Raw genomic sequence first — 144,179 nt, 5'->3', positions numbered from 1 at the left:
TATTTTCTTCTTTAGAGCCCGCTATTAGATCATTACTACTCTCTTGTTTACAGTTCTATATTGAATGGACGGCTAAATATTAGTTTTACTTGGAGACTAGTTTATTCAACTCCTATGATTAATTTTGATTGTAATAATAAATTCAATTGTTAATGAAGTGACTTGATATCGTACTTTCTAACTTCCAAAATTTCTTGGTTTTTTTTTCCTGGTTCGAACACAAAAAGATGCATTTTGTGTTAGCTTCAGTACTTAAATCCCCAAGCCATATATTAAGCAAGACGAACAAAAGATGTTTATATACACTTAATTACAAAATTATCGTCGGGTTCAAAAAAATCATTAATAGTAGCTGAGATCGAAATGGTGGATTGGAGAGCGATTTCTCCTTGAGGGCCAGAAAACGCAAATTCCGTAAAATTGAGAAGACAGTTTTATATTTAAAGAGGAGAATAATCAATTTTATAAATTTTCATCTGAATACAATTCATAGAAATAGATGATAATACAGTGCCCTAGACCTAGACCTAGACCTAGACCTAGACCTAGACCTAGACCTAGACCTAGACCTAGACCTAGACCTAGACCTAGACCTAGACCTAGACCTAGACCTAGACCTAGACCTAGACCTAGACCTAGACCTAGATTTTATTTAGTACCTCAATGTTTAAATTAATCAAAGATATTAAAGAGAAATTGTCCAGAACGTAACGTACAAGCTATCTAAAATAACTAATTAAAAGTCAATCTAGTTAGAGAGCTATACATTTAACATTTACATACAAATATTACAGACGGTTGAGGTATAAATGAAATTGATATAAATATAGTAAGAGGAAAAAAGAAAAAGACAAAAAAAAAAAAAAAAAAATCAAATGGATCAAACTAAACACATTGAATATTAATCAACTATATAAAGTTATATATAATTATTGTATAGTGAACACATGATATTAAATTTAAGGCAACGAGTAAAATATAACAACTCAATTGTACATGAGAATTAAATTATTATCGAGTGTTCTAATGAAGATTGGCTTGCTAAGTAGTTTTGTAGACTCATCAATAGAATTCCAAATTTTAGCATCTATGAATTTGATGTTCATTAAGCCATAATTTGTTCTAGTCTTTATAGGAAGCACGAAAGTCAAATTTAGATGCCACTCTTGTATTGTAAGAATGTCTTTTAAAAAATGGTAGAAAAAAGTTATTTAAAATTGAGGGTAGGTTGCCAGCATGATAATCATACATAAATATTGCAGTATACAAATAACGTAGATCAACTATACTGCATACCAAGTCCGAATTGCACTATGGACGATGTGAATCGATCAGTAAAAGGTATGCAGCATGAAGAATGCAAAGAAATCCTCAACGACCTTTTTCAAATAGCTCTATAAACAATACCAGAGACAATTATACGTATCATTGTTGATTGGTAATTAATTTAGCAATTCTCCTCATCCATGTATACTTCGCATTATAATGTCATTATGCGATCCTCATCGCGTATGCTCTGATGAGGTCATAGGTCAAAGGTGCAACGTATATTCTCAAAGACTTACAATTATCCCGCAAGGTAAGTTACCTCTTGTTTAAACTTTCAATAAACAATTTTCGAGTTCAAAATTCGGGCCGCTGTGTTCCTTGATTGCAGATTCGTTTACTTAGTGTTAGCCTTGAATTGGTGTCTAAATATTCAAAATTACAAACGGTAAAAACACTTTGAAATTCCACGGACCTGCACAAAAATAGAACCTAACCCTGAGCAACAGATTAATTGATAACTTCAGTACTTCATACTATTTTCTCAGAAGCAAAATCAACAACGTCGTGGAAACAAAAACAATCGTAAATACGATTAAAAAAAAGATGTCCAAACTATGAGCAAAATCCATCCAAAATTCGCCCCACATCTCTTTCTCGTCAATGACTTTGTTGCTATCAGGTTTAATGGCTTCTCTCTTGGCTCTTTCGTTCTGGACGTTATCAGTCGTCTCATTGTTCATTGTGAGCCCCCTCAAACGCATGACAAACTGAGGCGGCTTCCTTCTAGCGAAATGGCATCGTATAGATATAACTGTTGCTGTCAGTACAAGCGCTAGCTCACCCATAACGAACATGTAATACAGACCAAGTCTTGGTACAAAATCCGAAGTCTCCGGAAGGATATCAGAAACAATCAAAAGGTACACACTCATGGCTAATAGGACTGTGATGTTTAGTCCAATTCTCTCGCCACAGGCCGGCGGGAGAAGAAAACTAACCAATGAGAGGAAAGGGATTATGACGCAAGGTACAATGTGGTAAATCACGTGATAACTAGGTTTTCTCTCCAGGGTAAACGTATATGTGATGTCAGAGAATGGGTAGGCACAGCACGAGTAGTTCATCAGTCGTAGATTCATTGATACATCACGAAGGTGCCAGTCACCATTAGATACGTATTTTTCTGTTGGGAGAAATACGTGCATAAGTTACTAGAAATTTTTTTAGAATTGGTGGTGTAAACTACACAGGAACGTCACGAGTCATTGAGGTATTTTCCTACTGATAAGACATAATGAATATATCTGGAAATTCGACTGCTCTTTATAAAAATAAAGCCTTTGTTACACGTTGAATTTGTTAACCTGAAACTTGTGTACAACCGCAGCGTTGAGAAAAAACTTTCATGGGGATCTTACCCGGTGCAATTTCTCCCTAAAATTCGTTCACGTCACAAGTTTAGGTTGCAGGAATAAAAAGCGGTTATACGATTGACCAGCGCACTTCTAACCGTGCTCTGTGCCCTGACCTGCGGTGGCTCTCTTTGAAATTCTTATTTCCTACCCTAGTGTTCCCTGCTGTTTTGATTCTCTCGAGAACTCCACTTGCTCTGCTGTCAAACTCAAATAGGAGTATAGTGATCATAATATAAGTTGAATATTATTTGGGGAAAAAATCTCTGGTACAAAGCATGATGAGAAACCGAGTACTTACGCTTTTCCGACTCCTCTAAAAGAAAAGTCCCCTTCACAGTTCCCTGCGCCATCTTGAAAGGTAGCCGTGCCTTTGCATTGAGGCAATACAAACGGTGAGCTTGCAATGATAGAAACAGGTGAATAATTGTCCGAGGTGTTAAAAAAGGTCTCTATCATTGCAAGCTCACCGTTCGTCTCGCTTTGATGCAAAGGCACGGCTATCTTTCAAGATGGCACAGCCAACTGTGAAGGGGACTATTCATCTCACAGTTTTCCTTCGAAATTTATTTATGAGCTTTGAAGCACGCTGGCTATTAGATTTGGTATGGTCTATACTATGCTAACAAACTGTTCTTACATGTGATGCCGTTGCCAGAAATCGAACTCAAGACTTATCGAGGCAAAATGCGAGTGTACTTCTACACCACCTTTGATTACGTCTTACCAGTCGTTTGATGCGTTTCATGTAGTTGTTCCATCTCTACCAATCTACTATCGTACGTCCATGAACCAAATGTCATGTCACACTTCTGAGAGTCGAAAGGAAAGTTGGTAATATCCATGCTGCAGGAACTCTTGAAGGTTGTTGGTGCCATCCACGTGCAGGTACCACTACTGTCCAATATGACGTAAGTCTTGAACTTCTCTAGAAATCCTGCCTGGGAAACGTCTTCGTCACCACTAAGAAAATAACAAGTAGAAGTTTAAAGAAATTGCAATACCATTAAAGGCACTACAGTTTCGCCCGCAATGGTCAAATTTCTAACACCCTATTGGATATTTTGGGTGTTATGTTTTCCATTTAAAGACATGTGTCATTCCCTTGAATAACACTGAGTATCAAGAGGAGAAGAAAAATAAAAAGAAGAAGCTAGGGGAAGAAGTAAACATTAGACGAATATCACGCAAATGAGGAGAAGAAGCAATCTCAAACTAAAGTTAATTATCAGTCATTCTAATTTAATTCTGCAAAGAACGTGCGTGATAAGGGAAAAGACCATGCCTGATATGAGACCGTATCATCACTGCTCAACTGCTCTCGATCTAGGACGATATAGTTTAGAGGGAGGGAATTTGAGCATTTCTTCGCAGAATACAATGACGAGCAACTTATCAGTTGGCTAAGCATCTGATACTGCTTTGCATTTTTACTCGTCACTTGTATTTTGGCTAGCCTAAAGGCTCAGTCAGGCTCACAGTCATATCAGAAAGGGCTGGTGCAAATTAGGGTCATTATTTTTATACAAACTCAAAGGGAGGGTAACAAAATTGTGCAAGTGTGTTATATGTAGGGGGACCTCGGATGCAGATGGACGGTAAAATGTACCAGCCAGAAAGGAAATACAATATTTTATCTCTATTGTAATCAACAACCAACTCACTTGTCATATAGCACAGTATCTGGGACCCACATATTTTCAGGCTTGATGTGTAGAGTATGGATTCCACCATTATCACTTTCGTTCCACAATAGGAAGGGATTGTTCCATCGCTACGCAAACACACAAGAAGATGAAACACAAATCGATTATTACTTTGATGGAAAAAACTGGGTCGATCGAGTTTGCCTTGTGGTGCATTTTGGGTCTGTTTTAGCGGTCAAAAGAAAAGCCATGTTGGAAATATGTTCCTTAAAACAGCCGAAAACTCAAGAAGATAAAAAAGAGATTATTATTTACTAGGCATTTCAAGGTCGAGGAATAAAACTAGGTCAAGTAAGCATCGCAGTGCATTTTGGGATTTTTTAAGGGGCAAAATAGACGCCATCTTGGATATATGCCCCCTAAAACAGCAGTCACACAATTCATGCAATACTAACCAGACTCAATGTTTCCCTCATCCTCTCCTCGAGTGGCTAACAGGTCAATCTCATTTTTTCTCTCGCTTCAGTAGTTCTCAGTCGTAGGTTTTTGATATCATGTTAAGAGTTTTCTGTCAATAGACCTCTTTGGCTCGGACGTAATGTTGTCCCTTTTCAGACCACTTGTCATTCCCTAGAGTATCATTTCTTTGTTTAACGGTTGCGCTCGGTTGCACATGAGGAGACACACGGATATGGATACAACTCAAACAAAAAATCTCATTATCAAGGGAATGAGACGTGGTCTGAAATGGGACAACATTACGTCCAAGCCGAGGAGGTATATAGCAGGCGAACGAAATAGCCGCTTAACCCAGGGTTTTCTCACCTGTACAATAAACGCATCAATAACCAGCAGTTGCTTTTTTGTGTTCTAGGATACAAAGAAAGTACAGTCAAAGAAAGCATTTTTTTGCTGCGGGCTACGTACACTACACTGTAGTGGACCCAAGTGGGCAGCTTGAGTGTATTTCGGCCTTATTCCACGACGTCACGCACGGAAGTAATTTTTTTAGTAAATTCGAAGTAAATCATACAAGTTGTAATGTTAAATATATAATATTAATACTGAAATTAAACTAAGTCAATCTTAAAAATCTTAAAAGTATATAAAAGTATATTTAAAAAATTCAAAAAAGAGTGAATTACAAAAAGATATTTCCGATGCCAATTCAAAAGTAGCAAAAACCAAATGTAAAGGTCTGTCATAAAAATGCAGCATTGATTGCGTGGTTGAAAAATACTATTTTGCCTATTATCGAACTCAAACTTCTTTTTATACTTTCAAACTAACAGACACTTGGATTGGCTAAACACTAAATGATGTCATACCAGTTCAACCAGTTTATTCAGCCTCAAGCTAAAAGACACTTTGATTGGTTTATTGTGGTCTTTGATAGGGCGGACTGTTTTGTCGTACTCATTCTGCTCAAACAGCTTATTTCGTAGAATCTTCTCAAATGTTCCTCTTGTAGCAGTGACTACTCGAGCTCCTTAAAAACAAGCCAATAATAAGCATCCAGTTAAAACTTCCCTCATCGAACCAATTACCGTAGAGTCCAGTAGTACATATAGCGACACGAGTGATTCACGTCCGGCTGCGCACTCTCGTAGTCTGCGCGTAAATTAAATTTCATGTACAGACTAGGAACATGCGCAGACGATTATCACTCGAAAACGTCGTGAAATTGCAAAAAATGCGCAAATGCCAAACTAACTTTTGTGGGTACTCTGCTTGAGTGATCAAGCACAAACATTTCGAGTCGAGGCTTCGAGAAAACAATGTTGTAATCGTGAATATCATCTGTTTCCCCGGAGCCTCAACACGATTTGTTTTGTCGCTTGATCACTCAACGATAATATTTGACATTCAAACTTGTAAATGGATTGCACTTGACAAAATTCTTAAACTTAAACTCGGTTTAAAAAAAATCAACAGGTATGGGAATTTTACGGGCTGGAAGTTGGTGCTATGTTCCTCTGAATTGGGGACTCTTAGTCCTAATAAGAACGACTTATGAGAAAGATTATGATGATTACCATTAACCTTAACGTCTTACGATACAATCAAAGTTTCATTTCGTTGGTACACACACAAACGATGGTTATTTTCACTAAAGGTCAAGAGCTTGATATAGGCATCTCTTTGGATCGCTTTAATTTGTCTGCAGCTATCTATGACACCTGAATCAATATTTTCAGCATTTATTCTACATGAAGTAAATAGTTGAATGGTAAAATATTTATACATGATTTGATTGATGCGTTTTGAAGATATCGATATACATTATAGGAGTAGGCATTTGATTTTCTTTGTCGTCATTTGTAAATCCTAAATCACTGATTACTATGAGAAAACAAACTTCCAAAAAACTTTCAATAAACCATGAGTAAGACAATGGTGCTTTATACAGAATATTTTATTGCCCCAGAAAAGGTTTGTATATTTTTAAATATTAAAATAATGCCTCCTTTGACGTCACATCGTTATTGTTATTGGTTTTTCTGTCTGTCCATTTGCAAATCTGCAATCTTTTTTTTTTTTTGACTTTCCCCAATGAACTCAATAAAAAGCAAAAAAAAAAAAAAAAAAAAAGGTGTAAAAGAGGTGTTAAAATTAATGGATGCGAGATGTGATTTAATCTAGTTTTGAAAGTATTATTCGTACGAAAGTAAATTATAGTACAACGATTCTCCGATATTGTTAGTGAGTTGAATTCAGTCAGACGAGATGTCGTTCTAGAACGTTTGTCAGTAGTATATAGCTGCCACGATAATAATTGGAAAACATATTGACGTCCACTGAGCAATATTAATACAAGTCGTAATGATAACAAATAGCCAGCTCATAGCTATAACAGCATCAAATCTTTGCCGAGTTTAAAGTGCTACTACGACGAAAATCGCTCGAACTTGGATTCAGCTGAAACTTCCTAAAAATACTCTTTAAAGGTCCAATAATTACTGTATGAAGTGTTTTCTCGATATTCAGCACGAAAGTATGATATTTTTACGATTATTTTTTGGAATCTGTGACGTCATACACTCAACATCAAACATTGCTACATATATTTCTTTGTATATAAATCCTTAATTTATTTTATTCCTATGAAGCCCAAAGGGTGGCTAATGTGCTTATTTCACATTACTTGTGACTATAATTTATATTTTGGGGGTGTTTGGGTATTTCTTTCTCCCTTTACTACTGATATTTTGATCATAAACTACAAAGAAATGTATGGAGCGATGTTCGATGTTGAGTGTACGACGTCACAGACTCCAAAAAATAATCGTAAAAATATCATACCTTCGTCCTGAATATCGAGAAAACACTTCATACAGTGATTATTGGACCCTTAGAGAGTATTCTTAGGAAATTTCAGCTGAATCCAAGTTTGAGCGATTTTCGTCGTAGTAGCACTTTAAGGATACAAAGCGTTGACAATAATAATATGATTTCATTCGATGATGTTGATGAAGTTATTCTGAAAGTAAACAATTTATAAGTTTTAATTCTTATTTCATTTGCCTTTTCTTGTTAATAATTTAAAAGTGTTGATAAAATTATTGTGAAAGTAAAATAATTATGAATTTTTATTTTGAATTCAACTTAGTAGATTTTTTATCATTCTGAAGAAGACTGTACAGCTGCAGCCTAAACGTTATCTTTCATAAAAAAATTCTAAAATTTTGTAGAAAAAAAAGCGTGGAAACCGTTGCTTTTTTACTAACTTTCTTGTCAGTATATAAAGCATATTATAAAAACAATTTCCTTTGTTTTGACATTTTCGATGTTTATAAGGATTTGATTTTTAATGCAACTTTTAGAAAGTGCTTTTTAGAATTCTCAATTAACTAAAATAAACTTTGTTATGAAGTTTATATTATGTTGAAAATCATTTCCACTGATATCCAAATCAACATCTGTGGTAATCTATATAAAAATCACAAGACTATATGGAGGAATGAGTTTATTGAAGTACCAAGAGTAATCCAAAACGTCATTCCTCAAAATATAATATTAACTTGATAATGAAGAGTTTTATCTTATTTCCTTTTAAATGTTGATATCGAAATTTATTTTTTTCCCGTCCGGTATTCTAAAATATCGTGCATTCTGATTGGCTGTTTGAGCGGGCAGTATTTTGTCAGTATCTGCCCGCGCTTGCGGTCCGGTATCCTTTGCCGCTAAATGACAAAACAAAACGATTACAAAAACAAGTAAAAAAAATACGGGAAAAAAAATAAAGAAGCTATTTACCGTCCTATAGTCGTACGAAGAAAACATAATTAATTAACTCCTATTAATCAATAATAACAAATTTGTGAAAATATAAAAATGAAAAAAAAAGTTCAGATATACTTCAGGTACTTTTCATTGGAGGTAATTTAAACTAGTAAGAAAAACCAGCATTTGAATATAATAAGAGAACCAAATAAAACGATTTAAAAAGTACGTATAATTCAACGACTTTTGTATAACATGGAATTTACTTTAATATGCTTTTTATTAGAAAAACAAAGCTAGTACTTTTTACTAATAGTGAGACCGTAGATTTTGGAAAACATTAAAAAAAAAAAAGCCAAGAAAAACACAAAACAAAAGAAATAAGTAAAAATACAAAAAGAATTCAAAAGAATGATCAAAACAAAAAAATATAAGCAGTTTAAATAATTATGCTAAATTTGATAAGTGGAAAACCTTCCTGCACATGTTCTAGATAGAAAGTTCTCATGAGTTCTCAAGTTTGGAATATTTTGTGCATTTTTTGTAGGCATTGAATACGTCTATTTGAATACTCTAAGTTTAGAGAACCTATCATTAAACTTTTAAGTATTAAATAAAAACAATATACTGAAATTATGCCAAAAATACGTAAAAACAAATTCGAAAGAGCCAAAGTTTTCTTTTTTCGTGAGAATTAACTAGAATGATGGAGGACACAAAGTTTCACTTATTCAGCCATTTTTTGTTGAAATCCACTCGATTTGTAAAGCCCCGTTTACACTAACGATTTTTGCAGCGATTTTTGCTGCGATTTTTGCAGCGATTTTGTCCATAATAAATAATGGTAAAGAATTTACTTGTAAAGTTTTTTCAGAATACCAAGATTTTCCCTAGACGAATGTCTCTTTTGAAGGATGAGACAAAAGTTTTCATATTTCCGAAAATTGCCAAAAAAATGCGCAGGGTGAAAAATCGCCGCAAAAATCGCCAGTGTAAACGGGGCTAAAGATGTTTTAGTCATTTTAAACCAAACACATAACGACTTACCTGCAATTACTAGGAGCAATAACAATAACCTCTTTGCAATGGGAATCATTTTCTGCTTCAGCAAATAACTCTTTTAGATTGATCAGTTTGAATACTGGTTTCCAGCTTTTGAACTACTTTTACTCCCACACACACTACCACTACATTCAATGTTCTTTCTGTACATCTCTTAACTCACTAGGGGATTTTCAAGGTGGAAAGAAAACCGGATATCCAAGGTCCAATTCAAGTTGCTTCGCAAACTGATAGTGAAGATGGGCTTACGACGGTCTATCCGAGTTTCAATCAGTTAACGGTTTTGTTGACGTACGCAAACATGATCTCATTAAAAAGTAGTTATATGCGTCGGTGAACGAAGTAGTGGTTTGATAATTACCAATTAAAATCATTGCCACTTACCGTGATGCACCGCGGTCACAGATGAATTTCGTGGTCCATGAAATTCAAAGATTCATATATTGAATAATAACTTCATATTAAATCCTTTTCCGACAAAGCACTAAGGCACAATAATGATTCTTTTACATTCTTTTAAGAGTTTATTCAAAAGGCTAGTAATTGTTTTTTCAGTGGTGACACGATTAAAAATGTAAACAAACTGTGATGCATCACGGTAACTGACAATGGGTCTTTAATCAAATTACAGTTATATTGGCTGAACATGTTTTGAAATGTTAGTAACCCCAAGGATCCGGCGCTCTAGTTTGGCGTCTTGTGGTACTGTACGATTAACCACATTTATTTGTGTCGAGATATGTCTAGACTTGTTGATAGTAATTTCGAGGTGGTATAGGAAAGGTAGTCTCCCTCGCATCCGTTTTTAGTGCCGGTCGTCACGCAACGCTTGCTCCTCCCTTTGTGGGGAGTGAGCGTTGCGTGACAACCGACACTAAAAACGGATGCGTGGGAGACTATAGGAAAGGAGGCCGCGAGTTACTTTGGTCCTGAGGTCTTAAATAACATCTCGTAAAAAGCTAAGCCTCCGATTGGTCAGAACTTACGAGTAAACTGATATAATTGAATTACTGAACAGATATATGTCTCGACATAAATACCATTATGCTTTTGACATAATGCTTTTTAATTCTTAAATATTGTTTTTTAATGAGTTCCAATCATTAATATTTTACAACGAAAATCTTTCCTTAGCTTTCAATGCATATTATGATTCTGATTGTTTTCATTTGACGTCAGTTCAGAAGTCCATTCGACGCCTCAGCTTCTGCCGATCCACCGGATTACGGAGGATAATAGCGACGTCAACCGGAAATGTAAATAACTTCACTTTAGGGTTTCGCGCCTTCAAGGTCTGTCTTCCCTGTGGATGAGTTGACTTTACTGGAAATGTTTTGAATGAAATCTCTTTTTCCTTTCCTTTAAATGCATAACTTCGATGTTTCTCGATCTTGCAGCCAATAAACGCTTTAGATGGCCCGCCGTTGTCTTGGACATATTCAACCACAGGGTGACCAATACCAAGTTTATCTAAAAATAGACTTATCTTCCAGATCAGTAGCCATCCACCTGCCTAGTTGTTCGTCGTTCATCTATCCTTTTGTTTAAATTCTTTACCTCTCTATCTGCCTGGGTGTCTTCCAGTTCGTCTGTCGTTTCTCCCTCGGTTTGACTTCGTCTTTCTGTTTTTCTTCCCGTCTGTCTGCCCGTCTGACTACCGTGCATCTGTCTGCTTGAATGATCTGTTTGCCTTAGCTTCCTGCCTTAGCTATGCCTGTCTGTCCGTCTGTCTCGTTTCACAATATGACAAAATACCTGCTAAAACAGTAAATATTAAATGAAAACTCCAAACATTCTAATCACCCATTTACCGTTCAATTTCGTGTCTCTAAGACACAAGAACCGAATAAGAGATTTTTCCTGACGAATTTTCTTAATACCGAGACATCCTGCTAGGCGTGACGTCACGTCTCGCTCCCGTCATGCTGCGCCTTTTTTATTTTCTAACCAATCCAGATGACACTTCGCGACAAGCAAAGCTATATTCAGTACTTAAAAGGTTTTCTTGCTTTTATTATTATTAGTATTATTATTATTATTATTTTCATTTTTTCTTCTTTTTTTGTTTTATTTTGTTTTGTTTTGTTTTGTTTTGTTTTGTTTTGTTTTGTTTTGTTTTGTTTTGTTTTGTTTTGTTTTGTTTTGTTTTGTTTTGTTTTGTTTTGTTTTGTTTTGTTTTGTTTTGTTTTGTTTTGTTTTGTTTTGTTTTGTTTTGTTTTGTTTTGTTTTGTTTTGTTTTGTTTTGTTTTGTTTTGTTTTGTTTTGTTTTGTTTTGTTTTGTTTTGTTTTGTTTTGTTTTGTTTTGTTTTGTTTTGTTTTGTTTTGTTTTTTTTTTTTTTGTTTTGTTTTGTTTTGTTTTGTTTTGTTTTGTTTGTTTTGTTTTGTTTTGTTTTGTTTTGTTTTGTTTTGTTTTGTTTTGTTTTGCTTTGTTTTGTTTAGCAAAACCACGCGGAAAACATAACGTTAATTTTTTAATCTGCTTATACACTCGATGTAGCATACACTTAACATATAAAATGTTAAATCGTTAAAGAACTTATTTAGAAACACAAAATGAAAAATAAAATAAAATAAAAGAAGAAACAAGAACAAAATTAAGATCAAAAGAAGGAGACGAAGAAGAAGAAGAAGGATTAGTAGTAGGAGTAGAAAGAAGAACTGGATCGAATACAAACACGAATGGAAAAGAAGAAAATATTATTAGAAATGCCTTTAGCCTGAAAAAAGTAGGGACTTAAACTTTAGTAGTAAAAAATTTACTTTTTTCAATAATTATTAAGCTTTGAAATAGTTATTTTCGTTATATTTATCAACAGGAAGACATGCGTTGAGACTTTGTTTATAATAATGTAATGGGCTTCCAGTTGCTCGAACACACGCTAGTTCTCGAACCTTCTTCGCTTACTACTCTAAAACATTCTTGGGTTTAAATTCTTCGAGAATTGAAGTTGCTATGGATATGATTTCGAAACAAACTTAAAATTCACTGAATTTTACGGCGACAACACAAGATAATACATCTTTCTATTTTGTGTGACTCGTGTATCTTCTTTTTTTATACGAGATTGGCTCTAAAAACTAAAGCTCGAAATAAGTTTTCACACTTTCATCTTATCGACTGACATAGACTTCAAAATCTCTGATTTTCACAAGTGAATTAAGGTAAGCTACTCATAATCTTGAATAAATTTATTTGACTCATTTAAAAACTTAAATCTGTTCGTGAATTACATTTGAAAACTCTCGGTATGATCTACCATAGGATAGGATTTTTTGAGGTCAACGCTACAAACACGCGCGACGATCTAAAAAAATCTAGTCTAAGCAAGTTCTTATTAAGAAATCACGCACTTAGAAATGCCATATTTATTAAAAAATAAGTGTCAAAGATGAAAGCATTTGTATTTTTTTAAGTAAAATATCTGTAAATATTGAACTTGCTGGGCCTGGGAATGTACTTAGGCGCGGGAAGATAAACCTGCCAGAGGGTTTGTTTTTTTAACCAGTTCTTAGCCGTTTCTTCTGATACCCTGGCCGCGGTCGCGAGTTTCTTGATGGCCGACGCTCCTCTCCAATAGCCTTCAGGCCCATAGTAAATCCTTTTAAGTTTGTCCTCAGTTCGGCCCATTATATGAATAGAATCGCGCTTCGCTTGATTCAAGCGAAGGATAGGACAAGATTGATCTTACGTCCGTTAAAATCCACCGTCTCTCCGTCCACTTTAATGGTGATGTTTATGCTTTCTACCAAATTAGACCAGTCATAGCACAAAGAAATGGGAGTGTATTCTACCAGGTCAAATGGATTACCTTTGGGCAGAAACTTGGACATGAGAGAAGACTTTTCTCCATTGTTGTAACTATGGACCAAGTCGCAATAGACTTCGTAAGAGGATGCGACTTTCCATTTCACGGGTATGGCCGTGTTGGTAATTGTCTTGCCCGAGGCACATAATAATGACCCCAATGGGTCAAACTTTCCAAAAGTTACTGAATAGTTTGGCATATTATGTTTGAGGGTCATTTCGTGCGGCAATCCCGTGGTGAGAGTATAACCGCGCTTGGCGAGCTCCTTGGCAAGGGTGATTGGCGTGTAATGTCCATCAGGCAGCATTTCACCTTGATAATTGCCAGGCGTCTTAAGTACGGTGACCAAGGCATTGACTAAATTATACCAAGAATTGTACAAAGAACAACTAACCAGCCGAACCTTATGGGCTTTGATGGGGGGATTCAAATAAGTGGTAAAGTTATTTTTATCGCTTTCCAAAAAGACGATCATTATATTAGATACGCCAAAGCTACGCCTCCCGCCAGCCCTGCGACTCCTACGAAGACCAACTCATTGTCGTTTTGTTTCTTAGAAGGCTGGTAGTAATTCTTAAACTGGGGCTTTCTCATTCTAAAGTCGGGGTGTGCTTGCGCATAGAGCTTAAAGGCGTAGTCTGTATTTTCAAAGTTCTTATCCGCCTGCATTTTGTCTTGGTAGTTCTTATCCAACCAATCCCTGTAAGCTTGTCTTTTTTCATTCCAAGCCGCCACGTCCCTTTGGTACTTTTCCAGCGCTAAGTCGTGTCTTTTTCTTTCGGCAGCCGATTCTCCGCTGCGATCACCTCTGACCAACCTATCCAAATACTGACCGCCATAATTAGCTCCAGTGAATGCCAAAGCTGCGATAACTCCGCCTGCGATCAAACTAGCCATTTATATGTTAGGCAGGTACTTTTCCTTCCGTAGGTAATCCTTTACCATGATGGCCCCGCCCACGGCAGCGTCATCTCAGCGAAGTTAGCGAAGCTCTTGCTTGGGTCTTCAGTAAAGTCCTCTTTGAGCACTTTCTTACCTACCGAACCAACACCCGCAACAATGGAGGTAATAATAGCTGCCTCTTCAACAGTTTTCAATAACGCGGTTGACATTATATTACAGAGCTAGAAGGTTATTCCATTACGGGGATCCTGCTTCTCTTAGGGGGCTCCTGCGTCACATGTACGGGTTCTACTTTTGGCTTCGTAGCCCGCCATTGTAAGTAGAGGCTGCCTGCTGCTATAGCAACTCCCAACGCGCCGATGACGTACCCAGGATTAATAAGGGATTCCTCTTCTTTTTCCTCCACCTTTTCTTCCTTTTTGGCTTTGTTCTTCCTGTTCATTTCCGCGAGCTTCTTCCCCGCGGCAACTCTGCCTGGAGATTTAGCCTTGGTGATTCGTTGCTCCTCTTGGGGCTGCTCTACCTTCGGCTCTGGTTCGCTCATTTATATCTAAGGACTTGAAGGACTTGATAAGTACTTAGGGCGACTTGATAAGTAACTTATGGATGACTTGACTAAGTACTTAAGGATGACTTGACCAAGTACTTGAGAATGACTTAAGTAAGTACTTAAGAAGGACTTGAGGCGACTTGATCAGGTACCTCAGCAAGTGCTGCCTGGAATACCCTTTCGACTTCTCTGTCCTTCTTGAAGTCCTTCCAAGACGTCGCAAGTTCCTTCAAGTCGACATGCTGAGCTACGTGCAAAGCCGCAGAGGCGACTGCCATTAACTTACCGCACTTCAAAGATAACCACCCGCAGGTTATCTTAAGTTCTTGGGCGATGACATAGTCCTCGCTTATGTCCTTCCGCAGTTGCTCCACGTCGTCTATGGGCAGCGCAAGTCCAAGGAGTTTGGTGGCAAGTCGAATAGCGGAGTCTGCTATGGCGTCCGTGGTCTTACTTGCAAGGGCAGCCTCATACCTCTTATGGAACTTCTTAACTTCCTCCTCTGACAACTTGTTAACTTGCTCATGGGTAAGTTCCTTGCCTATCATTTCCTTGCACTTCCCCGAAGACACGAGGATGTTAAGTTGTTCCTTAAGGTTACTTTCATCTAGCTGTGTGGGGACTTCTATCAACTGCTCAATCTCCATATACATTAGGAATCAAAGATCGCAGATCTTTACTAAATACGGAAACCTCAAAGAGAAGATTATCTTGGAATAATGGTGCGTCTTTAAATGCCGCATGTATTCGCGTAACTGTTCCTTGCTTATCTCGCCGCCGTAGTCGCTTAAGATGGTTTCCAGGTCAGACTTACTTGGAGTATAAAATACGACAAGTGAACCTATGTTTTCCCTAAAGGGCTTAGAGACGCTGGTAAGCTGCTGCGAGAGCAACCAAACGCTGATATTGTCATGTCTGCCGCTAAAGGCGAGTTTAACGAGCTCGGAGGTGCGTCTTTTTACGTCATCCCCGCAGGCAATGTCGTCCAGTATGAGCAAGGTTTGCGTATCTTTAGGGAATTGTTTGTGCCAAAACTTAAGATGTCCAGATAACTCATTGGGGTCCAAAATAGCCACAAAGAAGTCGTCATCTTTCGCGCCTACGCCCGTCCAGGTGCGGTTGTTCACGTAGGTGGGACACAGCAGCACTATGTAGTCAAATCGGTATCTAAAGGGTCCTAATAGCTGCTCCACGACAAACTGGGTCTTTCCGCAGCCGGTGGGTCCTACTATCAGCGCATTACAAGGCATGTGATCTGGCTCCATTATATCCCTTCTCTCGAAGGGAACTTGTTCCCTGATATATATGGAACCAGTGGAAGCAGTCAAAGCAATGGTCAACGTCGTCAAAAGGAAGTCAGACCTGGAAAGGACGGTCGAGATGCAAAGGGAGGAGATAGACCGGCTGAATGGACGCGTAAAGGAGCTTTATGATGAAATGTGCGGTCTGAAGCGCGTAGAGCGGTTTGGCGCGCTGGTAACGATGGCAACGTGGGCTAAGGAGTCCGTGAAGGACTTTATGAGGTATCCCATCTGAAATGTTAGGATTTGGTTAGGATTTTGTTAAATGGGAATGTCAAATATCCTAAGAAGTGGTCTCAGAATGTTAAGATTTGGTTAGGTTTTTGTTAAGCGGGGTGTTAGGACATTTCAAAGGTCATCTAAATGGGGCGTCGGGATATTCTAAGAAGCGACCCTGAAATGTTAGGATTTGGTTAGTTTTTTGTTAAATGGAATGTCAAATATCCTAAGGAAGTCCACTGAAATGTTAAGATTTGGTTAGGATATTGTTAAATATATATGGACTGTCTCAGATGTAAGAGGGTGTTTAGTACAAAGCAAAGGCTGCAATACCACATTAGGAATGGGGTTTGCATAAGGAGATTGGTAGGTAAAACCTGTAGGGTGTGTAATACGAAGTTCAGCACCCCTCAAAAGCTACGATACCATATCGAAAATGGGGTTTGTCGTAGGACGACTGAATGTAGTTATTGTGGTAAAATCTTTAGTAGTTACCAACGTCTTCGAACGCATAGGAAAAGACACGATGGGGCGTATAAACACCTTTCAAGAGACTACAGCTTAGATGGGGTGGATTGTTACCAGTGCGGGGATCTGATGAGTTGTTGTGAACACAAAGATGACTACCTTAAAGATAGGATAGATTACTTTAATGAGATAGGCAGGGCATTTCCCCGCTTTGACGTCGTTGAGGGCGTTCCATGGACCAACAGGGAATATTGGAGGTCTGAGTGTGGGAGATGCGGATGCATAAGGGAGGAGGAACACATCTTCAACTGTTTAACAAAATCCTAACCAAATCTTAACATTCTGAGACCACTTCTTAGGATATTCCCCATTTAACAAAATCCTAACCAAATCTTAACATTCTGAGGCAACCTCTTAAGATATCCCCCATTTAACAAAATCCTAACCAAATCTTAACATTTCAGGGCGCCTTCTAACGAAGGGCTTGTTCCCTAGTATATATGGACTGTATTACCTGCGAGATATCCAACGACTGTATAATTACCCCCGAGGTCATAGAAGTTAAGGAGCGCGTCAAGCAGGTTAAAAAAAAAGAGTCACCCTCGTCGCAGAGCGAAGGTATGACTGTCTCTACTGCCGCCACGCCTACTTAGGCGACGACCATTGGTGCAGCGCTTAACTACAAAGAGGTGAAGGAGCGACCCTCCTTTCAACGTCAAAGACCCATCTACCATCCTGCTTACCGTGCGAGCGTAAGTGCGTGAACTCTTCGCCTTGGACGACATAACGGACGCGATCGGGCGCCCACAGTGAATACTCTACACCGTTGTCGTCTTTCAAGACCAGCCGCAAGCGGTTGATGTCCTCGAAGACAACGTAATTTTTTATTTCATATGCAACGCCTTCACTTAATTCGCGCCATTGCACTTGCCTGATCTTCATTATACCAATGGAATTTAGTTAAATGCGTTTTTAAAGACGTAGGGTGGAACTGACGTTTCTTACAGAGCTTGCAGCGCATTCTAATACCCCTTGCGTAGGCATCTATGGTGCGGCAAATGTCGTCGTAGCCGTTGCTCACCATCGCCTTAAAGCCGTCGTCCTGGTAGTCGCTTAATAGGCGCTTTTGATCTTCGGAGAGAACTCCATTACCCTTAGGGGTCTTCAATTCTATGCAAAGGCCTCGATACTTCACGTGGCGGTTGTCTATCAACAGATCTGGCTGGCCGCGTTGGTAACCCTTCTGCCAGCACTTTATGCGCTTGCCATCTGAGTCCTGCAGCTCGCCCAGGCCGGGTACTATGCGCATGTAGGGGTGATACTTACGGATGTAATGCACCACCTTCTTATGCAGGTCGAATTCGTTTTCGATCTTGAATACCAATTTGTTTGGCCCGTTAAACCGCCTTTCGATCTCATACTTACCCGTCTTCCTCAACGTGGGTAGGACATCACCAAGCACCCACTTACGGAACTTCTTAGCTATAGGCTTTTCAGATCCGAATACCAATTCATAGAGGCCCTCTTCCGTCAAGTACACGGAGTGTGGCTGCGCGTTAAGGGTGTCATTCTGAGTTACACCCCTTATAGACTCTAGGGTTACCTTGTTTTCCTCTGATACGTGATCTGATACGGCCTTTCTGGAGTTTGCGTACTCTAATGATAAAGCCACGGACTTCGCTTTAAAGTACAGTTTATCGCCTTGCACTATGCATTGCAGCTCGTTGTTGCCTTGTTCGAATACCCGCAACATGGTATATTAGCAAGATATTTTAATATGCAACGCTTTTCAATTGGTTCCTTTCTATGCTTAGCTGCGCGTCAGACACGACGAAGACGTAGCAGTTTATCTTATCGCCGTCGCCCGCAGCAGCATTCTTGGTGCGCTTGATCTCCAAAGTAATACCATCCTGGGTGTTGACCAGCCGCAGACCCTGACCATGTAGATCTTCATCGTTGGTCGTGCGCATGTCGATCCACAGCGCGTATTTATCCTTAAAGAATTCCTCAGGGCTAATTTGGTCGCCAAACGTACGCATTACCTCCCTGTACACGTCTGCGGGTTTTATTCCCTGGGAGTAGACCTTGTTTGGGACGCCGTTGACATTTATCCCCACGTTAGTAATGTTGGGGTTATGAAAGGCTTCGGAGTCGTGCTTGCCGGCCTCATAGGGTTTGGCAAACACCAGCATTAACCCCGTGAGACTTCTTCGTGGGAGGTTAATACTTTGATTGATAACCTCGTCCGTCTTGTCCAGAAAGCTAAATGTCTTGTACATTACTACGTGGTCGTAAAGGAATGCCTTTCCGGCGCTATATTCCATGCCAGCGCTACGGGCCAGCTCTTCGCTGTACACGGTCTCATACTGCAGCTCTAAGTTAGTGATAGAATAGGGATCAACAGCCCCGCTAATTGCGCTGTCCATGCCTCCAATGACGTTTGTAGTGTCCGCCAAGGTTACTTCAAACTGTAACTCGGATAACTGCCTGGGGTAGTACACGCCATGACTCGTAATTACTTCGAAGTCCAACGGGATGACGTACTTGCTACCATAGGCGGTCTTTATCCTCGTTGCGTCTGCCACTGCGGTTGCTCCGCTGGAGTCCGTAGGCGCCGGGTTGGTATCGCTGCGAAGCTTACGAAGGATAACACTACCGATTCCCTGCTCTATCTTTTGTGCACGGTCAAAGGCTGTTAGCCACAGATCCTTATACGTGGCATACAAATCGTACCTGTTCAAGTCCAAGAGGGATTCCCCAGCGAACTTGATTCTCATCTTAGAGACGAGGTTCCTGCCTACGTTATTGACGGTATAGCGCTTGTCCTTGGTACTTGGTTGTATTGCCAGGTCAAACCTTAGCGCCAAGGTGCCAGGAACTAAAACTAGGTTATCCGTTAGACGGGGCACGCCTACGTACAAGGTTTCTCCTGGTTTTGCGCTGCTAGGGGTAAAGGTGACCCGATGAAAAGTGCGTTCTGCTTTCAGCCCGCCAACCTGCTTAGGTAATACGTTGGGATTTAACTTTGAGCTTATCATATATAATGGAAGTAGAAGGAACGGATTTTGATCCCCTTACCGAAGAAGGTCAAGTTGATATTAACGATGAAGAATTCGACGCATGGACCCGAGGCGCGGAGACCGACCCCCTAATGTACGACGCAGCCCTAGAAAACAAGTACGGTAGTAGGTGGAAAAGCTTCAAGGCAGCCTTGAATCGCATGTGGCAATCAAAGAACCGCGGCCCCGTCCCTGAGTACTTGGAACTTCAAGACATAGACGAAGCAACCGCGCGGGAAACCGTAGAGTGGGCAACGCAAGAGCTAAGTCAACGCTATTCCCGCTTTGAGGCTGACGACGTAAGGCTCACAGAACGCGGAAACAAAGTCCTTATAAGCGTCCAAGACCTGAGATTTCCCGATAAGAACCGCTGGACGAAACCACAACCCCTCTTTGATGAGGATGGCGAAATTAGGGGCGATGTGACAAGATTAAAAGGCTTCCAGCGTGCCACTAGAAGCCTGTTAGAAAGGTTGGAAAACCTGAATGAGAGGGTTGCGTTAGAAAAACGCGCCGAGGAGCTGCAAGAAACGTTGGAAGAAAGGAAAGCAGAATACATGAGACAAAACCAACTACTCCTCGATGCTCAAAAGAGAGAACTTGATGACAAAAATCAAAGAATAATGCAAATTAGAGAACAAAGAGACGACGCCCTACGCGAAAGAGACCAAGCTGAAAAGGCCTTCGATCTTGCCCTGCAAGACCTGAATATGAGCAAGGAAGAAGCCAAAAACTTGCGTACCATCATAACCGGCTCTTTGGAGGAACGGCGGCAGTTAGTTGCCGAACTCAATACTAAAGAAGAACAAATCCGGCAAAGAGATCAGGCCATCGAAGATCTGGAAAGGAGCTTAGCCGAAAAACAGGAAATAATTAATGACCTAACTCGACCCGAAGAGGAAAGGGAGGCTCTTCAAAAGGAAGTAGAAGCCCTCAGGGAAGAAGTTGCGGAATTGCGGGCGCAAAAGGACAACCTGGAAAAGGAGCTGGGGCTTACCACCAAGGAAAAGGTAAAAGAGCCCTTTTGAAGTATGGCGTTCCTCTGGCATTTGCGGTTGCTATTTCAAGCGTAGTAGGAGTAATCCTTAACGCGCTTAAGGCTACAGGCGCAGGCGTAAAGAAATTAGGCAATGGACTGACGGACTTAGGAAAAAAAATGGCAGCCGGTCTTCCTGGGCTGCTTGGTAGTGTTCTTAGCTTGGTGCTTAAGACCGGCGGGGAACTGTTGAAGTTCGTGGGGAATAACATCTGGATCCTGGTAGTAGCTATTGGAGTGGTACTCCTGAAGAAGATGAAGAGGTAACTCCTATCCGACAGGCGCCGCCTTCTCAGATGGTTTCTTGCCCTTTTCATTGGTTGCCCTGGGCATTCTCGGCTGGGGATAAGTAAATATGGTATTAGCCCCGGGCTGATAATTTGGTACTAAAGGTAAGACGCTCATGGTGCTATTGGCCTTATGACACCAAGCAGCGTCTACAGCCGTTTCAAACTTACCATTTATTCGGAGGTTGCCGGGGTTGGCGCCAGAGTTGGCTGCATCGCTGGGGCGAACTTGAAGCTTTGCATATTGACAATTAGCTATCATATGAAAAGTCATGGGCGTTAGATCTTCTCCGCTAAATGGATTGGGTTCCGACGAAAAATGGACTGAATGCCTATTACCTTTTGTCCTATAAGGCGGCAATGGCGTATTGGTCTCGTCTAGGATTCTAAAGCCGGCATTGCATGAGTACCCCGTGTTAATGCTAATAGTACATATTATTATTCCTAAACCCCCAACCTTCACCCACAATCCGGTGTCGTACCAATTATCATTTTCGTACTTTCTCTCCTCTAAGTCATGAAGAAACCAATATTCCTTTATGTGTGGGTTCATATATTCTAGGCACCAAAGGCGTCATCTTAGAGGCTTAACACCGTAAGAGTGCTGATGGTCGCGTGATTATAAGGCCGATCCCTCTGATCTTCTATGCTATTTACCGTAGCCGACGCCGTGTCATCTACGCGTATTTGCAACTTTACCTTCCCATAGCAATCGGCAACCATGTGAAAAGTCCAAACCGAGAGATTTTCGGCGCTGGTGTCGGTCGGTTCTACTGAGAAATGCACGGGCTTTCTGTTGTTTGTCTTAGCGCGCATGGGCTGTAATACTCCATTGTCGTCGCAGAAACGAAATCCTACGTTTGCATCACTCGCCGTGCCAATGCAAATGCTGCATATTATCAGCTTCTTTCCTGAGTAGTTCAGGTCTACGGACATCCCGGTGACATCAACCCAAGACGCCTGGTTGTATTTTTTCTCGCCTGTGTAAGTCGTATAAACACAATCTACTCCAGTCACGTAGGAGTTGTTCATCGCCATATATAATAGCTCAGACCAATGCTTGCGGTGACTAGGCCGGCTTTTAGTAGGTTATGGTCATATTCCTCAGGTATCGTGGGCAAAACCTTCTTTCGCTTCTTAACTACGGGTAGCTTCGCTTCGTGTGACTTTTTTGGCTTCTCTACGAAGTGAGGAATGCCCTTGGTCATGTCAGAGTTCACGTTATTCACCCCAAACTTCATGTCTTTGGTTGCTCGCTGCAGCTTGTTGTTATAACCCACAACGGAATTAGCGTTGATAACCAAATTACTAGGGATTAACCAACAACCAGGACTCAAGGCATAATCTAGCCGCACTTTAGATTGCTGCACCGCCAATTGATATCTTTGAACTGACTTGGATATGTCATTTTCTATTATTGCGGACTCAAACAGGGTTAGGAATTCTTGTTGCGTTTCCCGCGAAGCACCTTGGCAACCAACAATGGGGCTGCGGGTATTTACCTGCGCTCCCAGGGTGCAGTAGACGAATGCTTCAATGCTGCGGTTAATTCGAGCTAGGTTTCTTAGGCCTTTTCCTTTTAATAATACGAACGGATCCCATGGACTGGGGTAAATCGTCTCAATCCTATCGATCAGCGTAACGTCATTCTTACGACCGCCCAGGTCATAAAACTTCAAACCCCCGGGGTATTTTTGATGATACATGTCTGCCGGACGCACGCCGTCAACATGCCAAGCATAGATAATACCCAAGCCATGCGTGGCGCCCTCCCGATAACAAAAGTCTCTTTGCTGCGGCTTAAACTCATTCATTAGTCTTTCTAGGGCAGCGGAATCGTAGCGGTTATCCATTCGATTGAATGGGTTTTCCCCTGGTAGTGGCACGTGCAGCTCCTTCAATATGCGCCGCATAGTAAAGGCAACGTGAAACCTTAAGAAAGGCAATGTCGAACATATCCGCGGCAACCCCGCAGCCCTTTGTAGCCGCCCAGACGGCAAAGTTTAACTGCTGCGGCCAGTACTTAAAGTTAGGCCCCTTTAACCATTCGTGGGCTTCTTTTCCTGAAGTGTGCTTAAGCTTAAAATCCTTAAAGATATCCCTTATTACTACGTCAAAGGTTTGCTTACCCACTGGGATCTTCAAATGCGTCACTATCTTATCAAAGCCGTTCATGCCGCGTTCCGCATCGTAAAATGGGTAATCCTGGTTGGTTATTGATAGATTCTCTGGGAAATTAGGTGGTGTGGGGTTTGGTTGCTTCCTTTCATGTACAGGTTTTGGTTGCTTCCTTACAGGCTTTGGTTGCTTCCTTACAGGCTTTGGTTCTGGCCGATGCTCAAACATCTTTCCGAGATCTTTCCGACTCAAGTAATCTCCATAATGCGGCTGCTCTCCAAAATCATTCCCAAAAGCGTCGTACATTAGTATATATAATGGATGTTATACCATCGGCACCTCCACTTTATCCTGAACTTCCTAAGGAGGGTCCTAACGAACTAAACGCAGAAAACTTTCGCTTGAATAAAGCAAATTTAATCCTGGCTTACTTGGAAGGGCAAACACAACACTACGAAAAAGTCCGAAAAAAGTACGTCAGAGCCCGGAGTACGCTACATAAGATTGCGATAACTTCAGGATCCATATCTGTTGTGTTAACGGGCTCTGGCGTTGCTACTTCGCTTACTGGACCGGGAATAATTGTTGGAGTTCCTTTGGCCGGCGTTGGGGCAGCCTGTGGTATCATTTCGGCCGTTGATACGGGCATTATGAAACAGTTGTCAAGCAAAATATCAAAACACGACACGACAATAGCTCTGTCAAGGGCTAAAGTAAATACGATCACTGACCTTGTCTCAAAGGCTTTGCGTGACAGAAAGATAGACGATGTAGAATTCTCGCTTATCTTAGCCGAAGAGGAAAAGTACGAGAAATTAAAGTCGGACATAAGGAATAAAAAAACAGTCGTAAAAGATCTTTCCGAGGAATCTCGCAAAAAGATCTACCAGGAGGTAAAAGAAGAGCTTCAAAGAAAACTCGCTCAGTAAACATCTGCTTTGAAAAGAGCGTGACGGGATTCTATTTACATATTGAACGCCGGCTGTCTGGTTCATATGCAGATTAAATATAATAATTTTCACATACATAAGCGTCCAGATGTGTCTGGCGTTCGCTTGTGATCGTGGACTTTGGAGCTGGGGAGGCCTAAAGTCCCGAGTTCAAGCCTCGCTGTAGACGCATTTGGACCGGTTGCTGTGAGTGAAAAAAAAAGCCTCCCCCACTCACAGCAACCGTGGGGGGAGGGGTGGAAAAGAAAAGATAGAAAGTGCGATTCAACCCCGCGATGGGGGGTTTCGCGAGGAAAAGTTGGAAAAGTCAGGGGGTGTCTCGGGACGCTGTCCGGAGTTCACCCTCTGGTGGGTCGTAAGAAAGATATATGCAAAAAACCCCACTGGGGATAGCTTGGTGTTCTGCGCGATGCATTCCCCAGTGGGGTTTCTGGCAAAATAAACGCCAGTTTTGCATTTTTATTTTCTCGGAATCCATCTTAACAGGGGGTGGTTGGGGTCTATTTTGTAAAATATTTCATAAATTACGTCAGGATAATAAGGAATATCCTTATTCAGCCGACAAAACATCCACTCGGCTTTTGTCATATCAGAAACCTCGGGAATAGGCTTACCGGTAATTTCAGACAAGAGATAGGGAATAGCTTTGTAATATTTCCCTAGCTTTAATTTTTTCAATGTCTTCCGTAGACTTTGCGGGGTTGGCTCTTCTAAGTGGTCTATGATTTTCTTCTTTACGTCGTTGTCTAAATATACCGGGTGTAAACCTTGGATATGACTCATCCAGTCCCTAAAGTATTTTATTCTCTTATAAGGTGTTTTCTTACGACCTCCATTGGCGTAATATTGCTCTTTGGTAGCATTTGGTACGGCATTACGAATATTCTTACCACACTCGTAACACTGTGCTGACGTGTCGTCTTCTATTTGCATTTTCTTACCACAACAAATATACTTATTTGGCTTAGTAGGTACAAACTTGGGTTTCAAGCACTTTATACAGAAGTCATAGACGAATTCTTTACATTCATGCATATATATCTAGCATATTTTTGCCCGCTTTTTGAGACCCCTGTAATCCTCGGGGACCATTTTTTGGTGTCGTAGCTTTTACTGCGTTTTTGGAATTTCATTACTACGCGAATTTGATTAACTCAGGGAATCATGGGGCAAGGTCGGGTGAATCAGGACTGGTATGCCCTATACTACTCTTGGAGACTAGTTTATTCAACTCCTGTGATTAATTTTGATTGTAATAATAAATTCAATTGTTAATGAAGTGAGTTGATATCGTACTTTCTAACTTCCAAAATTTCTTGTTTTTTTTCCCTCCTGGTTCGAACACAAAGATGCATTTTGTGTTAGCTTCAGTGATTAAATCCCCATGTCATATATTAAGGCAAGACGAACAAAAGATGTTTACATACACTTAATTACAAAATTATTGTCGGGTTCAAAAAAATTATTAATAGAATCTGCTTGAGGGCCACAAAACGCAAATTCCGTAAAATTGAGAACACAGTTTTATATTTAAAGAGGAGAATAATCAATTCTATGAATTTTCATCTGAATACAATTCATAGAAATAGATGATAATACAGTGCCCTAGACCTAGACCTAGACCTAGACCTAGACCTAGACCTAGACCTAGACCTAGACCTAGACCTAGACCTAGACCTAGACCTAGACCTAGACCTAGACCTAGACCTAGACCCAGATTTTATTTAGTACCTCAATGTTTACATTAATCAAAGATATTATTTGTTTTTATTAATTGTCCAGAACGTAACGTACAAGCTATCTAAAATAACTAATTAAAAGTCAATCTAGTTAGAGAGCTATACATTTAACATTTACATACAAATATTACAGACGGTTGAGGTATAAATGAAATTGATATAAATATAGTAAGAGGAAAAAAGAAAAAGACGAAAAAGAAAAAAATATCAAATGGATCAAACTAAACACATTGAATATTAATTAACTATATAAAGTTATATATAATTATTGTATAGTGAACACATGATATTAAATTTAAGGCAAGGAGTAAAATATAACAAGTCAATTGTACATGAGAATTAATTTATTATCGAGTGTTCTAATGAAGATTGGCTTGCTAAGTAGTTTTGTAGACTCATCAATAGAATTCCAAATTTTAGCATCTATGAATTTGATGTTCATTAAGCCATAATTTGTTCTAGTCTTTATAGGAAGCACGAAAGTCAAATTTAGATGCCACTCTTGTATTGTAAGAATGTCTTTTAAAAAATGGTAGAAAAAAGTTATTTAAAATTGAGGGTAGGTTGCCAGCATGATAATCTTACATAAATATTGCAGCATACAAATAACTTAGATCAACTATGCTGCATACCAAGTGCGAATTGCACTATGGACGATGTGAATCGATCAGTAAACGTATGCAACATGAAGAATGCAAAAGAATCCTCAACAACCTTTTTGAAATAGCTCTATAAACAATACCAGAGACAATTATACGTATCATTGTTGATTGGTAATTAATTTAGCAATTCTCCTCATCCATGTATACTTCGCATTATAATGTCATTATGCGATCCTCATCGCGTATGCTCTGATGAGGTCATAGGTCAAAGGTGCAACGTATATTCTCAAAGACTTACAATTATCCCGCAAGGTAAGTTACCTCTTGTTTAAACTTTCAATAAACAATTTTCGAGTTCAAAATTCGGGCCGCTGTGTTCCTTGATTGCAGATTCGTTTACTTAGTGTTAGCCTTGAATTGGTGTCTAAATATTCAAAATTACAAACGGTAAAAACACTTTGAAATTCCACGGACCTGCACAAAAATAGAACCTAACCCTGAGCAACAGATTAATCGATAACTTCAGTATTTCATACTATTTTCTCAGAAGCAAAATGAACAACGTCGTGGAAACAAAAACAATCGTAAATACGATTAAAAAAAAGATGTCCAAACTATGAGCAAAATCCATCCAAAATTCGCGCCACATCTCTTTCTCGTCAATGACTTTGTTGCTATCAGAGTTAATGGCTTCTCTCGTGGCTCTTTCGTTCTGGACGTTATCAGTCGTCTTATTGTTCATTGTGAGCCCCTTCAAACGCATGACAAACTGAAGCGGCTTCCTTCTAGCGAAATGGCATCGTATAGATATAACTGTTGCTGTCAGTACAAGCGCTAGCTCACCCATAATGGACAAGTAATACAGACCAAGTATTGGTACAAAATCCGAAGTCTCCGGAAGGATATCAGAAACAATCAAAAGGTACACACTCATGGTTAATAGGACTGTGATGTTTAGTCCAATTCTCTCGCCACAGTCCGGCGGGAGAACAAAACTAACCAATGAGAGGAAAGAGATTATGACGCAAGGTACAATGTGGTAAATCACGTGATATCTAGGTTTTCTCTCCAGGGTAAACGTATATGTGATGTCAGAGAATGGGTAGGCACAGCACGAGTAGTTTATCAGTCGTAGATTCATTGATACATCACGAAGGTGCCAGTCACCATTAGATACGTATTTTTCTGTTGGGAGAAATACGTGCATAAGTTACTAGAAATTTTTTTAGAATTGGTGGGGTAAACTACACAGGAACGTCACGAGTCATTGAGGTATTTTCCTACTGATAAAACATAATGAATATATCTGGAAATTCGACTGCTCTTTATAAAAACAAAGCCTTTGTTACACGTTGAATTTTTTAACCTGAAACTTGTGTACAACCGCAGCGTTGAGAAAAAACGTTCATGGGGATCTTACCCGGAGCAATTTCTTCCTAAAATTCGTTCACGTCACAAGTTTAGGTTGCACGAATAAAAAGCGGTTATACGATTGACCAGCGCACTTCGAATATTTCAACAATGTCATGACTAGCCTAGCCATGCTCTGTGCCCTGACCTGCGGTGGCTCTCTGAAATTCTTATTTCCTACCCTAGTCTTTCTTGCTGTTTTGATTCTCTCGAGAACTCCGCTTGCTCTGCTGTCAAACTCAAATAGGAGTAAAGTGATTATGGTATAAAATGAATATTATTTGGAAACAAAAATCTCTAGCACAAAGCATGATGGGGAACCGCGTACTTACGATTTTCCGACTCCTCTAAAAGAATTATTCATCTCAAAGCTTTCCTTCGAAATTTATTTATGAGCTTTAAAGCACGTTGCCTATTAGCATTGACATAGTCTATACTAATGCCGTTGCCAGGAATCGGAACTCAAAACATATCGAGGCAAAAGGCGAGTGTACTTCTACACCACCTTTGATTACGTCTTACCAGTCATTTGATGCGTTTCATGTAGTTGTTCCATCTCTACCAATCTACTATCGTACGCCCATGAACCAAATGTCATGTCACACTTCTGAGAGTCGAAAGGAAAGTTGGTAATATCCATGCTGCAGGAACTCTTGAAGGTTGCTGGTGCCATCCACGTGCAGGTACCATTGCTGTCCAATATGACATACGTCTTGAACTTCTCTAGAAATCCTGCCTGGGAAACGACTTCGTCACCACTAAGAAAATAACAAGCAGAAGAAATTGCAATACCATTCAAGGCACTACAGTTTCAGAAACGTTTTCCCTCCATGTTCAAATTTCTAACTCCCTATTGGATCTTTTGGGAGTAATGTTTTCTATTTAAAGACGTGTCATTCCCTTGAGTAACACTGAGTATTAAGAGGAGAAGAAAAATAAAAAGAAGAAGATAGGGGAAGAAGTAAACATTAGACGAATATCACGCAAATGAGGAGAAGAAGAAGCAATCTCAAACTAAAGTTAATTATCAGTCATTATCATTTAATTCTGCAAAGAACGTGCGTGATAAGGGAAAAGACCATGCCTGATATGAGACCGTATCATCACTGCTCAACTGCTCTCGATCTAGTACGATACAGTTTAGAGGGAGGGAATTTGAGCATTTCTTTGCAGAATACAATGACGAGCAACTTATCAGTTGGCTAAGCATCTGATACGGCTTTGCATTTTTACTCGTCACTTGTATTTTGGCTAGCCTAAAGGCTCAATCAGGCTCACAGTCATATCAGAAAGGGCTGGTGCAAATTGGGTAGTTAGGGTCATTATTTTTATACAAACTCAAAGGGAGGGTAACAAAATTGTGCAAGTGTGTTATATGTAGGGGGCCTCGGATGCAGATGGACGGTAAAATGTTCCAGCCAGAAAGGAAATACAATATTTTATCTCTATTGTAATCAACAACCAACTCACTTGTCATATAGCACAGTATCTGGGACCCAAATATTTTCAGGCTTGATGTGTAGAGTATGGATTCCACCATTATCACTTTCGTTCCACAATAGGAAGGGATTGTTCCATTGCTACGCAAACACACAAGAAGAAGAAAAACAAATTGATTATTACTTTGATGGAAAAAACTGGGTCGATCGAGTTTGCCTTGTGGTGCATTTTGGGTCTGTTTTAGCGGTCAAAAGAAAAGCCATCTTGGAAATATGTTCCTTAAAACAGCCGAAAACTCAAGAAGATAAAAAAGAGATTATTATTTACTAGGCATTTCAAGGTCGAGGAAGAAAACTGGGTCAAGTAAGCATCGCAGTGCATTTTGGGATTTTTTAAGGGGCAAAATAGACGCCATCTTGGATATATGCCCCCTAAAACAGCAGTCCCACAATTCATGCAATACTAACCAGACTCAATGTTTCCCTCATCCTCTCCTCGAGTGGCTAACAGGTCAATCTCATTTTTTCTCTCGCTTCAGTAGTTCTCAGTCGTAGGTTTTTGATATCATGTTAAGAGTTTTCTGTCAATAGACCTCTTTGGCTCGGACGTAATGCTGTCACATTTCAGACCACTTGTCATTCCCTAGAGTATCCTTTCTTTGTTTAACGGTTGCGCTCGGTTGCACATGAGGAGACACACGTGCACGGATATGGATACAACTCAAACAAAAAATCTCATTATCAAGGGAATGAGACGTGGTCTGAAATGGGACAATATTACGTCCAAGCCGAGGAGGTATATAGCAGGCGAACGAAATAGCCGCTTAACCCAGGGTTTTCTCACCTGTACAATAAACGCATCAATAACCATCAGTTGCTTTTTTGTGTTCTAGGATACAAAGAAAGTACAGTCAAAGAAAGCATTTTTTTGCTGCGGGCTACGTACACTACACTGTAGTGGACCCAAGTGGGCAGCTTGAGTGTATTTCGGCCTTATTCCACGACGTCACGCGCGGAAGTAATTTTTTTTAGTAAATTCGAAGTAAATCATACAATTTTGTAATGTTAAATATATAATATTAATACTGAAATTAAACTAAGTCAATCTTAAAAATCTTAAAAGTATATAAAAGTATATTTAAAAAATTCAAAAAAGAGTGAATTACAAAAAGATATTTCCGATGCCAATTCAAAAGTAGCAAAAACCAAAGGTAAAGGTCTGTCATAAAAATGCAGCATTGATTGCGTGGTTGAAAAATACTATTTTGCCTATTATCGAACTCAAACTTCTTTTTATACTTTCAAACTAACGGACACTTGGATTGGCTAAACACTAAATGATGTCATACCAGTTCAACCAGTTTATTCAGCCTCAAGCTAAAAGACACTTTGATTGGTTTATTGTGGTCTTTGATAGGGCGGACTGTTTTGTCGTACTCATTCTGCTCAAACAGCTTATTTCGTAGAATCTTCTCAAATGTTCCTCTTGTAGCAGTGACTACTCGAGCTCCTTAAAAACAAGCCAATAATAAGCATCCAGTTAAAACTTCCCTCATCGAACCAATTACCGTAGAGTCCAGTAGTACATATAGCGACACGAGTGATTCACGTCCGGCTGCGCACTCTCGTAGTCTGCGCGTAAATTAAATTTCATGTACAGACTAGGAACATGCGCAGACGATTATCACTCGAAAACGTCGTGAAATTGCAAAAAATGCGCAAATGCCAAACTAACTTTTGTGGGTACTCTGCTTGAGTGATCAAGCACAAACATTTCGAGTCGAGGCTTCGAGAAAACAATGTTGTAATCGTGAATATCATCTGTTTCCCCGGAGCCTCAACACGATTTGTTTTGTCGCTTGATCACTCAACGATAATATTTGACATTCAAACTTGTAAATGGATTGCACTTGACAAAATTCTTAAACTTAAACTCGGTTTAAAAAAAATCAACAGGTATGGGAATTTTACGGGCTGGAAGTTGGTGCTATGTTCCTCTGATTGGGGACTCTTAGTCCTAATAAGAACGACTTATGAGAAAGATTATGATGATTACCATTAACCTTAATGTCTTACGATACAATCAAAATTTCATTTCGTTGGTACACACACAAACGATGGTTATTTTCACTAAAGGTCAAGAGCTTGATATAGGCATCTCTTTGGATCGCTTTAATTTGTCTGCAGCTATCTATGACACCTGAATCAATATTTTCAGCATTTATTCTACATGAAGTAAATAGTTGAATGGTAAAATATTTATACATGATTTGATTGATGCGTCTTGAAGATATCGATATACATTATAGGAGTAGGCATTTGATTTTCTTTGTCGTCATTTGTAAATCCTAAATCACTGATTACTATGAGAAAACAAACTTCCAAAAAACTTTCAATAAACCATGAGTAAGACAATGGTGCTTTATACAGAATATTTTATTGCCCCAGAAAAGGTTTGTATATTTTTAAATATTAAAATAATGCCTCCTTTGACGTCACATCGTTATTGTTATTGGTTTTTCTGTCTGTCCATTTGCAAATCTGCAATCTTTTTTTTTTTTTTGACTTTCCCCAATGAACTCAATAAAAAGCAAAAAAAAAAAAAAAAAAAAAAAGGTGTAAAAGAGGTGTTAAAATTAATGGATGCGAGATGTGATTTAATCTAGTTTTGAAAGTATTATTCGTACGAAAGTAAAACATAGTACAACGATTCTCCGATATTGTTAGTGAGTTGAATTCAGTCAGACGAGATGTCGTTCTAGAACGTTTGTCAGTAGTATATAGCTGCCACGATAATAATTGGAAAACATATTGACGTCCACTGAGCAATATTAATACAAGTCGTAATGATAACAAATAGCCAGCTCATAGCTATAACAGCATCAAATCTTTGCCGAGTTTAAAGTGCTACTACGACGAAAATCGCTCAAACTTGGATTCAGCTGAAACTTCCTAAAAATACTCTTTAAAGGTCCAATAATTACTGTATGAAGTGTTTTCTCGATATTCAGCACGAAAGTATGATATTTTTACGATTATTTTTTGGAATCTGTGACGTCATACACTCAACATCAAACATTGCTACATATATTTCTTTGTATATAAATCCTTAATTTATTTTATTCCTATGAAGCCCAAAGGGTGGCTAATGTGCTTATTTCACATTACTTGTGACTATAATTTATATTTTGGGGGTGTTTGGGTATTTCTTTCTCCCTTTACTACTGATATTTTGATCGTAAACTACAAAGAAATGTATGGAGCGATGTTCGATGTTGAGTGTATGACGTCACAGACTCCAAAAAATAATCGTAAAAATATCATACCTTCGACCTGAATATCGAGAAAACACTTCATACAGTGATTATTGGACCTTTAAAGAGTATTCTTAGGAAATTTCAGCTGAATCCAAGTTTGAGCGATTTTCGTCGTAGTAGCACTTTAAGGACACAAAGCGTTGACAATAATAATATGATTTCATTCGATGATGTTGATGAAGTTATTCTGAAAGTAAACAATTTATAAGTTTTAATTCTTATTTCATTTGCCTTTTCTTGTTAATAATTTAAAAGTGTTGATAAAATTATTGTGAAAGTAAAATAATTATGAACTTTTATTTTGAATTCAACTTAGTAGATTTTTTATCATTCTGAAGAAGACCGTACAGCTGCAGCCTAAACGTTATCTTTCATAAAAAAATTCTAAAATTTTGTAGAAAAAAAAGCGTGGAAACCGTTGCTTTTTTACTAACTTTCTTGTCAGTATATAAAGCATATTATAAAAACAATTTCCTTTGTTTTGACATTTTCGATGTTTATAAGGATTTGATTTTTAATGCAACTTTTAGAAAGTGCTTTTTAGAATTCTCAATTAACTAAAATAAACTTTGTTATGAAGTTTATATTATGTTGAAAATCATTTCCACTGATATCCAAATCAACATCTGTGGTAATCTATATAAAAATCACAAGACTATATGGAGGAATGAGTTTATTGAAGTACCAAGAGTAATCCAAAACGTCATTCCTCAAAATATAATATTAACTTGATAAATTAACTTATTTCCTTTTAAATGTTGATATCAAAATTTATTTTTTTCCCGTCCGGTATTCTAAAATATCGTGCATTCTGATTGGCTGTTTGAGCGGGCGGTATTTTGTCAGTATCTGCCCGCGCTTGTGGTCCGGTATCCTTTGCCGCTAAATGACAAAACAAAACGATTACAAAAACAAGTAAAAAAAATACGGGAAAAAAATAAAGAAGCTATTTACCGTCCTATAGTCGTACGAAGAAAACATAATTAATTAACTCCTATTAATCAATAATAACAAATTTGTGAAAATATAAAAATGAAAAAAAAAGTTCAGATATACTTCAGGTACTTTTCATTGGAGATAATTTAAACTAGTAAGAAAAACCAGCATTTGAATATAATAAGAGAACAAAATAAAACGATTTAAAAAGTACGTATAATTCAAGACTTTTGTGTAAAATGGAATTTACTTTGTAAATATGCTTTTTATTAGAAAAACAAAGCTAGTACTTTTTACTAATAGTGAGACCGTAGATTTTGGAAAACATAAAAAAAAAACCAAGAAAAAACAAAACAAAAGAAATAAGTAAAAATACAAAAAGAATTCAAAAGAATGATCAAAACAAAAAATATAAGCAGTTTAAATAATTATGCTAAATTTGATAAGTGGAAAACCTTCCTGCACATGTTCTAGATAGAAAGTTCTCATGAGTTCTCAAGTTTGGAATATTTTGTGCATTTTTTGTAGGCATTGAATACGTCTATTTGAATACTCTAAGTTTAGAGAACCTATCATTAAACTTTTAAGTATTAAATAAAAACAATATACTGAAATTATGCCAAAAATACGTAAAAACAAATTCGAAAGAGCCAAAGTTTTCTTTTTTCGTGAGAATTAACTAGAATGATGGAGGACACAAAGTTTCACTTATTCAGCCATTTTTTGTTGAAATCCGCTCGAGCTGTAAAGCCCCGTTTACACTAGCGATTTTTGCAGTGATTTTTGCAGCGATTTTTGCAGCGATTTTTGCAGCGATTTTGTCCATAATAAATAATGGTAAAGAATTTACTTGTAAAGTTTTTTCAGAATACCAAGATTTTCCCTAGACGAATGTCTCTTTTGAAGGATGAGACAAAAGTTTTCATATTTCCGAAAATTGCCAAAAAAATCGCAGGGTGAAAAATCGCCGCAAAAATCGCCAGTGTAAACGGGGCTTAAGATGTTTTAGTCATTTTAAACCAAACACATGACGACTTACCTGCAATTACTAGGAGCAACAACAACAACCTCTTTGCAATGGGAATCATTTTCTGCTTCAGCAAATAACTTTTTTCGATTGATCAGTTTGAATACTGGTTTCCAGCTTTTGAACTACTTTTACTCCCACACACACTACCACTACATTCAATGTTCTTTCTGTACAGCTCTTAACTCACTAGGGGATTTTCAAGGTGGAAAGAAAACCGGATATCCAAGGAGTAGTATAGGGAATGGGGGTTCCAGTGCAATCTCAACACGGGCAAGATCCGTGTCAAAAATCCACCTACGGACGACCCCCACTCCAAGTGTGGTTGAGGGCAACAGCGCACTTAAATATGTTAGTCTATATATGGAGTGCGAAGAATGTAAGAAGTTCGTTAACGACTTTTGCATAATTTGTCTAAGACCTAAAGTTATCGTACCTAAGCCAGAACTCTTTTGGTGTTGTGGTAAGAAAATGCAAATAGAAGACGACACGTCAGCACAGTGTTACGAGTGTGGTAAGAATATTCGTAATGCCGTACCAAATGCTACCAGAGAGCAGTATTACGCCAATGGAGGTCGTAAGAAAACGCCGTATAAGAGAATAAAATACTTCAGGGACTGGATGAGTCATATCCAAGGTTTACATCCGATATATTTAAACAACGAAGTAAAGAAGAAAATCATAGACCATTTAGAAGAGCCAACCCCACAAAGCCTACGGAAAGCGTTGAAAAAATTAAAGCTAGGGAAATATTACAAAGCTATTCCCTATCTTTTGTCTGAAATTACCGGTAAGTCTATTCCTGAGGTTTCTGATATGACAAAAGCCGAGTGGATGTTTTGTCGGCTGGATAAGGATATTCCTTATTACCCTGACGTAATCTATGAAATATTTTACGAAATTGACCCCAACCACCCCCTCTTGGGATGGATTCCAAGAAGATAGTGGAATTAGCATAAATCTTATGGCATAAGATTACGCGTAATTTCCAGACTGACGTTCGATATGTAAATAGAATCCCGTCACGATATTTACTGAGCAAGCTTTCTTTGAAGCTCTTCTTTTGCCTCCTGGTAGATCTTTTTGCGAGATTCCTCGGAAAGATCTTTTACGACTGTTTTTTTGTTCCTTATGTCCGACTTTAGTTTCTCGTATTTGTCTTCTTCGGCCAGAATAAGCGAGAATTCTACGTCGTCTATCTTTCTGTCACGCAAGGCCTTTGAGACAAGATCGGTAATAGTATTTACTTTAGCCCTAGATAGAGCTATTGTCGTGTCATGCTTGGATATTTTCGTGGATAGCTTTTTCATAATGCCCGTAGCAACAGCCGAAATAATACCACAGGCTGCCCCAACGCCGGCCAAAGGAACTCCAACGATTATTCCCGGCCCAGTAAGCGAAGTAGCAACGCCGGAGCCCGTTAACACAACGGATATGGATCCTGAAGTTATCGCAATCTTATGTAGCGTACTCCTGGCTCTGACGTACTTTTTTCTAACTTTTTCATAGTGTTTCGTTTGTCCTTCCAAGTAAGCCAGGATTAAGTTCGCTTTATTAAGCCTGAAGTTTTCGGCGTTTAATTCGTTAGGTGTAGTATAGGGAACATCTGGGTACAACTTAGGTGCTGATGGTATGACATCCATTATATATACTAATGTACGACGCTTTTGGGAATAACGTAGAGGAGCAGCCACATCACGACAACCGGGATTACTGGAATTGGAGAGCATTTAGGAAGATGTTTCCGCATGCAGACCCCAGTAAGTTCGAAAGAAGGCCCGATGGGATTTACTATAACGGCTCTAGGATGTACAGCAATGCGGACTTGAAACCTACGCTGGTTAATCAAATAGACGATCAACTGAAGCATTCGCCAACGCCAGCGCCAACGCATGTTGAACCCGGTTGGTCAAAGGAATTATTGCTGGGCAGCAGTACTTATCCGATACCCGCGGTTTCATTTGATAAGCACCCAAGCTTAGACCTAACGTTGAACATGCGGATCTCTAACAACCATTCCTTTCCGTTAAAGGTGCGAGATATCTTCAAAAACGTGCCCATTGTTCATACCACCGCTAAGGAATCTCATGAATGGTTAAGCGGTCCTAACATGCGTTATTTGGCCGCAGCAGTTGAACTTTGCGGTTTGGTGCGCCACCAGCGGTTGTGGGGTAAGCGCAAACTTGATGAAGAATTCGATATTCATGTTTCACTTCCACTTCACGGTTAGAAGAATACTGCATGAGATGGGTGTTATTGCGCTGCCAGGAGATGCCACGTTTTATCCAAGAGATAATAAATACAGCGTGCCGGCTTATAACAGACTTTGTAAGGAGTTTGGTGCTGAAGCGAAGGATTTCCGATGTACCGCGGGTGCTAACAATGGTTTGGGACATATTTGGGCTCATTGGGGGATTGGTGGACATGTGTTAAGTGATAAGGAAGTTCATGCATTGAATCTACGATGGAACACGGGATATCATAAGGAAACTCACGACAGTAGCACCTTCTTCGAACCAAATGCCAAAACCACTAAGGAAGTCCGCGATGGACCTCTGTTCAAAGACGAGGGTGCTAAGTATGCAGGGGCTAACCCGCTGATTATCAAGATTACCAACGACGAGCAAACGAAGCAATATCTTAATTTCATACCCCCAGAAGGCAAAGGACTAACCAAAGCCGGCCTTGCCCGTTTGAACCGTAGCATAGAAGCTTACGTTTATTCTATCCTTGGAGCCCAAGTAAATACCCGATCTAGCATAATTGGAAATACGGGCGCCGCAGAAGAGACGCGAGCCGAAGCCCTGATCTTATTCGAAAGTTCGATCTTGGAGGGCGACATTAGCAAGGGCGTACAGCGTTACCAACTAGCTATACAAAATTCTAAGGCCCGACTGGACTATGCAGTAGCCCCGGGTTGTTGGTTAATGCCCAGTAATTTATCTATGAATACTGGCTCTGTAGTAGGATACAACAACGAACTTCAACGAGCTACTAAGGATATGAAGTTTGGGGAGAATGACGTGAACTCTGACACTCTTAGGAGGCACTTTGTTGAACAGCCTAAAAAAGTGCACCATACGCAACCACCTAAGAAAGTGCAGCCAGTATACCGAGCGCCTAAGAAAGAAGAGGAATATGACCACAACTTACTAAAAGCCGGTATAGTAGTTGCGGGCATTGGTCTGAGCTATTATATATGGCCATGAACAACCCCTACGTAGCTGGAGTAGATTGTGTCTATACGACTTACGCAGGCGAGAAAAAATACACCCAGGCATCTTGGGTTGATGTCACGGGCATGTCCGTGAATTTGAACTACTCGGGAAAGAAGTTAATCCTTTGTAGTATTTGCATTGGCACGAGTAGTCACGCCAAGGTCGGCTTTAGGTTCCTGGATGAGAATGGCATACTGCAGCCTATGCGCGCGAAGACGAACAACAGGGAGCCTGCGCATTTCTCCGTAGAGCCCAACCCCGGCAGCGCCGAAAATCTATCGGTTTGGACTTTCCACATGGTCGCCGATTGCCATGGGAAGGTAAAGCTGCAAATGCGCGTAGATGACACCGGGAGCGTTTGCATAAATAGCATAGAAAATCAGAGAGATACGGTTTATAATCACAAGACCATTAGCACTCTTACGGTGCTTAGTCTCTAGAAGGGAATTTATTCCCTGTAATATATGAACCCACACGCAAAGGAAGATTGGTTTCTTTATTATTTGGAGGAGAAGGACTACGTAAACGACGAATGGCATGACACCGGATTGTGGGTGGAGGTTGGGGGATTAGGATTGATCATGTGCACTATTAGCATTACTGCGGGGTGGTCATGCAATGCCGGGTTTAGGCTTGTTGATGAGGCTAACCATCCGTTGTTGCCTTACAGGACAAAAAATAATGCTAGGCATTCAACCCATTTTTCATATGAACCATATCCGAGAAGCCCAGAAGATATAACTCCAGTGTCTTTTCACATGATAGCTAGCTGCCAATATGCGAAGCTGCAAATTCGTCCCAGTGATGGAGGTGCGACCGCAGTAAAACGAGGCATCGTGCTAATAAATGCTGCCGGTACATCTCAACCTACCGATGATGCCACTTGGAATCATAAGACCATTAGCACTATGACCGCCATACCGCTAGTTCCGTATTATCAAGGCGGTGCGAATACTATCTTTACTTATCCCCAGTCGAGGACGCCTCGGACACCCGACGACGATAAGCCACCAGTAATACACAAGGATAAGATTAAGCCTTCATCTTCTTCAGGAGTACCACTCCAATAGCGACAACCAAGATCCAAATGTTATTCCCCACAAACTTTAGCAGTTCTCCGCCGGCCCTAAGTGCCAAGGAAACAACCGAACCCAGCAGCCCAGGAAGACCGGCTGCCATCTTTTTTCCTAAGTCCGTTAGTCCATTGCCTAATTTCTTTACGCCCGCGCCTGTAGCCTTAAGGGAGCTAAGGATAACTCCTACTACGGTGCTAATAGCAACCGCAAATGCCAGCGGAATACCATACTTCAAGAGGGCTCTTTTTACCTTTTCCTTGGTGGTAAGCCCCAGCTCCTTTTCCAGCTTTTCCTTTTGAGCCCGCAATTCCGCAAGGCGTATTTCGAGCGTATCTACTTCCTTTTGAGCTGCTTCCCTTTCTTCCTCGGTACGAGTTTGGCCCTCGATTACTTCTTGCTGCCGCTCTATTTGCCCCTCCAGGTCTTCGATGGCCTGATCTCTTTGCCGGATTTGTTCCTCCTTAGTATTGATTTCAGCCATTAACCGTCGCCGTTCCACTAAAGAGCCGGCTATGGTGGTTTGCAGGTTATCGGTATCGTCTTTAATTAGATCCAACTCCTGCAGGGTGAGGTTAAGAGCCCTTTGAGTTTGATTTCTTTCGCGTCGAATTTGGGTTCTTTGGTCTACCAGCTCCCTTATTTCTTGATTTTTAAATTCGACTTCCCTCCTATGCGCGTCGGCAAGCCGCTGGTTTTGCTTCATGTATTCCTCCTCCCTTTCTTCCAACGTTTCCCGCAGTGCTTCCACTGAGGCGCCAGAGCTTTGGGCTTCTCCTAAGTCCTCCCGTGCTTTGTCTAATTCGCGCAGGGCCTGATCCACCTGATTTCCTATTTCTTTTATTCTTTCATCTTGATGGGCGGACTTCTTTTCAGCATCGGCAAGTAGCTGACCTTGCTTTGCATATTCTACATCTTTTTCTCTTAACTCCCTTTGCAGATCCGCGGCACGTTTTTCCGCGTTGGTCCTTTCGGTTAAGTTGTGCAGCCTTTCTAACAGGCTTCTAGTAGCACGCTGAAAGCCTCTTAATCTCAAGACGTCACCCCTAACGTTGCCCTCCTCATCAAAGAGGTTTTGCGGTTTTGTCCAGCGGTCTTTGTCAGGAAATCTTAAGTCTTGGACGCTTATGAGGACTTTGTTTCCCTTTTCCGTGAGCTTTACGTCGTCAGCATCGAAGTTGTCGTAGCGCAGCTCTAGCTCTTGCGTTGCCCACTCTACGGTTTCCCGCGCGGCTGCTTCCGGCTCGCCCATGTTTTGAAGCTCTATGTGCTCACGCGGAAACGTGTACTCGCGTGCTTTGGGATGTCTTAGGGCCTTTGCAATCCTATCCCTTAGGGAATCGTCGACTTCTTGGGTGGGAAGCAGCGGTTCTTCATCACCGTCGTTAATGTCAGCCTGACCTTCCTCAGTGGTGGGATCGAAGTCGGGGTCTGTTCCTTCTACTTCCATTATATATGATAAGCTCAAAGTTAAATCCCAACGTATTACCTAAGCAGGTTGGCGGACTGAAAGCAGAACGCACCTTTCACCGGGTCACATTCACGCCTTCTAGCGCGAAACCAGGGGAAACCCTGTACGTAGGCGTGCCCCGCCTAACGGATAACCTAGTCTTAGTTCCTGGCACCTTGGCGTTAAGGTTCGACCTAGCGGTGCAGTCAAGCCCCACAGATGAAAGGATTATCGTTAACAACGTGGGTCGCAACATCGTTTCTAAGATGCGCGTAAAGTTCGCCGGGGAATCCTTGCTGGACTTAAATAGGTACGATCTGTATACCACGTACAAAGACTTATGGTTAACAGCATTTGACCGCGCGCAAAGGATAGAACAAGGAATTGGTAGTGTTATCCTGCGTAAGGTCCGCACACCTACGAAAACGCAACCTACTGACGGCAGCGGAGAAACCGCAGTGGCAGACGCAAAGCGAATAAAGACCGCCTATGGTAGCAAGTATGTCATACCGCTGGACTTTGAAGTGATTACGAATCACGGTGTGTATTACCCAAGACAGTTATCCGAGCTACAGTTTGAAGTAACTTTAGCAGATGCTAATAACATTATTGGTGGGCTAAGCACTGCACTTACCACAACAACCCCATACTCTATTACCAACTTAGAGCTGCAGTATGAGACCGTGTACAGCGAAGAGCTGGCCCGTAGCGCTGGCATGGAGTACAGCTCTGGCAAGGCATTCCTTTACGACCACGTAGTGATGTATAAGACGTTCAGCTTCCTGGATAAGACGGATGAGGTTATCAACCAAAGCATTAACCTCCCCCGAAGAAGTCTCACGGGGTTAATGCTGGTGTTTGCCAAACCCTACGAGGCCGGTAAGCGCGACTCCGAAGCCTTTCACAACCCCAACATTACTAACGTCGGCGTGAATATCAACGGCGTTCCAAACAAGGTTTACTCGCAGGGAATAAAGCCCGCAGACGTGTACAGAGAGGCCATGCGCAAGTTTGGCGACCAAATTAGCCCTGAGGAATTCTTTAAGGATAAGTATGCGCTGTGGATCGATATGCGCACCATTAACGACGAAGACCTACATGGCCAGGGTTTGCGGTTGGTAAATACGCAGGACGGCATAACATTGGAGATCAAGCGCACCAAGAACGCCGGTGCGAGTGACGGCGACAAAATAAACTGCTACGTCTTCGTCGTGTCTGACGCGCAACTGAGCGTAGAAATGAACCAACTTAAAAGTGTTGCATATTAATGTTAAAATATTTCTTAGATATACGATGCTTCGCGTATTTGAAAACAACGACACCAAACTGCAATGCATAGTGCAAGGCGAAACTTTGTACTTCAAAGCAAAGGAAGTGGCTTTGGCGTTGGGCTATGAGCGCCCTAGAGATGCAATTAGAGCACACGTATCTGAGAAATACCAGAAAAAATGGGTTGATCTACAAGGGGCTGCGAATCACCGCTCCTTTACTGCGCAACCAAATGCCGTGTTTATATCCGAACCTGGTTTGTATGAACTGATATTTAGCTCCAAACTACCCAAAGCTGTGGAGTTTCGTGATTGGGTCTTCGAAGAAGTCCTACCCGCGCTAAGGAAAACGGGTAAATATGCAATAGAAAGGCGGTTTGGCGGCCCAAACAAGTTAGTATTCAAGATCGAAAATGAAGCCGACCTACACGCGAAGGTCGTCGACTACACACGTAGGTTTTACCCCGATTTCATCATAGCGCCGGGTCTTGGCGAACTTCAAGATTCAGACAGCAAGCGAATAACCTGCTGGCGAAAAGGCTACCAAGCCGGTCAACCCGACCTTTTAATCCTAAATGCGCATAAGAAATACCGCGGGTTGTGTATTGAGTTGAAAACCCCAAAAGGAAACGGCGTCTTATCCGCGAAGCAATCTAAGAAAATCTCACAGCTTGACGTAAATGGTTACCTAACGATGGTTAGCAACGATTACGACATTATCTGCCGTGCCCTGATGGATTACGCGGATGGTATTCGTATTCCCTGTAAGGGCTGTGTAAAGCGGTTTAAGTCCTACGCCACTTTGAAAACGCACCTAAAGATATTCCATAGGTATAATGAAGCTCAGCTTGACTCACTGGCGTGATCTTGTCCACGGTAAAGCATACGAAATAAAAAATTACGTCGTCTTCGAAGACATCGACCGTTTACGGTTAGTCCTCAAAGACTTAGAAGGTAAGGAATATTCCCTTTGGGCGCCGGATTGCGTGCGGTACGTAATTCAGGGCGAGGAATTCACCCACTTACGCAGCTATGGTAAGGTAAATGGCCGATGGAAGTTTGACATTGAAAGAAGAGTCACTCCATCTCCTCTTTGTAGTTAAGCGCGTCTGCTAAAGTCCGCTGCGCTTTAGGATCCGCGGAGCACCAATGCCCCACAAAGGATCCTTCGGAGAATACCCTGTCGCAATGAAGGCAGGTGCATTTTTTACGCGGCTTACGAGGGGTAATGCAGTCGGCAGGTAGTTCGCAAGTAATACAGTCCATATATTGAAAGGGCGATTAGGAATCCTCCTAAGAAGGCGGCTGCGTAGGCTAGCATATACCTTTAAAAGGGGTCTTTATTTTTATTTATTATTATTAGATTATGCAAGCGCCCTTAAAAGGGGTCTTTATTTTTATTTATTATTATTAAATATCCTTAATAATAATAAATAAAAATAAGAATGGGATTTGAGACTCTTTGCACAAACCCTACCTTACTATTAAAGGCCCCAAGAAATGCTATTTCAAAAGTGTCTCAGAATGTTAACAATAAGGTTAAATCTTTGTTAAGTATGTGTGGAAACTATTTCAAAGAGTGTCTCAGAATGTTAACAATAAGGTTAAATCTTTGTTAAGACACCCCGGAAACTATTTCAAAGAGTGTCTTAGAATGTTAACAATAAGGTTAAATCTTTGTTAAGGATGCGTATCATATATTTCAAAGAGTGTCTCAGAATGTTGACGCTTAGGTTAAATCTTTGTTAAGGCAGTTGAAGATATGTTCCTCTTCTCTAACACAACCACAACGATCGCACTCCTGCCTCCAATACTCCCTTTTAGTCCACAGGACACCTTTGGCGCGTTCAAAAGAGGGGAAAGTACGGACTATCTTCTTATGGTAATCTATGCGATTCCTTAAGTAATCCTCTTTATGCGGGCAGCGACACATCAAATCCGCACATTGGTAGCAATCCACGCCTTCCAAGTCATACGCCCCAAAGAGAAATCGATAATTCACTTCATGCGTTCTCCGGTGCGTCTGTAAACGTTGACGACTACTAAGTATCTTATTACAGAAACTACACTGTCTGGTTCGATTACAGACGCCCCTTTTCAGATGCTGCTGCATTTCGAAGGGGTTGTGGAATTCCTTATTACAGTCCTTACAAAGCCCACAAATGCGTTTATCCTGATGTTGTTGCATCTTTTGAACGGTGCTGAATTCCTTACCGCAATCCTTACAAGCGCGGCTAAGGGGTTTCTTTGTACAAACGCCGCGACGAACGTGGTATTGAAGTCTTTGTTTGGTGCTGAACACCTTCTTACACGACAAGCAGTCCATATATACTTAACAATATCTTAGCCTCCATTTAACATCCTTAACAAAGATTTAACCTAAACGTCAACATTCTAAGACACTTTTTAAATAGTATACATACTATTTAACAAAGATTTAACCTTATTGTCAACATTCTGAAGCATTTTTTGGAATAGCTTATGGGCGACTTAACAAAGATTTAACCTTATTGTCAACATTCTGAAGCATTTTTTAAATAGTTTCCAGGCATCCTTAACAAAGATTTAACCTAAACGTCAACATTCTGAGACACTCTTTGAAATAGTTTCCAGGCATCCTTAACAAAGATTTAACCTTATTGTCAACATTCTACAGGGGATATCGCATGAAGTCCTTAACGGACTCCTTAGCCCAACCGGCCATCGTTATCAGCGCGCCAAACCGTTCTGCACGCTTCAGACCGCACATTTCCTCGTACAATTCCTGCACGCGCTCTTTCAGCCGATCGATCTCCTCCCTTTGCATTTCTATGGTGTCTCTTTTATCTTTTGCGTCGCCGGCAATTCTTTGCACTGCTTCCACTGGCTCCATCGTATATATAATGGATCCGAACCATATTCCCTGCAATGCCCTGATAGTAGGACCCACCGGCTGCGGAAAGACCCAATTCGTAGTGGAGCAGCTATTAGGACCCTTTAGATACCGTTTCGACTACGTCGTGCTATTATGCCCCACCTACGTGAATAACCGCACCTGGACGGGCATAGGAGTGAAAGATGACGACTTCTTTGTAGATATCTTAGATCCTAACGAGTTATCCGGCCATCTTAAGTTTTGGCACAAACAATTCCCCAAGAATACGCAAACCCTCCTTATACTGGATGACATTGCCTGTGGGGACGACGTAAAAAGACGCACTTCCGAGCTCGTTAAACTCGCCTTCAGCGGTAGACACGACAATATCAGCGTTTGGTTGCTCTCGCAGCAGCTTACCAGCGTCTCTAAGCCCTTCAGGGAAAACATAGGTTCACTTGTCGTATTTTATACTCCGAGCAAGTCTGACCTGGAAACCATCTTAAGCGACTACGGCGGTGAGATATCCAAGGAACAGTTACACGAATACATGCGGCACCTAAAAACGCACCAACATTCCAAGATGATCTTCTCTTTGAGGTTTCCGTATTCCATTAACATATATGGACATTGAGCAGCTCTTAGATGAAGTCCCCACGCAGCTAGATGAAAGCAACCTCAAGGAACAACTTAACATCCTTGTGTCTTCGGGGAAGTGCAAAGAAATGATAGGCAAGGAACTTACCCATGAGCAGGTTAATAAGTTGTCAGAAGAGGAGGTTAAGAAGTTCCATAAGAGGTACGAGGCTGCCCTTGCAAGTAAGACCACGGACGCCGTAGCAGACTCAGCCATTAAGCTGGCCACCAAGCTTCTCGGACTTGCGCTGCCCATAGACGACGTGGAGCAACTGCGGAAGGACATAAGCGAGGACTATGTCATCGCCCAAGAACTTAAGATAACCTGCGGGTGGTTGTCTTTGAAGTGCGGTAAGTTAATGGCAGTCGCCTCTGCGGCACTTCACGTAGCTCAGCATGTCGACTTGAAGGAGGTACTGGTGTCTTGGAAGGACTTCAAGAAGGACAGAGAAGTCGAAAAGGTCTTCCAGGCAGCACTTGCTGAGGTACCTGATCAAATCGCCTCAAGTACTTAGTCAAGTCGTCCTTAAGTACTTGGTCAGGTCGCGCCCAGGTTATTTCCAAGTCGTCCTTAAGTACTTAGTCAAGTACTTATCAAGTCCTTCAAGTCCTTAGATATAAATGAGTGAACCAGAGTCGAAGGTAGAGCAGCCCCAAGAGGAGCAAAAGATTACCAAGGTTAAATCTCCAGGCAGAGTTGCTGCCGGTAAGAAGCTCGCGGAGATGAATAAAAAGAACAAAGCCAAAAAAGAAGAAAAGGTGGAGGAAAAAGAAGAGGAATCCTTCATTAATCCTGGGTACGTCATTGGCGCGTTAGGAGTTGCTATAGCAGCAGGCAGCCTTTACTTACAATGGCGGGCAACGAAAAAGGTAGAACCACCAACATATCACGCGCCCGTGCACGCACCTGTGGAGCCGGCTGTTAGAAAAAGTAAGATCCCTGAAATGGAGTAATAACCTTCTCGCTTTGTAATATAATGTCAACCGCGTTATTGAAAACTGTTGAAGAAGCAGCTATCATTACTTCCATCGTTGCGGGTATTGGTTGGGTAGGTAAGAAAGTGCTCAAAGAAGACTTTACTGAAGACCCAAGCAAGAGCTTCGCTAACTTTGCTAAGATGACCGCTGCCGTAGGCGGGGCTATCATGGTAAAGGATTACCTACGGAAGGAAAAGTACCTGCCAACGACATAACTCGTGAAAATCCCTGTGATTTTCTAATATATAATGGCTAGCGTGGTCGCAGGCGGAGTTATTGCAGCTTTAGCATTCACTGGAGTTAATTATGGTGGTCAGTATTTGGATAGATTAGTTAGAGGCGACAAAAGCGGAGATTTAGCCGCCGAAAGGAAGAGACACGACTTAGCGCTGGAGAAATATCAGCGGGACGTGGCGGCTTGGAATGAAAAAAGACAAGCTTACAGGGATTGGTTGGATAAGAATTACCAAGACAAGATGCAGGCGGATAAGAACTTCGAAAACACAGACTACGCCTTTAAGCTCTATGCACAGGCGCACCCCGCGGCATTAACGGGGTTAAGAAAGCCTCAGTTTAAGAATTACTATCAGCCTTCTAAGAAACAAAAAAATAGTGAGCTGGTCTTTGTAGGAGTCGCAGGACTGGCAGGAGGCGTAGCTTTGGCGTATCTGCTCTAACGAAGGAAACTGTGTTTCCTGAAATATATGATCGTCTTTTTGGAAAGCGATAAGAATGACTTTACTACTTATCTGAATCCCCCCATCAAAGCCTGTAAGGTTCGGTTGGTTAGTTGCTCTTTGTACAATTCTTGGTATAATTTAATTAATGGCTTTGTCATCGGAACTTCCGGCACCAAACCAAAAATACCAGATTCCCATTACGCCCCTATAACACTGGCTAAGGAGCTAGCAAAGCATGGATATACTCTTACCACAGGATTACCCCATGAAATGAAATTCAAGAAAAATAGTGGGAGTGCCAATCTAAAGGACAGTTCATTGGTAGAACTCCTGGGCCTTACTAGTACCACGATAAATAGCGGCAGTACATATGAATTAAAATGGAAAGTCGCATCCTCTTACGAAGTCTATTGCGATTTAGTCCATAGTTACAACAATGGAGAAAAGTCTTCTCTTATGTCCAAGTTTCTGCCCAAAGGTAATCCATTTGACTCAGAAGAATACACTCCCATTTCTTTGAGCTATGACTTGTCTAATTTGGTAGAAAGCATAAACATCACCATTAAGGTGGACGGAAAGACGGTGGATTTTAACGGACGTAAGATCAATCTCGTCCTGGAATTCATATAATGGGCCGCGTAGAGGATAAACTAAAGAGGATTTACTATGGGCCTGAAGGCTATTGGAAAGGAGCGTCGGCTATTAAGAAACTCGCGACCGCGGCCAGGGTATCAGATGAAACGGCTAAGAACTGGCTAAGAAAACAAACCCTCTGGCAGGTTTATCTTCCCGTGCCCAAGTACATTCCCAGGCCCAGCTTTACCGTAAATACCCCCAATGAAGTTCATCAGGCAGATTTGCTTTTCTTACCGCACGATAAGGTGAGAAAAAAGACCTATAGGTACGCTTTGACCGTAGTCGATATCGCAAGCAGATATAAGGACGCCGAACCCATAACCAGCAAGGATTCTGGAGAAGTCGCAGAAGCCCTAGGTAGGATTTATAAGCGCGTCTTGAAATGGCCTAAGCTGCTGCAAGTGGATGCGGGGACAGAGTTCATGGGCGTGGTTACTAAGACCTTGAAAGACCATGACACTAAGATTAGGAGAGCCGACGCAGAGTACCACAGGGGTCAGAGCATCGTCGAAAGATTCAATAAAACCCTGGCTGAGCGTCTCTTTGGGTACCAGTATTGGAAAGAGCTGGAAGATCCATCCAAACGCAACAGGGAATGGACTCAGAGGCTCCCCCAGGTCGTCGCGGCTTTGAACAACGAGGCGGCCAGGGCTACGGGAATAAAACCCAGGGATGCCATAAAAAAGAAACACGTGGAACACAAGTCCTTCGTCAGAAGTTCGAGGGCGGTCTTCCCCCATGAAAAAAAATTAGGTAATGTCACAGTCCGATATCTCTACGGACCGGGTGAATTAGAAGGAGGATCCAAAAGAGCTACGGATCCTAATTGGTCTTTGGAAACTTACCAGATCCGAAGCGTAATAGCTAAGAAGGGTCAGCCCATCTTGTATTATCTTCACGATGGCCCCACACGTGGGTTCGTCATGGAAGAACTGCTTATCGTGTGATGTCCGAATGCTATCGTATGCACTCCGTCATCACACATCCATCGCTTACCGTCAAATGCAGACAGCGACACCTTCTCCTGCGTGACGTTATGTATCTGATGACCATAGCTGCGCAGGCTGTTCATCTTATGCCGCTGTTCCTTGCGTGTTCGTAATACGTTGAGGTAGGACTCGTGCGTAATGTCCTTCTTAACCACGTACTTTTTTACGCCTTTAGCTTTCTTTTCTACGCCGTCTAACTTTAGCACGCTGTACATCTTTGGTTTCAGACCCACGTACTCTACTATGGGTTTTCCTAACATTTCGTCTTTCATCTTCCCAATTACCTTCTTATTCTTTGCAGAGTAAAGGAAGTGCTCCTTCGGGTAACCGCTGGTGTCGTACTCGTCTATGTCGGGGAGGCAGTCTTTGTAAACGTCTTCCGTTTGCACTTCTAGAATTAGGGAGTCGGTGTCTGTGTACAGGAGGCGACAGCGGTCTCCGTACTTTGGCTTAAGCTTATCGTAGTAGAACTCGTACATAAGCAGCTTCGATAGATCCAGCACCGTAAAGCCTGTGTAAACGGGCTTGTTTAGTAAGAGGTTTGCCCTTTTCATGTGAATCACGTAGAAGTTCAGCATTTCTACGTATCTAACGAAGCCTGGCTGTGACACGTATGCTTCTGCTTCCTCTTTGGTGCTGACTATTTTTACGCTTACGCGCTTGCGGATGTTCTCCATTGTCTTTCCGAACACGCTGTTGTTCATCAGTTTGAAGAGGTTTTTCTCGAAGTCATTTTTCGCTGCGGTACGCTTTTGCGTGTTAAAGTCAATGTAGGGGCGCATCCAGGGTTCCTGCGTGAATTTTAGGACTCTGTGGATCTTCTCTACGCGCATTCCGTGTCGCACGTAGAACTGCAGGTTGCGGTAATGTACCACATACTTCTTCTTATCCATCAGGTTCATAGTTAGTTTCCTGTACGGTTTGTAACCAGGGCACATTTGCTTTTGCAGCGGACTTAGTTGCTTAAATGGTATCTCTATCGCTTCTGGTGCTAAGGGGAACTCATTGTGTTCGTCGTGCAGGCGCTCTGGGTACTCCAGATCCACTTCTAAAACGTAACCCTTGTCTTCCTCCTTTCCTACCTGCATGTAGAAGTCTATCGGCTTCACTGGATCCCATTCGAAGTCTCTCACAGGTAGGTACTGTGACATTGCCCAACCATAAAGGTTATTCGCATCCAGGTAGTAAATGTATGTGGTTGGTTTCTCTGGGTCGTGCTCTACTAAGGGGTTGTTTGCGCGGGCGTAACGTCGGCTGGGCCCGCATACGCCGCCACGAATACCGTCTTCCATAAACCGATACATGTCGTATTCCGTTAGGAGATCCAACTGCGCATTTGTCTTCTTTAACAAAGCACTCCAGCTGAGCCCAGGAGCCGTGTAGAAATTAGCGGGATCCAATCCGTAATATTCCATAGCCATCTTTCTAAAGCTTTGGAAAACATCTGCAAGCAGCACTACGTCAGACCTTAGGTAGATGTCGTGGTAGTCCCCCATGTTCTCACAGGAGTACTTTTCCCACACGTCTAACGCATGCTGGTACTCCTCATCCTTTATACCGGACTCGTTTAGGGTGCTGTAGAAGCGATCTTTGGGTGGTAGGGACTCTTTGAATCGATCCCAGGAATCCATGTATTCATATGGGTAGACTCCTTTCCTTTCCGCGCCATATTGACTGGAAATGGGAAAGTTGGTGTTATACTTTACGAGGTTTGCTAAGGAGTCCGCCATAAACTGCTGCGAATCTAAGAACTTTAGCTTACCCACAGTTACGGACATGTAGCGCTCTTTGTTGTTGGGTATGCATTTGACGTCGGAGCCGTCTGTTCCTTGTAGTAGCAAATGGGAGTCGTAACCGCGGAGGTTGTGAAAGAACACCGGAATCTCCATATCTGGATTTACTTTGTAGTTTATATTGCATTTCCAATGAGCCGCTCCTCTGTATTTACCAGTGATGTGGCAGTGATCCCTAACCTTATCCACATAGAAATCCTCAACAAATGCTTTGTGGCAGTGAATGCAGTGCGTGGAGGGCTTTCCCGGCTTCTCACCTTTCTTAGCATACTTCCCGCATTTAAAATGAGCTTCTCCTAGATACTTTCCATCTTCATCCCACGCTTTCTTGGCTCGTCTTCCAAACTGAAGAAGCGTATGTTGGCAAATGTGGCCTTTTTTTGCCTTGTTAAAAGCCTCCTGGTTCTCTTTGGTAAATTCCATCTTTTTTGGACGTCTTAATTGTTCTCTTATCTCCCCCTCCTCTTCTCGCAATGCTTCTAGAAACTCATTAGCTGCGTTCTTACCTCGGTAAATCACAGGAGGGTTTGCTTTACCGTCTGATCTGACTACTATGTAACCAAAGGAGCAGATCTCGTGTAATCCTACCTTATTCGTGGCACCACGTTTCTGCTCTTCCTTAGTTATCAACGCTTCAAAGTCTGCATATATCACGTAAGGCACTTGCATCTGCTTTTGATGGTTTGCGTATGAAAGCTCTTTGTTGGTGGGCATCTGGATCCGTTGCGCCACTTCTTCGACTCCGCGGCAGATCTCATCGTGTTTCTTTAGGGCATTTAAGGATGTAAATGACAGCAAGCAGCACTCGCAGAAGTACTTTTTGCCTTTGTGCTTAGTATGTCTGTAGAATAGTCTGCTAATGTGTTTAACCCATGAGTAGTGTCCGCCGTGGTAGAATAAATGTACGCGCTCTCCTTTACTTTTTGACAGAACTAACGGTACTATCGTCTGCTCTCTGACTCCGTAAACGTTAATTGCTAGATCGTTTATTTCCTCAAATATGGGGATGTCTATCAACTGCATGGGAAATTCCACACCATCCCACTCTAAATCATCTGTGGGATACTTACTTGTCCTACAGGGATCCTTCTCTGCTGGATACAGTGCAGACCTGATTGCCCACATAAAGCATCGATTGTCTTCATTCTTCACGTTTACAATAGCCTTCTTCCTTTCTACCCACGTTGGTAGCGGTACGTAACTCCCCCCTCGTATGGGTACGTACCTAGCTATACTTATCTCTATTCCTTCAACCTCCTCTACTGTCCAACCCGATCCTTCTTTCGTGTAGTTAGACAGCGACTCCATTATTGCTTCTAAGGCTTCACTGAGTGACCTATCCAGATTCGTGGATTCTAATATCACTAACGACTTTGATCGCAACATTGCTGTCGTCATTACCTCGTCTTTTGACAAACTTACTTCTACCATTATGCTCGCTTTCAGGGCTCCTAATTCTTCTATACCTTTTCGGAGAGTCCTTTTAACCTTCCTTTCTGACTGACGCCAAAACTGTCTAACGTCAATCTCACCGTTACCGGGTATTGACACCGTGCTGAAGTTGCTTTGGGATTCCATCTATATAATAGGAAATATTTTATACCTAATACCAAGCACTTTTTAGGTCGTCGTAGTCGTACTCACAGTCCTGACAATGCCAAAACAATTTAACCTTAGTCTCAAACTTCTTACCACATCCACAATCATAACTGCTCATACACTTCGTCTTCATTTTCAAATGCTTTTTCGAATCCGCTTCTTTCTTAAAAGTTCTCTTACATTCTTCGCACTCCATATATAGACTAACATATTTAAGTGCGCTGTTGCCCTCAACCACACTTGGAGTGGGGGTCGTCCGTAGGTGGATTTTTGACACGGGTCTTGCCCGTGTTGAGATTGCGCTGGAACCCCCATTCCCTATACTACTCAAGGTCCAATTCAAGTTGCTTCGCAAACTGATAGTGAAGATGGGTTACGACGGTCTATCCGAGTTTCAATCAGTTAACGGTTTTGTTGACGCACGCAAACATGATCTCATTAAAAAGTAGTTATATGCTTCGGTGAACGAAGTAGTGGTTTGATAACTACCAATTAAAATCATTGCCACTTACCGTGATGCACCGCGGTCACAGATGAATTTCGTGGTCCATGAAATTCAAAGATTCATATATTGAATAATAACTTCATATTAAATCCTTTTCCGACAAAGCACTAAGGCACAATAATGATTCTTTTACATTATTTTAAGAGTTTATTCAAAAGGCTAGTAATTGTTTTTTCAGTGGTGACACGATTAAAAATGTAAACAAACTGTGATGCATCACGGTAACTGACAATGGGTCTTTAATCAAATTACAGTTATATTGGCTGAACATGTTTTGAAATGTTAGTAACCCCAAGGATCCGGCGCTCTAGTTTGGCGTCTTGTGGTACTGTACGATTAACCACATTTATTTGTGTCGAGATATGTCTAGACTTGTTGATAGTAATTTCGAGGTGGTATAGGAAAGGTAGTCTCCCTCGCATCCGTTTTTAGTGCCGGTCGTCACGCAACGCTTGCTCCTCCCTTTGTGGGGAGTGAGCGTTGCGTGACAACCGACACTAAAAACGGATGCGTGGGAGACTATAGGAAAGGAGGCCGCGAGTTACTTTGGTCCTGAGGTCTTAAATAACATCTCGTAAAAAGCTAAGCCTCCGATTGGTCAGAACTTACGAGTAAACTGATATAATTGAATTACTGAACAGATATATGTCTCGACATAAATGCCATTATGCTTTTGACATAATGCTTTTTAATTCTTAAATATTGTTTTTTAATGAGTTCCAATCATTAATATTTTACAACGAAAATCTTTTCCTTAGCTTTCAATGCATATTATGATTCTGATTGTTTTCATTTGACGTCAGTTCAGAAGTCCATTCGACGCCTCAGCTTCTGCCGATCCACCGGATTACGGAGGATAATAGCGACGTCAACCGGAAATGTAAATAACTTCACTTTAGGGTTTCGCGCCTTCAAGGTCTGTCTTCCCTGTGGATGAGTTGACTTTACTGGAAATGTTTTGAATGAAATCTCTTTTTCCTTTCCTTTAAATGCATAACTTCGATGTTTTCTCGATCTTGCAGCCAATAAACGCTTTAGATGGCCCGCCGTTGTCTTGGACATACTCAACCACAGGGTGACCAATACCAAGTTTATCTAAAAATAGACTTATCTTCCAGATCAGTAGCCATCCACCTGCCTAGTTGTTCGTCGTTCATCTATCCTTTTGTTTAAATTCTTTACCTCTCTATCTGCCTGGGTGTCTTCCAGTTCGTCTGTCGTTTCTCCCTCGGTTTGACTTCGTCTTTCTGTTTTTCTTCCCGTCTGTCTGCCCGTCTGACTACCGTGCATCTGTCTGCTTGAATGATCTGTTTGCCTTAGCTTCCTGCCTTAGCTATGCCTGTCTGTCCGTCTGTCTCGTTTCACAATATGACAAAATACCTGCTAAAACAGTGAATATTAAATGAAAACTCCAAACATTCTAATCACCCATTTACCGTTCAATTTCGTGTCTCTAAGACACAAGAACCGAATAAGAGATTTTTCCTGACGAATTTTCTTAATACCGAGACATCCTGCTAGGCGTGACGTCACGTCTCGCTCCCGTCATGCTGCGCCTTTTTTATTTTCTAACCAATCCAGATGACACTTCACGACAAGCAAAGCTATTTTTCGTAAACATTCAGTACTTAAAAGGTTTTCTTGCTTTTATTATTATTAGTTTTTTTTCTTTCATTTTTTCTTCTTTTTTTGTTTTATTTTGCTTTGTTTTGTTTTTGTTTTGTTTTGTTTTGTTTAGCAAAACCACGCGGAAAACATAACGTTAATTTTTTAATCTGCTTATACACTCGATGTAGCATACACTTAACATATAAATTGTTAAATCGTTAAAGAACTTATTTAGAAACACAAAATGAAAAATAAAATAAAAGAAGAAACAAGAACAAAATTAAGATCAAAAGAAGGAGACGAAGAAGAAGAAGAAGGATTAGTAGTAGGAGTAGAAAGAAGAACTGGATCGAATACAAACACGAATGGAAAAGAAGAAAATATTATTAGAAATGCCTTTAGCCTGAAAAAAGTAGGGACTTAAACTTTAGTAGTAAAAAATTTACTTTTTTCAATAATTATTAAGCTTTGAAATAGTTATTTTCGTTATATTTATCAACAGGAAGACATGCGTTGAGACTTTGTTTATAATAATGTAATGGGCTTCCAGTTGCTCGAACACACGCTAGTTCTCGAACCTTCTTCGCTTACTACTCTAAAACATTCTTGGGTTTAGATTCTTCGAGAATTGAAGTTGCTATGGATATGATTTCGAAACAAACTTAAAATTCACTGAATTTTACGGCGACAACACAAGATAATACATCTTTCTATTTTGTGTGACTCGTGTATCTTCTTTTTTTATACGAGATTGGCTCTAAAAACTAAAGCTCGAAATAAGTTTTCACACTTTCATCTTATCGACTGACATAGACTTCAAAATCTCTGATTTTCACAAGTGAATTAAGGTAAGCTACTCATAATCTTGAATAAATTTATTTGACTCATTTAAAAACTTAAATCTGTTCGTGAATTACATTTGAAAACTCTCGGTATGATCTACCATAGGATAGGATTTTTTAAGGTCAACGCTACAAACACGCGCGACGATCTAAAAAAATCTAGTCTAAGCAAGTTCTTATTAAGAAATCACGCACTTACAAATGTCATATTTATTAAAAAATAAGTGTCAAAGATGAAAGCATTTGTATTTTTTTAAGTAAAATATCTGTAAATATTGAACTTGTATAGTTCACTCCTTACATATTGAACGAAAAACTAGGATAGATGTTGTAGTCATAAATACGGCAACGTTACCATGGAAACAGGTGCTCGAGTCCATAGACTCAAGTGATATGGTTACGAAGTCAATCGATGAACAATATTAATCTCAAGTGGTTTTCGCACTTGAGGCGATGAAAATTAGAATGGAAAGTAGTACAGTGATTGTGAATTTGTTTCGGGCTATGTACAGTTTGACGTCTGTATGAGCCACGAGGATTCATGAGAAAGTCAGTTTACAAAAGGAATGTGCTATGTTATTCCATAGTTAATACTTGCTTTCCTTTTTAGTTAATTAAAAAAAAAAAAAGTAGCATAAGAACTTTCTGTAAACAAATTATAAACTTAATGAATAAATAAATATCGATGTAGAATCGTTTGCGGATCTCAAACAGCCTTTTTGTTTTACGATTTCTTTCCCCTATTTTCTTTCTTTTTTTCGCATTATTTTCATTTGTTGCGAGTAGAGAAAACTAATGAACTAATAGATATATAATATTATAAAAGGCTGATAATAAGCTAATAATAATAATAATAAAACCCTTTCCAAGGGGAAGTTTTATCATTGTAGCTGCCTGTGCCTTGTTTCAAAAAAATAATTCCATCTTTTATATATAAAGATTATGACCGACATAAAACAAGACGAAACGGAGGAAAGACAATTTTTAGATCGCTCGTTTAACGTTTAATTATTAAAGAAAACTACTTTAGAATTTAAGTGTGAACCATGAAATAAAAGTGGCAGCCACATCATGTTGAATTATAGTGTTCACTATAGGTGGTACGTTGTTAATCTTATCGTAAGGGAGTAAAAGTGGCAGCCATGTTGGATGATGTTCACTATAGGTGGTTTGTAATCATTCCTAAGGGAATAAAAAGTTGCAGCCATGTTGGATGGTGTTCACTATAGGTGGTTTGTAATCATTCCTAAGGGAACAACAGTAGCAGCCATGTTGGATGGTGTTCACTATAGGTGGTTTCTAATCATTTCTAAGGGAATAAAAGTGGCAGCCATGTTGGATGATGTTCACTATAGGTGGTTTGTAATCATTCCTCAGCGAATAAAAGTGGCAGTCATGTTGGATGATAATCACTATAGGTGGTTTGTAATCGTTCCTAAGGGAATAAAAGTGGCAGCCATGTTGGATGATGTTCACTATAGGTGGTTTGTAATCATTCCTAAGGGAATAAAAGTGGCAGCAATGCTGGATGATAATCACTATAGGTGGTTTGTAATCATTCCTAAGGGAATAAAAGTGGTAGTCATGTTGGATGATAGTGTTCACTATAGGTGGTACGTTGTTAGTCTTTTCGTAAAGGAGTAAAAGTGGCAGCCATGTTGGATGGAGTTCACTATAGGTGGTTTGGAATCATTTCTAAGAGAATAAAAAGTGGCAGTCATGTTGGATGATGTTCACTATAAATGGTTTGTAATCATTCCTAAGGGAATAAAATGTGGCAGCCATGTTGGATGAAGTTCACTTTAGGTGGTTTGTAATCATCCCTAAGGGAATAAAAGTGGCAGTCATGTTGGAGGATGTTCACTATAAGTTGTTTTGTAATTAATTCTAAGGGAATAAAAGTGGCAGCCATGTTGAATGATGTTCACTATAGGTGGTTTGTAATCATCTCTACGGGAATAAAAGTAGCAGTCATATATTGGATAACTTTCACTGACGACCATGTATAATCAAGCACGTAGGATATTTTAATGAAAATAAACAAATCAGCACCCATAGAGTATCCATAGCAACAATGCATACTTTCGTAAACTAACCGCTTCAAACAGGAAAGAGCTTAAATTAAACTATCCGGTTAATCCTTTAAGAACATTTTGTCATCGCTCTTACATTAAGGTATTGAATTTAAAATTAACGTATTAACATTTCAGTTATTCTAGACAAATTATACCAATAAAAAGTCAGTTCTTTTTTATTTTGTTGCAAGAACATTATCCATACTCTTCTCCTCCTCGTCCTCCTCCTCCTCCTCCCTTCTTTTTCTTTTTCTCAGTCCTCTTCTTCATTCCTTTTCTCGTTTTCCATTTTTAACCTTAAGTGATAAATTTTTTTCACATAAATAATTCTTTTGATAGGGATTGCAACACCTACTTTTTTTTAAAGTGTGCACAATTGGATGCAGCAATCGAAAGCATGTCTAGACCATGTCAAACATTGTGTATCTTATTCAAAACACTCCAGATTAATTAACAGTTATGTTTACATTCAATTGCAAATGACGTAAAAATAGTTTATTATACTTTGCGTTCTTTTATACAATAACTTTGAGAAACTAGATTTAATACTGAGAAGGAAAAAAAAAAAAAGACATTGGGAATCGAAATCATTGGAGCCAAGTTTTTTTTTACATTTTGTACAAATTTTCTTGGAAAAAGCGTTTCTCTATTTTATGTCGCATGAATGACTTTGCCCATCCCTAAATCAAGGATAAACTTTTGGCTAACTTTGTATTCCACTATTCTCTTAAATCTCACCCAGACAGGTCGAGAAAGTAGAGGCTTTGGTTAGACAAACATCTCGAGGATCAGTAATATTCTAGTGAATTCGAGTTGTCAGATATGCTAATGTGTTGTCGTACATTAAGAGCTATGCTGTCATAAATACAATGCTAACAGCCGACCTAAGCGACTTAAGAAACCATAGGATCCTTAAATTGTTTTAATTACGGCTTCGAAGAGAAACATATGAGAATATAATGGCCTCAAATTGCTTGAATTTGCTGTTTTTCAGGTCCACTGTAATCTTATTTTTGCACTTCTGACTGAAGTCTTGAAAACAAGCTTGAAAAAGTTGAAGGTAAGGTTTTTAAACAAGTTTTTCTCTTTATCTCGTAGAGTCAGCTTCGTTATTCTCGTCGTCTTAAGTTTATAGTGGGTATTTGGCCTAGCTTTAATAGTTTTAAACTAAATTGTAGGACAGACTGGACACGTAACGGGTAAAATTTGAAGGAGAAACTCTATAGCTCGAACCACAATCGACTTAACTGCGTCAGTTTACGAAATTGTGTAAGACTTGAAGGAAAAATGCCCACAAAAGGGATTATAATTCACAAAATAATATGTATTTAGAATTTAGTAGCCAAGAATGTAAAACAATTACAATATCAAGCGATGTAATTTGATCCTAAAATACGAACAAGTTATCAAATATCGACGAAAACTCTTGCCTCGATTTTGAAGTCAGCTTTGATTTTTAATGAGCAGTGTTTGCTTACTCCTCGTGCAATTGTTAAAGCATTCAGTATTTTTTCTTCTAAAAATAGTGTCATTTCTTTACACCATTATAGATTTATCAGACGAGGCTTTATTTTTAAGACGAATGCCTTTACTAAAGCTAATAAATAGCCAAGTACAGTAGTATTAAGTTAGCCCTTGAAAGAGTTACAACGCACGCGAGCTACAACAATGGCAGAATTATTAGAATTATTCAATAATTCGCTATAAACAATACCAAAATTTGTCGACAAAATGCAATATTACAGCCAATTTTGACCAGTTGTTCTCAAAGGTTCGGGAATCTAGGGTAATTTATCTTTAAAGCCAAGAAATTTCCAGCAGAACTACTTATCTCTTTAGATAAGTTTATGTTTGTTATGGCAACTGCTGTCTTCAAATGTGAAAGTCAATGTTGTCACGTCTTAAGCGAGCATCATATGTGCGAAACTACTCTACTTAAAGAAGAAAAATGGCCCGAATTTTACGATATTTTCAGTAAATTTCACTGCGTCTAACTTAATTTTATTTATTTTTTGATTATTTATGAGATTGAGGATTCAGATTATTTCTTCTTTTTTCATTTTTTTTTTTTCAAACGTCATGATGGATAATTCTTGAATCTTACGAAATTGTCCGCTTGTCAATGCAAAATAACGCTGTATTCATTTTCGATTCGAAAACAATCATAAATCTAATCTCTTTTATCCAAAGATAAGATGTATTCCTCTTTAAAACAAGCAATTCAGAGGACTCTTATGATTAGGTGCTCTGCTCATGCTGTGCCTGTATTTTTTAAAAGACATTGTCTTTTGGAATTATATGTCAACGGAGCTTGGAACTCGAGATTAGGGAATCTAAAAACTCTATAAAACTAAGATTCGCCCTTGAGACAACGCTGATCGAGAATTGATCAAAAAGTCTTTGTATGGTATCTCAAATGAATTTTGTGTTTAAACTAGGTACTGAAAATTCATCGTAAAAAGAAAAAAATTAGTTGCCACTTCAAGGAAAAAAAAAAAAAAAAAAAAAAAAAAGAAGGAAAATTAAAACGATTCTTAACAAATACTCTATTTGGCTTTGATGGATTGAAGTGAAGTCAATGCAGAGTATTAATTTACTTAAGTTGCGGGTTTCTTGAGATAAAATAAAAGGAATTTGCTTCATTAGTTTTATTATCAGAGATAGATTATTTTGGACAGTTTGTTCATTGCTTGTACAGAACATACGCAAACCTGCTAATCACGTTCACTGTTTGTTCCATAAGATCTGTAATGACCTGTTTGAAATTGTCGGAAGTCGGAAAGTATTGTGCCTCCTTCTCTCTCTCTCTCTTTCTTTTTTCTTTTCTTTTTTCTTTCCTTTCTTTCTTCCTTCCTTTCTTTCTTCCTTTCTCTCTTTGTTTCTTTCTTCCTTCCTTCCTTTCTTTCTTTCTTTCTTTCTTTCTCTCTTTCTTGATTCAAATGTGCATTTTCTCATAGTGCTAATGAAACGTAAAAAGTGTACAAGGGATTCTGGTATTGATATTGAATGACGTTATATTGCAATGGGCCTTCTATAAATCTTTTTTAAACTATTCATGCTATGCAGCGATGAAACTAGTAAATTATGCCAAATACAACCGTCTTCCGTAACTTAAGTACTAGTATTAATGAGCAAAAAAAATTTTTCAATAGGTTTCATAGAAACACGCTATTTTTTTTAGATCACCAAGGTAAAACAAATGTTCTCAAAATTTCTATTAATCTCTTTCCGTTGCCGTGTTTGCACCATGATTAAAACATGGCCATGGTTGCTATGTTTTTTCCAGACTTAAACTCCACCAATTCCAGTAGGTCAATTAATTCCGCTGCTCATTTAATTTACTAAACTGTTTGGTGAGAGATTTTCCTGTCAGTAGATCTACGTAATTTGTTTTGCTTTGGTCTTGGTTTGCTTGTGTTTTGTGGCTTTGTCAAAATAACTTAGTGTCAGTCGGCATTGTTTAGAGCAGTTTCCGTATTGATGGGAAATATACGTACTGACTTAAGTTTGCAGCACGTACACGGTATGAAATGGCATGCCGTAACAATGAAATGGCTTCCCATAGTCTGTAAGTAATTCGTCCAATCACAGCGCTTAATTTTGCCTACCGTGCGATTCACCTATCGTTTTCCACTCTCACGAAAACTGCTGTCTATCTCTGCAATAGTACCTTTCACAGTTCCCTGCGCCATCTTGAAATGTAGCAGTGCTTTTGCATCGAAGCAAGACGAACGGTGAGCTCGCAATGATAGAGACCTTTTTTCACATCTTGACAATTATTCACGTCTCTATCATTGCAAGCTGCACGCTTCAATGCAAAGGAACGTCTACCTTTCAAGATGGCGCCGGGAACTGTGAAGGAGACTATTGTCGTATTTGACATGTTCGCCTAAACGTCATTGTAAAAATCCATTATTTGCAATAGTTCTCTTTATCAATGATATTTTGCCGGTTGCTTAGAATAGGGTTCATCTCTTTAAAGAAAATGAGCAAATAAAAGCTTAACATATTAAGAGGAAATTTTTTTCAATAATGAGCAATAATGGCAACAAGCGCCAAAAACTAGACTTTCGCATGAGTTTTGATCCCAATTTTCGTTTTGGGTTAACACTCAAAAACCTTTTTAAACAGTTAGAAACTGATGTACTATGATAAAATGCCTGTTTGAAGCGGCATTTACAATTGTACAAAGATATTTTATTGCATTTGTGTTAGATGTTGCTTTGTCAGGCTTTTTTTATAAAAAATATATGGGAAATAAGCAAATGAAGACCTAAACCTCATTTTCGAATAAAATTTTTGCTTTGGGTTAACACTTTGATTCCACTTTCATCGGTCATCTCCACTTCCAAACAAGTTAAACTTTCTGAATAACAAGATTTTAGCCTTGTACAACAGCCTTTCTTCAAGAAAATAGTTTTTGGCGCTGACTGCTTGAATACGAAAAGAATTCTCTCTTAATTCACAACTAGTTTAGATGCATATATTTATTATAGAATTTCCAGATTGATTCGATTATTATGCACTTTAATTAAATCCACGTGCGAGGCAGCGCGCGAGGAATTAGCTGTAGGTATGGTCTATAGGTCAGGCTTGTCTTTCCCGTGATACCTTCGGGCTAAGCACTACACGTTATTCCATATATAATCCGTACATTAATGGCAGATCGGTCTTAATAGACCTATCGCGAATTCGCTTGACTGGTCACGAAACAATGGTTTTAAGTCGAGGTTAAACTTGATGAACAAAATAATCAAGTTCAGTCTCGACTTCAAACCATTGTTTCGTGGTCAGTCAAGCGAATTCGGGATAGGCCATCAGATCCGAAGACCATACGACGCTTCAGTGTAGACTCATGTCTCGTGGGCGGGTTAGCTCATTGGAACCAAAAGTTTTGGAGAGATAACTGGCTAAAATCTAGTGTGAGCTGCGTCGGTGTTTCTACAGTGTAATGAATGAAACAGTAATGATAAAAAGGTAAATTATACACCGTGGAAAGGTAAAAAAAACTTTCTGACGTTTCAAAGTTTTTCAAGTTCTGTCAGTTAACGTTGGTTCGAATCCCACCTACCACACACGATTTTTTAAATTTCTTTTTATTCAAATTTTTAGATCATCAGTTTAAATATGCCCCGAGGTTGTTTCATGGTTCGATAGAAGGATCTTTCGAAGTATTTATCAGTGTAATCAATTATACAATAAAACTATGGAATTTTTAAACCATTAAAAAAATGTCAGTTTGGACATTTAGAGTGTCGAAGTGTCTTTTACTTACTCCTAAACTCTTAGCTGTCGTTGCGAAAATGTGCTTATTTTCTTCAACAATAACTACATTTACTTCCGAACTTTCATCGTGTGTGGCAAATGTCTATTCTCCTTTTCATCAACCTTTCAATTCTATTAACTTTGCCAATCATAAAATAAAGAACTTTTATTTTCTAATCAGTTTAATAAATCTTAACGACATTTTTACCACAACATGTTTTGACTAAGAAACTATAATCCAATAAAAATATTATATTTTTCTGTGCGTTAAAATAAGTGTACGTAGGATAATAATTGCAAACAAACTAAGATCATGTTATCTTTATCAACAGTATTAGTAGAAACAACACACAGTTGCCTCCACTTTGGTCGTTGCCTGTCAGTTGAGATAATTAAAATACTTTGGGTTTTCAAAAGTAACCTACTTTGAATAGGAAGACAGAAAGGAAAATATTAACAATTATCCGCAGTACACTTGGAAGCTCACTTAAAATTGTATATATCAGAGAATTCCGAAGTGCGGTGAGCGACGTCGAGGTATAAGTGAAAAGAAAAGAAAGATTTGCATCTGCCAGTCGTAAACAATAATGAGCTGCTGATCGCCGACTTATGAATCAGTTGACCAAGAAACACGGGAGAGATTGTATCACTCAGAAAGCTCGAACAATCCATACACAAGATCTAAATGTGTCACATCTAACGATTGCCTGACTAGTCAAAGTACGTGTTGCATTTGAGTTTATCTTATTTTGGATTACTTCGAGCCCTGTTTTGAATGACTTTGGCCGGTTGGCAGCTGAAAAAAATATCGAATGACGGCTTATATATAAATAGAGTAACTATTTGCTAGTCAATAGAAAGAAGCCGTAGGTGTTAAGCTCAGTATTAAGATGACTCCTAATAATGTATTGCAAAGCTAATGAGTTTTAGGACTATGTTCAGATAAAGGCATCCTTTTTAAATCCTGTGTTAATAATTCACGTTAATTTTGTCTTAATTTTTAAATACTTGTTTTCAGGTTGGAAATTTTGACTAGAGATGACATCACTGTGGCTTCAATCGTTGCTGATCACGTGTCATTTAATCTGCGTTGCCATAGCAACTAAAACATTGTATATAGGAGGGTTATTTGACTTCAATGCTAATGACGCCCAGAGAATAATTTCTGCCTCTCAGGCAGCCATACAAGAGATTAAAAGCAATTTATTTCTACCGGGATACAACCTGGAACTACTCGTCAACGACACACGGGTAATGTACCATTAAGAATTTGTAATGATAATTTAATATTTCTATTGCGCATGTTCCATTTGTAGACGCTCACATTCGTAATAGTCCCATTCACAGTTCCCTGCGCCATCTTGAAAGGTAGCCGTGCCTTTGCATCGAAGCGAGGCGAACGGTGAGCTTGCAATGATAGACACCTTTCTTAACACTTTAGACAATTATTCGTATCTCTATCATTGCAAGCTTTCCTTTCGTCTCGCTTCGATGCAAAGGCACGGCTACCTTTCAAGATGTCGCAGGGAACTGTGAAGGGGACTATTATAATGAGCATCTTCCATGTTCCATTGAGAGAAAATGCTCCTGTCATTAGTAATCATAGAGAAGGTTTAGTATGGAAGTCTAGCTGTTGTTATGTGACGAAATTGACAACATCTTTGAACCAATCGAGGCGCCCTATAGAGGTTTTGCACCATCACGTGATGGCAGCTATGACAAGGGGCATAACAATAGAGTCTTTTCCCCCTGGGAAACTGAATCCTTTTTAATTTAAATCAGATTAGACCAGAAACAATTATTCCTGCCTTCAAGTGATGGTGCAAAGCCTCTATATTCTCCGCGCTAATCCAATCAAAAGGTTCCCACACGTCACCGTCACAGTCATGCGATACGACACATCTGTACCTAATGTTCCTTAAAGAACATATAACACCCTATGAGTAGTTGGGGCCGCTAAGATTTGGAATTATGGTAGATTAGGACCGTAAAGCTTAGACTTGATAAGTTAGTGGACACTAGAGAAAATTGTTAACGATTTCCGGCTTGATCTAGATTTATTTAATATATATTAATGTTTTGTGTTTCAGGAATATGATTTCACTTCTGCATCAGGTGTCTATAACTACCTGAATAGCGGTCCAAAGAAAATTATGCTGCTGGGACCTGCTGATAATGATATAGCAAAGGCCATAGCACATCATGCTGGGGCGCCATCATATGGAGTGTTACAGGTAAAAATGATGATGATTATGATATTGATAATGATATTGAAGATGACGGTGAAGATGACGATGATGTGATGATGATGATGATAATTGTGATGATGATAAATAATGGTGTTGACGAGGATGATTGTGATGATGACAATGAAGATGAATATGAATATGACGATGATAATAATGGTGAAGAAGATGATGATGATCGATAATGGTGATAAAGATGACGATGAAGATGATGGTTGAGATGATGATAATAATGATGTTGAAGATGACGACGATGATGATGGTGATGATCATGGCGATGATGATAATGATGAGGATGGTGAAGATGATGTTGATCATGATGGTGATGATGGAAAAGATGGTGATGATGTTAAAGATGATGATAATGGTCAAAACGATGTGAAGGTGATGATGATGGTGATCAGTGAAGAAGTTTATGATGATGGTGATAACACACACTTCGATCGATAGCAATGCTGTAATGTTTTTCTTGTTTTCTCTTAGTTTTCCTATGGCACCAACGATTTGTACTTATCCAACTATCGTGGTCTGTATCCATATTTCTTTCGTACATCCATCTCTATGGCAACATTTGATGACCTTAGAATAGCATTCTTGAAATTCTACGGCTGGACAGAAATTGGAATTGTGTATGGGGACAGTATAAACGAAGCGAAGGTACTATTCTTATACAAAAAAAAAAAAAAAAAAAAAAAAAAAAAAAAAAAGTAAAAAAGGGCAAGCATCATCAAATGAAGAATGAGAGACAAAAGCATTATTGGACGTTTTGACGACCCAATGTCTTCATTTTAAAAAATCACTTATTCCCTGATGATAAGTCAGGACCATAGTCAGTGCAAAGATGGCACATCCGTTTTTTAAATGTATAGCTTATTGAAAAAGAAGTAAAAAATATGTTATCTGTATTAACATAAGATTAGAAGACATAATGAATAAGATATATAGAGTTGACAAAATGTGTTTTTGTGATTACCTATCAATTTTCAATGTCAAAATCGTACAAACCCAATAACTGATTTAGCTATTTCCAGTTGAGCAATTATTACCATATTGTCATCGAGTTCCATATTGCTTTTTACTCAGCTTTCAAACAATCTAAAGACTCGCATCGAAAGCCAATCAAGTACAAAAGTTATTGCCGAGATTAGGCTGCAGGCGAATGATCCTGAGAGGGCTGTCAGAACCATTCAGGTTAGTAGATAAGAAAACAGAAAGTTAAAATGCATCTCGTAATGGAATCACTTTTTGGTAGGCGAATCATTTGGTCTTGCAATCATAGGCCTTTTGAAATGATGAACTAAGACCTTTCTGTACTGAACATGATGTATTGTGGTCTAGCTTGGATACAAACATCTTTTGGTCATTGTATGGTTTTGCTTACACCCGAGTTAGACCAGGAGGCACCTTGTTTAATGAACTCAAAAAATGAATATGCTATATAGACCCCTTGCACTGAGTCCCGAGAGGAGTTGTTCTGGGGGACAAAACAAAGGATTTTTTTTCATAAGAAAAGACGGCCTATTATTTTGTCCTCCCAGAACAATTCCTCTAGGAAATCAATGCGAGGGGTCTTTACTGTGACCGGTAACGTTCAAAACGTTTCCTTCACTAAGCGACGCGCGAAAACACGTGTATATTTTTTGCTGCTTTAATGACCGACATACCGATTGGTATATCCAAATATCTCTCGTTAGCACTTTTGCAACCAGCGGTAACAAATTTTTAATTGGTTTACAGGATAAAAATATTCACGTGATCATTGGTCTCTTTCCATTGGATATTGCAGCTAGAAGATTATTTTGTCAGGTAAGTTTGTTGACTCAATGCTGAATTCCGTGAAATAGGAAAACAAAAACAAAAACGGAACACACTCAAGAATAGGATGAGTCGAGAGTCCACAAGACACTTTTGAACTGGTTTTTGTGACTCAGCACTAGAAGGGAAGAAGTCTATAATTGGTGTAGCATAAGCAAAATACTGCGTTACATATATGATGTTCTGTAGAGACATAGCCATGGCCTGTGTGAACCACACTTTTGACATATAATAGCAGCTTGTTATACCAAGAGGTATATATATGATATTCTATAGGCACATAGAGATGGTCTATATATGTATAGACCACACTATGATGTGTAATAGCACCACGATGTGTAATAATCAATTAGCTGGTTTTACTCATGAGGTACCATATATGGTATTCTATAGGCAAGTAGACATGGTCTATGGACCGCACTCATATTAGCTTGTTGTACTGAGGTACCATATATTCTATAGGCACATAGGCATGCTCTGTATGGACCACACTACATATGGATTCTTCAAATGGCAAGAAACAACGGTTGGTGGAATCCTAGACCTGGTGAAGATATTGGTGGCTGTCAAAGCATCGAGATGACTTGTCAGATAAGAAACTACTTTTCTGTTAAACCAGCCAACGAGGATTATGAGAGCTCTAACAATTTCAGTCATTCTAACAAGGTAAGATGTAACATCCGTTTTATGGAACCCTGCAACAACTTCCGGACTCTTCTACGTTAGCTGGGGTACGGATAACCCACACATCGCGCACTGTAATTTAGTTCTGTGTTGTGTTTTACGGAATTAAGGCGAAATAACCGGATACCGAAAAAAAAACTTCCGAACTAAGGGAGACTTTACTCACATCATAGTTAATAAATCTCATATATAATGCCAAGTCCAGGAATTGAGAGGCGAGTGTAGCAATATTCTTGTCTATTCCCACGTATTAGTTACGGTTGAAGATTATGACACTGCTTACCAGGAATCTAAAATCAATATTTTTTAATCTAAAATCAATAATTTCCGTGAGAATGCTAAAAGAAAATAGAAACCATCGAGTAAAGAGAAATTGACACCTATTATTCCAACGCGGCGTTACACAGAGATAAACACATGTGAAGAACTGGGTTTTTAATCACGAGTTTCCACGTAATACTTAGAGAGTTTAAGATTTTCGTTTAAAGCAAACATTAAACGTCAGTTGACCATTAAAAAATCTACAAGTGGCAGATAAACTTGTCTTTGTCAAGAAGGTTTGCAAGAGGTAAAAAAAAAAAAAAAAATCCGCGAATCTTAATCTGCCTATTGCAAACAAGCGAGTCCGCGAGCGAGTGAAGTCACTTTAGTGATATAGTTTTTATTCACGGCTTTATCACACTGATATGGAACCCGACTAAATGTGTAATAAAATCTATATATTTTTAATTTTAACTGTTTTTTCTTATCCTTCTTTTTCTTCTTCTCGTTTTCTCAATCGCAATATTCAATGCTTGGCCAGTGCTATATCATTCATACTTAAATTTATTTTACCTTACTTATTATTTTAGGATACGAGTACCGTAAAGAATAATTTGCGTTCCGAAGGCAACGTCACAACCGTCGATGACGTCATGATGTACGCGTATGACGCAGTGTGGTCTATTGCGCATGTTTTGAAAAACTCAAATGGTACATTAGGAAAGCCACTGGAAAACGTGACATATGGGGACACATCTGCAACTAGTGTGTTTTACCCCGAAGCCTTGAAATTGGATTTTGGATCTCCTAAACTGGTGAGTCAGTGAAACTTCTTATTCTTAATGTAATTTAAATTCATTTTAATTTTTAATTTAATCTTCGAGCAAGGGTGTGCGCTGCTGTTTCTTCTTGCACGTGCAGTTTGTTATTCTTGGATAGCATGCGCCGCTTCGGTGCTGTCACAGCTGTATAGTTATGTATAGTTATGAGAGCCTAGGGTCGCAGGTCTGATTCTAGATTGATGATTTTTGTTGTTGTTGAGAGTTTCGAGAATTTGCCTAGTCTCCAACGCAGCCGCTATTAGTGTCGTCACGCCACGCTCACTCCCCTACCTAGGGGAGTGAAGAGATAACTAGCTAAAAACTAGTGTGAGCTGCGTTGGTGTTTCTAATGAAACAGTAATGATAAAAGGTAAATTATACACCGTGAAATGAAGAAAAAAATTACTGACGTTTCGGACGCTAGTCCTTCGTACTTAGGTGAGTGAGCGTTACGCGACGAAACTAATAGCGGCTGCATGCGTAGGAGACTAGAATTTGCCCAGAAACTGGTGCTTCACAATAGGACACAAGGTTCCCTTCGAGGTACATTGCACCAATTTCCAACCCCTTTAAAAACCCATACCCATGCCACTGGGTGACTAAACAGTGAAATAATAACCACATATGTGATTTGAGTTTGTTTGGTGTGTAGTTCACTCCCTTGCCACGAGGGTTTTCTCCGAGTACTTACTTTTCCTATTATGCTATTTGAGTGTTGTATGTTGTAAATAAAGAATGAAGTGGTAGTGCGTGTGAAGCAGCCCTCACTGAACTACAGTGTACAGGGAGTGATGGTATATATATCAAGTCATAAAATGTAAGATTTATTACATGAAACATAATAGTAATCGGTTAGTAATCGGCGATTTTTATTTCACTTTCAGGAAAAAGTGCGTTTCTACGAAAACGGCGACAGAAAATTTGACATGTCAGTAGAACAAGTCGTCATCAAAGGTTTGCATTCTCTATTTCTTTTTTTCGGCGCAGAAACATGGACTGACAAAGTTGACCAATCTTAATAAATAAATAAAATAAAAAAAAAAACAACAACAAAAAAAAAACAACAACAGATATGCGCCCTTATGTTGCACATGTATTCTTGTTTTATTAGATGAAAACAGTAACCCAGTCAGCGAAGATGCTGGTACATACTCCTTAACTAGTGGATTGTATACTGAAGGAAAAGTGTCATGGCCAGGTAAGATGAAGGCTTTTGACATTTCTTCTGGTGTTTGTGACTCATAAAGTTCAAGACAACGCAAGGATGCGTGAATCGGTTTATAAAGTCTTGGCAGCTCCCGCTCATCAAATTACTAATGGTCAGGACAATCGTTGAATTTGTATTGAAAGCAGTAAGAGGGGTCTGGCATGTGGGGCTTGGGGGCCTCTGGATCCCAGGGTATAAGAGGCGAGAGGCAAATGGCACATTAGCAAGTTCAGTTCTCAAGCATTTTAACTTTTCTCAAGTATTCATTGCTTATTGCTATACACCAATTTCACATTTAATACATACCGCTGTTTTTGAAGACTACAGACTCATTTGCACAGGCTTAGCCTCGTTTATAAGTCAGCTATTCACAGATACCATTAAAAGTCCGTGGGATTTCAAAACATTGGTATTGTTCAAGCTGCACATTCTTTACATTAAAGTTGACATTTGCAAATGATTTACTCTTAAGCGAGGCTAAGCCTGCGGAGATGAGTCTTCAATCTTAAAACACAGCGGTATTTACGGAATGAGAAAAGGGACTATTAAGAATTACCAGTATCGATCAAGCCATACGCTTCATATTAATTTTACCACAATTGGAAAAATAAATCCGTTAAACAAAATTATCAATTTATATATATTCATTTATTTTCCTCGTGAAGCAAACACACCGTACAAGACAATAACCGAGACTCGTGACACTCGTTATATTCACCGTGCCTTGTTCGGTGCCATGATATTCCTGGCCTGCCTGGGCATCCTGTACGCATTGGTGTGTTTCATTGTCGTAGTGGTGTTCAGAAAACAATCGTGAGTAACATTAACTTATTGCAATTGTTCAATCGATTTCTTGATATTATATATTATTATTATATAATATTTTTTGTGTGATTTTCAGCATAATTTGGAACTCAAGTCCTATCATCAACATTATTATAATCTTGGGGTGCATACTAAACTACATCACTATCATACTGTACGCCTACGACTGGACAACCACTGCCAATACTGCAAGCTTTTGCAGGGTAAGTAGACAACCTTAATGCTGATTTGTGTTATTGATGAGCAATATTCTACACTCCGACTGATAACTTATGACTGACGGCAGCGAAATAAAAAACAAATTTTATCGTGCAGCTTTCAACTACCGAGTTTGCAGAATATTAAAAACAGCAGAAACTAAGATGGCTAATAAGAAATACTTTGTTATACCTCCAATATGGCGCAAAATATGCAGACGAAAAATATACTCTCTGAGTAAAAATGGGTTGAACATCCAAAACCGTTGATTATTCACACCTATTTTAGAATACCATATTTATCTCATTAAGGCTCGAGCCTGGACGTTTGCTATTGGGTTCACATTGTCGGTTGGAGGCCTGGTAGCCAAGCTGTGGATCGCTTATTGCGTATTGAGTGAACGCTTTGTTCGACGTTGGGTGAGTTGATTGTACATTTAGTATCATTCTTTGTCATTCTCATTTTTTGAAAATATGATTTATTTCGACTCTGACGACTCTAATGATAAAAGTTGTTAAAGATGGCGTATAAGCAATGCCTGATACATGCATCCGTGGCTCACATTACCGTATTCCCAGATTTCTGTTGAATGAACCAAATCCACTTGAGCGTAATGTTTTGCCCATTTCAGACCACGTGCATTCCACTGAGAGTAGGGATTGTAAGCGTTGTATCCATATTCATGTGTCTTACTTATGAGCAGCGGTTAAACAAAGAAATGATACTATAGGGAATGACAGATGGTCTGAAATAGGGAAACAGTAAATTAGGTTCATTAGATACAGTGGAAGAACGACCATTTCATCTAAACCATTCTTTACGTTTCTTTGTAGAGGAACATTTTAATCTGGATGTTGGCAATCATCCTCTTCTTATTTATCTTGGATTTGATTATCATGGGATGTTGGGAAGGGTTGGATCCACTTTACGCTACGATGGAGACATACAAAGAACAAGAAGAATATAAGTGCTTCCAGGTATGAGCAGGATGAGGTTGAGACTAAGTGAAAATAAATGACGTCTTTATATTTTGGTTAATTGCCAACACTTTTGACTTTCAGCCAATCACAGACAAGACGTTCAACGCCTATTACTACACCGTAGAACATTGTACATGCCGTACTCCGTTGGCATGGTTACTTATCATTCTTATACTCAAGTTCCTGGTGGTGATATTTGGTGTGTTCCTGGCATGGCAGACACGAAAGCTCTACATCAAGTCGTTGAATGATACCCAGTACTGTGCCTTCTGTTTGTTCGTCGTCTTCTTCTTTGTAGTATTTGGTGTCTTGATTGCATTACTTACCACTGGCTTTCCAAACGTGTTCTTTTCTATCGTTGGGATCTTTTTGTTTCTGTGTACTACTATCATCCTTGGACTTCTTTTTATACACAAGGTGAGATCTTCAGGGAATGCTAACAGGTTTTTTGCCTAATATTCCCTTTCACAGTTCCCTGCGCCATCTTGAAAGGTGTTCTTTAAAAAAGGTCTCTATCATTGCAAGCTCACTGTTCGTCTCACTTTGATGCAAAGGCACGGCTACCTTTCAAGATGGCGCTGGGAACTGTGAAGAGGACTATTCCCTTTCACGAATCAAGGGTTATAAGTCAGTAAAAATTGTCATGTCTCTCCCTTGGTTTGGGGCTTTCATTTCGGTTCTCTCCTGTTTTCCTCTCTGCGCAAAACACAACACGCGTACACCATCATATCTGTGAATTATAGCTGCGCACCGACTTCCATCAGGCACTAGTGTGTGGATCAGGCCAGTCTGTCTTTCAGAATATCGATAATTTTTTTTGATAACTTATTGAAATCGTACCTTTTTGCATACCATATATAAGAAGGAACAAATCGTTAGGTTTTTCGACCTCTGATTCATGTAGCTAGGACTTTGGCCATTTATGCTGGTGCAAGTTCGGTGCTTATCTTTTGGGTGTCGGTTTTATCTAACAATTTTATTATTTTTCGTTTCCAGTTGGCACGAGTTGTATGCAAGCCAAGACGTGGTAAACGCATCCTTGTGACGGGAGCTGATTCCGACACCGAATCAACATCCTCAGCAAAAAACTGCTCGTGTTGTGGATTATCTGGTGCCTGTTGCATCGCGTGTTGTGGATGCTTCCCGTGCTGTAACATGTTCTTATGCTGCAGGTCATGTTGTCTGGGCTCTAAGATCCATCCCAGTGAATCCAGTAGTGATGATAAGACGGAGTTCTATATCGCAGGCCACGCTCAGGATAAAGAAGGCCAAATTGCTTATCTATTGAGGAAAATACATGAGGTATAAAGCAATGTTTAGGCTATCTGCTGTTTTATTTGTTGTCATCGACCATATCAAACATTGAGTGTCGTATTTCCCTGTGTCTGTTGTCTGCGAGGCAGACCCACGAGTAACCATCGTCCCCGTATCCTTCCTCGATTTTCAAAAGTTTTTCTTTTTTAACTTGTCTTTTTTTTTTCTTTTCTTTTCTTTTCTTCTTCAAAAATGTTCATGTCGAATTGATCATAACATATATGGAGTGAGCTTTCTCTACTCCAACTTCGACACTAACATATAGAGTAAAACTTGATATGGTACTTGCATGGACATCGACCTTTCTCAAGCGGTAGCCGCTTTGAATGAAAAAAATAGATTTTGTTTTTCTGTCTATCACATTCAAGCACTTCCGGACGAGTAGTAGGTTTTAATACTTGGGAGAATAAACATGGCTGCCACGTGATGAAAGCCCATTGGTGGAAATTCACTACCATAGAAAATCTGCTTTAATAAATAAATATTCTCTATTTAACTTTATACAAGTTTTTGACTGTTTTATTTTGTAAATATCTAGCGGGATGAGGAGCTTGCAAGACTTCGACCCAAACACACCTGTACATCCATGTGGACCCAGACAAACGAAGACGACATGGAAGAATACCTGAAACGTGAAGACGGCGATGGAAGCTCCATGGAGAGCGACAACAGCGAAGGGAGTCTGGATAGTAGCGGAAAGAGGCGGAAACGGAAGCGGAACAAATTCAAGATTTATAATCATGGAGCGGATTATTCGCATGTACAAAGTAAAGTTGATACAGGAGTTACTAAATCCCCCGCGAAGTCGCCGAAAACCAAGCGAGCGCACGACGAGAAGTATTATTTGGGTGTCTGGAAGTCGAATGGTGGAAAACCCTCTGATGAAGAGATCGCAAAACTTCGAGCACAACTCAAGGAGGTCCGTAGGGAATGTATATAAACGTATAACTTATAATTTACAACTATAACGCGAGGGGCTCTTCCTCGAGGTTCTCCCCACGCGCACTACCACAACATTCAGCATTTGCAACTGACACAAAACACACAAAACACAGCAAAATAGAGATAATTAAGGTCAGTCAAACAAATTTCATACATTTTGGGGAGTCAGGATGGCGTGGTGGTAAAACGCTCGCCTCTCACCTCTGAGGTCCGGGATTTTAATCCCGGTCACCCCACGTGAGCTGAGTTGGTTGGTTCTCTTTCTGACTTCGAGGGTTTTTCCGGTCCTCCGGTTTTCCCCTTCGTCTCAAAATCAACCCTAACCAATTCAAACTGGTTATAGCTGTGCTCCGGGGTCATATGGACCATACAGCGGCTGCCAGAGGCGCCTTTTCAGTTCGACCCCGTTGAGCTGCGCCACTGCTGTACTTGCGAAGGTGATAAGCGATGACAAGTTCTTTTTTTCAGTTTTTTTACATGAAGCTCAGTCGTGAACCGAACTCGAGGCATGAACAACACCGCCTGCCGCCACCCATGCTCTCCAAAGAAAACCAAATATAAAGATAATTATTAAATTATTATTAACATAAATACTAAACATGCATTTAAACAAAGATGGTATTCATCGTTTCTTCTGTTTTGTTTTTATTTAATATTAATAGAGAGACAAGGAAATCGAGAAACTGAGAAATGAAAAAGAAGTACAGACGTCAGTAGTGATTCACCAGCCAAACAGTCTATCTAACAAAGTAGAGGTAAGTCATCCATGATCAGCTGTAAAAAAGATGGGTCTCTCTGCTTACACGATGTAAATAGCGTTAGAGGATTCGCCTTTTACCTCTGAGGTGTCGAGTTCGATTGCATTCGCAGTTCCCGGCGCCATCTTGAAATGTAGCCGTGCCTTGGCATCGAAGCGAGACGAACGGTGAACTTGCAATGATAAAAACATAAAGGTGTTAAAAAAGGTCTCTATCATTGCAAGCTCACCGTTCGTCTCGCTTCGATGCAAAGGCACGGCTACATTTCAAGATGGCGTCGGGAACTGCATCGAACTCGGACTTCGATTTGTGACATGATTAGATAATATGAGATGTTGGTTGAAGGCTACGTTTGTTTTGAACTGGACATAACCTTTAACAACACAAATCAACCCCAGAAAACATAGACATTATAGAATAGGCGTTTTTAATACGAATAAGCATTACATCCTTCGCTAACTTTTTCGCGTGCTGTTTTGTTTGCAGATTGTCAACGAGCAAACTCCAGACACCCACGAGAAACAGTGTCAGACGGACGATAGTCTTCTATACATTGAACAGTCTCCACGTGACAAACCTAATGAGGTTGTGGTAGTCATGGAAACACCAGTGAAAAAGGAAGAGTCCCCACGTGAAAAACCAAATGACGTCATCGTAGTTATGGAAACACCGGTGAAGACGAAATCGTCTCCAAGTAAAAAGCCTGCCAAAGGAAAGAAAAATGCAAAAACGGAACCTAAAGAAAATGTCACTGTGGTAGAAGTGAAAAGCAAGAAGAAAAAGAAAAAGAAAGAAGCAGAACCAGTTGTAAAATCCCCAGATGAATGGCTCTTTGGGAAATCTGACGACGGAAAGGAAAAGCAGGTTGAGAAGAAAGATGTGAATGTAATCGTTGTGGCGCAAACAGCAGTGGAAGAAGAGAAAAAGGATGAGCCTGTGATAGAAGAAGATAAGAAAACAACTGTTGTTTTCATTCGACCTGAAGAATCAAAGAAAAAAGAGGAGGATAAGAGACAGAGCCATGATGGAAGTGTTACGAATGTTATCATAGTTAGACCTGATGACGCACAAGGAAACGAGGAAAATAAAGATGATGAAGAGAAGAAAAAGAAAGAGGAAGACGAAACAAGAGAGGAAGAGAAGAAAAGAAGGGAAGAGGAGCAAAGAATAGGAGAAGAAAAACGACAAGATGAAATGAGGAAAGGGGAAGAGAAAAGAAAGGAAGAAGAGAAACAAAAAGAAGAGGAAAAACAGAAAGAAGAAGAAAAACGAAAAATGGAAGAAAAACTAAAAGAAGAGGAGGAAAGGAAAGAGGAGGAAAGAAAAGAAGACGAAAAAAGAAAAGAAGAAGAGAAACGAAAAGAACAAGAACTTAAAGAGGAAGAAGAAAGAAAAAGAAAAGAAGAACCGGAAAGAAAACAAGAGGAGGAACGAAAGAGACAAGAAGAGGAAATGAAAAAAGAGGAAGAAGAAAGGGAAAAAGAACGAAAGGAACAAGAAGAAAAACAAAAAGAAGAAGAGAAAAAGATAGACAAACCCAATGAAGACATTGATGATGAAGAAACCATTCCAATAAGACCACCTCAAAACACTCCTGCTAGTGTCGATGGGCCCCAAGAAGAGGACAACAAGAAAGACGACCAGAAGAATAAAGATGATGCAATAGAAGAGGAAGGAGATAGAGAACCCGAGAAAGATGATGACGATAACGAGAGAGAAGGCGGTGATGATAAAGATGACGATAAAGTTAATGGCAATGATGACAAAGATGATGACAAAGATGATAATGAAAACGAAGATTACGATGATTATGATGCAAGCGGCACTGACGATGGAGATGGTGATGATAATGATACTAAAAATGAAGAGGCACCAAGTGACCAGAAAGGGGACAAAGAGGACAAAAAAAATTCTACAAAACCGAAGAGAAAACCAAAGAAACCGATTGGTGGTAAACTGAACTGGAATGCAGCATCCAAAATCGACACCTCTAGCGGATACAAGAAAAAACCTCGCTCCAAAATCAAGTCGTACAAGGTCGATTATTCCCACGTAAAGTCAAAATATTCCTACGGTGTTACAAAGAAGGATCAAGATGAAAAGAAGGAAAAGGAAGAGAAAGAAAAAGAAAAGAAAAAGAAAGCAAGTATCAAAGGAAAACGATGGAATCCCAACAGCACGAATACCAAGAAGTAACTGGTTGAACTGGAGCCCTGCAACGTAACATTGTTGAAGGAATAAAAGACGTAGGAAAGGAAAAACACGACATAACGTTATGAATAAGATTTAGAACAGGCAAACGTGTGTGGTATGTGTTGTCATAAATCACATGCCTTGACCAATAAGAAAACTGGATTTAAAAGAGATATAATTCACGTTCACCGATCTTGAACTAAAATAAATGAAAATTTCCGAAACATCGATGGAAGCGAGAAAGAACAAAATATAACATAAACGATGTAATTCATGAGGAAGAAAATGTATGAAAATAATGTGGTGGAAAAAGTGGGAAGGACATTAACAGCCGATAGTTTATTGCACCATTTGCCAGCGCTTTATTGAAAGAATTTACAACCAACGTCTTAAATATCACAGTGCAATTGTTTGGAAAAACAAAAACTGATTTGCATTCAAACGGATGAACACTGTTATGGACAAGAAAAAAGGAATACAGACGTTGGGCATTTAGGAAAAAAAGTTTTCTTCAAGAAAAGCTGATGTAATTAATAAGTAGAACTTAGATTTTGGAAGGTATTATTATAAAGGACTTTTGTAAGGAAAACCTATGGAACAATGAAATATGCAGATATTGGCATATAAATATTCAATGAAGATGTCCCATATTGACATTTATGTATTCTTAGTATTTTTTGACATTACAGGTCCAAAAGAGTATCCGTTGTACATTTGTAAAGCATGTTTTTTTATATCAGAGTGTAATTTAATTGCACTATAAATGTTCATATGAGTTTTAGATACATCCTTTTCACATTAGAAACTTAAGGAAAATGTAGTAAAAATAAAATTAGAAATGAGAATTGAGAATTGAGAAAGGAAATATAAGTAAGACAAAGAAAGGAAAAAAAAGAAAAGAAATGAAAGGAAAAATGGAGAGGAGAGGAGAGGAGCCTGGAACAGGTTCCACTTGACGTCGTTTCCTCTTTTCCTGCAAAATGTTTATCTGCTGAATCTAATGCATCCTCAGAAGTTGTCACTCATTGTGAGAATGACAGAATTCTACCCCTGGGTTCCAGAGGATGCAAAATGTTTATCAGCTGAATCCAATGCATCCTCAGAAGTTGTCACTCATCATGAGAATGACAGAATTCTACCCCTGGGTTCCAGAGGATGCAAGATGTTCATCAGCTGGATCCAATGCATCCTCAGAAGTTGTCACTCATTATGATAATGACAGAATCCTACCCCTGGGTTCCAGACGATGAATTAGTTCAAGTTTTAAATAGGATTCTTTCCATCTGACAGAAAACGGTGGTCAGTGTTTTAACACCAATTTGATCAGATAATGAGATTCAAAGACTTTTTTCAGTTGATTGAAAGCCAGCAACTAGCAAATATCTATCTTATACTGTATAGTGTATCTCAGTAGCTTTAACAACTATTTCAAATAGTTTAGTGCATAAATTTTACATATAAATGTGAATAGTGAAAATTTTCTTACATGTATTTAAATGTTCTTAATAAACATTCTCCATAACTTTCAAATGTCTTTAATTTGATATAAATTTGCCTTTAGTCTATTCAAAAGATGTCCCTATAGAAATTAATGGATGGGACGAATAGTTGTGGTGGATAGGTGGATAGGATAGGATGAGATTAATACACGTATGTAGATGATGCATGGATGGATGGATGAGTGGATGGAAACAAGCAAATGAAAGGATGAATGGATGGATGGAGGTTCCCTGATGAATTAATGAATGGATAGATTAGTGGATGGATGACTGGATGAAGGAACAAATGGACAAATGAATGAATGGATGAATAAATGAATGAATGGATGGATGGTTGGCCCCCAATGAATGAATGATCGGATGGATTGGAGCATGGAATTTATTGCTAGAATTAACAAACGAATGACACTGATAAAAAATCTTAAAAGGTAGGGCTATTACTATCAGTTTTTTTTTTTCAGTTGCAATAATGAGACACATCGCTAGTCTGCTCCTTAAATTTAAAAATGGTATTTCAGTCACATCTAAGTTTTTAGAAATAAAGCCACCATAAGAAATGAATTATTTACATTTCGACTTCCAAAACATGAAAACAGCAAAGGTCGAAGCAAAGGGGATGAACCAGAAATGGATCAAACAAGGATTGAGTTAAAAGCAGCCAGAATTAGAAAGTGATCTCAAGCACTTTCTACTTGACTAACTTGGATAAGGGAGAATTACATAGATAAGTTGAGGCATATATTGAAACAAACCATAAAAAACCACACTATAAGATGATAAAAAGATATAACTAGCTAAAAACTAGTGTGAGCTGCGTCGGTGTTTCTAATGAAACAGTAATGATGAAAAGGTAAATTATACACCGTGAAAAGATGAAAAAACTTACTGACGTTTCGGACGCTAGTCCTTCGTCGGAGTAAAAGAGAAAGAAGTGGTAGAAAGGAGTGTATATATGATAGAATAAGACAAAAGAAACCAATGAGAGCAAGGTAGGCAAGGAAACAAAAACAAACAATCAAAAGACAAAAGAAAAGGTTAGTTGAAAATAAAGCGTTCATTAATCCCGTTGGGACTAAGAGTGCCCAATAGGTGAATAAGCCGCATTTCTTTGGTCTTGCGACAATCATTGTTGCCGTTAAGCAAAGAAAGACCGAAAACAATGAAGTCAGAAAGAGAATGGTTAGCTAGATTAAAATGAGATGAGAAGTTTTTTTTTAAAGTACAAAATAATTTGAACCTCCATAAATACATTGGTTAACCAGTCAAACAAAGACCACTGAATTATAAATAATTTAGGTAGTTCTGTTTTGAAGTGAATAAACAGTACTAAATATAAGCTGGATTGATTTTTTTGGTATTTAAGCTAAAGTCAAGTCAACCAGTAAGATTCAAAATTCAAATCAAACTTTCTGAATATACTTAAATAACATCTGGCCTGAATTTACTGCAATTTTCACAAACATGTGAATTCTGTGTCTGTGAGCTGCAAGCTGAAATTGGTTTTTTTGCTGCCGCCAGTCAAAAACATGAAAAGTACCAACTGATTATTTTTGATTGATGGCAGCCAAACAAATTTCAGCGTGCAGCTTGCAAACACAGAGTTCGCATGTTTATGAACATTTCAGTAAGTCAAGGCAACTAACTCATATGATTGAATTGTAATTTTAGTGTGATGGGTTTTAAGGAGAATGAATGAAAAAAAAAACCTTATAAAGTCTACTTATATATGTGATGCTGAGTTCAGGAATCAAACCCGAGATGCCAGACAAAAAGGGGTGAGTGCAACTAAAAGATCTATTGCTATAATAACCCATAGATATTCCTTGGATCCCCACCTTCTGCAGAAACTGTATGCTCGAGCATGATAAAATGATCATATATTTCAATATCTATAGATAGAATGCTGTAGCGGTCAGAAGCATAGACGATGCAGCTAATGTTGTCAGGACCTTCCTTAATGCATGGTACCATCTAGGAAAATATGGAGTTCCCAAATCCTTTGACAATGCATATAATAGCCCTATTGCTATGGTAACCAGTCCATATTGGGGCTTTATAAGCAGGGCAGACCAGGCTACAAGTGATGGTGTCACACTGTACCCTAGAGTACCCCAGTTAGGTTTCAGTGGACTGTCCTTGGTCATTGCATATCCCCAATGTACTGCTCCAAGGAATGTTAATATACATGCACCATATGCACACTGTGCATGCATTATAGTGTCTAAGTATTCTGGTGTTATGAACGACAGACCAGCAAGACTACAGAATGGAATGGCGCCAGAAAAACCAAGCCATATTGCTGAGGTAGGACTGGATTTTAGGTCTTCAAACATCGAATCTTTAGAATTTTCACTACAATAACTTCTTGATAAGACAGAAATATAGGTTGCCCTTTGCTGGGAAGATATTAATTGTGATTTCTGTCGAAAATATTTTGAAACTAAGTAAACTCAAAGTAAACTTTTTAATTTAAAAATTTGAAACTAGGTACAAAACGAAGGATAATGCAAAAAATATCGTGTACACTTACCTTAAAGCTGGATATATTCATTAAGAAACGATCTTTATATCCTTTTCGAGGCCAATATGAGCTCAAATGAGAAGTGGAATAGAGAGGTAAAGATATTTTCTTGAAGGAGGGCAAGCTACGTCCATAGATTCCATACCTCATGATGGTCGCCATTTTGGATCTATGTCGAATAACCACAGGTAGCCCAATGGGACGTCAAGCGTCCAAAGGGAGGAAGGGGTTGTCGTAGAAGAAAAGAATGTGTTGCAAATACATCTTATGTTATTTAAAGACGTATAAGACAGAAAGAGAAAACATTTCGAGAAAGTATATAAAGTACATGTTGAGTACTTCTTTATTAGTCACACTAAACGTCTTGATATTCTAAACGTGGGAAATTAATTAACTTAGAATGAAATGGATTATCAGTATTTACTGATAAAAGCAGGCATATTATATTTGATTGAAGAAAGTTCAATTTTGACCGATTATCTCTGAAATGTAAAGCATGGGGTTGGCAGGGGTAATGAGAACACTGGGATACTAAACAATGAAAACTGAACTGGGGCAACAGATCCTAAATCGTTTATTATATACCACCTATTTATTGACGGTTTTCACGGCCGCCATGTTGGAGGAATTTAACGAAAGATTCATCATAAGTCTCTTTTGTTATATCCTCCAACATGGCCGCCGTGTCTTTTGTAATTACATTCTCTTGGGAATGATTGAAAATCACCAATGCTTGTTTCGAACTATGTTTGGGATTTTGATACAATAGCGAAAGAACAAAAAGGAAAAAAAGCCTTCTAGGAGTAAACAAAAGAAACATAAGAATGAGCATCTGGAGAAATATAGAAATAAAAATGAATTTATTTCAGAAATTCTAACAAGTATCTACATTGAATATGTATAAAAATATCTATACCCGTTATAAAAATAACAGACTACAACTTGATTTCGCGCCAATTTAATTATATGTTGTCTATAAAACTATTTTTATAGGTAATAGGACTACATGCTGTTCAATTTGGAAATGATTGAATGAAAAAATTCCGAGGACTGACAACATCGGAAGAGGCCGATAGGAGGAGTCCAATTTGGCAGTCAGAGGAATTTTTTTAATTGCAGATTAATTATTTCATCCCACCTAACTACACTAGACTGATTCCATAAGTTATAGTTTCCCTCGAAAGAATGCGAATGGAAACGATCCAAATTAATCTTTAACTTGGACAGGAAAGAGATTTTGAAAATAGTACAATAGTTGCTTTTATGGGATTATAGAGTAATGATACAATTAGATGAATATATATATAAAATAATTATACTTATAATTAATAATTAATATTAATTATAATATTAATTATAATATAATTAATAATAATAATAATTAATAATCATACATAATTAATTCTTATTAAAGTCAAACGTATAAAACTATATAAAATACTATCTTTAAAATGCAAGCTCATTATTTTTAGCATCTTTCAAAAATCCTTATTAATTAATTACAATTTGACGGCTTCGGGATCCTGTGAAAGATAGGAGATTGGGAAGGAACAAAAAATGATGATAGAGCAATTTCCCAGTCCTTCACTTTTCCTAAAAATTCCCGTAACTAGTCAAGCTGTAAAAAGTCAAAAAATATCTAATACTATAAATCTAATTTCAAGTATAAAGCTATTTACAGTGTTATAGCAAAAAAAAAAAAAAAAAACACACAGTTATTATTTAACTGTTTGTCATAACAAAAACTCTTGTTGTGTATGACCATCATTTGGAGGCAAAACACTTTTTTTTTTTCGATATTAAGTATTCTCTGTTTGCGCGTTAAGGTCTAGGGCAAACGTCGAACTTTCATGCACCGAACTTAATTACATCAAAGAATGCCGCCTCATTATCACCTGATATCCATTGTTTTTAATGAGTTCGGTGCATGGAAAGTTCGACGTTTGCCATAGGCCTAAGTTATTTAGGGTCGCCGTTTCTTATTAGCTTTCTTTGTTAATATTACCAACATGGTGCTCTGGATTTTATTTCCGCACCGGAGCGGGAGAGCCTCTGTAACCCAGGGTACCAACATGGCCACCCCGTTGGAAGTGGTTGCAAACCATTCGATAGTCAATTTTACAGTTCCGTTCAGTGACCACGAATAGAATAGTTTCATGTCGAGGTTGGAGTTACCGCGCATAGCAAAACTACAGTTTATTATGCGCGGGAACTCCAGCCTCGGCTTGGAACAATTATTCGCGTTCACTGAACGGAACTGTAAAATAGAGTGTTTAGAGGTATATTTGACATTCATGCAGAATGTGTGCATTACATGTAAATGGCCTATTATGGTGCTGACTGAGATAAGCTCATTTTTGCTTGGTCAACTGTAGATTGTTTAAGTCCTAAATACAACCTGTTTTATACTTCACTGAAGTTGGCATAATCATTGAATGAATCCAGGTAGGTTTGAACCATCATATAGCAGAACTTGTATTGCACCTGTGAAGATGAATATGACGTATTAGTACGTAAAAATAGAATATTTTTTACGTAAACGATATTGGTACCATGCATATAGGGAAATTATACATATGTTAGCCTATATATACATATAAATAAAAATTAATAAACACATAAATAATTCATGAGGAAAGCACAATAAAAATACGCATACGCCTCGCCTACGCCTCGAGTTTATACTAACGTATACAACACGGACACTCATACTGTATATATTACATAAAAGACACAGGATGTCGTAATTTTACTTCTACTACCAAGACCCTTCGTTAATTATCTTTCTCATTCAAATTCGTATTTCCTCATGACAATAGGAAGACAATCAGTGCTGATTAACTAAACAAATTGAAAGAAAGTGTGCAAGAATTCTGGTAGTCAGAGTCAACGTTTACATCCTATTGAGCCTTTCACTTTGTATCTAAATATGGGAACTCCGTGATTAAACCACTGAATCTAAAAGGACATATTTGGATTTTGAGCTGAGGGATTACCCCTGTTAATTGTATAAAGAATGCTTAAAAGAAGAGCAGTATAAGAAAATTCGTGTGAACCAAATGAATCGACTATTACATATCAAGGATTCCTGTGTCATTCTTATTGAATACCGTTGAAACAGTCGTCAGTGCACTACATAATATGCCTCTTTTATTTGGGCGTAATTTATAATGTTTTCCCAATACAGACCAAGTGTCATTCCCTTGAGTATTATTTATTTCTTAACCGTTGTGCATTAGAAGACAAATGAATATAAGGGAACAACTAAAATTATTTTAATTTTTTGGGGGAGTGACACGTGGTCTGGAATGGGTAAATATTGTACTTAGACGAATGAGGTCAATACGCCCCTTTGCAGCTCAGTAGTCACGTGCTGATTAATTCACTGAGAGCAAATGAATGAACATTTTGATTCCCATGGGTGAAATATACTGGTGAGCAAACAAAATTTCTACAACCTGTTTCGAGAGATCGTAATAAAACTGCATTTTGTGATACACTGGATACACATCTTTTCGTTCAATTCTTTACAAGTAGCTAAAAAGTATCACCAATTTATAAGAAGATAAAAAACATTTTGCTCACCAGTATAGATACGTGACCGTTAGCAGCAAAGGGCCTATTGGCTGATGATCTGCAACCCATTTGGAACCAACTACCCTAAGCCTAAAAGAGACTTCACTGCCACTACTTAATCTGATACAAACCCACAATTGGTGGGTTGCAAGCATTCCCAAGAGAGTCAAGAGATAAAAGAATGGCGGCCATTGTGGTGCCGTTAACAATGGATGCTAATAACAAATATTTTGTTAAATGGCACCAGCGCTCCCCAGAGAGGCCGCGATGACGTAACTTGCAATCAAAGAATACTAACTCTCGTTGTTAGAGCAGTATCCGTATTACTTTGAAAAGCTTAGTGCCATAAGCGTTCCGTGTTGTGACCGCGATGATTTGTATAATTTTAATTGGCTGATTTTTTTTTTGAGCAATGTTATTGAACTAACCGTTCCGTGACTGTATCCGCGCCGTTTTTATGCCGTGTTTCGAGTAATTGATTGGATGGAGAGTAAATTCTCAAGCAATTCTCAAATAGTCTGGCGAATCGCTTGCCGTGTCATTACCCCGTATTCCTGAAGTTAGCTTTTCACAGTCATACGAAAACCGTCGTATACTTACCAGTGTTTTGACGGCATTGGGCCTTCCAAGGCGAAGGACCTTAATTGCTTGGAAAACATCGATAACTTGCTCTGTTTTCACTCTCTCCAGTAAAGAGTACACGGCGGCAAAGGTACCACTTCTTCCAACCCCGTCACTAAACGAAAAATAATCATTTAAGTGAATACAAATGTCTTAATCGATTCACCTTTTGCGAGCTAGCAGTCACGTGATATAAAACGTGTTGGATTGTGTCATGGTCACCAAGAATTTCGGACAGTTGTTCTTGGATTTCCGTACGAATGTGATGACTTTTACAGCTTTTTCTCAATCACACGTGCCCTCTAGCGATATTTTCTGTCGCGACGAAGAAGCTTTTGGTGGACGTCAATCAACGCGTTTCCATGACATTCTATAGGCACGTGCCCTTATGCTTTGCGTTTTCCTAGAATGTTATGGAAACGCCTTGTGATTGACGTCCATCAAAATCTTCTTCGTCTCGACAGAAACAATCGCTAGAGGGCGCGTGTGACTGAGAATGGCTGTAAACAAATTATTTTCTCGGTTTGTTTAGTTAGCTCTTTAAATACGAGCAAAATATTATTTCTCTAACTTGATTGAAGCTTTCCCTACTGCTGTTTAGAAAATCTTACCTGCACTGTACTGCAATGGGCGTGTTGCCACTTTGTTGCTGTGACCTTTGCACTATCGTCACCATATCAAGGACACTTTGAGAACTCTCTGGTATACCTTGATTGGGCCACTTTGTATGCTGCACGTGAATGAAGTTATGGGGCGCTTGTGGTTCCTATTGAAACAGTAAATTTGTTATTAAACGTAAGGTGAAACCAGGTATCATTCTACGACGTAACTTGGCAAACGACGTGGGAATGCGCTCCTTTTTATGGACTTTGAGCAATCGCAGCTACAGAGATATTTATAGGTCAACTTAAGTCATAAAAAAAGTTCCTCAAACTAAAGAACTTCAGTAGTAAATTTAATGCTTGTGCAATTATTCTGGGTTGCATAGACACAGCGACGATTCTTTTTAAGTTTTAAAACAGTAAAGTAAGTTAGCACGTGATTGCTGTAAGTCTCTGATTTTAAATTCCGTTAAGATTCATTTGTCACCAACCAATGTATGCATATGATATTACATACACCTAGAGGATTTGGCAAAATCACATGGAAAGCTTTAAAAACATTGCTAACCCCTCTACCCATGTGCTAATAAATGAAAGCCCCTTTTGGTCAAGTAATGACCGACTTACCATTGGATGTACCAGTTTACATTTCTTGATCACTAGCGGTCCCTTGGTTTCAATATCTGTTATCTCGATACTAATACGGTTATAGGACTGTTTGCCTTCAGATGGCAAATATGGAGTGAAGATCTGAAAAGAGATGAACATTCCTTGGTTTAGGAGAGCTAATGGGCACAATCATTTACAAAAACATCGACAGGAGCACGCATACATAGTTTTTACCCAATACAAGAACTCAGGTTCAATGAATCTTTGAAAAATGTCTAAATTCGAGTGCGTGGTATTCCGGTTAACCATTCGTAGGGTTGACTTTTGTGAACATCAGACAAAGTGAACAAAACGGGATAGCAATTTTTCCCAGATAAAGCACTTAACAAGCTTGAATGCTGAGTGCCTACATATTTTTGACTAGCCTAGGGTGCAGACCTTTTCAGATTTCCAAATTACCACTGTTTTTCTTGATTCCAGACTCATTTACTCAGGGTTAGCCTCGTATCAGTATTTAAATATTCACAAATACCAACAATAAAGTAAAGAATGCACAACTTCAGCATTAAAAACACTTTGAAATTCCACGGACCTTCACTGGAATGCATGAATATTCTGCACAAAGTCGAAGCTAACCCTGAGCAACAGAGAACTTGAAACTGGAGCATTGCACATAAGTATGTCCAAAATTCTCCCCTCCCCAGGTTCGCATGTGCAATAGTCTTTACCTCGTCTTCTTCTTGCAAGATATTGAGCATCAAAACTGAACCAATCTTGTACTGAAAGACCATATGCCAGAAATCATAGATGGTGTTTTCCAAAGGTGCTTGGGTCATGATGAACGCGTTACGCTCTCGATACGCCTGGAGACGAAGATTACACAAAACAAGTTATATTTCAAAACCGACAATGAGGACTGGACGGGATGCGCCTTGGACTGGAACTAATAGCGCAGCGCGCTGATTCTAAAAATAGCTTAAAGATTCGGACAAACATTGCATTCTGTTTAACCGCTACGAGGATTATACGAACCGATTTTATTATTTTTACTTAAAGCTACAATAATAACCTATGTAAACTAAGATCAACTGCGATCGGCTGTGAAAATTATCTACTAAAAGTAAACTTGTAAGTTTGTTTGTCCGAATTTCGCCTTTGTCTTCGATTTTATGAAGTCACGGCTGCGCTGCGCTATTGCTCGGACTTGAAATCCCGTCCAGTCCAATATTGGAGGCTTTGAAATGACTACTCATGCTCATTAATTATTCGACTTGGAGTAACTGGAACAAAATTAATTCAGTCCTAGGACTGAATTAATTTTGTTCCAGTTACTCCAGACTGAATGCATTCCTTTCACAGGAGTTTACCAGGTTTCAAGTAACATCATGTGACCCAAAAATAGCCCATTGATTGGCTGATTTACTCATGTATTATTAATGAGCATGAGAAATTTTAATAATAACCTTGATTTACCGTGGTCAACGAGCTTAGCTAAAAGCTACTTTACAGCAATGCCACATGCCATTGGATCATTATAAATTACACCATTCGGGAGTCAGGGGGAATTAATAGGTGGAATACATCTCATGCCATGGAATTAAAGAGGGCAAAAGACGTATGGTCGCTACATATCTTCTAACAAAGTCAACAAACATGAGGGCTATATAAGAATAGCATTTGGTACGTTTCTCGAAATATCAAAACCACTGGATTTCTTAAACCTAGAGACAGCTGGCATTTGTTGGGTCAAATTCTGGGACCGTTTGCCAACACTGAATTTTTGACTGTGAATTTTGATGTTGGATGATGTTGGATGATTTTGATGGGCTCGTTTGTGATACCGTGTTTTTACAACACAACAACATACCAACATTCTGCGAAAATATGTTGGCTAAATATCGGGCTTTTTGTCAGGATTCATAGGGCGTTTTTTTTTAATGTACGAAAACATGAATCACACAAATATGAAGTTATAAGACTTGGGCGGGTATAGTATGTAAAGCCAGACCTAAAGTAAATGAGACAATAGACCCGTTTCGAATTCCAAATTACCGCTGTGTTTCTCGATTACAGACTCGTTTGCACAGGGTTAGCCTCGACTTTGTGTAGAATACTCAGGTGTTCCAGTCAAGGTCCGTCGAGTTTCAAAGTGTTTGTATTGTTGAAGTTGTGCATTCTTTACTTTACTGTTGGTATTTGTGAATATTTAAACACTGATACGAGGCTAGCAAATGAGTCTGTAATCAAGGAACACAGCGGTAATTTGGAATTCGAAACTGTTCTATTACTTACATTGGCAAAGGAGGCGTTGATATAATTTTGTTTTTCGTTCGACAAAAGTACCCGCGCACAGTCCACTGAAATTAGAAAACAAATAGTCATGTATAACAGGAATTATAACCAACCACCGATATAGTTTCCTTTGCAGTTTCAGTTGCTAATATTTACATGGTATAACATCAGGATATCTGTTTCTTGCCATGTTTTCTTCTCTTTGTCCAATTTCGCTTGATTCCTCAGTAAGGAGTGCTGGAGATATGTGATTAAGACGCTGGACAAGAAAAAAAAAAAAGTAGCATTGTGAATGCTTGTGCCAAGGTTTATGTCAATGTTAGACGTCAAATGTTAAATTTTAGATTCATCAAACAAACGTTTGTGAAAAGCCACAGGACTAAGCCACCGAAAGACCAACTAGCTAACCAAACAACCATCTCCTCCACCAATTTATTCAATCAACTAACAAACCAACCCCTCCACCAATAGACCCTTTTCGAATTCCAAATTACCGCTGTGTTGATTACAGACTCGTTTACTCAGGCTTAGCCTCGAATCAGTGTCTAATTAATTGCAAATACCAACGGTAGAGTAAAGAATGCACAACTTCAACATTACGAACACTTTGAAACTTGACGACCCTTGTCTGGAACACGTGAATATTCTTCACACATTCGAGGCTAAGCCTGAGTAAATGAGTCTGTAATCAAGAAACACAGCGGTAATTTGGAACTCGAAAAGGGTCTATTTATTCAATCAACTAACAAACCAACCACTCCACTATTTTTAAATCAAATAATCGACCGACCGATCAAACGACTGAGCAATAGATCGATACATAAGGGGAACATACAGATAGTTCCATTTCCGTTCGTTCATTTGACCCCTGATTGAAGAATTCCTCCACCTTTCCATAATCTAATCTAGCACGTTTAACACTTCAGGGAGAATGGCTTAATGCATAACAGGTTTTGCAACCCAATTAAGAAGGCAGCTATAGATCGAATAAAAATTTGGAAGTGTATTTTTGTGGAGAAAGGAAAAACAGGGGAACCCGGAGGAAAAACCCTCGAAGCCAAGGCGAGAACCAACAAAACAACTCTACTCATATAAGCCTCGAACCCGGTTCGCATTGCTGAGAGGTGGCGCATTAGCAACGCATGCCGACCCGTACATTTAACAGTCATTGTCCATACCTTAAATTCCACTTCGTAGCCAATCATTTGGTCTTTGGGTCTTGGTTTGGATAACTTGCCCATCACGATGTTCAGATTCATGACAGGTACTTCTGTGTTACCGCAGGTCAAAGCTTCGAGGACAGCATAGTGCACGAAGGCATATTGTTCCTGTGATTACAAGATGAATGGAAAGTACCTAAGTCAAGAGTACAAAGGAAGCATCCCTTGGAACCTTTTCGACGAAACTCATTCTCATTCACCGAATCAAAATGGCGACCACTTTGAACAGCTATTGTTATTGACTGACTAGCCTCGTGTTCATGTGGAAACATAAAACCGTTTTTATATATATGAGAGGCTAGTAAGTCCAGTTCAAAAGTTATTCAAATTATTCGGTGAATTCAAAGAGAAAATATCTAGTCGTCTGTCTGTCTGTTTTCTCTCTTTTTTTTTTTTTAATTACTTTTTGTTTTATTGGCTTGCCGTTTTTTTTTGTCTGCTTTTTTATGCAAATCCTTCCTTCCATATCTGGCATCTAGCCTCACCTCGGTCTGGACCATTGTAATACGGTTATTCCTCATCATTTGGACAAAGTTAAAAATATCGATAGTCTTGTCCTTTCTTGTTCGCTCCAGCATCGCGTCCACAGCAATAAAGGCCCCTGTGCGACCAACACCAGCACTGAAAACGGGAAAAACATGAGATTTAATGAATTCAAAACGGGGGGAAATAAAGGAGAATTAAATAGAAGAACTCAGGATCTAAAAATATACATTGGCATCACTAGTACTTTCTGGTATTGGAGAAGCTACCAATGCAACTGCTATTAGGTTTTTTGTGTGCTGGCAATTAACGCTAAGATTTTTTGTTGTCAATTTTAATAAAAGAAACAGCAGCATCACGTGTTTTTGGGGGAGCATGTGACGCCATAGCAACTACGTTTGGTTGTCATTGACATAAAGTTTGAACTTGTTTTTTTTTTCATGTCAACCAACATGGCAGCCATTATTTTGTCCTCGTTCATGTGACGTCATGTTACTTGACTTGACTTGACAAAAGATTTGGTCTTGGTGTCTTTTGTCAACAAACATGGCGGTCACTTCATTTGACCTTTTATTCTCATGGGAAAGGATGCACGCTACCAATAATGCAAAAAAAAAAAAAAAAATAGCGGCAAAAATGTCGCACGCTGCACAGAAAGTTGTCATAATTCTTGTCTGCAGTAGCATATTGAAGTCGCACCACTGTCATAGAATGTCACAAAATAGCCACGTGCTTCCTCTCCCTTTAGGAATTTACTCTTATACGACCTATATACCTGCAATGTACCAACAGTGGTCCCTCTCCTCCAACAGAAGCATAGTTTGCACGGACTTTTCGTCTGAACCCAAGCACCGAAGTAGCATGCTGTGGCACTCCCTTGTCAGGCCAGGCAGTGTACTGGAAATGGTTAACCTGGATTTTTCCCTCTTCGCCTCTCTATGAAAAAAAAAAAAACTCTGTAAAATTGATCTTGAAATTTGTCAAAAGAAATGCTATAATGATAGGTCTGGTAGCAACATAATTTGTATATTGCAATTTTAGTGCCACTATTCTAAATATAAATAGTAAGAGCGATGTTTGACTGATCAACTTACCTTAGACACGAAGAATACCCTGACGACATAGTCAGCAAGTACATCAGATCGATGGAGAATGACTGTCATTGGACCATATGTGTCTTTACTATCAGGCCAGTATTGATGACACTTGACCTGACGGAGAGAAATATATATGTATATAAATATGATAAATATCAAGCTTACATCCAGATTTTTATGGACCGCTAAAATGCTTAAGAACCTACAAGAGTCCAAGTCAGTCTTTCAGTCAGATTTTATAACTTGGATAAAATCCCTTTGACTAGAATTCAGAGAAAATGTTACGAATTCCACCCACTTTAGTAGGGTGGCAAAAATGGGACATACAGCAAGAAAAAAGAATTGCTAAAAATAAGAAACGAGTTGCTGCATGCATGATAGAAGGGTTGATGGAACGTTCTTTACAAATTTGCAGTAACTCGCGTCTAATTTGCAGCAACTCGTCTGAAATGCAGCGACTCGTTTCTTATTTGAAGCAACTCGTCTTTCATTTGCAGCAACTTGTTTCTTATTTAATCTGCAGCAACTCGTCCAAAATGCAGTGACTCTGTCTTCCCTGTGGATGAAGTGGCTTCACTGACAATCTTTTAGATGAAATCCCTAATGAACAGAACCCTCAAAATAAATTATTTACACTTCCGGTTGACAACGCCGTAAAAGATTTTGCTAATCGTAAGTCCCATAATACGAACCCTGCCTGCTTCCATCAGATTGGTCAACATAACAACAGTCTTGACTTTTTCTTGCCACACCATGAGCCAGAAATCTGACACTGTTGTTGGAATCGGGCCTATGATAAAAAGGGTCACGTATAATGGGGGAATGGAGTAAAGTAGAGTGCAGCGTATTGTAGTGGAGAAAGGTGAGGAGCCGTGCAGTAAAAGACGGAGGGAAGGATTTGCAGACGTTAATGTTCCCTGCTAGCAGAGTCTCTCTTCTCTTTCTCTCTCTTCTTTCAGGCGGGGAGGAAGGAGACTCTGCCGATGTAGAGCGTTTCCTTTGATACACCGCCGTCCACGATTGTGGACGAACAAAACCAGTTTTAAAACCGGTTTTTAACCGATTACATGTAGTGCGCATGAGCAAATGTAAGACACCGTGGCGCCAAACATTGTTTGACGAGAGCGGCTGTCAAAATCATGACAGCGTTGCTAAGTTACGCCAAGCATGCGCGACAGAAATAACGTCCTACATCGGCAGAGTCTATTTTTCTCTCTCAACCAAAACAAAAGGAAAATAGGCTCTGCTAGCAGGGAAACGTTAATGTAGTAAGGAAAATTTAAAATAGAAGACGATTGGGATGGAGTTGAGAGTTAGGATCAGTTATGTGATGAGGAAATGAAGTGAAGAACAGTGAAGTACAGTAGAGAAGGGTGGAATGTTGTACAAGACAGTGTGGTAGAAATGAGTTGCAGCAAGGGACGTAGAGAAGGTGGGATGGTTTGGAGTGAAGTGTAATGGAGTTCTTTACGACATGTTGGCAAATTTACCTTGTGAAGCAATGTAAGTTCTTGGGGTTCCATCAAATCCCTATCACGAAATTTGCAATTCTTCGTTAATAACGCATACTACTTGGCCAACTGACAGTAGTGAATAGGTCATTTACTACCACTACCAGACTCCCTTGCAAACTTTTTTGTCCAGTTAATTAGCACTAATTGTCTTACTGTTGTCATGAGAATATACAAATTTGAATACGAAAGAAAATTCACGAAGCATTTTGGTTGTGGTAGTAAAATGACTCCATCATGCAATGGGTCCATTGGAGCTTTCTTTGAGAATGAAAGCATTTTTATACTTACATACTAATTCTCAGTTAATTATTATTTCATATTCAAATAACATTCCAAATGCATGAAGTGCTAATATAGATTTCAATTTTTGTAGATGGCTTGTAAGACGAGGTCTGCACTGATTGATTAATGCCACTCAACTCTGCTTGTGGTCGGAGACAGTTTCTTCTTCAATGTAGGATAACTGGCTATGCATAAAACTATCTATATCCGATAATATATTAACTTTGTACAACAATATACAATTGCATGTTTGGCCTGTATACTTACATGTATGTAGGAAGCATTAATGTAGTCTGAACCATCCTCTGAATCTTGTAAAATAATACGCGAGTGGTCATCTAAAATGGAAGACAACCTAGATTTTAGTGTACGTCACCTTAAAAAGCATTTTGTTCTTTGGAATTCGAGAAGCATGTGCCCTTAAGGATCGAAATGCTTTGGCTGAGAATCAACAAAACATAATATAATTTTTTCAGTATTCGTCGTCATGACACTATCCTGCACTTTGAACTAAAACTAGTTTTTGAGTTTTTTATATATTTTGAGTTGTGACGTATTCCCGGGTCTCCCTGCTCACAAAAGCGGCTAATGTAAAGTCAAACGAAAAATGTTCTCAATGGTTTATCGTCAAGAAAAACTTTATAGAATTGCTTTTCGTTTAAGACCCATACGACTGACGTCACACTTTATGTCTTCAATGCATCTGGGAATGTCATTAATCAAATATCGCTATATTTATCAGTACTTGCCTCTGGCAGCAGATGATTGGTCATCGCTTACATCCTATCATCCTTTAGTCATCAAAATATTTTATATAAATAACTATTAATTTATATTCATTCAGAAATTTTCTTACATGATATAATGTTGGCATATCTGTTCTTAGGTTTGTTTATTGGTGTTCTTGCATTGTCCCAAGGATATTGTTGACCATTTGATAAAGTCTACAAAGAAAACAAGATCATTATGAAATACTAAGCTTTTAGGACAAATGTTGCATAAATGCGGAAACCTCAAGACCCAAATTCGGTCTCAAAATCCAATGCATCGATAAGTGACTTTTTCAAAATCCATAATACCCTTAATAATGTGAAGTCATATTTATTTATTTGATATCTTAACACAGCCTGACAACATACTCGAGGTCCCAACAAGCATAATAAAGGAACAAAGGCGCTGGCTAAACGAGGAAACATGTTTCCTTAAATGTTTCCAAAGGTGGCAAAACTGACAGAGGAAACATCGGGAAACATGTTTACTCAACATCGGTTAGCTCATTCGCCCTTTCTTGTTTACAACTGTCACCTCCTCGTCCGCCATCTTGTTTTGACAAGATAGAGCGAGCGTCCCTAAGTAACGAACTTTCAGAATATTGAGTTTCGTGGCTAAACAATGAAACATCGGGAAACATTGTTCCCATGCGTCTTGGAAGCATGAAATGTTTCTGCCGCACAGCAGAAACACTTTTGCGTCTTGGAAGCAAAATTTGTTGAGTGCACGCAGCAATGTTTCGCATGTGGCTAAACTTATAAACATAGTGCGCATCAGGGAAACATAGTGCGCGCGGTAAACATGTTTCTGGAAACGTTTCTTCTTTTAGCCAGGTTATTGAAATACACAGTACATTCGCAAAATATATCACGGTTAAAGTAAGTAAGAAAGGTACAGTACAGCTAGGAGTTACTTAGGTCATACCAGAGACATTAACTTAGTAACTGGACAAACTAATGCTACCTTGAATTCCTCCTTGAAGGAATGGTCTCCTGATTTCTTTTCAGTGACGAAGTGAGGGAACTTGTTGATAGGGATAGGTTGATGTCGTACAGTCTCGGCATTACTGTACAGATCTGCATCTTCGTCATGTAATGCGCCGTTAGTACTCCCACCACCTGGATAAAAAGCCACTGATAGTGAGTACTTGACGTTCAGCAAAATGATATGTTTGCAACAGTCTAGAGTTTTATAAACGTGCGGTAATACGAGCAGCAAAATCGTGCAATTCGTCGCGCAACATTGTTGCGTTGCAAGTCGGAGAGTGACTGTTGGTCGTATTACCAACCCGTAAAACAAAAAACAAAAAAATGTTTGCGCGAGTTTGTTCCAAAAGTAGAAGCTAGCTCTTTCTACTTTCTGCAATAAAGAACATTTGTTGTGCGCGTGGTAATACGAGCCACATTCGCTCTGCAACTTGCAACGCAATGAGGTTACGCGACAAGTTGCACGATTGTGTTACTCGTATTACCGCGCATTTAAATTATTAAAACTAGACTCCTCTCTGGTTCGTGACACAAAACGGCTGGATAAGAAACTCATGCAGCTAATTCCAGCTGATCTGAGAGAAAATATTAGCCAATCAGAATCGAGAAAATTTAGGTGTCACTTTTCTTCTTGAAATTATGGATTTCCAGGCCATCAAATGAAAATAAAAGCGTTGCTTATAACAGGTTTGTAACAATGACACAATAACTAATGAGTTACAGTAAAGCCCGGGAGTAGGTTTTTTTAGCCTCAAATTTGTCATTTATACCCCCTTAAACAAGAACCTACTTAGCCTACAAAATGAAAACCAGGTTCTTATTTTCAAAAATCATCATTTAGTGATGCAGAGCTGGGTAAGAATCCTGTTTGCTGTGCAGATAAATCAATTAGTATAGGTAATAATATAGCTTCGAGTGCAATTTGGAAATAACTTGCACGAGTTTGTTTTGGAAAGAGTCCGTAATTGCGTGAGGACGTCACTATTTCAGATCAGCTGATTGGACATCACCTTGCTTATTACTTGCTCCGTTTGGCCCTTGATCAACAAGGTTCGTTCTACTGTTAGGTGTAGAAGACCCTTTCTTGTCTTGTTCGTTTTGAATGTCGTTTAAGTCCAGGGCATTATCAAGATCATCTAGACTTTCTCTTTCGTTTTTTCTCGTCCTTTCTCCTTTTCGCCTGAAATAGAAATATAATCATTATATCATTCATATATTCTCATACAAAAATATAATCATGGTTAAAATAAGATAACGTGCAGCCTGAACAATACCAATGTTTTATACTGAGAACATAGTGAATAAAGGGGATTGGTTAGGAAACTCTATTGTTATAGGTTATTGTTCGCTTTTTTCAAGCGTGACCGTGCACGATCCTTTGTTTTACCATCGTTTTACCATTGTTGGCAATGGCTCGAGTGAACAGACCAAAATCTTTCTTTTGGCAGCTAGTTCAAAATACTTCAAGATTTTAAAGAGATATTTGAATATTCCTTACAATAATCCCGTAGACAAAGTTTGTTTACTTATTTTGCAATTTCGGATGAGCATAAATCAAACATATTGCACGCCCAAGACCGGTTCAACATCAAAAGCAAACAAAGACCTGATAACAATAGGTTTCCTAACCATTCCCCTCTATTAACTATGCTGAGAAGAGGGAATGTGTTTCTGAAGTTAAAAACAGTCCGGTTAAAACCGTACTAACAGCCCGGAAACATCCGAACGTCAACTGCAAGCCTTTCCCTACCCACTGGGCGAAGCGCTAGCTCGCAAGTAAAATAAAGTGCAACCTGAAAAATAACAATGTTTTATCAGTCGCAGGAATCTTTGATATCCACAATACGTGGCTAAAGAGGTATGGATGAGACTGTTGTTATTAGAAACACCCGCGCGCGCGTATCAAAATATGAACATCACTTAACGGTCCCAAAGTTAGATCCAGTATTAGTCGTAATTAACGCAAAAAATAGTCATTTACCTTTTCCAGAAGAATATTGCACCTGCAATTACAGCAACCACGAGGAGGACAGCTACCACCCCACCTATCGCAGCTTTAGTCGCTCCATTATTGGTATCACCTGTTTGTGTCTTGCCACCCCCTATTATATATATTAAGATTCGATTCGATTGATAATGTGCAAAAGAACTTGATCTTGTAATAGCAGATATCGGAGTTACACTCTGCAGCCTTCAAACAATTGTTTCAAGTCGAGGCATTTGGTTCAATACAATGAAATGTATGCTTGCTTCCTTCCTTGCCTCCTTCATTGCTTCCTTCCTTGCTTCCTTCCTTGCTGCCTTGCTTCCTTCCTTCTTTCTTTCTTTCCTTCCTTCCTTCCTTCCTTCTTTCCTTCCTTCCTTAATTATTTATGGACTTACGGACTTACAAGCAGTAGCCACAAAGAAGTGCCGTTTCAAACTATAGCAAACTAACCCACCTTTATTTACTGGAACTTGTCCTGTGGCGATCAAAGCCGAAAGCCCGGGTAAGAAAGTCTGTAGATAATGAAACACAGAATATCGAGAGAGAAATTGCTTCTCAGTATTAAAATTATATCAAAAAAAATCATGCATGATATTACTTTTGGTACTTACTACCACCCCTAATACCTCAAGTAGTGACCCTCAATCTCATCTCAAGGGATTTGTCTTGTGAATGTCCGAAGATTCACCATTTTCCATACATCGGTTCACTGATCAAACACAAAGCATTCACTCAAGGTTGCAAGGTTCAAATTTGAATAATCCTTTGAAAGTACCTTGGCGATGTATGGAAAATGGTGCATATAACTTGAACTAGGCCTTTCAGACAGGGCCTTCGATTCAACGTCCTTATCCGAGAAGACTTAAAGATCTTACCATTTGCAAAATTCTTTTAAAAGTCTAAGTTTTGTTATGGCAAAGGCCTAACATCACAACAACGCTTACAACAGGCCGTCACAGCTCCCGCGACTAAGACAACCGGGTGACGGTTTAAATTACAAGTGAAAAGTACATTTTATGCCTGCTCAGGGTATATAAATTTGTGTGTGTGTGTGTTTTTCGCACAGTTTGTTGTGGTCAAATAAACTGAATCTCCTACCTTCTTTCCCCCATCTTCTTGAATCGTCATGGCTCTTTGTGAGATTTGATATTTTGTCCCATGCTTCAGTTTCACATTTTTGTATCCATGGTATTCTTTCTCGTCTCCAAGAGTGAAAAATGTTGGAAATTTCTTGCCATTTTCTTCTCTTAGTTCTGCTGCAATGTAGAAGTGCAGTTTTCCTTTTTCTGCTTCTTCGTATCTTTTTAGTTTCGTTTCATCGATAGAAGAGGTTTCATCTACGTTTATAACAGTGATCTGGTAAGCCTTGATTGGTCCATTGATGTCAGAACTTTCCCAAACTGTGATGTTGTTCACTTCTGACGTGATGTTACCAACAAATCGAACAACAGGAGCAGGTGGAGCTGTAATATATGAATATACACTTTAAATTTAATTAAGTTCGCTCTGTCTTTATTCGTAATTATTATTGACTGATGTTTCAACACTTAAAGTGCCCCTAACCCCTGAGACAATAATTTTAGCATTAATTCTACATGAAGTGACAGCTGAACGATAAAACATTTTCATTTGATTTGAGCGATGCATCTTGAATATATCAAGGTTTAGACTTTTTGCTGTGACGTCACCTGGGTATTAATTAAACTTTTTCAATCAAAAAGTGTTTATTAAATCAAAACCATACTCATGGTTTACACGATGTTTATTGTAAATTTGTGTGTCATAAGTGTTAACCTTAATAACTTAAAGACTCAACACTCTAATGCAGATACAAAAGACTTATTCTTTCCCCTGCCACACTTTTGTCTCATTTGCTTGTTAATCGTCATTATTCATTTATTAATTATTTAAGTTTTTTGTGTGTGTTCGTTAACCGTTTGGGGGATATAAATCGTCCTTGAGTTCAATTTTCAAATAATATCCGGAAAAAAGGTTTTTCTTTGTCTCAAAATGAATTTTCCCTTTCTGACACTTGTTCTCGGATCATTACTTACCATCGACCTTAGTATTGCTGGATGACGATAGACTGTAGTCTCCTTTACCACAAGCAGTGGTGGCAGACACTTGGAACGTGTAAAGAGTACCTGGATATAGGTTTGGTATCTCTTTCGCTGTGGATTTTTCCGAAAGTAAACCGCTGTGCACAAAACTACTGTTGTAGTCTTTCTTTCCTTCAAATGAAATCTAATGAGAAACAAAAAGGGACAAGTATCAGCTAAACGGTTATCACGGGTCAATATTGGACGGTGTACCTAAAGGAAACCTAAATGAAATAACAACAAAGTTATTAATACAAACAATATGGCGGCTGTGACGTCATTTGAAAACACTTTATATACCTTGGTCGAAATTACCGTTAATGTGAGGTGAACATGAAAACAGACAATGTAACATTTTCTCGATGGAATTTATGATATTTCTCTTATATTTTCTTAACTGTAAGCATTTTATCATAGGTGAATTTGAATTTCTATATAAAGGAATATATGAAAGGTGTAATGGAAAACAAACAATCAATTAAACATTTTCGTAGCTTTGTCATTTCCATATTGATAAAAGTGGTCTGTTTATCTTTTAAATAGTGAATAATATTTGTGTTTAGTCATCATTTACAGTGTATACATACCGTATAGCTCTTTATTGTTTCTGTAACTGATTCAGGTTTTTGCCATCTTAAGGAAATTATTCTTTTCTTCGTTGTCAACACCTCAAGACCTGAGGGAGGACCTGGGGCTGAAAAGAATACAGTCATTCACAAATTTAGAAATCTATATGAAAAATGATTGGAAGAAGAACAGAGTAATGAGGTCAGACTTGAACGTGCATGGGCACGAACAGATGTGTAAAGGGAGAAATAAACTACAAGAACGTAGAATGAAAAGAAAGAAGCGAGCAATGAAGTGAGAGAACTGAAGGAAATGAGGTTGGGTGGTTAGAGGTTAATGGCAGGCTGCATGGATGGATAGTATTGGACGTAACATATCAAACACGTACGTGAATGGGTATTTTATCCGATTCCCAAACACCTAGAAGTGAGTTGAAAAATGACTTCTCAAACTATTAAGAATTCTTGAAAAAAAATCGGAGAATAAGTTGCCCAAATTTTATGATAATTAACTGCACATTATGAAACCTCCTTAACGCTAGTGATTTTCTCTGTTATGTCCTCATGAATCATTTATGAATTTGAGAAAACAGTGTATGGAATGGTAAAGGAACGAAAGGAATGAAATTTAAATTAATTAAGTTTTATTGATTATTGAATAATGATTTTTTTATATATGTTATATTTCTTATATATTCACTTATCTTTTTTTGTTTCGTTTTTAATATTATATATATTTATATATATATATAGAGAGATTTATTTATTTATATCTATTAATTTATAATTTTTTTTCTTTTTGAGGGCCACTAGTTTATCAGTACCTTGCGTATCTGTTATGTGTTTTACCCTCTTGAAATAAAGTTGTTATTATTATATATTATTATTATCATTATTATTATTAAATGAAATGTTATAAAATAGGATAATATACCAATAGGATGGGACGAGTAGGATGGATGGATGGATAGATAATAATAATAATAATAATCTTTGTTTAAGCACGGTATCTCCATCAACTATAAATTGCATAAAATTTTAGCTGCTCTACCTAGAGGCCGTAGAACTACAAATTTAAAATCGAATATTACATATAATTCAAAGTTAGCTGATATTTACAATTTACAAGTAAAAATAACCAAATTGAACAAATTGTTACTTGTTGCTCGCGCTAAAGTTATAAAGCCTTATTTTCTTCTTAAACTTTGAAATACTTTGTTCGTTTTTGATGTCGTTCGGCAGAGAATTCCAAAGCCGGGCTCCTGTAAATGTAAAACTATATCTATAATAGTCTGTCCTGGGGGATTCTAGTCTTTCTGCTTTGGGGATTCTCAAATTTTTGTCAGAACGTCTGAGATCGTAATTGATGTCGTTATAACCTTCAAATATTTCCTTGAGGTAAGACGGTGCCAAACCATTTACGATCTTAAACATCATTATTACTTTTTGTTGTAGTGGATGGATGGAGGGAGGGATGGAGGGATGGATGAATAGATAGATAAATGGATGGATGGATGGATGAATGGATGGAGGGAGGGAGAGAGGGAGCCGGGACGGAGGGAGGGAGGGATGGAAGGATGGATGAATGGGTTCAGGAATGATATACTCGGCAAAAAACCTAACTCTCGATTACCAGAAGTTTCTAGGGATGTGACGTTACTGGCAGGTCCGGGTCCAGCCGTTGTGTATCCTTTTATTGATATGAGATACTCAGCGCAAACCAGTAGATCATGCAAATAAAGACTACAACACGAGGAGTTCATCAGCTTCACTTGAACTGCAGTATCAATAGATCTCCTAGCTTTCTGCCTTCTCGATAAGGTCTGGTTAATTTCATAAGTAATAACAGGACCATTAGATCTGCTGCGTGGAATCTCTTCCCAGGCCACTTGAAATGTTGTTTTATTAGCTTCGCTGAATGTGAAGTTAGACGGTGAGACACTGGGAGCTGGAGATGAGAAAAGAAGATAAATTTGTAGAAGTGAAAAAACAGCATCCACAGTAACTTATCAGAAACGTACGCAGTACACTAAAGGGAGGCATGGGTGGCGTAGCGGTGAGAGCTCGTCTCTCACCGATGCGACCTTGGTTCGAGTCTTATGTGAAAAGAGTTGTTCGTTGGTTCTCTCCTGTGCCTTGATGGTTTTCCGGGTTCTCCGATTTTCCTCCCTCGTCAATAAAACAACTTCTACTTCAATTCCAATTGGAATCCAGTGAATAGAGCCACTATGTGAAAATGCCACTGTTAAATCCTATTTATTCTATCTATTTTTTTATTTATTTAGGTTTGATAAAATATTCACTTACAATAAATTGGTATCACGACAGTTTTTGTGGGTGTGTCTGGTCCTTCCTTGTTGGTGACTCCCTTGACACGGAACTTGTACGTCACTCCTCCCCACACAGGAATCGTTACCGTCAGCTTACTCTGGTCAACCGTTTCCCCCTTTAAAGTGGGATCTACATCACGGTTGTATGACACTTTGTAATGGAGAACATTATCACCACAAACTGCAGGTTTACTCCATGTTAGTGTTACTTGTGGAACTGAGGGAGCGTTGGGTTGAATGATTTTTGTCTCAAGCTTAAGAGGTGCAGATGGAGCTGAAGGAGAGAAAGAAAAAAAAGTTACCCAAAACATAAGCACACATTTGAAAGTTGAAAATCAACTGAAACACCTGTCTCGTTTGTAAGAACCTGAATCACTTATTTGATTAAAATAGTTGGTATTGCTTAGAACCAAACACCTATAAATGCATCTTTAAGAAAATAGATGCAATGAATCAGTGCTTGCCAACGTCGGCCGCAATAGATTGAAACACACAATTTCTCGTGGAAATTGTCATAAATGATAATTAATTATTTATGTCTCACAATTGAGGGTCGTTTGTAGAAAGACTACAACGTTTCGACTGCAAACTGCTAGTCTTCAACAGGCGATGATGTAGATGATGTAGACTGGATGGGACGTCTGTAATATACCACTACAACTGCTCGCGTAATTAAGCAATAATAACAAAAAGGTACAACACTTATCACATATAGGGCAAATTTACTCGATGCTGATTGTCTAATGAAGGAGGTTTTTTCCCCGCAAATCGTGGGGCCGAATTAGATTATGCCAGTGATTGGTAGTTCAGTTGCCTAACAAATGGCAAACTGTAATCTTTTCTTTCTTGCAATTTAAAACATATGCCTTCAAGTTTTGTATTGGCATACGAGGAAATCACAAGAAAACTAAAAAGTTCAAGTGAAAATGTGAACACTAGAAAGAGTACAGGTGTTTGGATAAATGTTTCCGTAAATGGGTCTCGGAAAGACCACTCAAGTAGTCCCAAATGTGTACAACTCCACTAGCTGCAATATGCCTTCGAACATCGCTGGAAATATTCAGCACAATCATCTTGGTTTGGACTTAATCAGTTAAAAAGCAACTTTAAACGGTTCCTTCCTTTGGGTTCTGATTCAGATTAAGAACTTTGTCGATAGGAATCTAGTTTCATGCATGTTTTTATGGGCTTTGACCTGATATTTTACGTTTGCGTTTTTTTAATTATTGTTTAAGCTCAGTGATAGATGATATTCTTTTGTACAGAAGATAACCTTTATTATTGTCCAAAGTTTGATAGAAGAGAACACAGGCATGTAATGAAGAAACATATAACTACATTTGATTTGATAGTTCAGGATAAATGACAACGCACGGGCATTATATTGGTTTCAAGACGGATTTTTTTCCCGTTGAATTTTGCCCTATATATGATTATAAACGGGTAATCGTATGGTTCCTCGTAAAATTAAAGATTAATTTCACCTGTTTGTTTTTTTTTTTGTTGTTTTTTTTTTTTTTTTGTTTTTTTGTTGTTGTTTTTTTTTTGTTGTTTTTTTTTTTGTTGTTGTTGTTTTTTGTTCTTTTTTTTTGTTGTTTTTTAAGTTTTGAAAACACTCGTGAAATTGATCCTTAATTTTACTCGACCCCATATGATTACCTATACTTACCATCTTCTGCTGTTTCTTTTTGTTTTGAAGCTGTTAAAACACCATCTTTGATTGTATAGGCCAACATTTTAAAAGAGTACAGAGTACACTTGCTCAGTCCAGTCAGCACATAAGACCGAGTCGTATTACCAGATAAATCCTTCTCTGAGGATTTACCAGTTTTTTCGTAGTGCAACTTGAACCCTCTTATGATACCATTTGTTTCACGTGGTAAAGTCCAATTCAGTCGAACAGCAGTAGAACTAAGGACGGTGACTTGGAAGCTTTGTGGCTGCCCGGGAGCTGTTTAGAGTAGATATTTCATTCATTAACAAATTCAAATAATTAAATTGATTTTTTACTGACTAAGGACCGAAACGTCAGTAGGGTTACAAACGTTTTTTACACTGTCCTTAAGTTTCCTTTCACTCCTTGATCAATAAATCGGAGTCCAGTTTCAAAAGATAAGATAAGACTTAAAAATAGAGTGAAGCGCAAGGAATACTGATTGATGGCATCAGGTAATGGCAAATCTTGGGTCGTGCGTGGGTTCTATGGTCAACTGAAACACAAGTTGTTCTCTTACTCGATACGACAACAGCAACAGCAGCAGCAGCAGCAACAGCAGCAGCAGCAACAGCAGCAGCAGCAACAGCAGCAGCAGCAACAGCAGCAACAGCAACAACCATGTAATAATATTCCATCAATATTTTACATGAAAATATTAAAAATATATATTAAAAATATATTTAAAATATTTAAATGCTTAATTTATATTTTTACTATATAAATTTAGCTTTTAAACGCAATGGTTTTCAGAATAATTATGGAAAGCTAAATGTCTGAAAGCCAGGTTTTGGTTTTTGATTCTCCGGTTTTTGCTTTTCATAAACTGAAATGTAATTAGTTGAATGTTTTGTGTTGTAAATATAAACCGTAAAGGGTGAAGTACGTAGAGAGAACCTCACTGAGATTGATAGGTTATAAAACATTCAGTCATAAAGTCATAAAACACAGTGGTATTTACCGAATGAGAAAAGGGACTATTTGTAATGTCTAAAAGATATTTTGTGAAACTAAAACTAGGATGAGTTTTACTTTCTTTATTTTTCAAGGAAAAGCTGTAGTTTATTGAAACTAAGAAATGTGGATACAACTAAAATTACAATGAACCTTATTTTCAAGGGAATGACAAGTCCGCTGAAATGGGAAAACAGTGCGCCCAAGTTAAATTTGGTTCATTTGAGTGTGTTCTTGAACAACGATAACAGAACAAGGAAAGAATCGATTTTTGAGATATCCTTTGCACAGCGTAGAATAGTAATGTGATATAAATCCATCTGAAAGAACTTACCATCTTCAAATGTTCGCCTAAGCACGTAGCTATGGATAGGTCCATCTCCCTTATCGTTACGTATGACCACTGTGACGTTGTACACTGTCCACTTTCTCAGACCACTGAACGTGTGACTTGTTTGTTGAGGAGTTGCAGTACTTTTACGTATATCACTTCCTGATCTGCAAAATATTCTGTATCCACGAAGAGGGCCATTGATTCCTGATGTCGGTGCCTTAAAATGAGACAAGTAAAGAGCCCTACGTTAAAACCAAATTATACTCACATACGGTAGAGATTGGTTGGTAGGTCTCCCTTTGATTAGGAGGTTTTCTCCAGGTCCTCCGGTTTCAATTCCTCCCTCTTCCAGGGGCGGCGGAACCGGGGGGGAAGGGGGGCCGGAGGGGGGAGGGGGGGGGGGGGAGCACTGCCTCCCAGTGAAAATATTGGGGATGGCTGCCCCCTCCCCCCCCCCCCTCCCATAAAATGCTTGCCACCCAATAATATGTATCACCCTTCTTGGTACTAAGGAGACCAGTATGGAAACTAAGGCGTTTTTTTTTTGGGTGCCCGACCAGAGATTTTTATCTTCCGCACTGTCTTCAAATAAACCCAACGCGCTAAATTCCAATTCGATCCTGTGAGTTAGGCGTGCCCTGATTCAGACACGTGCAAAGGTTGCTTACAGGATTCAATCTGTGAGTTAGCCGTTCGATTATTTAGCTCAGTCCAGAGGTTGTTTCCGAGTTCAATAAATCTAAGGTTATTCTTTGTATCACGTTACATTCAAGGAATATAATAAGGGCAGGCGCTAAATACAAAGGGAAATTGGATGTAAGTCATTTCTGATTAACCTTAACTTTCACAAAAACCTTAACCAAGACATAACATTAGCTTACCTGCCAAGTAACACGCGTATACTTTGGGGTGTTAAGGCATTAGCTGGAACCATAGTTAATATTATAATATTAACTTACCTGCCAAGTATAACACGTATATATTGGGTTATTGTACACAGATAGAGCTTTAACTTACCTGCCAAGCAACGCGTATACTTTGGGATGTTTGAGCCACAGCTTTCACAGAATTTGGAAAACCCACAGGTACTAAAGGAAGGAGAAAAAAATATGACAACAATGATCAGGTACTATAACACAAATGAAGTGCTAAGTAACATATTTAGATAAGAATATCTTAAATGATCAGCATCGTGCTTACGTTACGCCTTTTGCGTTATGTGCACTTATTATCACAAGAAAGAATCACGTCATGGTTTCCTACGCTTCCCTTGTGTTCTCTCAGCACCCAGCTAGTTTAAAAATTTTTTTGCCCCAAACTGCATGATCATTCTACTCAGACATACAACAATCTTACTTGTCTGCCATCATTCGTTAAGCCACTCAGTGCTTATAACTACGAAGAGACCGAGAGGTGATGTAAAATCGAGGGTGACTGAGTACAAAACGGATACTTGTAAAAATCCATCAACACAAAGAATAACTAGAAAGTACCACACTTTTTATTACGACAACGTAAAGAAGCTATCTTTCAAGAAAATATTAACCACAGGAGACTGCTTAAGTGGTCATTTATATCACTAAACCATAAGGATATCGTAGCAGAAAAATACAGGGTCAACGAAATAAACGGAACTGTAAACGAAAACTATCTAGCAACGGTAGCTAACAAGTAACGAAATATGTAAAAATCCGTTAATTCAAATGACATTCCAGAAGTATTTCAACTTACTATCAGAGAGTGTTCTAAAGTTTTTGGTCGCACTCCATTGTCCAGGACCAATTCCGCTGATCGCTTTTATCTGAACACTGTAGTTAGCATAGATAGCAAGACCAGTTATCACGTGACTAGTTGCAGGAGATGAGACACTTATTGTCTGTGTATGTGTAATGTTCTGGTATTGTAACACGTATGATGTCACACTAGCCTGGGATGCGTTCAGTGCAGGTTGGATCCATCTTACTGTTACTGAGGTTGACTTGATATCATGGACTGTTGGTACTGTTGGGATACTTGGGTAATCTGCAATGGGAAATACTTATCCTTAGTATATCAATATAAGGTTACCCAATGATAAAAAATTAACTACTTTTTATTCCTTTTTATATTGATATTCCTAAATGAATCGAAGCGAGGACGAGATTTTTTCTTTATCATAATAATCTTTATTATACGACTATTACGTAATTTTACCTTATAAGGTCAAGAGAACTCGCAAAATATGGCACCGTATTATGCTAGTGCTGTCCCGGTTTAACCGGTTTAACCGGGACAGGACTAGCATAATACGCTCGCAACTTTTTTCATCATGTTTCGAGGTGAAAGTGACCCAAATTTTGACCTAAATCTTCACTATGACACGAACATTGACCTAGATTTCCTAGACATCAATTTTGAAATAGATGACGATGTTCTTTTAAAAGTTTTTGAAAACCCGCAGGATACGACAGTCGAAGTACAGAAGGACAACGAGCTCGAGACCACTAATTTCGCCGATGAAGATGAAGTATCAACATTCATAAGAGAAAACAGGAACAAAAACACTGCAAAAAAGACACATAACGATTTACAAGTCTTCTACAGGTGGGCAAAAACGATTAAAGAAACAAGAAAAATTGAAGAGATACCGCCTAATGAGCTGGACAAACTACTAGCCTGTTTTGTGGTAAAAGTACGCAAGCAAAATGGCGATGAATTTGAACCAGATACTCTTACCTCCTATTTCCGTAGTATCGACCGCTTCCTTAGAGAACAAGGCAAACAATACTCCATTTTGCTGGATAGAGAATTCAACCGTTCTCGGGAAGCCTTGGCTTGCAAAAGAAAGGAGCTCCGTAGGCGTGGGAAAGGCCAGAAGCCAAACAAGGCACAGGGGCTGAGTACAGACCATATTCAGATATTATGGCAAAAACAACAGCTTGGCAACAATTATCCTCAAGTCCTTCTGCGTACAGTTTGGTTTCACAACACTGTTTACTTGGGTTGGAGAGCACAAGATGAGTACCATCGTGTAAGATACGGCGACTTTGAAGTCAAAACAGATGGAGAAAGAGAGTACGTGGAATGGATTAAGGAACGCGGAAGCAAAACTAGAACAGGCGAAAATGAGTTCGTCCCGGATCGTCCGTTCAATCCTAAGATGTTTGCAACTGGTGGACGTCGTTGTCCAGTGAAATTATTCAAGGAGTACATTTCTCATGTAACACCAGAAATGAAAAAATCAGAATCTCCTTTCTACTTGGCAGCCATTCAAAAACCATCATCAGAGATATGGTACAAGAGACAACCACTTGGAAAGCACTCGCTGGCACAGTTCATGAAAGAGATGTGCAAAGCCGCCGGTATTGAAGGCCGTTTTACCAACCACTCGGCACGAAGAACCATGATTTCAACGCTACGAAAAGAAAACGTAGAGCCTCTGAATATAATCGCCCTGGCTGGCCAGAGAAACCTAAAGTCTTTGGATAGTTATTCAGAAGCGTCAACAGAGCAACAGCACGTTATGTCTTCCAAATTAAGTGAGCACATCGAAGGAAGAAAACTAACGAAAGATTCGGCCTTGAGTCCTAAAGTACCGCTTCAACTTTCCAGTACTCTGACATCCAATCCATTTGAGCATGCAGAACAGCCAGAATCCAATCAAAGCATGTTTTATGGAGCTGTTTTCAATAACTGTTCTATCAACTTTGGTAGAGATCATCATGCTTTGGCGGTTGAACCATCCCCCAGTTTTAAGAAGAAATTCAAGAGAATTGATCCATTAAACAGCGACGATGAGCTATGAGAACTAGTGAACTCACTAAGCTTTTTGTTTTTTGCTGGAATTCGTCTTCATGATTCTAACTTTTCAAAACTTTTGATTGTTAGTAAACTCATTTTGAATCGATGCGAAGTGTGATTTTACGAAGATCATATCTAGTTTGACGAGTTTCATGTCAGTTGTCATGTAATTTGCCTATTGACCAATAAGATTAAAGGCACTTAATGGGTTTCCTTGTGTTTACGTTTTTTCTGAGATAGCGTGCGGACCTTGAAAACTCAAAAAATACTGATGAACTCGCTCAAAAAGGGACAAATACATATTAATTTTCAATGTCGTATAATAAATAACTTATTTGGGTTTTTCCCGTAATACGGGCTGATATTTTACTCATTACTCGTATTTTTCCTCGTCCCTACGGGACTCGGAAAAGTACATTCGCAACTCGTAAAATATCAGCCCGTATTACGGGAAAAAACCCAAATAAGATATAAGTATTAATTTTATTTATAATATAACTAAATTATTACGCGCGCTCTGATTGGCCAAAAACCACTGAACTATTTCCCCATGGGCTGCACGCTCGCTTTTTTCTCTATAAATTTTCAAACCCGATGGTGTCAATAGCGTGCGCACGAGCGAGATGGGTGATATAACGCGCGCTCTCATTGGCTGAAATGCCTATGAACTATTTGCCCATGGGTCGCACGGTAGATTTTTGGTCATATTATAAATCAGTTAGAAGACAAAAAAGCGCTCGCCCATGGCGATATAGACGCACTTGAGAAAATATAAAGAACTCTTAACAAGCTAGAGTGTCACTCGCATTCGCCTGGTGCCACTCTTTCGCTTGTTAATCGTTCTTTATTTTTTCTCGCGCGCTTTTATGTCGTCTAACTGATAAATCAAAGCTCAAACGTGAGATCAACAAGAATCATGGGATAAAATATCACATAATTGTGTATGCCATTTGTTGTGGAATGTAAGTGCGTGATTTTACGTTAAGTTAATTAATTTCTTCCCTAATTTGCTGAGTGGCAAGTAGCCTCTTTTCAAGAGCTTTTTTTCGAGTTCTACAGTTTTCCAATTTTCGCTAAATTACAATTCGATCTGTGAGTTATCCGAGCTCTGACTTAGATCAGCCCAGATGTTGTTTTAGGTTTTGATCTGTGGGTTATCTGTGCCAAGACTTTTATCAGCCCAGAGGTTGTTTCAGGGCTCGAAAAAATTTGATGGCTATAGTGGCAAACGTAATGACAAGCTTACCAAGTTTTACGGTCACTCCTGCACTCCTTATTCCATCCGCGGTATTCTTGGTATTCTCATACATCGCTCTACAGACATATGCTTTGCTGCACACTGAGTCATGACAACTGTAGAGATATTAAATGGGGTCTTAAAAAGAGATTTCTTATGAGTGTCTTGCAATTGTTGTTCATTTAGAAATTAGAATACTTCATATATACTTTATATAACTAGTCTCAATTAGTTCAATTTAACTGTGTACTTACTCGTAGGTACTGAGTATATAATCAGCAGACGTGTAGTTCACTCTCAACGTTGACTTCTTGCCTCCATTAGCACCATGCACAAGACCAGTAGATTGAGTGGTGATGTCAGTATTACCAGTGTACCATTTGATGTATTGTATTAATGGTTCTCGTACACTACACACCAGATCTACATAGCTATTGGATGATGCTGTGAGGCTTTGATTGATCAGACCTGACACTATTACTTGCCTGGTAACTGGAAAAAGAGACACAAAATGATGTTTATAAGATGTAAAGAAAGAAAATCTATGAATATGATGTACTAACCATAGTCACATCCATACAGTTCTATTCTCATACATATAGCAGTATTTCATGTCTGTACTTACCATAGTCACATCCATACAGTTCTATTCTCATACATATAGCAGTATTCCATGTCTGTACTTACCATAGTCACATCCATACAGTTCTATTCTCATACATACAGCAGTATTCCATGTCTGTACTTACCATAGTCACATACATACAGTTCTAGTCTCATACATATAGCAGTATTCCATGTCTGTGGTGTAACTCGAACATGCCTGGCTGTCAGTGGATGACTCAGCCATTGTACTCTTACATTTTCCTTGTCACTATTTCCTTCGAGTATCTGATGAAATAACAAGTCTTTACTCAACTGTCAAGTAACTAGCTTGAAATTAAGACATAATTTGTGCTGGACTGAAACCTTGATTGATAGAAGCAATTCAATAAAATATTTCACATAAGTTTCTACCTTATCACTGTTGCTACCAGCTTTGTAGGTGCTCCACAGATTGCCATCCGTACTGTAACTGATAGTGTAGGTCCTCACCCACTTATCCATGGTGTGGACACCCTGTGTTGCTATACCTGTCACTGTCATCACTTGTCCCAGGTTAATCTGTATGTACTGAGTGTTAGATGATGTGCTACTACACCATGCGCTGCTGCCATAGAGACGACCATGTGATGCAGTATGGTCACTGTCAAGGTTAGAAGATGACGTCATTTGACTGTCTTGAATGATACCAGGTGCCTCAAGTCCAACAAGAGAACTGCAAGCTTTAAACAAATGTTTCAAAAAAATGAATGAAACAATAACTTAGTAATTATATAAAATTCGTTTAACATAACGTTAGCACCAATAGATAGAGCTAACTGATTCCTCCAGAGGCAACGAGCAATTTAGCTCGAAATGAACATGCACAACTTGTTAGCGATACCCCGTGGGGAAACAGTTACTGCGCCTCACTGCTGGTCTGATCGGGGTAGTGTACTGTCTATGTTTTCATAATTCACGCAAAACTTTTAGCAAAACTTTTAGGCCATACTTCGTTGCCTTTTTAGTATTGATAGTAACTCGTTACTTAGAAGCTTAAGTATCTTGATACTATCAATATCGAATCCTCAGTTATAGTTAGCTTTCGATTCTGTTATTCTGTTAACTGTTATTCCCATGAATATTATAAGGATAAAATTATAAGCTTGTTACTCTTTGGCTCGTGAATATACCATCATATATTATAGTACTGTACCGTCCGTCACTCTGCCTATACAAATCTAGCGTCGCGCTTAAAACCATCCACGAAGTCCTCAAGTATTAACTACTGCTCTTTTTATTTTACATTAAGATTTCTTATACAATAAAAACCCGCGTATAAGAACCTAGTTTTTTTTCAAGTTAGCCTAAACAGGTTCTTATATAAATGGTAATTAGTGTTAAATTAGGCTAATTGGATTCTTAATAAAGTTCTTAACTTTTGTTCAAGAAATAAAGTAGTATTTTTGAATACTGTAGTCTGGTCTTTAATGTCCAATTAATGTCCAATTACAGTAGTATTGGAGGCTTAGGCCTAGGGCAAACGTCGAACTTTCCATGCACCGAACTCATTAAAAACAATGGATATCAGGTGATAATGAGGCAGCATTCTTTGATGTAATTAAGTTCGGTGCATGGAAAGTTCGTCGTTTGCCCTAGGCCTTAGGTAATCAAAGGTTCATCTCAGTTTCATCAAGCTGGATTTTTTTATTCAATGAGGATATGTTCTTTACAGTAACCATGTACAGTTATAGTGTTTATAGCATTATTGTGTACAGACTGTGTTATAAATATATTTTTGAAAAGATTGATTCTTTTTTTTTTTTTTTTTTTTTTTTTCGTTTTTAAAAATAAGAACCTGTTTTAGGATTTTAGCCTAAAATGGTTCTTATGTGAAGTGAGCTTAAAAATGAAATTTTAGCCTAACAGGTTCTTAAATTTTAGGTTCTTATACGCGGGTTTTTACTGTATAGAGCTGGTGATGTAATCCAATTTTCACGTCAGCATATCTATTTAATCCCTTATTCTTTATTCCCTTATACTGAAGTCATGCTTAACCGCGTAACAGTACATACATATGTGAAGTTATCACCTTATAATTTTCACTCGTGTTACGCCACAAAATGTAATTACTCTCACAAAATGTAATAACAACGCAAAATGTAATAACTTTTGACGCAAAATGTAATAACTTTTGACGCAAAATGTAATAACTTCAATAGCGCATTTTAAAATCAATGTTTACTGAATGGACGTAAACGACACAGTAGAACCGAACAGAACAGAATAGAGAATCGTCTGGGGAAAAAAACTGGTTAGACTACATTCAAATTACGAGATATTAAACGAATGCCCGCGAATTTTTGCTAAGATTAAATGCTAATTTTTATATATTTTTTTATTGCTAGTTGATGAACATTCTGACTAATTAATTCATGTTATTTTGCTACGTTTATTACCATAATGTGGTAAATTTTTTTAAGTGTTATTTACTCAATAAAATGATTAAATAGTTGACAATTTTGCATAATAAACTAGCCCTTATCCATGAGACATAGGCCTTTTCTGAGATACACCGGAAGTGTGCGAACGCAAAGCATTATGGTCTAGATTCGGTACAAATACGATCAACATACCTTCTTGAAGAGAACGTATAGGGAAAACACGAATGAAAATATGCCTCGCTGTTTGTTTGTACCGAATCTAGACCATAATGCTTTGCGTTCGTACATTTCCGATTTATCTCAGAAAAGGCCTATGTCGGGATTCAATAGCATAGTTTTAACATACTCAATTATTAAAATAATTGAAGTATGTTGATCCTGAGTTGGCTTGATATTGGTTATATTTATAAAGAGTTGCTGATTTTTCCCTCAAATATACTACTGTTGGAGTGAGTGGACTTGCTTTGTAAAAATCCACACGTTGAAATCGCGTATTCAACATGAATATTTATCTTAACGGTTCATGCGAAATTCAAGTTAAAGTCACCTGGTATGGTTCATATACCGAGCAAATATTGATTTTCTGCATATTTAAACGACGCCGCATTGAAGATATGTACGGGCTCAATGCTAAAAAGTTTTGAGTTTCGTCATGCAGGCCTGGTTACAAAACAAACACCTAGATGGGTTTCAAGACGTACACCTATGTTGTAGGACTAGGAACAGTTTTTGGCACGACAAGAGATTTCAGATTTCATTTCCCAGATTAGAAAATTAGTGAAAGCACTCTATATATTAGTCAAAAGTCATCAAAATTAATGTAATTAGGTACAAAAAATAAAATATAGTTGACGTAATTTGAGTGCACGCTTAACCTCTCAAATTCAAATAATTCGGGAGAAATTACATTACTCTCTTAGAGTAGGAAAAAACTAACCTGATGAGATCCCATAAACCTCAGCTCTCATTGTTGGATGGCTTCTGTAGTCTATAGGGTAGAATCGTATAAATTTTGCCCTAACTGGATTTTTGAGTTTGTTTGTTACAACTGTAGAACGATCTGTGTTTCCAGTAAATTCCTGCAAGTAATAAACGAACTCCCTTTTAATGCATTTTTAATAATTGTTTTAGTATTTTTAACACAAATATTACTTCATATTCTCTTGATTCTCCTACAGGTGAACTTATGGTACATATGCACACGCTTGTTTGTTAATGGTGCCGCTTGCAGAGATAAATAAAATTTGGAGGGAAAAAAAACGTTTTCTGCATTATTTATTTAATTTACTCGTGTTAAAAAATATATACTAAAACAATTATTCACACTAGGCTCAGTGAATATCGGGGAATATTTACCTCGCCGTTCGAACACTCGCGTCTGGGCAAATGTTTCCCTAATATTTACTTCGCCTTCGGCGAAAAATTGTAAATTAATACGTTAATTCTTTTCCACATCAATCTGCCTAAGGGCATCCTTATCTTGTACATTGTTACGCATTTACCTTGTCCCCATTATTTTCCTGGTAATGATTCCAATTCACATTATCCAAGGACACTTGTATCTTATATTTTCTTACAAACTCGTCTGTCAGATCAGCCCCAGCACCTTGTGTAGCTACTGCACACACAAACACCACAGAACCGAGGTCTATCTGTAACCATGCACCAGACGTTGTTCGTGGTCCCCAGGCTTTACTGGATGTTGATAGTCTTGCAAAGTGTGGCTTATAACGGAGATCATAATATGAACTGGCAGAAAACCTGTGATCTGGTATGATACTAGAGTATGATAAACCAACGAACATGGATGTGCAGCCTGTGAAAGAAAACGTCCAACATTAAATAAGGTATCCTTACTTTATTATGTGCTATAGACATCAAATAACAGATACTGATACAGTAAATTTTACTGTAGGGAACATAAACAGATGTACCACTCGAATCAAAAATCAGCATTGTCATTCTTCATAAAGTAGTTCTATGTAAAAGTACGACTACTTCATATTGATTTACTGTATCATCTTAAAAACTCGTCTTGGAATTGATCAGTACTGGTCAGGGCCTTGTGTGGCTGGCTACAAAACACACCAACACCAAAGAACCAAGGTCCATCCAAGGTCAGCCATTCCCCCGACCAAGTTTCGTAAACCACTACCTTTGATCTACCTTTGGCTAGTAAAATGTGTTTTACCTCCTCTCAGCTTAAACCGATTTTCAATTTATGTAAAGATTTTAGCAGCTTTTCCTCAAAACAGCATATATTACTAGTATTACTAGTAATAGTTCATGACGTGAGTTTCATTGAGAAAAAAAGTTGCGCACTTGATTTTTTTTTTTTTTTTTTTTTTTTTTTTTTTGGCGTAGCGAGGGTCAGATCTATGTGTGAATACCACTCAATTCTAAATATCATCTGACCGCTTTCAAAAAATAGTTAAACCATTATCTTATACCGAATCAAGTCTCAAACATCTCTCTATCAATTTATAAACATATAGTTTTCATACCTTTTTCCTATTCTGTATGCGTTGGTTGTTTTTGGACCGGTTTGATTCAACTGAAAATTTGCATACTTTTGAGATCGCCGCTAGGCCAACTGTTTTTCCCGGATTTCTCAGACTTTTAGCGGTTTTTCGAAAAACTAACTACACCACGTTTATTTACTCGGTAATACCTTCAAGCAAACCAAAAATGAGCAAAATCGAAATTTTGACCGTGACCGGCCGATGCTCGATATTAGTGGACCTTCGCTCTTAAATCTTGTTTCACCACCGCGCGAGGGTGTTGGAAATTTTCTCACCAGAATTCAAACCACTGGCTTATCTAAATGTCCGCCAAAACGCCATATTTAAAGGCTACAAAGGTCAGGTGACGGTTGTACGAATGAATAGCGCTATCTATGATATCGTGTCTATTCTAATCAACATAATATATGCAATATACACTCGACCTAGTTTCCCACATACGGGATATTGTGTTGTGTTGATTCTGAGAAATTAAAATAGCGGATACTTTAGAGTAACTTCTTACAGTAGATAAATTACAGGTCACAACACTATCCGACGAATAAATCCTGCAGTGGATAAATTTATTGGATAACAGCCGTCGACTTATCCACTGGATAAGGATTTATCCGCCGGCTATCCAGGCTTCGTACAACCGGACCCAGCTCTAGTATAGACTTGCCCCAGTCGATCTCTTTTAAAAATAAACAAATAAAAATAAATGAATTTAACAATGGCATTTCCACACAATGGCTCTTCATCCACTGAATTCATTGGAATTCAAATGTTTAAAATGTTCATATTGATTTTATGAGGAAATTCCGAAAAACAAACATTTGTATGGGGCTCCGTCCAAAATTTCAAAAAAAAAAACAAACATAAAGGCACCTTATAGTCGATGGTCGTCACGAAACTTTCTGAAATATCTAAAAATAATACGAATGTCATCGTTCTTGTCTCTCTTACTGGATAACAGCATTGACTTATGTACTGGATAAGGAATTATCCGTCGGATAGCGCTATTCACTCTTCGTAAAACCGGGCCCAGGTGATCTGACTAGGTGCGCAAAGCATGATTTCCGGGATCGAAAAAAAAAACAATCCCATAAACCACCGCACGCTCAATTTACTTAAGTTTCCTGGCGACGATCTTGAAAAGATAAATATATGCAACTTTCTCGCAAATAAACCTTTTCTTGTTGAAAAACAATAGACTCTCAATAAGATTAAGGTGAGGTGGCTGACTAATTTTCAACACGATGAGCGCGCGCTCAAAAACCGCTGTATAATCTTTACAATTTTATTGAAGAGCCATACACGTTTTAAACTTCAAGAGGGAAAAACCCACGGGATTTTTTATTCTAATTTCCCGAATAACAGGCAACATCTCATTTTTCTTCCTTAGTTGTGTGTTGTTGCTGTTGTTTTTTTGTTTTTTGTTTTTTTGTTTTTTGTTGTTTTTTTTTTTTTTTTTTTTTTGTGCAGAGCTTGATTTTCTCTATTTTTCTTCAAAAATTGTACAAACGCATGTCATTCCGGAATGATTATCTCAAAAACAAGCTCGAGAAACCCCATTTTTCTTTGCAAGCATCAAATTCAGGTTAAAAAAGTTCCAATTTTCTGTTTATCATTTACCAAAGTAGTCAGACACCTTAAGTTTTAAAGCAAAAACTTGCCAAGGACCCAAGAGCAGCGGAAAATGTGGACCCTTTAGTCAAATCCTATCAAGAACGTTTTTTGCCAGCTCCTTCTAGATCGATAAAGGGTTCATTTTCAATATGATCGGTGAACCATAACCTGAACGATAGAGTTAAATCTCTAGTCTATTTTGGAATAAAATATTATTTAAACAGAAACATTTTAAAGCCTTAAAATCTCGGTGAACGAGATTTCTTTTTGCAATGTCCGCCATTTTTTTTACCCCTGCACATCAAGGATTTGACGCAAGAAGACGCATGGGATTGATTCTTTTGCCGAAAACACGATTCGCATTTGAATGGCTAATCGCGTTTTCCCTGTGATCACCTGGAACAATTAGCCGAATAGCCTATTGTCCTTCCAAAGTGAAGAGAAGAAAAGTTAAAGAATGGATAGGAAATAGCTTTATTTTAATGGAAAGATAATAATACCTCCATCGTGTCTTATTCCATAGAGTTCTGTTCTCATGCAGTTTGTACTCCCATAATGACTTGTGGGTGCAACACGTATGTACTGACTAACAGTACCATCATACAAAAGATTCTTGACTGCAGTATTGGAGGAATCGAAGTTACCAACAAAGGACTATTAAAAAAGGAGATAAAAAGGAATAAAAGTTACTACCTATTCAAAGGTTAACGTGCTCCAATTAACGTGTAAAACTTGATCTTTAAAGTAAACGCATGCGCAACGTGATCTACTATCTTGAACTGAACCATCCTTAGAACAAACGTTTTTTTTTTGTGTGTGTGTGCAGGCTTCAAAGTTTTCACGCATGCGTGTCGAAAAATGGCCTACGTAACGTATATCCAGCACAAACAAACTTGTACAGGAAGCGTAAGCGCAATCCCATGGGTATAAGGTCCTTGCTACTAAAATAACTAATCATCTTGTGTGATGAAAAAACAAGTTTGATGTCAATAGTTTTACATTTTTTTACACCCTACTGTACTATAGAAAAAAATTAAAATTATCTTGAGGTGATTCCCTTGAAATAGAAGAAGAAATGTCATTTCCAACAAACTTTGCTTAGTCGTTCATTTCGCCATGGACGTTTTAAAAATGCAATAAAAAATGGGGGTCACCATTATCGTTTTCATGCTATATGGCCTCAAATATGACAAAATACGGCCTTGATGACAAATATGGCTGTAACCGGAAGTCAAATAAAAATAACACCATTCCTTGCCAAATCACATGTTTTAAGCAATCTACAAAAAGTAATCTTAATTATATTACCTAAGTTAAGCATTTTAAAATCACATAAAAATAAATAAAATCAGGAGTGTATAGTCATATGGTTATTTCTAGAAAGGAAGCACATTTTTTTAGCTTGCTTACCTTCACTTGGCTGTTTTCCGTGTATTTGGTAAAAGCAGTTCCATCATTTGATGTCAGCATGTTGTAAGACTGTACCCACTGATCGCTCATGTGGTCACCCTGTGTTGCTATACCACAAATGATGTAAGGCGATCCTAAGTTAATCTGTAGATATGGAGAAGAGTCATTTGCAGCAGCACACCACGATGACCCTGCTGTGTAGTTTAGTCTTGCCTTGGATGGTGACGTGGTACTGTTGTAAGCTGTTGATGACGTCATATCACTGTCTGGTATCTTACCACTACCAATACCAACTGGTAGAGAGCTGCACGACGAACCTGTAATAATATTATCATTAATAATTAAATTATTGAAAATCAGATGAAGCAAGTATAATTTTTTTACCCAGACTAACCTCTGCGAACGCCATAGGCTTCAACACGAAGTACCTTATAAATGTTATACGTTGTGGGTATAAACCTAATGTATCTGACCAGAACTGGATACTGTAGGACATTCTTGACAACAGTATTCCTATCTGTATTACCAGGAAACAACTAGAAGAAAAATAGCAACATCTAAGACATTCTGGACAACAGTATTACTCTCTGTATTACCAGTAAACAACTAGAAGAAAAATAGCAACATTTACCGAACTGACAAATAAATTTTAGTATATTATATTTATATCTATATAGTCATATTTTATTCCGATAATACGTTACATTATATTCAGATAGTCATAAATTATAATTATTTATAATATAACTAGATTATTACGCCCGCTCTGATTGGCCAAAAACCAATGAACTATTTCCCCATGGGCTGCACGGTCGCGCACGCTGATCTCAACGGACGCTCGCCTTTTTTCTCTAAATTTTCAAACCCGATGGCGTCAATAGCGCGCGCACGAGCGAGATGGGTGATATAACGCACGCTCTGATTGGCTGAAATGCCTATGAACTATTTGCCCATGGGTCGCACGGTAGATTTTTGGTCATATTATAAATTAGTTAGACGACAAAAAAGCGCTCGCCCATGGCGATATAGACGCACTTGAGAAAATATAAAGAACGATTAACAAGCGAAAGAGTGGCACGAGGCGAAGCCGATATTTTCTCTCGTGCGTCTATATCGCCATGGGCGCGCGCTTTTATGTCGTCTAACTGATAAATATATATAGTCATATAGTGTTTTTATTTTATTTCATTTTTTTTTCTTTCTTTATTTTATTTTATTAATTTATTATTATTATTATTATTATTTAATTTATTCAATTATTTATTTAATCATTTATTTATCTATTTTTCTTTTTCTTTTTTTTTTTTTGTCTCCGCGATTAGTAGGGCACTTGTGCCCGGCTAGAAGATATAGAGACATTAATAAAGTTATTATCATTATTATTATTATTATTATATTATTATTATTATTATTATTATTATTATTATTATTATTATTATTATTATTATTATTATTATCTAAGACATTCTTGACAACAGTATTACTATCTGTATTACCAGGAAACAACTGGAGGAAAAATCCAACATCTTAGAAGTTATTTGCCACCGTTTCATTAATACACATGGAGCAAATAATCAGTATCTAAGACATTGAGCATGATTTGTATACCTTGTCTGTCTGTCCACTTTTGTATGTGGTCCACGTGCTGTTATCCACAGATGTTGATATCTTGTATTGCGTAGTTCTCTCGTTACAGTCATTACATCCTTGTGTAGCCACAGCACAGATAGCAAACAAATGGCCCAAGTCTATCTGTAGATAGTCATCAGGGTCGGTTGTCGTCTTTGGGCCCCATCCTTTGGCTGCTCCATTCAGACGTGCATTCTTCGGAGCATATCTAGAGTCAAACTGTGAAGATGCTGTAAATCTGTTATCTGGGATAATATTACGGTCTGCTATACCAACAGCACTGTCCTGACAACCTGTATTCACACAAAGAAATAATTTGGTCAGTTTTGAGAGATCCCGTGAGTACGATGTTTAACGTGTATAGGCAACCTGCTTTCAAAGATAATACCAGGAACGGTAACTATGGCCACATCCAAACTAATGCATTTTGTAAACGCTCCTTTCGCCTCACACTGGAAAGCTTCGCGTCGACCTTCGCGTTTTCATAGCGCTTTCGTCCGTCCACACTTTAGGGTGGCTTCCAGCTACAAATTGCGAATAAATTGAGCTATTATTCCTTACTCCTTCGTATCGCTTCAAAAAAACCTCGGGTATTTCTGACTTTATAGCACACTGTAGTAGCTCAAACATTTAGGCTCTTAAAGTTGTATTCGAAATTATATTTTTTACCGCATTTGCCGTTACCGGCCTATTTTCTAACAGTGGTTTTTCACAATATTGTCAACCAGCTTAAATTTAAAATTGATGGATTTTCATGAAACTTTAAATTCTCAATTAGTAGAAGGCGATAAACATCTGTCTCCCGAGTTTGAGGGAAAATGTATATCGAGCGTATTTTTTATTTTTCGGCCTATTTTGCCGCACAACTACTTCCGCTCGGTGGATTTTCTAATTCAGACATATCCGAGTGTTTTTGACACAGATACTAGCGAGTTAAAAATAAGCGCTGAATTCACAGGCAATAATGTTGGAGTCACCTTAAGACGATCAAAACCGCAGATACGATCGGAAATCATGAAAAATCGTCATTTACACATGCGAAAAACAGACGTGCTCGTTTGAGTGACGTAAAGCCTGGATCATACATATGATCGCAGACGATCGCAGATGATCGCAGACGATCGCGCTCTATCGCTCGATCGAAGAATCCTCTCAACCGAGGATCTGAAATCGAACGTTTACATATGATCGCAGCCGATCGCCGGCGGTCTGTTGACACCTGAGTGCGAATTATCACTCATCTGTAAAACAAAGTACCATGCAGATTCAACATGGACGACGGAGACGAATTAGTTGTGATCGGTGTCAATATTCTACTCTTGTTAACCTTACTTAACCAAAGGATCGCTGGCAAATCAAAAAAGAAACGTTCAACTTTATGATCGTGAATACTTCTTTAGGTGATTCATCATATGAAGAACAGGACGTGCAATCTTAAAATATACCCCTAAACGAAACTGTTGTTTACTTGTCTATATGGCTTACAAACGTAAATTAGTATATATAATCGTGTGTTGATACTTTTGAACCAGTTATATCTGAATAAAAATCTAAAAAGAAGTGATTTTTCGCTTGTGAAAATCAAAAATATACACGTGTTTTATGGAAAACTGAGCATTGTGGGACACATTCCAATCTCACGATCGCAGAATTCTGTTCACATATAATCGCAAACGGTCGCAAATGATCGCAAACGATCGCAACCGATCGCAGGAATAGAACCCGATTCTATTCCTACGATCGCGATATCGCACATACAACACAACACGATCGCAGAGCTGTTCACATATAATCGCACTCGATCGCCAGCGATCGATTGCGACCGTCTGCGATCGTCTGCGATCATATGTGAACCAGGCTTTAGCGTTTTCGAAAGCCACCGGGTTTTTTTCCCTGTACACATGGGCCCGGTTGTAAGAAGGCTTAATAGCACAATCCGACGGATAAATCCTATTCCAGTGCATAAGTCGATTCTGTTATCCAATAAATTTATCAGTGGATAAGATTTATCCGTCAGATAGCACTATCCACCCTTCGCACAACCGGGCCCTGTATCCCTGAATTTTAAAAGTAAGGTAAGTTAAATAGAGGTAATTTACCAGCCAGGACAAACAAACTGTACGTACCTGAGGACCAAAGGTCGAGTTTATAGTAAGGCCGTTTTATTTTTAAGAATTTGAAAGGGAATCGTATGGGGCCGAGTAAAATCAAGGAATATTTTCACGAGTGTTTTCAAAGTTTTGAAATTGCCCGAGTCTCGAAGCGACGGTGGTCTTTCCGAGACCCATTTACGGAAAACATTAATCAAGATACCTGTGCTCTTTCTAGTGTTCTCATTTTCGCTTGGACTTTTTAGTTTTCTTGTGGTTTCTTCGTCTGTCAATGCAAAACGGGAAGCCATTTTCGCTTGCAAAAAAAGGTTTACAGTTTGCAAGCGTTGCTAGTCAACTGAACTACCAATCATGCTCTAGTAATTCGGCCCTGCGAATTACGGAAAAAAGCCCTTTTTCATTAGCCAATCACAATCGAGTAATTTTGCCATGCATGTGATAAGAAAGGGAATGGATATAGTATATCTACATCGTAGATCGTTCAGTAAAATTTACAAAAACATTAAAAAGACAAATTACATGGTTTCACAAAACTTTAGCCGCTTTAATTTCCAAGTTTAACAGTTCCCAAGTTCTCCAAGTTGGTGCCGAACTTACGAACCTTTTGTGAAATTGGTTCAATCAACCGTGACTTTTCTAATGTCTAGAATTCAAATATTTACTGTTATTGCTTCTTTAAACCATAACGTTTCGAAAATTGTATCCCAGACAACGTACAGAGTCATATTCGTTTTGTCGCAATAAAATTTACTTTGAAAATTGGATTTGAATGGTAGATTTGATGAGTTTTAGAAGCTACTGTATTATCAGTTTGAAAGATCGCCGACAACCGTCGGAACTTCATAGTCAAATTGATTATAAGGTTGTGAACTTGCGAACGAAGTTTTATGAAATCATAGTTAAGAATAAAATCAACTGTAATGGGAGGGAGATGACCGACACCGCGGAACACCCTAGTAATGTATTCACATATCTTGCAGATTTTAAATGTATTTATGCTACTGCACCTCACTTCTTCTGCACCCTCGTAACACCTAAAAAAATGCCTGATTCGGTCTTAAAATTACTTCCCAAAGCTTCTGTAATCAAGTAGGTACTACCCTTCCCCCTCCCCCCCCTACCCCCACCCCCCACCCCACCCCCCTCTCCAATAGCTTACAAATAAAGATAGTTATTGTACATTGTACTCAGTATCTGAATTCTCATTGGTCGAGAACCAGTACTACAGACAATATTCTAACTATCAGCATGCACCAGCAATTTTTCAGCAGTTGATAGCTATCTGTAGGCAGTTATCTGCAAAAACAAACCTGCAAAGGTCAGGGGATGGTGGCTATCTGTAGACTGTTGTTGTTTTTCTTTCAAAAGACCTTTGATCTATTATTTTGAAACTTCTTTTAAAATAAAGTTCATTATAAATTTTCTATCTTTGTATTATCAGTTATGTTTTTGAACAATGTATAATAAAACAGTTATTGAATTTGGTTTTGATTACATTCAGGATTATCAATGGCAAGTGTTATATATAACACTTACTTCATCATTGATAATTCTGGATATAATCAAAACCAAATTTAATAATTGTTTATGGTTAGTTGTGATTGTGTTATTCATTAGTTGAAGGAATAAGTCTCATGATACCAGTCTTTAGTGAAGTGCGAACACTTCCCTCTTGGTTGAGAGGAGTGATGTCTTGGTGCAAAATATTGAATGCTATCCTCCATGCTCAGTCATCCTTGCAAATTAGCAAGTAAAGCTTGCCATTTAGCAAGGAAAAGCACTTACAACCTAGGCTAAGTATTTGTTAATTTCCATATCGCTGGATTTTTAATGATTACAGAAATGCATGAGCTAGTGGAGCTAAGTGGACTAATTATCTCCCCCCTCCCCCTACCCCACCCCCACTTTTTTTGAGAAATAATAATAATAATAATCTTTATTATATAATTACCAATGAAATATCTATTTTTCTCTATTTAGAAAAATTGATATCTTCACACGTGAAAATAACATGTTATTTTCATGTGTGAAAATAACACCATTGCGATGGCTATTCAAAAATACACGAAAAGAATTGCCTGAAAAAGCCAAAACATACTTCATTGATAATTATATAATAAACAGAATATTACATGGGCGCTTGGAGATACGAATTTTATCTTCTCGTGTTGAAAATCTCTCACTCGTTCGCTGCGCTCACTTGTGAGAGATCTTTTCAACACTCAAAGATAAATTTCGTATCTCCGCGCGCCCATGTAATATCCTCTATTTATCGCACATATAATTAAATATGCTTCAGGAAAACTCTCTCACATTGGTGGTTTTCAGTTGGTGATGACAGATCTTTTGACAAATACGTCCAACATGAAGGCTATAAAAACCAAGAATACAACCAATTTTTTTTGATTACAAGTTAACTTCATGTTCATTTAGTAAACTTACAACTTTTCAAAAAAATAATTGAACTAAGCTGTTGCAAAAAAGCATTAACAGTGAGCCTGGGATGCCTGTGGTAAAAGTTCCACAAGTTCCACCGGAAATGGCATCATTGATCTAAGCAGATTTACCCACCCCTCCCCTCCTCTAAGAAAAGTGTAATTTGTTTGAGTCCATATAGTTTATATAAATATGAAATCTGTAATATCTACTACTGGTATTGTACGTTTACTAGTCGAAGAGTAGTTAATATATGACCGTAATATTTAACTGATATTATGGTATACCAGTGTCAAGCTGTGTAAAGTTGCCAAGTTAAAATTGCTGAGTTACAACTGGAACTATCGTTACAATATTCTTTAGAAAAACAATAATATTTCCAAACAAAACTGAAATTCTTCAGTGGTAAATGTAACTTAATCCTATAACTTGATACCAGATCAAGAAGTTCAAGAACTAGGGAGACACAGTGATTTAAGTCCGTCTCAAATTCCTTTTTGACTGTTCCTAATCTTCGTGACGTTGGAAATATCTTTATACGACTTTGGAGCTTCAGTTCGTATACATATTTAACTAAACTTGGCAATTTTATCGAATAAAATGAATTAGAAATGCACTAGGATGCATATAATGATAGCGGGAAGACTGCTTGAAAAGATATCAGGACTGTGAGGATCGATTTGATTGTATCAAGAGTAGAGAACTGACCGTGAATTTATACCTAAGGCAATATTGAAAGTAATTGTGGTTTTTCGGCATTGTTAAGTGTTAAAGTAGTTTACGAAGAACAAAAAGCTATTGAAATAACAATAGAAAACAGTTGATATCTTACCTTGAGTTCGATGAAGTAGAAAAATAGCAAATATGACGCGGAAGTATACGTATCGACCATCGCTGCCAACCTCCATCGCTGCGAACTCCAAGGCGTTCTCTTCGCAACGACGTCAAACATCCGTTTATAAATAGACCTTGTCATGTCAGCCGCTTAATGCTACTTCCGGTCTGATCCTGAATGTTAACCGGGAGGGGGTATGAGGAAATACTTCTGTTAAGTAATTTCAATCTCTATTTTGACGAGTAAACTTTAAGCTGAAGATTTTAATGCTCATTTAGGAAGATGTAAACACAAAGCCTTTTAACGGGATATCTTGAAATAACGTTTTCTAGCAAGCCTGAGCACATTGTGTGAGCAAAGTTTATCAATCAGTGTGAAAGCGCTCAGACCGTCTTGAAGTTCTCAATTAAACTGTATTTAATTTATTTACATTTTTACTGTCTGTAAAGATGAAAATGCGATTCAATTTAAGGGTGAAATATTTTATAAAGCCGTCTGAATTGAAGTTATATGATTTTATGCATTTCTAATTGAGATATTGTGTTCTCACCGAGTAATGAAAGCCGGTTTTTACAACAACGAAAAATTCATGTCATATGTAAATTATATGAATGTATACTGACAAACTTGCATTGTTCAAGCCTAGCGGTAGATTAATAATAAAAGTCAGGGAAAATCCTCATGGTCGTAACCAGGGGGGAACACAGGGTGCACGTGCACTCCCCCCTCCCCCCCCCCCCCCCCCCCCCCTCCCCCATAAAAGCTTACGGTCCACTCATCTATCTCCATTTGTTGATATTGCATGATTTTTTTTTTTTTTTTTTTTTTTTTTTTTTTTTTGATTAAATCAAGAGCACAAAACTATCATTTATTTTTGCAAAATCTATCAAACGATAAAGATATTTTTTCAAGTCAAAAGAACGAGAGTAAAGCGTAACAAGTGTAATAAACGGGTTTTTGTAAACCACTATGACTATGTGAAAAACAAGACAGTTGGTAATAAAAAAGGCTACTAAAACCGATCAATGGTCCGATTTTATTTGATGTGCACTCTCCCTTTAAAAGTTCTGGTTACGGCCCTGACCCTTTTTGAGTGGTAAAAACCAGAATTTTAATTTCTTGCCGAAGGTCTGCGCGGGCAACCACATGCAGTCGGTCAAGTGGAAAACCCAAGGAAAGGGGAGGGGAGGGTAAGAATAGCATACTTCTTCGGCCTGTAAAAATTTCATCCTCGGAAGCCAAGGGGTAAAGTTCCGTCGCTTTTCGGCCCTGGGTTTCCGAAGATAGTAAAGTTTACAATAATCTTTTCGTTTTGGTTCAGTAATTCTAGCTTCAGATATTGTATCGATACCCTGAAAACAAATTAATTTGATTGATTGGCCTAAAGACTGTTTCAGGGTATCGATATAATATCTGAAGCTAGAATTACTGAACCAAATATCTAATCAACTTACAGTCTTTTCGTTTTGGTTCAGTAATTCTAGCTTCAGATATTGCATCGATACCCCGGGCCCTGAAACAGTCTTTAGACCAATCAATCAAATTCAAATCAACTTACAGATCGAATTGGAATTCATTGTACAAACTATCTTGCATATGATGCAGAGTCCAGGCAATAAAAGGATTAATTTACCGCTGCTTGTACAGTGCTAGGAAAAAACTCACCAAGTTTGATATTGACTCAAGGCTTTGGGAACAAAGCGACAACTCAGATATTAGCATGTTAGGGGTCAGTGAACCCACTAAAATTCTGGGGAGAGTTATCCTTCACTCCTAAAAACATATCAGAGACGTGTATTCACAATTATAAGCTTTTATTTTCAATTCAAAAGCGATGATGTATGCTTTATCCATCAGTGAGCCACACACAAGTCTCGAAACACAACTGCATGAGTTCTGAAGTCTTTCTCACGATATAACCGAAATATGCAAAAAAGTTGTGGACAAAGTCGTGGCCTCACACAAAAAAGCCTTGCAACACATATTCTGGTTTCTATTCACAATTTCTTATAAGACCTGTCTCGGGTCGTGACAGAACTGAAGATACGATAAGTGATGGGTACCGAATAAAGACTGAACTACCTGGCAAAATTATTACCATATGAATACGGCTTTCCCTTCGAAACAACACAACGAAAGCACCCTTTCCTGTTTTCACTTTCCTCGTAGCGTTTATGGATATTAATTGAATAAATTTCCTTTGGAATGATAATATAGCTTAGCTGTCGCACATGGCTTGAAAAAAAGGTTTTAAAAAACTGTACCAAGCGGATCACAGCTTCATTGTTTTATAAATTTCCAACTATTTTTGTGGAACTCCTTCGCAACAAGCATGCAGTACCACTATGCTATAGATCCATGTCCGTGAGAGTAGTATAGGGGATGGGGGTTCCAGCGCAACGACCACCGGAGGATTACCCGTCTAAAGTGAATTCCTCGATTCATACCGCGATTACCCACATCCCGTGTTTATGTAAAATATGTTAGTCTATATATGGAGTGCGAAGATTGCAAGAGAATTTTTAAGAAAGAAGTGGACTTGAAGAAGCATTTGAAGATGAAGATGAAATGTATGAGCAGCTATGATTGTGGATGTGGTAAAAAGTTTGAGACTAAGGTTAAATTGTTTTGGCATTGTCAGGATTGTGAGTATGACTACGACGATCTGAAAAGGGTCTGGAATTAGGCATAAGATATTTCCTATTATATAGATGGAATCCCAAAGCAATTTCGAAACGGTGTCAATACCCGGTAACGGTGAGATTGATGTTAGACAGTTTTGGCGTCAGTCAGAAAGGAAGGTCAAGAGAACGCTTCGAAAAGGTATAGAAGAATTAGGAGCCCTGAAAGCAAGCATAATGGTAGAAGTAAGTTTATCAAAAGATGAGGCAACGACGACAGCAATGTTGCGATCGAAGTCGTTAGTGATATTAGAGTCCACGAATCTGGATAGGTCACTCAGCGAAGCCTTAGAAGCAATAATGGAGTCGCTGTCTAACTACACGAAAGAAGGATCAGGTTGGACAGTGGAGGAGGTAGAAGGTATGGAGGTTAGCATGGCAAGGTACATGCCGATACGAGGAGGAAGTTACGTACCCCTGCCGGTGTGGGTAGAAAGGAAGAAAGCCATAGTGAACGTAAAGAATGACGACAACCGCTGCTTTATGTGGGCAATACGATCCGCACTGTATCCAGTAGATAAGGATCCCTGTAGGACAAGCAAGTACCCAACAGACGATTTAGAGTGGGACGGTGTGGAGTTCCCAATGCAGCTGACAGACATACCGATATTCGAGCAGGAAAATGACCTAGCCATTAACGTTTACGGAGTCAGAGACCAAACGATAGTACCACTAGTGCTGTCAAAGAGTAAAGGAGAACGAATACACCTCTTCTACCACGGCGGACATTATTCGTGGGTTAAACATGTTAGCAGACTATTTTACAGACACACCAAACACAAAGGTAAGAAATACTTCTGCGATTGCTGCTTATTATCCTTTACCAGCGTTAAAGCTCTAAAGGATCACGACGAAATATGTCGCGGAGTCGAAGAAGTGGCGCAACGGATCCAGATGCCTACAGATAAGAACCTATCCTACTCAGACCATCAAAAGCAGATGCAGGTGCCTTACGTGATATATGCAGACTTTGAAGCGTTGATAACTAAGGAAGAGCAGAAAAGTGGTGCTACGAATAAGGTGGGATTACACGAGATCTGCTCCTTTGGTTACATAGTAGTCAGATCAGACGGTAAGGCTAACCCTCCCGTGATTTACCGAGGCAAGAACGCAGCTAATAAGTTCATAGAAGCATTGCGAGAAGAGGAGGGGGAGATAAGAGAACAATTAAGACGTCCAAAGAAGATGGAATTTACCAAAGAGAACCAGGAGGCTTTTACCAAGGCAAAGAAATGCCACATTTGTCAACATACGCTTCTCCAGTTTGGAAGACGAGCCAAGAAAGCGTGGGATGAAGATGGAAAGTATTTAGGAGAAGCTCATTTTAAATGCGGGAAGTATGCTAAGAAGGGTGAGAAGCCGGGAAAGCCCTCCACGCATTGCATTCACTGCCACAAAGCATTTGTTGAGGATTTCTATGTGGATAAGGTTAGAGATCACTGCCACATCACGGGTAAATACAGAGGTGCGGCTCATTGGAAATGTAATATAAACTTCAAAGTAAATCCAGACATGGAGATTCCGGTGTTCTTTCACAACCTCCGCGGTTACGACTCCCATTTGCTACTACAAGGAACGGACGGCTCCGAAGTAAAGTGCATACCCAACAACAAAGAAAGGTACATGTCCGTAACCGTAGGCAAGCTGAAGTTCTTAGACTCGCAGCAGTTCATGGCGGACTCCTTAGCAAACTTGGTTAAATACAACACGGAGTTCCCCATTTCCAGTCAATACGGCGCGGAAAGGAAAGGAGTCTACCCATACGAATACATGGACTCCTGGGAGCGATTCGAAGAGCCCCTACCACCCAAAGAGAGATTCTACAGCACCCTAAACGAGTCTGGTATAAAGGACGAGGAGTACCAGCATGCGTTAGATGTGTGGGAAAAGTACTCCTGTGAGAATATGGGAGAATACCACGACATCTACCTACGTTCAGACGTAGTGCTGCTCGCAGATGTTTTCCAAAGCTTTCGAAAGATGGCAATGGAATACTACGGGTTGGATCCAGCGAACTTCTACACGGCTCCTGGGCTTAGTTGGAGTGCGCTTCTAAAGAAGACAAACGCGCAACTGGATCTCCTAACGGAATACGACATGTACCGCTTTATGGAAGACGGTATCCGCGGCGGTGTTTGCGGACCCAGCAGACGATACGCAAAAGCGAACAATCCCACGGTGGAGTACGACCCGGAGAAGCCAACCACATACATCTTCTACTTAGACGCAAACAACCTCTACGGTTGGGCAATGTCACAGTACTTACCTGTACGCGACTTCGAATGGGACAACATAAAGCTCATAGAGTTTTACCTAAATGTAGGTAAAGAAGACGACAAAGGTTACGTGCTGGAGGTGGACCTGGAATACCCAGAGCACTTGCACGACGCACACAATGAGTTCCCATTAGCACCAGAAGCAATAGAAATACCATTTAAGCAGCTGAGTCCGCTGCAGAGGGAAATGTGTCCTGGCTACAAACCCTACAGGAAGCTAACGATGAACCTGATGGACAAGCGAAAGTACGTGGTGCATTACCGCAACCTGCAGTTCTATGTGCGCCACGGCTTACGCGTGAAGAAGATTCACCGCGTTTTGAAGTTCACGCAGGAACCATGGATGCGCTCCTACATTGACTTTAACACACAAAAGCGTACGCAGGCAAAGAATGACTTCGAAAAGAACCTGTTTAAACTAATGAACAATAGCGTATTTGGTAAGACAATGGAGAACATCCGCAAGCGCGTAAGCATAAAGATAGCCAGCACCAGAGAGGAAGCAGAAGCATACGTGTCACAGCCTGGATTCGTTAGATACGTAGAAATGTTAAACTTCTACGTGATTCACATGAAGAAAGCGAATCTATTCCTGAATAAACCCGTATACACGGGGTTTACAGTGTTAGACCTATCAAAGCTGCTCATGTATGAGTTTTACTACGACAAGCTAAAACCGAAATACGGTGATAAGTGCCGCCTCTTATACACCGACACCGATTCCTTGATACTAGAGGTGCAGACGGAAGACATTTACGAAGACTGTGTTCCCGACATCGATGAATACGACACCAGTGATTACCCACGCGACCACTTCCTTTACTCCCCTAAAAACAAGAAAGTAATCGGGAAAATGAAGGATGAGATGAAAGGAAAACCCATCGTGGAATACGTGGGCCTGAAACCCAAGATGTACAGCGTGCTAAAGCTGGACGGTGTAGAAAAGAAAGCCAAAGGCGTAAAAAAGTACGTGGTTAAGAAGGACATAACCCACGATTCATACTTAAAGGTCCTGCGTACGCGTAAGGAACAGCGACATAAAATGAACAGCCTGCGCAGCTACGGACATCAAATACACAACGTTACACAGGAGAAGGTGTCACTGTCTGCATTTGACGGTAAGAGGTGGATGTGTGATGATGGTATCCATACGATAGCATTCGGACATCACACGATAAGCAGTTCTTCCATGACGAACCCACGTGTGGGGCCATCGTGAAGATAATACAAGATGGGCTGACCCTTCTTAGCTATCGCACTTCGGATCTGGTAAGTTTCCAAAGACCAATTAGGATCCGTAGCTCTTTTGGATCCTCCTTCTAATTCACCCGGCTCATAGAGATATCGAACCGTGACATTACCTAATCTTTTTTCATGGGGGAAGACCGCCCTCGAACTTCTGACGAAGGACTTGTGTTCCACGTGTTTCTTTTTTATGGCATCCTTGGGTTTCATTCCCGTAGCCCTGGCCGCCTCGTTGTTCAAAGCCGCGACGACCTGGGGGAGCCTCTGAGTCCATTCCCTGTTGCGTTTGGATGGATCTTCCAGCTCTTTCCAATACTGGTACCCAAAGAGACGCTCAGCCAAGGTTTTATTAAATCTTTCGACGATGCTCTGACCCCTGTGGTACTCTGCTTTGGCTCTCCTAATTTTAGTGTCGTGGTCTTTCAGGGTCTTAGTAACCACGCCCATGAACTCCGTTCCCGCATCCACTTGCAGCAGCTTAGGCCATTTCAAGACGCGCTTATAAATCCTACCTAGGGCTTCTGCGACTTCCCCAGAATCCTTGCTGATTATGGGTTCGGCGTCCTTGTATCTGCTTGCGATATCAACTACGGTCAAAGCGTACCTATAGGTCTTTCTTCTCACCTTGTCATGTGGTAAGAAAAGCAAATCCGCCTGATGAACTTCATTGGGGGTATTTACGGTGAAGCTGGGCCTGGGAATGTACTTAGGCACGGGAAGATAAACCTGCCAGAGGGTTTGTTTTTTCAACCAGTTCTTAGCCGTTTCGTCTGATACCCTGGCCGCGGTCGCGAGTTTCTTGATAGCTGACGCTCCTCTCCAATAGCCTTCCGGCCCATAGTAAATCCTTTTAAGTTTGTCCTCTACGCGGCCCATTATATGAATTCCAAAACAAGATTGATCTTACGTCCGTTAAAATCCACCGTCTTTCCGTCCACTTTAATGGTAATGTTTATGCTTTCTACCAAATTAGACAAGTCATAGCTCAAAGAAATGGGAGTGTATTCTACTGGGTCAAATGGATTACCTTGGGGCAGAAACTTGGACATAAGAGAAGACTTTTCTCCATTGTTGTAACTATGGACCAAGTCGCAATAGACTTCATAAGAGGATGCGACTTTCCATTTCACATCATATGTACTACCGCTATTTATCGTGGTACTAGTAAGGCCCAGGAGTTCTACCAATGAACTGTCCTTTAGATTGGCGCTCCCATTATTTTTCTTGAATGTCATTTCATGGGGCAATCCTGTGGTAAGAGTGTATCCATGCTTTGCTAGCTCCTTAGCCAGTGTTATGGGGGTGTAATGGGAATCTGGTATTTTTGGTTTGGTGGAAGTCACGACGACAAAGCCATTAATTAAATTATACCAAGAATTGTACAAAGAGCAACTAACCAGCCGAACCCTTTCCGCGCGGATGGGAGGATTCAGATAAGTAGTAAAGTTATTCTTGTCGCTTTCCAAAAAGACGATCATTATATTAGATACGCCAAGGCCACGCCTCCCGCCAGCCCTGCGACTCCTACAAAGACCAATTCATTGTCTTTTTGTTTCTTAGAAGGCTGGTAGTAATTCTTGAACTGAGGCTTTTTCATTCTAAAGTCGGGGTGTGCTTGCGCATAAAGTTTGAAGGCGTAGTCTGTGTTTTCGAAGTTCTTGTCTGCCTGCATTTTGTCTTGGTAGTTCTTATCCAACCAATCCCTGTAAGCTTGTCTTTTTTCATTCCAAGCTGCCACGTCCCGCTGATATTTCTCCAGCGCTAAGTCGTGTCTCTTCCTTTCGGCGGCACCGCTTTTGTCGCCTCTGACTAATCTATCCAAATATTGACCGCCATAATTAGCTCCAGTGAATGCTAAAGCTGCAATGACTCCACCTGCGACTAAGCCAGCCATTATATATTACGTCGTAGGCAGGTACTTTTCCTTTCGTAGGTAATCCTTTAGCATGATAGCCCCGCCTACGGCAGCGGTCATCTTAGCAAAGTTAGCGAAGCTCTTGCTTGGGTCTTCAGTAAAGTCTTCTTTGAGCACTTTCTTACCTACCCAACCAATACCCGCAACGATGGAAGTAATGATAGCTGCCTCTTCAACAGTTTTCAACAACGCGGTCGACATTATATTACAAAGCGAGAAGGAAAATCTAGGTCGCCACGGTACGTGGTGATAAATCTACTCCATTTCAGGGATCTTACTTTTTCTAACCTCCACAGGTGCGTGATATGTTGCGGCCTCCCACTTTACTTTTGGCTTCGTAGCCCGCCATTGTAAGTAGAGGCTGCCTGCTGCTATAGCGACTCCTAACGCGCCAATGACGTACCCAGGATTGATAAAGGATTCCTCTTCTCTTTCCTCCACCTTTTCCTCCTTCTTTGCTTTGTTCTTTTTATTCATCTCCGCGAGCTTCTTTCCGGCAGCGACTCTGCCCGGAGATTTAGCCTTGGTAATCTTGGTATCTTCTACGGGAGCCTTTTCTGGTTGTTCTTCGGTGTCACTCATCTTATATTAAGGGACTTGAAGGACTTGACAAGTAACTTGATGACGACTTGACAATGACTTGGCAATGACTTGACAACGACTTGACTAAGTACTTGAGAATGACTTAAGGACGACTTGACTAAGTACTTGAGGTGACTTGACAACGACTTGACTAAGTACTTGAGAATGACTTAAGGACGACTTGACTAAGTACTTGAGGTGACTTGACAACGACTTGACTAGGTACTTGAGGCGACTTGATCAGGTACCTCAGTAAGTGCTGCCTGGAAGACCTTTTCAACGTCTCTGTTCTTCTTGAAGTCCTTCCAAGATGTTCCGAAGGAACCTAGTACCTCCTTCAAGTCGACGTGCTGAGCTACGTGAAGTGCCGCAGAGGCGACTGCCATTAACTTACCGCACTTCAAAGACAACCAGCCGCAGGTTATCTTAAGTTCTTGGGCGATGACATAGTCCTCGCTTATGTCCTTCCGCAGTTGCTCCACGTCGTCTATAGGCAGTGCAAGTCCAAGCAATTTAGTTGCAAGTCGGATAGCGGAGTCTGCGACGGCGTCTGTGGTCTTACTTGCAAGGGCAGCCTCGTACCTTTTATGGAACTTTTTGACTTCCTCTTCCGACAGCTTATTAACCTGCTCATGGGTAAGTTCCTTACCTATCATTTCTTTACACTTCCCAGAAGACACGAGGATGTTAAGTTGTTCCTTAAGGTTACTTTCGTCTAACTGCGCGGGGACTTCATCTAAGAGCTGCTCAATCTCCATATACATTAACGTCATACGGAAACCTCAAAGAGAAGATCATTTTGGAATGTTGGTGCGTTTTTAAATGCCGCATGTATTCGTGCAGCTGTTCCTTGCTTATCTCACCGCCGTAGTCGCTTAAAATGGTTTCCAGGTCAGACTTGCTCGGAGTATAAAATACTACGAGAGAGCCTATGTTTTCCCTAAAGGGCTTAGAGACGCTGGTAAGCTGCTGGGAAAGCAACCAAACGCTAATGTTGTCATGTCTGCCGCTAAAGGCGAGCTTCACTAATTCGGAGGTGCGCCTTTTTACGTCGTCCCCACAGGCAATGTCATCCAATATGAGGAGCGTCTGTGTATCTTTAGGGAATTGCTTGTGCCAGAACTTCAAATGGCTGGATAACTCGTTAGGATCTAAGATATCTACGAAGAAGTCGTCATCTTTCACTCCTATGCCTTCCCAGGTGCGGTTATTCACGTAGGTGGGACAAAGCAGCACTATGTAGTCAAAGCGGTATCTAAAGGGCCCTAATAGCTGCTCCACGATGAACTGGGTCTTTCCGCAGCCGGTGGGTCCTACTATCAGAGCGTTACAAGGCATGTGATTCGGGTTCAATTATATCTAATGAACCCCATTTATATATAGATGGACCCAGTGGAAGCAGTAAGAAGGATTGCCGCCGACGCAAAAGATAAAAGAGACACCATAGAAATGCAAAGGGAAGAGATAGACCGGTTAAAAGAGCGCGTGCAGGAATTGTACGATGAAATGTGCGGTCTGAAGCGCGCAGAACGGTTTGGCGCGCTTTTGACAATGGCGGGCTGGGCTAAGGAGTCCATTAAGGACTTCATTCGATATCCCCCATAGATATATGGACTGTATTACGTGTGAAGCACCTGCTGACTGCATTATTGTCGTTCCAGAAGAACCTATCGATAAAGCCCCCTCCAAGCCTGTGAAAGAAGCAATGTCACCCGGTAAGTATCGTTGCCTTAGTTGTAACAAGGTGTATGCGTGCGATGACTTTGAGGGTCACTATTGTCACACGGACCCCAAGCTGATTCTATGAAAGTTCCAGTGAAGAAGACTGAAAACATACCCTAGGATTACTAAATTTGCATGGGTCTTCAAAATGGGGGTATGAAATGTTGACAAAAAGGTTAAGATAATTGTTAAATATATGAGTTGCAAAGATTGTAAGAAGACATTTAGCAGTAGGCAGAGGTTAGAATACCACGTAAATAATGCTGTATGTAAGAAGGAAACCGTTCCTAGGATCTGTAAGGATTGCCTTAAGGAATTCAGTGCACAGCAAAAGATGCAGCAACATGTAAAGAAGCGCATTTGTATTACCTGCGATAATTGTGGTGGGGTATTTCCTACAGGATTGCATGAGCATTTAAAGAGAGGTGTATGTATTAATAGCCGTCAATGTAGTTTCTGTGAGAAAGTATTCAGTAGCATACAACGACTCCAAACGCATAAAAGAAGGCATGAGATATCCTATATGCGCCTTTCAAAGGAATATAGTCTCCAGGACGTAGATTGTAAGATATGTCTCGGACCTTTAAATGATTGCATTCATGAAGAAGAATACCTTAAAGGTTGTATAGATAATTATAAACATCTCTTACGGTTATTTCCTTTCTTTGAACGCTCTGAAGGAGTTCCCTGGACTAACAGAAAGTATTGGACAGATGAATGTTATAGCTGTAAATGCGCCAGAGAAGATGAAGGACATATTTCATACTGTCTTAACAAAAAGTTAACTTAAACGTCAACATTTGAAACCCCTATTTTGAAAGCCCTTGCAAAAATAGTAAGATATCGTATTTTGCATTGGAGTGGTGGTTACCATGACCATGGGTTATGTTTGTGGTAGCTGCATTACCGCAGAGGAAGAAAATGAATAAGATATATGCTACCTTACATAGCTGCATTCACAGGCGGAGCTTTGATTTACATTGCAAATTACATAGGAGAAAAAAAGAGGGCAGACACAGCAGATGACTACTTATCCGCCCATGAAGAGGATTAGTCGCACAATGGATTATTCTCCGTTCGACGTTCGATGTCAAACTTCCATCGGCCGTTTACCTTACCATGACTGCGTAGGTGTGTATATTCTTCACCCTGCAGTATGTATCTCACACAGTCAGGCGCCCAAAGGCTGTATTCCTGACCGTCGCGTTCTAAGACCAACCTCAAACGGTCGATGTCTTCGAATGCGACGTAGTTTTTTATTCGGTATGAAACGCCTTGCAGCAGATCTCGCCAGTATGTTTGTTTAAGAATCATTATACCTATGAAATATTTTAAGGTGCGTGCTTAAAGTGTCTTGACCTTTGAATGCCTTAATGCACCAAGGACAAGGAATGCGAATGCCAGCAACATATTCATCTATTTCCCTGCAAAGTAGATCATAATCATTGCTTACGATGGTTAAATATCCATTTTCTTCAAATCGTTCCAAGATTACCTTTTGTTTCTCGGACAATACGCCGGTGCCTTTGGGTGTCTTCAATTCTATGCATAATCCATTGTATTTGTTGTGATTGTTAAGGATCAGCAGATCAGGTTGACCTGCCTGGTAGCCTTTCCGCCAGCTTTTAATGCGCTTACTTGCGGTGTCCTGCAGTTCTCCAAGACCTGGAACTATGATTACGTGCGGGTAGAACCTACGCACCCTGTGTACGGTTCTATCGTGTATGTCTGTCTCCGTTTCTATCTTGAATGTCATTGGATTTGAACCATTGAATCGCTTCTCCATATCGTATTTACCTGTCTTCCTTAGCGTAGGTAGAACGTCACCTAACACCCATTTTCTGAACTCCTTAGCTACGGACTTTTCAGATCCGAATATTAACTCATAAAGGCCCATTTCAGTGATGTAAACGGAATGTGGTTGCGCATTAAGGGTGTCAGTCAGATTGACACCCTTTATAGACCCCAAAGTTACCTTGTTTTCCTCTGAGACGTGTGCTCTAGCTGCGTCCCTAGAGTTAACATAGCCCAACGCCAAAGCCACCTCCTTCGCTTTGAAATAAAGTTTATCGCCTTGCACTATGCATTGCAGTTTGGTGTTGTTGTTTTCAAATACGCGAAGCATTATATACCAACGATTTTTTTTTTAATCAAAAGGATGAGTCATCAATATGCAACGCTCTTTAGCTGATTCATTTCTACACTCAGTTGCGCGTCTGAGACTACGAAGATATATGCGTTGATCTTAGTAGTGTCGCTGGCATGTTTGGTGCGCTTGATCTTCAACGTAATACCGTCCTGGGTATTTACCAGCCGCAATCCCTGTCCATGTAGGTCTTCGTCGTTCGTCGTGCGCATGTCGATCCACAGCGCATACTTATCCTTAAAGAATTCCTCGGGGCTAATTTGGTCGCCAAACTTACGTGCGACTTCCCGGTACATATCCGCGGGCTTTATCCCTTGTGAGTAAACCTTATTAGGCACTCCGTTAATGCTAACGCCTACGTTAGTGATGTTAGGATTAAAGAATGCCTCAGAGTCGCGCAATCCTGCCGTGTATGTCTTTGCGAACAGCAACATTATCCCTGTAAGGCTGCGTCTGGGTAGGTTAATGCTTTGGTTGATGACCTCTTCGGCGTTATTTATGAAGCTAAAGGTCTTGTACATCACGACGTGATCGTAAAGGAAAGCCTTCCCGGAGCTGTATTCCATACCGGCGCTACGTGCTAAGTCTTCGCTGTATACCGTTTCATACTGCAGCTCTAAGTTAGTAACGGAGTATGGGTGGACGGCTGAGGAACTTACGTCCTTTCCCTGTAGGATGTTCGTAGTGTCTGCTAGGGTTACTTCGAACTGTAGTTCGCTTAGCTGCCTTGGGTAGTATGCGCCGTGGTTCGTGATAACTTCGAAATCTAATGGAACGACATATTTAGTGCCATAAGCTGTCTTTATTTCGTCTTCTCCTGAGGCGCCAGAGGTTGCGCTTCTTACCTTGCGTATAGCATCACTGGCGATTCCCTGCTCTATCCTTTGCGCGCGGTCAAATGCAGTCAACCATAAGTCTTTGTAAGTGGTGTACAAATCATACCTGTTCAAGTCCAGCAAGGATTCCCCTGCGAACTTGATTCTCATCTTTGAGACAATGTTGCGGCCAAGGTCGTTGACAACGTGACGCGCGTCCGCAGTGCTTGGTTGTATTGCTAGGTCAAACCTTAGCGCCAGGGTGCCAGGAACTAAGACTAGGTTATCCGTTAGGCGGGGTACGCCTACGTACAGGGTTTCCCCTGGCTTAGCGCTAGAAGGCGTGAATGTAACCCGGTGAAAGGTGCGTTCTGCTTTCAGTCCGCCAACCTGCTTAGGTAATATGTTGGGGTTTAACTTTGAGCTTATCATATATAATGGAAGTAGAAGGAACGGATTTCGACCCCCTTACCGAAGAAGGCCAAGTTGACATTAACGATGAAGAATACGACGCGTGGACTAAGGGCGCGAATACCACGCCTCACGTTTACGACATGGCCTTGATAAGCAGGTATGGCGATAGGTGGAGAAGCTTCAAGGCAGCCTTAAATCGCATGTGGCAATCAAGAAACCGCGGCAGCCCCGTCCCTGAGTACTTGCAACTTCAAAACATAAATGAGGAACCCGAACAAGAAACCGTAGAGTGGGCAACTCAAGAGCTAATGCACCGCTATTCCCGCTTTGAGGCTGATGACGTAAGGCTCACAGAACGCGGAAACAAAGTCCTCATAAGCGTCCAAGACCTGAGATTTCCTGACAAAAACCGCTGGACAAAACCACAGCTCCTTTTCGACGAAAATGGTAACGTTAGGGGTGACGTGGCGAGATTAAAAGGCTTTCAAATAGCTACCCGAAGTGCGTTAGAAAGGTTGGCAACCCTGAATGAAAAGGTTGCGTTAGAAAAACGCGCCAAGGAACTACAAGAAACGTTGGAGGAAAGGGAAGCAGATTACATGAGACAAAACCAACTGCTTCTTGATGCTCAAAAGAGAGAACTTGACGACAAAAATCAGCGAATGATAGAAATGAGAGAACAAAGAGACAATGCCCTGCGCGATAGGGACCAAGCCCAAAAGGCCTTCCATCTTGCCCTGCAAGACCTGGATATGAGCAAGGAGGAAGCCAAAAACTTGCATATCACCATAACCGGCTCTTTGGAGGAGCGGCGGCAGTTGGTTGCCGAAATCAACACCATGGAAGAGCAACTTCGGCAAAGAGATCAGGCCATCGAAGACCTGGAGGGGCAAATAGAGCGGCAGCAGGAAATAATTGCGGACCAGACTCGTACCGAAGAGGAAAGGGAGGCAGCCCAAAGGGAATTAGAAGCCCTTCAGGAAAGAGTCGCGGAATTACAGGCGCAAAAGGAAACCCTGGAAAAAGAGCTGGGGCTTACCACCAAGGAAAAGGTAAAAAGAGCCCTTTTGAAGTATGGCATTCCGCTGGCATTTGCGGTCGCTATTTCAAGCGTAGTAGGAGTCATCCTATCCACGCTTAAGGCTACAGGCGCGGGCGTAAGCAAGTTAGGTAAGGGACTAACGGACTTGGGAAAAAAGATGGCAGCCGGTCTTCCTGGGCTGCTGGGTTCAGTTGTTTCCTTGGCACTTAGGGCCGGCGGAGAACTATTAAAGTTTGTAGGGAATAACATCTGGATCTTGGTCGTCGCTATTGGGGTGGTCCTCCTGAAGAAGATGAAGGCTTGATCTTCTCATCGGGCGGTGCCCTGCTTTGAGGATAATGAAAGACAGTATTAGCACCACCCTGGTAATTTGGAACCAACGGCAACACACTCATGGTAGAAATGGGTCTATGATTCCAGGCTGCACTATTAATAGGCCAGATACCCACGCGATTTATCCTAAACTCACCGTCATCAGAAGTGACTTGTAGCTTAGCATATTTACAATTGGCTAGCATATGAAAAGTCACTGGCGTTAGGTCTTCAGAGGACCTAGTGTAGGGCTCCATCGAAAAATGGGTAACTTTCCTGGTGTTCGTTGAAGTTCGATAAGGAAGCAGAGGCTTATTATTTTCATCGATAAGTCTAAACCCCACATTTGCATGCTTATTTGTATTAACGCTAATAGTGCAAATGACCAATGCAGTGCCCCCAACCTCAACCCACATTCCAACGTCATGCCAAGCGATGTCGTCATATTCCTCTTCATCTACGAGATGGGTGTAATAAGTTTCCTTCACGTGTGGGTTCATATATTTCAAGGATCAAAGATCCTCCTAAAGACTAACCACCGTCAAAGTGCTGATGGTCATGTGGTTATAGACGTAATTCCTTTGGTCATGTATGCTATTCATACAAACACTCGCGGTGTCATCTACTCTTATCTGCAGCTTTACCTTCCCGTGGCAATCAGCAACCATGTGGAAAGTCCAAACGGAAAGATTCTCAGAGCTATTCGTTGGCGGCTCTACTGAGAAATGCGTGGGCTCCCTGTCGTTTGTCTTCACGCGCATGGGCTGTAATACTCCGTTGTCGTCACAGAAACGAAATCCTACATTCGCGCTGCTAACGGCCCCAAAAGAAATGCTGCATAATATCAATTTTTTTCCTGAGTAGTTTAAATTCACGGACATACCCGTGACATCAACCCAAGATGGTAGGGTATATTTTTTCTCACCTGTGTAAGTCGTATAAACACAATCTACTCCAGCTACGTAGGGGTTGTTCATCGCCATATATAATAACTCAGACCAAAGCTCGCAGCTGCTAAGCCGGCTTTTAGTAAGTTATGGTCGTATTCCTCGGGTATCGTAGGCATAACATGGGCCTTCTTTTGGGGCTTCTTCTTTGGTTCGGGTTTTTCTGCGTGTTCCTTTTTTGGCTTCTCCACGAAGTGAGGAATGTTCCTAAGAGTGTCAGAGTTCACGTCATTCACCCCAAACTTCATATCCTTAGTAGCTCGTTGAAGTTTGTTGTTGTATCCTACTACAGAACCAGTATTTATAGATAAATTACTGGGCATTAACCAACAACCCGGGGCTACGGCATAGTCCAGTCGGGCCTTAGAATTTTGTATAGCTAGTTGGTAACGCTGTACGCCCTTGCTAATGTCGCCCTCCAAAATCGAACTTTCGAATAGAATCAAAGCTTCGGCTCGCGTTTCTTCTGCGGCGCCCGTATTTCCCACTATGCTGGATCGGGTGTTTACCTGAGCTCCAAGGATGGAATACACGTAAGCTTCTATGCTGCGGTTCAAACGGGCAAGGCCGGCTTTGGTTAGTCCTTTACCTTCTGGGGGTATGAAATTAAAGTATTGCTTCGTTTGCTCGTCGTTGGTAATCTTAATAATCAGTGGATTGGCCCCTGCATACTTACCGCCCTCATCTTTGAACAGAGGTCCGTCTCTGACTTCCTTAGTGGTTTTGGTATTTGGTTCAAAGAAGGTGCTACTGTCGTGAGTTTCTTCGTGATATCCCGTGTCCCATCGCAACTGCAGCGCATGAACTTCCTTATCACTTAGCACATGCCCACCAATCCCCCAATAAGCCCAAATATGTCCCAAACCATTGTTAGCGCCGGCAGTGCATCGGAAATCCTTCCCTACAACGTCAAACTCCTTACAGAGTCTGTCATAAGCCGGCACGCTGTATTTATTATCTCTTGGATAAAACGTGGCATCTCCCGGCAGCGCAATAACACCCATTTCATGCAGTATTCTTCTAACCGTGAAGTGAAAATGAAACATAAATATTGAATTCTTCATCAAGCTTGCGCTTACACCACAGCCGCTAGTGGCACACCAAACTGCAAAGTTTAGTTGCTGCGGCCAATAACGCATGTTAGGACCACTTAACCATTCATGAGATTCCTTAGCGGTGGTATGAACAATGGGTACGTCTTTGAAGATATCCCGCACCTTTAACGGAAAGGAATGCTTGTTAGAAATCCGCATGTTCAGCGTTAGGTCCAAGCTTGGGTGTTTATCAAATGAAACTGCGGGTATCGGATAAGTACTGGTACCAAGCAATAATTCCTTTGACCAACTGGGTTCAACATGCGTTGGCGCTGGCGTTGGCTTATGCATTGGCGAATGCTTCAGTTGATCGTCTATTTGCTTAACCAGCGTAGGCTTCAAATCCTCGTTGCTGTACATCCTAGAGCCGTTATAGTAAATACCATCGGGTCTTCTTTCGAACTTACTGGGGTCTGCATGTGGAAACATCTTCCTAAATGCTCTCCAATTCCAGTAATCCCGGTTGTCGTGATGTGGCTGCTCCTCAATATCATTCCCAAAAGCGTCGTACATTAGTATATATAATGGATGTTATACCATCAGCGCCTAAGTTGTATCCAGATGTTCCCTATACTACACCTAACGAACTAAACGCCGAAAACTTTCGTCTGAATAAAGCGAACTTGATACTGGCTTACTTGGAAGGGCAGACAAAACACTATGAAAAAGTTAGAAAAAAGTACGTCAGAGCCCGGAGTACGCTACATAAGATTGCGATAACTTCAGGATCCATTTCTGTTGTGTTAACGGGCTCCGGCGTTGCTACTTCGCTTACTGGGCCGGGAATAATCGTTGGAGTTCCTTTGGCCGGCGTTGGGGCAGCCTGTGGTATTATCTCGGCTGTTGCTACGGGCATTATGAAACAGCTGTCAAGCAAAATATCAAAACACGACACGACAATAGCTCTGTCAAGGGCTAAAGTAAATACGATCACTGACCTTGTCTCAAAGGCTTTGCGTGACAGAAAGATAGACGACGTAGAATTCTCGCTTATCTTAGCCGAAGAGGAAAAGTACGAGAAATTAAAGACGGACATAAGGAATAAAAAAACAGTCGTAAGAGATCTTTCCGAGGAATCTCGCAAAAAGATCTATCAAGAAGCGAAAGAAGAGCTTCAAAGAAAGCTTGCTCAGTAAACATCTGCTTCGAAAAGAGCGTGACGGGATTCTATTTACATATCGAACGTCAGTCTAGAAATTATGCAGATTAAATATAATAATTTTCACATACATAAGCGTCCAGATGTGTCTGGCGTTCGCTCGTGATCGTGGGACTTTGGAGCTGGGGAGGCCTAAAGTCCCGAGTTCGAGCCTCGCTGTAGACGCATTTGGACCGGTTGCTGTGAGTGAAAAAAAAAAGCCTCCCCACACTCACAGCAACCGTGGGGGGAGGGGTAGAAAGTGCGATTCAACCCCGCGATGGGGGGTTTCGTGAGGAAAAGTTGGAAAAGTCAGGGGGTATCTCGGGACGCTGTCCGGAGTTCACCCTCTGGTGGGTCGTAAGAAAGATATATGTGTACGTACTAGAGGGCCTCTGGCGCGGGATGAAATAAGCCCCGTAAGCCCAAAATGCAAAAAACCCCACTGGGGATAGCTTGGTGTTCTGCGCGATGCATTCCCCAGTGGGGTTTCTGGCAAAATAAACGCCAGTTTTGCATTTTTATTTTCTCGGAATCCATCCTAACAGGGGGTGGTTGGGGTCTATTTTGTAAAATATTTCGTAAATTACGTCAGGATAATAAGGAATATCCTTATCCAGCCGACAAAACATCCACTCGGCTCTGCTCATATCAGAAACCTCGGGAATAGACTTACCGGTAATTTCAGACAAAAGATAGGGAATAG

The 144,179-nt window shown here is 39.4% G+C and overlaps 5 protein-coding genes across 6 annotated transcripts; 1 reads left to right on the top strand and 4 right to left on the bottom strand.

Moving 5' to 3' along the window:
• Nucleotides 1-420: 420 nt before the first annotated feature.
• Nucleotides 421-9,932, bottom strand: LOC148910864 (neuronal acetylcholine receptor subunit alpha-5-like). The gene is made up of 6 exons (XM_089030860.1): nt 9,599-9,932; nt 5,656-5,816; nt 5,153-5,197; nt 4,346-4,455; nt 3,409-3,644; nt 421-2,452 (listed from the first exon to the last, which is right to left on the bottom strand). The coding sequence occupies exons 1-6, from the start codon at nt 9,645-9,647 to the stop codon at nt 1,803-1,805; spliced, it is 1,251 nt and encodes a 416-aa protein (XP_088886986.1). The 5' UTR covers nt 9,648-9,932; the 3' UTR covers nt 421-1,802.
• Nucleotides 9,933-25,906: 15,974 nt separating this feature from the next.
• LOC116307783 (neuronal acetylcholine receptor subunit beta-3) lies at nt 25,907-35,328 on the bottom strand. Its single transcript, XM_031718089.2, has 6 exons — nt 34,793-35,328; nt 30,850-31,010; nt 30,345-30,389; nt 29,532-29,641; nt 28,584-28,819; nt 25,907-27,836 (listed from the first exon to the last, which is right to left on the bottom strand). Exons 1-6 carry the CDS (start codon nt 34,839-34,841, stop codon nt 27,187-27,189), a joined length of 1,251 nt encoding a protein of 416 aa, XP_031573949.2. The 5' UTR covers nt 34,842-35,328; the 3' UTR covers nt 25,907-27,186.
• Nucleotides 35,329-57,815: 22,487 nt separating this feature from the next.
• LOC116292601 (uncharacterized) lies at nt 57,816-78,023 on the top strand. 2 transcript variants are annotated; one of them, XM_089030375.1, is made up of 19 exons: nt 57,816-58,044; nt 63,268-63,500; nt 64,340-64,483; nt 64,979-65,152; nt 65,579-65,686; nt 66,233-66,301; nt 66,773-66,976; nt 67,846-68,070; nt 68,961-69,030; nt 69,188-69,274; nt 69,949-70,096; nt 70,185-70,311; nt 70,618-70,725; nt 71,140-71,283; nt 71,368-71,703; nt 72,283-72,588; nt 73,139-73,519; nt 74,205-74,297; nt 74,787-78,023. In XM_089030375.1, the coding sequence occupies exons 2-19, from the start codon at nt 63,288-63,290 to the stop codon at nt 76,494-76,496; spliced, it is 4,647 nt and encodes a 1,548-aa protein (XP_088886501.1). In that variant the 5' UTR covers nt 57,816-58,044; nt 63,268-63,287; the 3' UTR covers nt 76,497-78,023. The 2 variants fall into 2 exon arrangements, with proteins under 2 accessions (XP_088886501.1, XP_088886502.1); XM_089030376.1 differs by lacking the exon at nt 57,816-58,044 and adding an exon at nt 62,949-62,969.
• A 1,403-nt stretch (nt 78,024-79,426) lies between these two features.
• Nucleotides 79,427-80,680, bottom strand: LOC116292629 (transmembrane protein 69). The gene is made up of 2 exons (XM_031699979.2): nt 80,523-80,680; nt 79,427-80,412 (listed from the first exon to the last, which is right to left on the bottom strand). Exons 1-2 carry the CDS (start codon nt 80,673-80,675, stop codon nt 79,882-79,884), a joined length of 684 nt encoding a protein of 227 aa, XP_031555839.2. The 5' UTR covers nt 80,676-80,680; the 3' UTR covers nt 79,427-79,881.
• Nucleotides 80,681-81,356: 676 nt separating this feature from the next.
• Nucleotides 81,357-125,238, bottom strand: LOC116292611 (receptor-type tyrosine-protein phosphatase S). The gene is made up of 39 exons (XM_089030824.1): nt 125,142-125,238; nt 119,742-120,055; nt 118,528-118,669; nt 118,134-118,450; nt 117,224-117,377; nt 114,096-114,409; nt 113,531-113,672; nt 110,585-110,892; nt 110,317-110,458; nt 109,822-110,059; nt 109,577-109,683; nt 106,282-106,572; nt 105,568-105,638; nt 104,551-104,767; nt 103,218-103,499; nt 101,526-101,822; nt 100,852-101,166; nt 99,240-99,346; nt 98,608-98,797; nt 97,652-98,016; nt 97,008-97,065; nt 96,548-96,668; nt 95,577-95,746; nt 94,544-94,698; nt 93,666-93,753; nt 93,077-93,147; nt 92,504-92,543; nt 91,706-91,803; nt 91,011-91,127; nt 90,692-90,852; nt 89,919-90,054; nt 89,392-89,541; nt 88,370-88,472; nt 88,214-88,278; nt 86,650-86,784; nt 85,940-86,062; nt 85,322-85,476; nt 84,690-84,825; nt 81,357-82,997 (listed from the first exon to the last, which is right to left on the bottom strand). The coding sequence occupies exons 1-39, from the start codon at nt 125,215-125,217 to the stop codon at nt 82,917-82,919; spliced, it is 6,552 nt and encodes a 2,183-aa protein (XP_088886950.1). The 5' UTR covers nt 125,218-125,238; the 3' UTR covers nt 81,357-82,916.
• Between the last annotated feature and the right edge of the window lie 18,941 nt (nt 125,239-144,179).

Source organism: Actinia tenebrosa, unplaced genomic scaffold (assembly GCF_029948245.1).
Source record: "Actinia tenebrosa isolate PJP-AT-01 unplaced genomic scaffold, QUT_ActTen_1.0 PGA_scaffold15__27_contigs__length_11533743, whole genome shotgun sequence".
Classification (NCBI taxonomy): domain Eukaryota; kingdom Metazoa; phylum Cnidaria; class Anthozoa; order Actiniaria; family Actiniidae; genus Actinia; species Actinia tenebrosa.
The sequence above is the reverse complement of the archived record's forward strand: the minus strand, read 5'-3'. Positions and strand labels throughout refer to the sequence as shown.

What these genes read in the sequence shown, in the direction of transcription:
- LOC148910864 (XM_089030860.1), bottom strand. Translation starts at nt 9,647, where the DNA reads ATGATTCCCATTGCAAAGAGGTTATTGTTATTGCTCCTAGTAATTGCA. An exon ending in ATTGCTCCTAGTAATTGCAG is followed by an intron (nt 5,817 to 9,598) that starts GTAAGTCGTTAT and finishes CTTGTTTTTAAG; the next exon opens with GAGCTCGAGTAGTCACTGCT. An exon ending in TGAAACGCATCAAACGACTG is followed by an intron (nt 2,453 to 3,408) that starts GTAAGACGTAAT and finishes TTCTCCCAACAG; the next exon opens with AAAAATACGTATCTAATGGT.
- LOC116307783 (XM_031718089.2), bottom strand. Translation starts at nt 34,841, where the DNA reads ATGATTCCCATTGCAAAGAGGTTGTTGTTGTTGCTCCTAGTAATTGCA. An exon ending in GTTGCTCCTAGTAATTGCAG is followed by an intron (nt 31,011 to 34,792) that starts GTAAGTCGTCAT and finishes CTTGTTTTTAAG; the next exon opens with GAGCTCGAGTAGTCACTGCT. An exon ending in TGAATAAACTGGTTGAACTG is followed by an intron (nt 30,390 to 30,849) that starts GTATGACATCAT and finishes TTTGTATCCTAG; the next exon opens with AACACAAAAAAGCAACTGAT.
- LOC116292601 (XM_089030375.1), top strand. Translation starts at nt 63,288, where the DNA reads ATGACATCACTGTGGCTTCAATCGTTGCTGATCACGTGTCATTTAATC. An exon ending in TACTCGTCAACGACACACGG is followed by an intron (nt 63,501 to 64,339) that starts GTAATGTACCAT and finishes TTTGTGTTTCAG; the next exon opens with GAATATGATTTCACTTCTGC. An exon ending in ATTTTGGATCTCCTAAACTG is followed by an intron (nt 68,071 to 68,960) that starts GTGAGTCAGTGA and finishes TTTCACTTTCAG; the next exon opens with GAAAAAGTGCGTTTCTACGA.
- LOC116292629 (XM_031699979.2), bottom strand. Translation starts at nt 80,675, where the DNA reads ATGGCGACCATCATGAGGTATGGAATCTATGGACGTAGCTTGCCCTCC. An exon ending in TGAATATATCCAGCTTTAAG is followed by an intron (nt 80,413 to 80,522) that starts GTAAGTGTACAC and finishes TATTTTCGACAG; the next exon opens with AAATCACAATTAATATCTTC.
- LOC116292611 (XM_089030824.1), bottom strand. Translation starts at nt 125,217, where the DNA reads ATGGAGGTTGGCAGCGATGGTCGATACGTATACTTCCGCGTCATATTT. An exon ending in CACATCCCTAGAAACTTCTG is followed by an intron (nt 99,347 to 100,851) that starts GTAATCGAGAGT and finishes TATTCTTTTCAG; the next exon opens with CCCCAGGTCCTCCCTCAGGT. An exon ending in AAACAATAAAGAGCTATACG is followed by an intron (nt 98,798 to 99,239) that starts GTATGTATACAC and finishes GTTTCTCATTAG; the next exon opens with ATTTCATTTGAAGGAAAGAA.